This window comes from Sinohyriopsis cumingii, chromosome 10, assembly GCF_028554795.1.
Source record: "Sinohyriopsis cumingii isolate HCF-2022 chromosome 10, ASM2855479v2, whole genome shotgun sequence".
Lineage (NCBI taxonomy): Eukaryota > Metazoa > Mollusca > Bivalvia > Unionida > Unionidae > Sinohyriopsis > Sinohyriopsis cumingii.
The window spans coordinates 46,283,799-46,427,977 of record NC_142970.1 but is presented as its reverse complement, the minus strand read 5'-3'; the positions used below and the strand labels follow the sequence as shown (position 1 = coordinate 46,427,977).

Genomic DNA, 144,179 nt, shown 5'->3' with positions numbered 1-144,179 from the left:
CCGCGATGATTCTAATTGGAGTACCATCTGTTGTCAGCTTGTGGATGTTGTTCGAAACCATTCCCCCATATACACGTTATCATCCATGTCAGTAGCAAAACCGCTAGGACCCTTGAGACTGTCAATACTGTAGAAATACATCCTCTTACCATCCATATCAAAATAATACATGAAATCGGCCAAAAACACAGTAAGGTACACGCTGTTACAAGACGAATTAACCGTGATAGATGTGGTTGACGGGCTACATTGACAGTCAAATTGATGACACATCTCCTCCTTTCCGATACTCTTGATAAGACACCAGAAGTGTTTACCTTTATCATTACAGTCACCATATACAACTACTTTTGCTTTCCCTGCTGGAGCCAAACCCCAACATCTATATCTGGTTTTAACCTTCCTGGTGGGTTGATGGACCTGCTTGTTACAGTCAGGAACTGAAGCGTTTTCTGAAATGGTAAAAACACTGCCACTTCCCGATGATCCACTACACACATGTCATATGGCCTGTCTATTAGTGTAAAGCTGGTGATGTATTGGTACAAGGAATTCACCAGAATATCTCACATACTGTCAAACTCTGCGAGCAACACTTGATCTCCTTGTTTGTATGTGATCCCTGTATAACAATGACTCTTATAATCAGGCATTTCTATCTTCACACAATCGACAGATCAGTCCCACATTCCTTCAATGGCTTTCTCACTCTTGATATAGGAAAACAGTCAGGTTTCTTTCAACATACCACTCTCCCAATATCAGACATGTGGGCCAGGACGCACTGGATTTGTGAATCAACTCTAAGATTTAATATGACGTACCCAGCTCTTCAAATTTCTCTTTAATCTGTTCGTAGTATAACTTCACATGCGATATCGTTCTGTCGGCAATGATAAATATCTGAAAAAGATAAACTTACGTAAATGGAAAATAAATCAGTATAATCTTTCCCAATTTTTTTCTTCACGTTTGTTTTACATTCCAATTTAGGTGATTTTAGGAAGAAATCACATCAAATATATTTGTGCGATATCCTAAAGATTTTAATATCCTGAATGTATCATCCATCTTGCATCAATATCCAGAGAGAGAGAGAGAGAGAGAGAGAGATCTCCATCAGTGCAAAATTAACATACTTTATTCATGGTCACAAAGCAAAAAGGAGATTATTTCTGTACTCTAGCACAAGAAATGTTATGAGACATGCAAACATATGGCAATTCTGACTTGCGTGTTGGCGTAAGCAACCTAATCTACATCATATTTTATTTTATTGCTTTGATAATATAATGAAAGCCTAGCTCGATTTTGCAAGACAGTTGTTTCGGATACTCAAACGTGTTTAAAAGAAACGAAAAGAATTAATTATAAATCAAACAATCACTTAAATATCAGTGTACACGATCAGATGCTCTGGACCAACTCCTTCGTCAAGATACACGTAGCTGAGGTAGCAAACACATTTTGCCGCGCTTGAGATCCAGGACAAAGCGAAGCAGGACGCTTTTATTGTTGCATTCAACATAGATCAACCTCACATTGATCTTCAGATGTTACTGGTCTTTGATAGACGGTCTACACTAGACTGCTGCTTGCCGTTTGCATCGTAAGGCCAGATCATTTCGATGTTGCAGACAGCATATATATTATTTATGGTGTTGCTTAAGTTATAGCACGTCCTCTACAATGAGTAGGGCTGCAACGGTTACATGGTGACCGCAGGTCATTCAGTGCTGCTTATATGTTACAAGCTTATTTTGGATAGCCTTGCGCATATCTTTCATGGAAGTCATCCACCTATCCTCGGACAAACAATGTATGATCGACACATATTTGACCATTGAAAGTGGTCGTGCATAAACCCATACCATCCGCTGATTTTCAGTGGTAACACCATATGTTGTTTGCCCTTTATCGCGGCTGAAATGGTCACTTCCACGATGTTGTTCAGCGTAAGCAACCGCTTTTCTCTCATGACTGGAACTATGACTAAGATCATTTATCGCCTGCTTTGGTTTTAGCGAACAGTAGTAGAACTGTTATTTCTAGAAAATACTTTTTGTTCCGCTCCAATAGGACTTTCTGAGGCCTGTAAGCCGGGCTTGACTGGTACATAAAAGAACTACAGCAGTGGCGGGAGGTAAACCTCTACTATTTCCTTGCAACAGACTTCGTCATGTTTAAAGTGCATCATCTTCCTTAGGTTGATTGATGAGGTAGCGTTTCTCCATCTGTACTTACTAGCCCTAGCATTTCCCGGTCGGAAGCTGCCAGACATGCGGTGGTTCTTTGGCAGCGACGGGGGGGGGGGGGAACTTTGCAAGTCTCGTCCAAGGGATGACCTTCCATCCAGTGTTCTGCGCTAAACTCTTTTTTGGCGTATCCGACGGTCGAAACTGTGATACGTGTCTGCACGTGTATCCTACTCACTCATCTCGTTTGCGAGACAGTAGGTACCATCAGTGTTAATTTGGAACCAAATAAAATGAATACTGCAGTTTGAGAGCCTTGACCGATTACTGCCATTTCATCTTTGTTCTCTAGGTTTGAGTCTCTTGATCGGCCAATATGGCTTTGTAAGAACCTTTACCAGTAGCTTCCAGTGGGTCAGTGATTCTTACCGGCGTTTCCTGGGTTCTTCTTCAAGCAGTTATGTGATTAAAAATAATGACGAAATTCGTTGTCTATACCTATATTAAAGCAGACTCATTTCTCTTAAATAACCAACTCTAAATAGTCAGAGATGATCCCAATAAGGATTGCTGACATATCCTACGAGATAATACAGTTTTGAAGGTTAGACATTTATGTAAATATACATACCTGAATATCGCTACCATGTTTCATAATCGTCTCCAAGGTCACTTGAGAGTTTCGAACAGCATTTAACAGTGCCTTACATTCGCGATTTTCCTCTTGTTTTTCATTTGCAACAACAACGAAATCAACAACGCAAGACATACATTCAAAAGTGTACGAGCATAGTTTCACTTACCGAATATCATTTTGAATCGAGCGGGTAACATAAATTAAGCGAAACGATGAACCGGCAAGAGGTAATTCAAATATTTAAATGTATTTATAGTTAATCTACATCATTATTATGCTTTAATTACCGTGGCTACCAACCATAATACTGCTTTTATTCTTGAGCTTTCGCTTTCCACATGCTGTCGGTCGGTTTGATTGTAATTAGTATCTTAATGCATAGGTCCAGAGACATTCTGTCATGGCACATGAGAAAATCTGATACATTCCTTTTGTCACGGAATTTCGCCCGTATCTTGCTAGGAAGGAGAGGGAGTATTTTGTCTCTATTTTTTATATATTTTTCACGATAAACTAGAAAGAAAAAAATCATCACTGATCTAGAAAGTATAGGTTAGACAGCCATTTGTTGAAAGAATGTTTCTATATGAGCATTAATGCGCCATAAGCGGACCACAATTTTATATACCGACAGTATTGACGTATCAAATTGCTTTATTCCAACACTTTAAAACCCATGTATGTGTGTTTTTCTATATGTATACGAATATATATCTAGATAAGGTGACATTTTTCCAATAGCGTTTACAGAAGCTCACTAAGAGAAATTTTTATAGTATGCTTTTTTATGTGTTATCTGGTAAGCATTATTTATTGAGATAACGTGGGTTTTAAATAAAACCATATTTGTGAAATCACAAAAGACAGATCTTTATCAGCAAGGAAAACAATTGTAAAATCAAGGAAAATAGGAGGTGCCCCTAATGACTGAAAACCATGAATATAGGGGTTGTAAAATATGCAACGAGCATGAGTACCAATGTCTTGGTATAGCTGCACGTCCAGGACCCTCCTTATGTACTGCTGTTTTAGGGAAAGCTTCTTTTCCTAGACGAAACATTTTGACACACAGATACAAACATATACAAAAAATAATGAATCTTAGCGGCGCATTTCAGAAGGGTATGTGTTATGTTAGTACATTGTTCTATTAGTTTAATTAAAGCAGGTACGTCTATCCCTCTCTCTCTCTCTGTCTCTCTATCTGTCTCTCTCTCTCAGGCCTAACGCACCTCCATCTACTTATAATTGGATTTTTCTCGGTTAACCCTACAATTAATCTCATTACACACGTTAGTTAATCTCATAATTTAGAAGGAATATAGGAAAGTTTTGTGTAATATTCTTCATCATTTAATTGTCTTTCTACTTCTTTAATATAATCCTCCTTATTCATTATTACTATGGTGCTAGACTTATCCGCTTTTTTAATAATAATGCTTTCATCTTGCGATAAGCTACGTCAAGAATTTAATTCTTCTTTAGATATGTTTGTAAAATGTTTTCTTTTAGGACTGCTATTTAAAATTTCTTTTTTAGTTGCTTCAATATAAAAATCGAGATAAATATCTCGTCCACTTTCCTATATTCCTTCTGAAGAAACGAAAGAAAAAATAAGCCAATGTATTAATCAAATCTCTGTACACAATTGTTCCATATATGATGAACTAGATATCTTCCCAAATAAAATACGCACACCTCAGTTTTATATTTTACCAAAATACATAAAGCGGTTGATAAGTCACTACCTTTAGGATATCCAGGTAGACCCATTATTTCTACATACAACTCAGTTACAAATAATATATCGCAATATATTGATCACATTTTACAACCACTAATGAAATCACTACCTTCATACGTCAAAGATACTTTTGATTTCATTACCAAATTGAAATCTTTACCGAAACTAACTGAAAATTCATTCCTTGTTACACTTGATGTGGTTTCACTCTACACGAATATACCACACAATGATGGTATCGAAGCGTGTAAATATTATCTTGAAGATAACGAATTTACATATAAACTATCAAAAGAACATATTTGTGATTTGATAAAACTTGTGCTCGAAAATAACTTTTTTCAATTTGGTAATACAAACTATCTCCAAAAAATGGGAACAGCAATAGGTAGTCCTATGGCACCGGCTTATGCATCTTTATTTATGGGAAAATTAGAAAATGATTTTCTAAATAAATGCCTCTTAAAACCGGATGTATGGTTAAGGTTTTTAGACGATATTTTTATGATTTGGAGTTATTCATTAGAAGACCTTTATTACTTTATAGACAATTTAAACAAATTACATCCAACAATAAAATTTACATTCAATGTCTCTAAAACTAAAGTTTCATTCTTGGACGTTGATGTCATGAAAAATGAAAATAATGAAATTACTACCATGGTTCATGTTAAAAACACGAATATTCATCAATATGTTGAATATTCTTCATGCCATCCTAAATCATGTAAAAATGGGATACCATATAGTCAAGCAAAAAGATACAGAAGAATTATTTCGGATGATGCTGTTTTTAAATCATCTTTGACAGAGCTAGGTCAGCATTTTTTAAATAGAAATTACCCTATTGACATAATTAATACTGCTTTCCAAAAGGTATCTTCTCTTACACAGCTTGAATCTTTACAATATAAAATCAAAAATAGAAATGAAGATATCATTTCTTTTGTTATTGAATATAATCCAAGTTTGCCTAATATAGGTAAGATTATCAATAAATATTGGGATTTATTAAACTTATCATGTAAAGCAAGTGTTAAATCGCTACACGAAAGCAAACCCACACTTGCTTATAAAAGGACTAAAAATCTTAAAGATTTCCTAACTAATTCCAAATTAGAAAAAAACCATCATATAAAACAGGATCATCAACTAAATGTAATAGACCTAGATGTTCACACTGTTCATTTATTAATGAAAATACTTCTTTCAATAGTAATAATACGAAAGAAACTTTTAATATGCGTTGTGACATTAATTGTGCAACATCAAATGTTATTTATTTGATAACATGCAAAAAATGTGGCATCCAATATGTTGGACAAACCAGTCAACAAATATTTAAACGTATGAACCAACATAGATCAGATATAAAAAATTATATCGATCAATCATTTTCATCTCATGTTGCCGCACATTTTAACAAAAGTTCCCATACATTGCAAGATTTCTCCTTCCAACCTATTGTTAAAGCTGATTCTGAAATGGAACGTCTACTAAAGGAAACCTATTGGATTCACCGTCTTAATACAGTATATCCAAAAGGTCTAAATTCAAAAACACTATATGACATTTAGTAATTTTTTCTGAATTATGTCCCCTGTTTACAATTAGATATGAATATTTCATATTTTTTTACTTTGCAGAAAATCTTAATTGGTAAAAGTATAATCTAATAACATAAAAATAAGTTTACTAATTCTTTAAAAATGAAATTGAATTTGTAATTAATTATCGATATAATATGATTAATTATTTATAAAATACTTGTTAGTAAGCGTAATGCACACCATATTTTTATCATATTTTTATTAAATAAATAGAGTTCTGATAACTACTCTAACATCAGCACGTTCCTGACGTCACAGCGAACAAACGTATTTTTTTCAGTTTTTTTTTTTTTTTTTCTCTCTCTCTTACGATTGAAAGATAGACCTGTTCCATGGGGGGAGAAGCATAATAATTAAAAAAAATGTGAACCCTTCATGGAGCACAGCCTAATCTTATTAAGAAAGGTGATTTAACACATACATAAGAATCAATAAGATTCAAAAAATAAGGGGATATCACCGTTCTTCAAAATTCAAAACGTATAAAAAGAATTTCCGTTGTATATGAATACGGAATATAATAGGAAAACTTATGCACTACAAGAATTTGATCCAACAAGCTATCCCAACAAAAACACATTATAGCATACATAACCCATAGCACAAACATATAACAAACATGGGATGTAGGAGACCCTAGCAAGGTCACAGAGAAAACGAAAAAGAGGGTGTTTAACCGAGAGGATAATCTAAATCACTCTCGGAGATACTCCTCTATAGATACACTAGGGATTGAATAAATACCCTAACTCCTAAATTCACGTTACAAAAACGATGAAATAATACATTACAACATATCTGGGGGAATACAAAAACACATAAAAAATTTATGTAATTAGGAAAGGGGGGAAATCTGTCTGGTGCCCCCCCCCCCAAAAAAATGATATTATTGCAAATTTTATTGAAGTTCCTTCGTAAATGGATACAGTCTTGTTATCGAATATTACACCATGTTGGCGAGAGAGAATTGTGTAAGGTTTTTGTGACGATTGTTTCAATATCCTTTAAATATATTCAGAATTACACAGAATGACAAACTGTCATATGTAAACTAACGTTGTTTATTTTAGTGACGTCATTCCCATAACGTCAAGCTTGAAAACTATCTCTCAATTTGCTTGATTTGTTTACTGTGTAAAACCGGCTTCGTGTATAATTTTAAAAGTTCTACTGAGTGCGGCCACCACCATCACCGATCAAAATAGAATAAAGGAACAGGAAAACAAGAGCAAAGAAATAATACCAAGAAGAGGAAACGATTAGCAAACCGCCAAGCCGTGAACAAAGGAATTGAACAGAACAAAGGAACTATCAAACAAAGGAACGATAGGAACACGTAACAGAAAACAAAGGAGAGACTTCTAGCAGAGGAGCAGACTGGGTTAGGACAAAAACAAAAGATAAGTCATCATTCAATGCTATACGCAATTTAAGTAGAAGAATGCAAACTAGGTCCAAACAAATGGCTCTATTCAATCCAAACACACAAACCACCAAACAACCATATCAATAAATCAGTAAAAATATTGAATGTATCACAACTCCAAACAGCACCAATAAAGCATGTAAAACAAGCAAGATTAACGCAAGTAGTACCAACCACAGCAAACTCGAATTCAACCAACATCACACTGGGACCCCAAATTCTGGTCTCAAACACAGACCAAACAAACCACAAACCAGCAGACATAATTAACACCCCCCACCCCACCAACAGAAACTACTAGAAATACAAAACTACACTCGAGGGAACAATATAAATACAATGCCAATACTATCGCCAATCCTCTTCAAGGAAGCGGAAAAACCAAACACAGATGAAGATATAGACACCACTATTCCAAACCTAACAAATGAATTTGACAGTAACCTACATACCTTAAACTCCCCACAATTAGACCACATAACCATAACCAGCACCCCAAAATTCACCAAAAATGAAATAACCAATTCTAGAAGCATGCAAACAAACCAACAACAGGAAATCAAGCAAACAACAATAAATCAAAACATTAGGAAAGAAACTAGACACTCAAGCCAAAGTCCTGGACCATCTGGGATAATAACAGCAAGGGAACCACCAACCTATGGGAACAAATCCAATGAATTAGACACTACAAAACGACCCAGCAGCATCACTAATATGGCAACCCAAAGACCCCAAACAACCCAAAACACATACCTAGGTAATGGCAAGGGCCCGCTAAAACCCCAAAACAACCCCAAAAAACCCACAAGTAAGGTTAACTCAAAACAGGAAATAAAGCAACAACATAACCCCCAAAACAAAATGTACAGTTATCATTCCATCGAACACACCATATACATAAGCAGCAGGTGCAACAGAATTACTAGTCTAAGTACCAATAGTATTATGACAGCACTGGCCAAAATTCACACTGGACAATTCAAACTGATAAGACCAAGGCAAAACTACCTCATTGTCCAATGCAGCACAATTCAACAGGTGGAAAAATTCATCCAAATTGAAACTATAGGCCCAATAAAGATCAAAGTAGAGAGACACCATAGCACTCAGAGGAAACCACGAGTCACTTCGAACTCCAAACACAGTGAAACCACAACTAATCTTTCTGAACCCACTAAAACCACTATCTTTAAAAAAGTAATAGCACTAAACGGATACAACAAGGACATAAGCAATGAACTCCTACTTCATAAACTCACAGCAAATGGAACACAGACCACCAAAGTATATCGTCTTAAAAATCACATGGGACAAGGAACAAACAAAGCAGTTATAGAGGCTACCGAGCCAATACCCTCAATAATAAAACTAGGACAGTCAGGAGTGTACCATAAGCTGGAAAACTACATAAATAGGCCAAGATTTTGCACCAAATGCCTGCACTGGGGACACTATGCCCTCAGATGTAGATTCAAACCAAGATGTAAGTACTGCGGAGGTCAACACAAAGGAGAATGCCACACAATTAATCAAAAATGTGCTAACTGTAAAGAAAATCATTATCCTAGATCGGCAGAATGCAAATTTGCAATAAAAGAGAAACAAATAGTGGACTTAATGAACGAAAAACACCTCACCTACCATTCTGCCAAAAACATTATTTGTAAAAACAACTCAAACACACCAAAATCTACCTCTGAAACAATCAATGAGCACCAAAACTCTCCACGCAGAATCAGAAGGGAAAACATTGCACCACAAAACATACCTTCGAATCAGGAAACAAAAGAACCAAAAACTACAACCCACATTGTAACAAACCATGACCACCCTGATAACACTCCAGATACAAACAAAACTGTCACCCCAAACATCCCCAAATCTAACACACACACTAACACAGAATTAATACAGGAAGTAATGAACCTAACAACACGAACCATAATGCAAGATCTCAGTAGCATAATCAGAACCCTCAAAACCATTTTCACCATACTAGCTGATTGGACCACAAGACTAACATATAAAGACAACGTCAAAAATGAATAGTACAAAAAATAATAAAATCACCATCTGGCAATGGAACTGCAGAGGAATCTTTAAAAACCTATCAGAACTGCAGAACAAACTGAATAATACGGCCATAAAACCAGACGTAATCTGCCTACAGGAAACCCTCATAACACAAGAACACAAACGCCTGCCCAAACTACAAGGCTATACCACAGGGAATCTTTAAAAACAGACCCATGGGGCAGAAAGGGGGTGGACTAGCAATTTTTTTAATAGATACACTAATCTACTATGAAGTAATAGAAGTACCCCCTAACCTAAACATCAATAATAGCATCGAAATAATGTCAGTAATGATAAATATAGGAACCACAAACATTCAAATAATAAACGCATACCACCCAGGTGGTACCTTCTGCCCTACCAACCTAATCTCACTAAAGGCAATCACTAATAACAACAACAACAATCTAATGATCTGTGGCGACTTCAACGCACACAGTGAATTATGGGGAGGTAAAAAGAAAGATCAAAGAGGAAAAATGGTTGAAAAATGGATAACTGAGAACAATCTGGTCATCTTAAATGACGGGTCGAACACTAGATTAAACCCTGAGGATGGCGCTCTCTCAGCCATAGACCTAACCATCACTACCCCAAAATTGGCTCAAATCACAAATTGGTGGGTGGATCAGGAAGATACGTTAGGAAGTGACCATTTTCCCATCACAATCAATATTCAAACAAAAACTCAACACATTCCTAACGAAACCCCACCTAAATGGAGGTACCAACAGGCAGACTGGGACCAATTCCAATTATTACTAGCTAGAGTAAATCCAGATAACTTAGAAAGCCCAAGTATTGACATGTATTATGATAACATAACAGACACAATTATAGAAGCAGCTAGCCGATGCATACCAAAGACAACTAATATCCAAAATAAAAACCCTGTACCATGGTGGACTAAACAGTGCACTATAGCACATAAAGACAAAAAAGGGCCTTAAATAAATATAAACGCACCAAAAATTCTATCTACTTCCAGCAATATAAAGATAAAGAAAAAGCACTAAAACAAACTATAAAAACTGCTAAAATTAATCTATGGCAAACCTTTTGCTCTAAACTGAGTCTAAAATCAAACTCAAAACAAATATGGGACAAGATAAAAGCCATAAAAGGGAAAGCAACTACCTCAGCCCCAAAAATTAAAAATGCCATAACAAATAAAGATAAGGCAGACCTCCTAGCGAAGCATTTTTCGAACATGAGTAGCAACAATAATCACACCAAAAACTTTCAAGAACACAAAAAACTAATGGAGGGAGCCCAACCTCAAATGTTTCAAGACCAAGGAACAAAAGAATCTCACCTAAATAGCGACATCACAGTACATGAATGGAAGATAGCCCTACGATCCAAAAACGAAACATCCCCTGGTAAGGATCAGTTAGGTTACATTATCTACAAAAAACTACCTATCAATATAACAATAGCCATAATCAAACTCTTTAATAGGATATGGGATAAAGGCCAACTACCCACCAAATGGAAACAGGCCATAGTAATACCAATCCCCAAGCTAGGTAAAGATCCCAACAAAATAAATTCGTAAGTAGTAAGGGGGGTCACCCTAGCCTCAATGGGAATTAGCATTACAGAGACCCCTGGGTCACTCTAGCCTCAATGGAAATTTAACATGGAGAAAAATCGTGGGTCACTCTAGGCTCAAGGGGAATTGAACATGGGAAAAAGTCTTGGGTCACTCTAGCCTCAAGGGGAATTGAACACGGTTTTCGAGCCGCAACGTTCAGTGACACAACATTTTTTATTCCAAAGTCACTTAACACTAAACAACAACTCTAACATTTTTAACAATAATCCAACAATATAACATCAAACATTTTTTTTCAATTGACAGTCTACTTTAAACAGGGCTGACAACGTTGTGATTTCCACTATTGGAAATCATTAGGCCATTGATGGACACTACGTTTCCTAGCTTGAGACAAAAGATAAGCATAATGGTCACAAAACCATCGATCTACTTTCACATCGTTTCTAGCAGAAGAACGAGGATCAAAATGAGTCACTAAATGTTCTAAGGAATAGCCCAGGCAGCGATGATGCAGAAATACACACAGTACTGTCCACACACCAAGGAATCTGTGCCTTGTAATTTCACGTTATTGAATCGGGTAGTCTGAGCATTTCTTCTCATAAAGTCGATGATATCGTCTTCCAAAGGGAGCAATCCGTACGAATCGAAATATTCCACACATCCTTCTTGAGGAAAGTAGACAGCTACCCAGTGGGTTCCTGGGAGATGACTGTCGTCCGTGTTGATTACGTAAGCTTGATGGACTTTAGGTTTGCGATGAGGGAGTTCATCTTTAGCACAGACGACAGGATTCCAAGAAGCCGTATACGAACTGTGGTTCAAAAGGTAATAAAGTTCCCAGGTATCCATGTTTTGTGTGTGCTTTTTTTCTTCTTCACAGGTAATAATAAGTCGTCAATTCGATCCTGACTTTTTGCTTGAAAATGTCTGACGAATAAACGGTTATTCGTTCTGTTTCCTCACTCTGATTCAGGAGAGCTTCGATACGATGGATCTCTTGAGTGGTTAATGGTGGACAAGAATGTTAACGCAAGTCTTTATACCACTGATGCAACACGTCTTTGTTCGATATGAGACTCCAAGCTTCGTCCAGATACTCGTCCAATTTTTCTTCTTGACTCAACATCAGGCATTTATCGTGTTGAATTTGACTGGGATGATCGTTTTGACATCTATAGCAATTTTTCTTGATCAATTCCGTCATTTTTTCGACCAAGTGTTTGGCAAAACAGGAGACTAAATGGGCTTCTTGTTCTGGCCATCTTGACTTCATCATGGTGACTTCTTCGTCTTTGTCTTGGGATTCTTCTTCTTCTTTCACCGTCTCCTCACATTCCAAAGTTTCTCCACTAGGTAAAGAGGGATAACAGTCTTCCATGGCTTCTAGTAATCTAGAATGACTTCTCTCAAACTGTTGATTTCTATCGTATTATCGAATTCTGCATACAGGATGACGTTCACCGTTTCATCAGGGTCTCGGTCTTTAAACTGAATTTCCACACGAATCTGGCCGGATTTTATAGGGTGGAAATGTCCCTCGTCGCTGCCTTGGTCTGGAGTGAAATCAAAAGCCCACAAAGCGTAGCCTCCTGCATAATCCTCGTACGTAATACCGTGAATGGTATTGGTTCCTAACTGTCCGGTGGCTTCGTACAGGGACAAGTACGATCTCAAGTAATTCTTCTTGGTAAAGTCAGGTTCAAACGGTCGGGTACACAAGGTTTTGCCATCGCGACTGACTTCGATTTTGGACACGCCAAAGTGTTGAAAGTAGAAAGGATTTTTTTCGGCAGCTCCGTTGAAGGCTGTATTCTCGACGATACCAACGATCAAACGTTTGGGTAACTGTCCTTGGAACAGATGATCTTCGATCATGGATCGCTGTCCCTTGGGAATGGTGAAGGTTTTCACTTCCACGCGTCGTATGGGATACTTGGCGGTCGTTCTGCTCAACGTCTGACTGATGTCGTTTCCCACTTTAGGTAACACCTTCCACACGGCGTACGTAGAGTCTGGCTTCTTGGATTTTGGTTTTGTAACCGTCACTATCAGCCAATAAATGGAAAGCGGTACTGCTACGATTCAGTCTCAGGCGGACATCCACCCCGTTCAGCAAATACTTTTCTTGCAACCACATGTCCAAATGCAAACGATCCATCAGTTCTAAACTTGTGTCGACTCCCGTGATTCTCTTTCTTCTTTCTAGAAATCCATCATTGTTGTCTTTCTTTTCATCAGTTTCCAATATTTCAAACTTGGTAGGTTCATCAGCTTCCCATACCACACAGGCATTGAGATGAGTGTTCTTGGCATCTATTCCGTACGTCAAGAGACTTTCCAGGTAGGCACGATAAGGGTAAGTATCCATGCTGCTACTGACCAGTTTGTTATTCAAGTACAAGTCCACTCCACTGAACAAGGAATGCATGAAATTGTTGACGGGAGCTACTGCTTCATCGTCTATAGCACCTCCAGTCTTATCTAGAATTTTGACTTTCAGGTACAAGTATCTGCTATTCAGATCGATGTAATCTTCGGGCTGTCCTTTGATTTCAAACTCGATGGGAGCGGAATCGGTCAGTGAGGAGACGGGGTGAAATTCCACCCATTGGGATTCTTGCATCGTCATCATCGTGGGGGGAATGGCAAACAGGTCCAGTTCCGTCTTGGAACAAGCGCAAGATTCTCGGTGCATCATTTTTTCTCTGTGTCTCAATAATCGAAAACGTCTAAGTCTCGAACGGTTCTTCTTTTCTTGGCCTTTCTCGCTTGAAGTCTGGTGAAAGGGTGTTTTCTTCGTCGTCTCTTTCTGCCTTGTCCTTGCTGAATGCCTGACTCGGTAGCGTGCAGGGCATTTATAGGTGTTTCTCGGCGACCCAAATGTCTTTGCCCGTTTGCAGCAAGACATTTTTGCCTGCCCTCATGAAGGCTTCTTTAGGGTTTTGTTTGTCGATGATGACATTTTGGAGAAATTCTTTGCCTTGCGTCAGTGCCGCATCTTTCAAGGCGTGCAATCCGCGTGTCACCATCGGTATCAATACCGGGGCCACCGAACGAAAGGCCGATTTCAGCATATCTCCTAAACCGTGTCCTCGCTGTCGAGCAACCCCTCGGTACACTGGATACATGACTTACGAATCGTGAGAGAACCGTTTTCGAAAATGGAGTTTCACTGTGACTTTTCCTTTGGTGAATGGAATATATTGTCCCAGATCTCCTTTTATAGCAATGTTGACCGTGTCCAAATAAGACTTACTGACAGGCAAATAGTGAGGATGGACAAATTCGCGGTAAGTGTTTCCACCTTCCTCGTCAGCGTTCGTGGCAGAATCCACTTTGAAAGGAATGACACGCAGTAACGGCACGGAGGTGTGTCCCACCACGTTGTACTCCACCACATCGGAATACACAAACATCAAATTCAGTCCTTGGTTCAGTTCTACTGGGGTACGAAATAACTTGCTAAAAGACTCGTTGTCGTAAACGATGGGTAATTCGTTTTTCTTCATCATGACCATTCTCATGTCCATGTCTCCGCCCAACATGTCGTACAATTCAGGACAAAATAAAATGGACATGATTTTACTCCGTTCAAATTTCATCGAGAAGCGACGAGCTGTTTTGTGGTACTCCATGGTGACACTTTTGTTGACATGCTCCAAAGCTTTCAGAAACACGACATTAAAGCTGGAGGCTATGGTGCTGACCAAATGTTGACCACTAAAATAATAGCCTGGGGGAATAAACAAGTGATGGGTGGTGTACTTTTGTGTACGGGTTTTCTTGTCATATTTGACATTGCTATCCATCCACTGTTGCATTTGCTCGTCATGAACTTCCACATCAAAACAATTTTGATTGGGAAGGATATTGAGGACTTGGGTCGGGTGAATGATTTCTACTAAAGCCACTTCCCAATGGGCTTCGTTATCTAAGGGGATGGCCTGAGGTAATTTGGCCGTGTAACAGCACAACGTGTTGTGGGGAAACACCTCCATGGAACTGTCACTGGGTAAGGTTAAGTAAAATTGGTTTTGGTGACTCATAATTCCAGAGTTCTGTGGCTGTCCGAGGGGTTACTGGACGTCAGAGGCTTGTCTCCGCCCAAAATGGGGTTCTGGTTGTGATTGTTGTTGGAGTGGTGACTGGCACTGGCACTGGACACAAGGTTCCCGTTGGAAGAGAATTTCAGGGAGGGATTGGGAAGCAGGTAACCGATGCAACTGCTCAATAAAATGGTCCACAATTGTTTGTCTCCTTGTTGCAAACTCAAATTGGCGATGGCTGCCCCGATGACACAATACACCACGAAGATTTGGAAGAAAAAGACGATTTGCGTTTTAGGCACACGTTCTCCACACCACACCCACAAGGGTTGTTTTTGTAAATCTTGCACAGAAGAACTAGGTGAAGGAGGAGTGGTCGACGTAGCTGCGTCTGTGTGAAAAGGCATGATGGTCACTTCTTTTTATAGTCGATGACTTGCGAAGCGTCGATCCAAGAATCAAAACTGGGTGGATATCCTTTCCAATGTACTTTGACTTCTTTGACACGTCGTTTGCCCACTTTACGGGTTCTGAGTTCGAGAATGCTTTCGATGTCGTACACGTCGTCTTCTTTTTTGGTGACACGTTGTAACTCGGGCAAATAAAACGTTCCTTTGAGCACTTCTCCGTTCATGTCTTCCAATTTATAGACGGCAGGATGACGGCCATGTACTCGTCCAGTGACACGAAACAATTCGGTCGTCCAGTTTGGTAAGTAACCTTTGTCGAAAGTGCGTTTGGTTTTGCCAATGCGCACCCAATCTCCTACGGCCAACTCTCCACTTTTCTTGGGGACAGCCCTCGTCGGGGACGTACCGAACAGGCGCTCAAACACCAACACTTCGTTCTCGGGAGTCACGTCTTGCGGGGCACGTCCGATGCTTCGATGGTAAGATTGGTTGTACGCTTGCACCAGGTGCGGTAAGATGTCGATGTACTTCAGAGTGTGGTGATGTGTAAAATATTTCCACATGCGTTCTTTCAAAGTGCGTTGAAAACGTTCCACGATGCTGGCTTTGGTTTCGGGATTCTCGGTGGTAAAAAAATGAATGTCACGTTTCTTTAATTCCTTTTGGAAAGCTTGGTTCAGAAATTCGGTGCCTTTGTCCGTTTGCCATCGAAGAGGGTGACGACCGCTTTGTTTCAACACCCATTGCAGGGCTCGCACTAACTCGCTGCTCGATTTGGAAGTCAAGGGAGCGACCCAGGCAAATGTGGAAAAGACGTCGATGAGACAAAACAAATATTTGTAGCCACGATTGTAGCTGGCCAAATGAGAGACATCGGCTAAATCGGCTTGCCATTGATGATCGATGCCTTCCACTCGGGTGCGACTTCTGGCAAACTTGCGTCGAATGGGTTTGTGTAAAGTGTAGGTAGCTTGTTCTTGTAACCATCGTTGCACTTGAGGTAAACGGAGACTTTTCAGTCGAGTTTTGGCAGCACGATATAATTTTTGAACTCCTGCGTAACCTGCAGGATGGGAGGGATCGTAGTAAATGCTGGCTAAGACTTTTTCCATTTTTGTGTTGGTTGGTGTGTTAATAAGGCACCAACTCTTGGAAGATGCTACTCTTTTTCTCTTGGGGTATTTTTTTGGATTGCAATGCTTTGCGTGTGCGACCGGCAATAGGTGTTGAAGAGGAGGATGTCTGAGCGGGGGATATCGGTTCTTGTTTCACTTCTGTCTTCACTTTCTTTTTCTCTTGTGATGAAGAAGGGGTGGCCATCATCTTTTTAATCCATCCAATTCTGGAGGTAGGTGGTCTTGTTAACTTGCGTACTTTTTCTGGTGGAGTTTGAAACCCTTCTTCTTCTTCTTCTCCTTTTTCTGTCTTGGTCACTGGTACTGGTGGTACTGGTACTGGTGATGGTGCTGGACTTTTCATCAAGGTCTTAAAATCTTTCAGAGTGGGTAGAGCTGTTTCGTCTAAAGCTTTCTGGTGAAAGAGTTGCAGTCGTTGCAAGAGTTGACCGTACTTTTGCGATTTCTCTGTTTCCGACAAATCTTGGCGATCCATCAAGGACTGCAATTCGTGTTGTAACTGGGACATCTCGCTCAAATTGGGATTGGGAGGTAAATGCGGGGTGCGTTGTTCTTGCCACCGATGGTATTCCATCCATCGTTTGTAAGGCACTAAAGCTAGTTTTCGTCCTTCCATGGGGTTGTCAGGGGTCGATTCTGAGATTTTGGGACTTCCGAAGGCCTTTTTATCTTGCTCCCACCAGTCCTCCCAACATGGTTCCCAAGACTCCTTTCAGTAAGGGGCCTAACAAGAGAGGCAAAATGCCTCCACGTTGGACCAACATCTTCTTCTTTTGACGAATGGGAATTTTCTTTTGAACCATTTGGCGAAGAACGTGACGATGTTTGCCTAAGCATTGTTTCTGGTGTTTGGATAAAGGGATCGTGCCTTTCAAGACGTTCAAACAACATTCGCACACGGTATCGATGACCTCTTTGGAGGCCGATTGAATGAGTTTTTTTCGTAGGGGTGGAGAAGCTTTGGACAGGACAGATAACATGTCCCCATGTTTGACTAAACGAGGAGGCAGTCCTTTCCTTTTCTTTCCTTGGGGTTTTCTGGAGGGTGACATCTTCAGGAGCACCAAAACACTGATACCCCGACTTGGTCACAGGCCTTTTTTATACTGGAACGCGTCGCCACTGATTGTCTTTACGTCGTATCAACTTCATGGCAGGCATGACACGTCGTGCAGGGGTACGTAACGGACTAAATTGAGCCAGTTCTTTCTTGGACAAATCCAGTAAACTTTGTAACATGCCCGATCTTTCTTGGACTTTGGTTTTGGGAGATGGTAGTTTGTGAGCAGCAGCCACTGCCACTAAATTGGAGGGTCCTGCCACTGGGGAAGTTCTTTTGGGAGTCATCAACGGAGATGTTCTTGGTGTAATCAACGTCTCCAAGTACTCTTCAGTTCTGGGTGTCATCAACGGAGAAGTGGATGAACGTGAGGATGCCGGAGACGCAGTCACTGCCGTGGCAGATCGTGGTTTGCGAGTGTAAGGTTGCGTCCTGGCCGAAGTGCCTCTCTTGCGACTAGTTTTCTTCTGTGGGCTTTTCTTTTTCTGGGGACTTTTTATCTGTTTCTTTTCTGGGGGCTTCTTTTCTTTTTCCGGGGTGGTGTCTGGTCAGAGGAGGGTCCCTCCACTGGAGAAGTTCTCCTTGGGGACCTGGTCTTTTTATTCTTCTTGGGGCTTCGTTGAACTTTTTTCTTGAGTATAACTTTAGGGGCATTAGGATCCCATCTTAAGAGAGAGCGAATGATGACCCCTCCTAGAGTACCGCTCCCTCCAGGTTTCAAAATGATTTGTTTTTTGGTTTGAGTGTCGATGCGGGGATCGGCCAGTTGGACCAAAGCGACTTTGTTTCGATCGAAAAAGCGTTTGGTTTGATGAGGAATCTGAATGATTCCTTGGAGTAATTGACGTGCCGTCACCGTGAACCATCGTAAGACTTCTTTGAGACTAGCTTCTAAGACACGAGCTCGTGTTTGTGGATTTTTTTCTCGACTGATGCCATACAAGGCACGAATCAATTTGACGGGAAGATGCGACTGAAGGGACGTCATGTTCACACTGTGTGAGACAGACGAAAAAGGGTCTGAGGTTTTTATAGATTTTTTATGTGGAGTGAAATGAAGTCGAGGACGGAGACGTGTACAGGACAGGCCCTCCGTCTTGGCACCAGTGGTGAAACAAGTGGGTACGAAATCGCAAATCCTCGGGGGTCGTAGGTTTCAAATCGACGAGTAAATAGGCGTGTGAAGTTTGAGTGGCATCGTCGTACGCCTGAGTCAGCCAAGGCGTTCCTAACTGTTTGGCTAAGACTTGCACTTGCGATTTATCTCGAGGGCTTTTAAACAAGACCACGTAATGCGCATTGAGACTGATGGTGCGATGGGCTTTGTTGAAACAAATTTTGGGTGATGTAAACGACACTGGCATTACGGTGATGGCCTTTGCGCGTGAACCACAGTTTAATTTTATTCTTCGTCTTCTCCTAACATGTCGTCGAAAATGACCAAATGGGTTTGACGAGAGTCAGAGACGATGCTGTCGTCTTCTTTAGGAATGCCTTCCACAAACACGATGGAATCGCCTTGACTTTCTCGCAAGAGGCTGTACGCCGATTGCCACTCTTTGTAACACCACACGATCCGCTGAGGTGGCCGATCGATCAAATGATGTTTATGTTCGATCAAACGTTTGACGAATTCGGTTTTGCCTGAACCGCTAGGTCCAGCAATGAGCATGTTAAAGAGATGGCGAAGATACAAAGCCTCCCAACTGGCACGATCTAAGTGTTCGTCGATGACTTTGACAGTGGAGGAAGAGGGAGCAGAGACAGCAGAGGTAGCCATTGTGTGAGAAATGTCACTTGTGACACGAAAACAAACAAGACAAGAGTTAATATACTTTTTCAGAACACGTTTATTGAATGTTTTTTTTCAAACATGAATACGAAAGACAAAAATACATAAAAGCCAAAGGCTTAAGTACAAGGATAAAAGGCACATGATAACCATTAACGTGGAATAAACACAAGTGTCTGTACAACATGTTTTTGGTAATGTTCTAACCAGTTCTATAGTAGGGGGTAAGGTCACACAAGTGTCCTCCCGAAAGGGTCTTTCAGGCCTGTCCACGACAGTCCCGTCCTGGGTGACGGGTTCTTCTGGCACCGTCACTAACACGGGTTGAAAAGTAACTTTTTTCCTTGAACAACTCTCGTGCATACTGGGCCACTTCTTGGGTCCAAGCCTCAAAATCCCATTCTTTCCAGGCACGGACATCTGTCCAATGGGGATGTAAGTCACAAGCTACACACACATCGTCATACACGTCTTGGGTAGCTAAAAGTTGACGAATCTTTTTTTCCCGTAGAGGTCGAGAAGTATCCAGATGAAACCGCAAGGCTTTGAGCAAAAGGAGTTTTTCGTGACCATTTAAGGCCATTGAGGTGGTTAGTACTGATCGTAAAGAGTCCACAAAGAATCGTCTGGTAAACGAAATCCCAGAAAACAAGTCACTAAGACACACACCACTTGTCGACCCAAATTGAATGGATACAGTTCTTGTAATAATCGATGGTAATGATCCACGGTTTGAATATGGTCATTGAGTTCCTTCCACGGAATCTGTTGGATTACATGTGACATAAGCCGTGGCATGGCAGCCTGTTTTTATATTCTCTTTTTTTCGGATGCAATACACGTACTTTCTAGCCAGAGATCTTCGTTCTCCAGTAGGGAATCTAAATCTTGCATACTGTAACCGAAACGTCAGAGTTCGTTTAGAAGTTTCCTCTTCCGCTAAGTAGATTCCACGTAACATATGTTGGTAATCCTTTAACTTGTCTTCCTCAATGCGTTGCACTAGGTGAATCTCGAAGTAACCATAATTATGAACATGTCGATCATTAGCGACCTCAAAGTTTTGAACAATGTCTGACCATTGAAACAATTTCTGACGAATCAGTTCTCTTATACCATTCAGGTACCAGTGGTTAAAGATCTGGTGACGTAACGGATGCAATTGTTCTTTACGTTTGACTTGTATTTTCACCAGCTCTCGGTAAATCCTTTCTCTCAACTCCTCAGGCAAGCCCAAAATGTTCTCTTGTAAAGTATCCATAAGTATATACACTGTTTTTGGAATCGTTGGGTGGTGGCCAATAGCCTCGTTTAACTTTGTGCCTAATGTAATATCCACTCATAATCAGTCTTCTTGTACTTTGGAACAGAGCATAATTTAAAAACGGATGAATCACTTTGAGTTTGCGTTTCACTTGTATTTTGATCAGTTCTCGGTAAATGCGTTCTCTCAACTCTACAGGCAAAGCACGAATGTTCTCTAGCAAAGTATCCATGAATAGGTCATACTAAATCCTCTTTGGTCTGACACAAGAAATGTACTGTTTGCACAGACATGGTTTCAATTCATTGTCGAATCTAAATCGTTTAGTTACTAATTTACACGTTACAATTCGTTCAGAAGTTTCCTCTTTCACCAAGTTGACATTGTGTACAAGATGTTGGTAATTCGTTAACTCTTCCTCTGGAATTCGATGCAGTACGTTTACAATGTAGTAGATAGAATCGTCAATACCAAACCATTCCTTTTTAAAACCAGGGGCTCGTTGATCAATGTCTGTCCAATGGAACACTTTCAGCTCAATCAGTCCTTGTATAGCCTGAAGGTACCAGTGGTTCAAACACCGGTGACGTAACGGATGCAATTGTTCTTTACGTTTCACTTGTATTTTCACCAGCTCTCGGTAAATGCGTTCTCTCAACTCCACAGGCAAAGCACGAACGTTCTCTTGTAAAGTATCCATGAACAAATTATGGTAAGTTACTTCAATGTCTCGGTCCCACTAAGGGTAAGTAATGACAATTCGGTGACCATCGAGCATGTTCTACGTAGGCCGAATCTTGCGGTTCCCAGTGGTGAAGTGACACACCGCAACTGAAGCACTTGACTTTATCTCCTTCGCCCAAGTAGAAAAATCCGGCTCTGGCTAATTCTTCGGGGGTCGGTCCTCCCAGATACTTAGGCCATTTTCCTTTGAACGATTGAAGACGATTTTCAAAGTCGCAGTATTCCGACAAACGCACAGGAAACGAATATTAGTCTTTCACAGGTTCGTTTCGATGAGGGTTGAGTGACATGGGCAGGAGTTTGCTCAGGGCTGGATGACATCCGTAGGGAGGTAGACGTGAAGGTGAACATTCCCCTTTAAAACGAAGCCCTGTAAAATGTCCAAAAGGACGAGCGGCATCACTTTCGCATCCCTCAGGTTTGACACGCACAGCATCCCTTTCCATGATAGGGGTAGTGACACTAAAGTTCCCATGATGCTTTACGGCATCGCTCAGGTCACAGCGTACAGCATCGTACCCATCGCAAGGCTCACAATCGCATTCCACTTCCGAAGCCTCACACTTGAATTGTGCCTTTCTAAACAACTTGTTCTGTGTTTCTCTGAAAGTATTCATCTTGTTCGCTCGGTCTTGGTAGTCACAATGAACTATCGATCTTGCCTAGGGTTCCTTTTTATATACAAACCAATACCGACGTGACCGTACGGCAACGTAAAGTGATTGGGAAGTCTCACTCGCTTCTGGTACACGATTTGATAGACTTTTTCCAAGGGTCGACTGACGATGTGGTGAGTGGGTAAACGTACAATCTTGTTCGGTTGATAGGTGGTCACTTTAAAGTTTCCATCCTCTCCCGATTGCAAGGCTTCTTTCAATACCCCAAAGTTGACCACTCGACTGGTACGATGATTCAGAGTCAGTCCTTTCACTTTGCACGTCGTGTGCACTTCTCCTTGTTTGTCACGGTATTCGTAGCCGTAATTTTTGGGACCACCACTGACGAAACTTAGAATCTTGTCGTCGGGATGCTCGTCTGTCCAGGCTCCTAAACGGTCTCCTTCGATGTCAGGGTGATGTTGAATCGGGTGATGGATGTAAATGCAACTGTCCGTGTCAAAGTACAGGACGCGATCCCCTAACAGTTCTAAAGCTTCGTACAATTTTAAGCGAGCATGGGCTGTCACGTAAGCCGCAATGATGACATTTCCAAAAGGGTCGTCTTGTACAAAGTCCAGATCTTCTTCGTAATTGACCAAGATCAAATCCTCTCGAACGACGTCCACGTGTTTCATGTATTTGGTTTTGTCGTGAATCATCTGGAAGTAGCGGGAAGGTTCTGTCAGATATTCCGTCTTGGGTAAACACGGGCGTTGTGCCATTTTTCCCCACAAGCAATTTAACATCACTTTGGCAAACGATCGCCTGCATTCGTTTTTCTCGATGTGGTCTAAAGAGATGCCTTCTTGTTCATAGTATTTCTCTTTGAATTGTATTTGGTCTTCGGGAGTGTGACACCAGGACGGATAGCCGCTGGCTTCTTGTTTCAGTTTCAAAAAGGCATCCACATAGTCAGCGAAAATGCCTTTCTGAGTAGGGACACCCTTGTGGTACTGTTGTGTCTTGGGAAAGTGGCAAATTTCGTACACTTCTAACAGTTCGTATCCCATGTCCAGAGCTTTGAACAATTCTACGCTGACCCAGGTTCCCGTCAAGGCACGTTCTTCCTGGGTGTGCTGACAAGGTTGGTCTTGGTTGCACGTTTCGGCACAAGTACGACACAAGGGAAACATCAGTTTGCCTTGACAATGGTGAAGTAAGACGGGATGGTATAGGTTCGTGGGAGGCAAAACTTTACACTTGATCAAGCCTTCGTATTGTCGAATGTTTTTCAGGTCGATGTGTTCCGTGAACAATTGCGGGTGCCCTACAGGAAAGCGACAATATTTGCACACGTAGGGATACAGCGAACACACGTCCAAGTATTTGATTTCTTCTCCTTTCTCTTCGTCGGCTTGGTACAGCAAACAGGTGGCATTGGTCCTTCCTCCGTACAAACTATCCCTCGGGTTCAGTGGGTCCATGAACTGGTAACTTTCCACGAGGCGTTTAAACTCGGAATCGGTTTTCATACGGTGATCGTACTCGTGTTCCCACATTTCCACCACTTGGTATCCTTCCTGTTCCAACTTTAGGCGCCGCTGACAAGTGTCCTGGTACAAGTCTTCCATGGTTCGTTGCAAAAACTGATTTTTAGTGCCACGGTCAGGGTAACAGACGGGACATCCGTGAAATAAGCAACCGTTAAACTCGTACACGATCTTGGGGTTTTCTAGGTCCCAGCCATCTACCGAATACGTTCCGATGGTCTTTTCACCCCCTCCGTTGCGGACATGCTGAATCCATTTATCTTCCTTGTCGCACAAGTAATGTAACCAGCGTAGGGCTTTGACCGAGTATTGACGTTTGACATAGTGGGTCGTTTGAGGACTGATGACAGCCACGGTGTTTTCAGGCATGAATCGTTGTCGATACACTAAGGAACACGCTTTGGCAATGGTGCAAGCTTCTTTCAAAGGATCGACCCCTCCGTGTTCCATGAACAGTTCTCGAAATTTTCCACAGCAACGCCGTAAAATGTCCACGTCGGAACGACAATACTTTAGCATTTCTTCCTGAAATTCGAAAGGGTCCGAGGCGTGAGCCTGGTACCAAGCGTAGAAAGCTTCTCGTTGTTCGGTACGCATGTTGTCGGGGTCGTAATAGTGAGCCTCGGGCAAATGGGGTAGAACGGCGTGTTGATTGGCTTCCGTATTGAAAAAGTGAGGAAAGTACCCTTTAGCCATTTCTGTCATTCCAAACGTTTTAGGCATTCGGCTCAAAGGCATGGCCAAATAGCTCATCTAATCTTTAAACTGTATTTGTCCCACTTGCATGAAAATGATTTTGGCTCCGTTCAAAGTCACTTTAGGACGTTCGGTGCCATGTTCCGTATAGTATCTCAAAAGAAACTGTCCATCGTATCCGGAGAAATTGTGAGCCATCACTTTGGCATGACGATGACAATCTCCGTAACGTTCGATGTCCTCTTGGCTCCACGTCTTGTCGATGGGATCTAAGACCCATTGGGCAAAATCGGCTAACGTGTTCGGTCCTCGAAAGATTTTTTTACGCCCTCCGGGAATTTTGCTGCAGTGAGGGCAATGACTGAAGATAGGTTCTTGAATGCACTTCTCGCACGCTCGATGAGCCACGCAGAAATTAGGAATGTGAATGCCGGTCTCTTGCATGCATTCGAAATCGAAAAAGATGACATTGCCTTTCTTCTTGTGACCGTCCTCTTTCTCCGGTGGGGGTTGGTATTTTTGCACGTAGCATTGGTGTTCCAAGTCCACGATGTCGTGACAAATGTGACATTTTTTCTTTCCTCGACATACGTGTGCCTTGGCCTTATTGGTAAGTATGCCTTGTCCACAGGTAAGGCACAATCTCAGGAGTTGACAAGCACATTTCTTCTGTGAACCTTGTGTTTTCAAATGTTGTTGGTAACAGGTAGGGCTGACAAACGTGCGCAGACAAGTCAAACAAGGCACTGGTTCTTCGCTCAGACAGGGTGGAGAGGCCAAACATCCTGGGCATTTCCATCCACAATGCTTGTGTTGCTCTCGATTGTTATAACCATAATCACATTTCTCACAATAATAAACATATCCCAGGAATCCGGTGATAGTGCTAATGGTATCGAAATGGTCATCGTGATAAGAAACATGAATGTATTTTCCGTCCTTAAAATCTTGACCTCGAAACAACAGAGGTCCGCGCATTTCTTGAGGGTGCACTTTGAAGGTGTAGCGTGGAGCTAGGGCATCTTGCAATTTCTGCATCTCAGGAAGGCCACAGGGTGTGTCTTTGGACAGACCAGCTTGTTGCAACAGGAGTTCTGCTTCGTTTCGTTGTTTGGCTCGGTCCGATTGTCGAATAGTTTTCCAGGCTCTTTTCCATTCTGTCGTGTCGTTGTTGTTGGTATAGGTTCGTCCCACCACGATGGCTCGAGCTAAACACATCTGGTCTTGAGGGTTGTTAATTCGGACGAGACTTGTTTTGGTGTTGCGAAGGTCGTCCACCAATAACATCTTTTTGCGTCCAGTCCCTTGAGGAGGAGAGACGTGGGCCATTTTCAGTGTGGCTTTACCATCGGTGATGTCAAACTGGTCATTAGATTGTTGTACGTGTTGAATCTTGTCCATGACTTTGGAAGGCGTTAGTTATGCGGGTCTGCTAAACTCGATCCAAACAGGGGATTTCAAACCGTCGTGATCTATGGATAGTGTCAAGCGATCGTCTTCTTTGGGTTGACATTGTCGCTTGAGTGCGGTGAGCAAAGAATCCCACATCTCGGTGATAAACCTTCTGCTTTCTCCAATGGTACGTCGGCCTTGAAATCTTTAAACTTCACTGTGTAGGTGTAAGCCGTGGTTCTAAATTTTCTAGAGGAGCGCTTTTCCGTCTCTCGAATGGAATAGTACTTTTCAGGGTTGACTAAGAGTGGTGAACTTGGTTTAGAGGGTTGGGATTCTGGTTCACTCATGTCCTCTTCAAAATCACTGGCATGAATTTGTGCCAAGATTTCTGCCTCTTACTTTCTTCTTCTTTCTTCTCGAATGAATAGGATCGTTTCATCTTGAGTGCAAAACGTCAAATGACTCAAGTTTAAACACCATAGACTAATTTATAGTCATGGCAGACCAGCGTATATAAAAGGGTGTGTGTCTTGTCCTTTCACTATTCATTTCACTCTCAAGCCGAGCACAACGATGGAAGAGACTAACCAAATCGAACGTTTCGTCAGAGCTTTGCGAGTGGTCATTAGAAAATTCTCTTCAGACCAGCCGACGGACTACTCTCCTTCCTTTCGAGATAAAAGTCAAGATACTTGCTATATCTGTCAGAAGAAAGGGCATTGGTCTTCAGAGTGTCCAGATCGTCAAAAGGAAAGAAAACAGGGGCTAAAAAAGACAAAAGTAAAGATACCTGTTATTATTGTAAAGAAAAAGGACATTGGTCTCCAGATTGCCCAAAAAAGAAACAAGAGGAATCAGAAGAAAAGAGGAATTCTTCAGAAGAAGAGAGGGATTCTTCTGAGGAAGAAAGAAGACAGGTGAAGAAAAAGAAACAGGAGAAAAAAAGAAGAAGGGAAGAAAGTGAGGAGGAGGAAGAAGAGGAAAAGAGTGTGACGGTGAAAAAATTAAAAAAACAGAGAGACTAAACAAGGAGAAAGAAGAAGTCAATGAACTTTTAATTAAAGTGTTGTGTTGTGAATTGTGAATTGCATTGTAACAATGGATAAAAGAATAAATTAATGATACAAGGTAAGTGTCTTTGAGTTGTGATTTTAAAATAAGAAAGTACACTCACGCACTCATACAAAGAAACGTACTATAAGGGTAAAATGGGTGGGTTTTTTTTGAGTTATTGGCAAATTGAAATTGTATTTCTTTTCGAGAAATGTGGGTGGCCCTGAAAAGGGCCTTTTTATTTTGGTGTAGGGGTGAGTTTAAGCAATCAACTTTAACTGCCTTAAGCCTTTGCCACGGCCAAGGCCTACTTCTGGACTTCGTAATGTTGATGATCATGATTGGGTTGAAATCACTAAGGGTGGTACGGTAGGCTTAGTCACAGGGTTGACGTGCTTAGCTCGGGAAGGTCGTATTCTCTTCGGTCGTAATAAAGAAGTCTGATACATTTGTTTCAGACTTCTTAACTCCGCTAAAATGTCCAACAGTACCGTGACCGTTTGATTTTCACCCTCCTGTTTCTTTGCTGCTACTTCTTCTTGCTGTTGTTGCTGTTGTTTTTTTCTTACCTCTTCTTCTTGCTGCTGTTGCTGTAGGAGAAAAGCCTGTTCCGCTTCCTTTTGTCGTTGTATAAATTTCTCCAATTCTTCTTTCTGTCTCTGTCTAAAATTCTCCACTTGCGGTAATGAAGAAGGTAACGAAGGTTCCGGAACAAATTCTTGCGAGGAGAGAAAATCCACAAAATCCCAATTCACCTCTTCTGAAAGTAAGTCCGGGTTCCCTTGGGCAGTCTCCCCTGTTGGTGCACCCCAATGGATCGTTTTCTGAATTTCCGTCATGTTGAATCACTGTCGCATAGATTGACTGCACACAAGCGCTAGCGAATCTATATAGACCAACTGACGTCACAGACTACTCTCTTCGGATTGGATGCGGGCTGACTGAATTTTGTAACGCGTGTTTGGATTGGTGAATGAACTCAATCCGTTTCAATCCTACCTCTACCTATAAATAAGCGCAGTTCAGTGCATTGATTCACCTGTTCTCGTCGCTTCAAGATGTGGACCGATGTGCAATCTTCTACGCTTGTGTCTTCCATGATGTTCCGGACGGACATACCCATGTATGTCCGATCCAAGTGGACCGTTGTCCACAGGACAAACACCAGTCTGTGGATACGTAGGATCTACGTAGAAAGACAAGGATGCCTCAAAAGAGTCCTGATTTACGGTCCTACAGTGAGACGCAGCCTAAGGACAAGAAGAAGACCAATGCGGTGCCCTTTATGTTAATGGATACATTAACATAAACCCAAAGGCCCTTTTCAGGGCCAGCCATATTTCTCGAAAAGAGAATGACTTTTCAATTGCCTACCCCTTTTTTAAATTTAAATTTAAATTTAAATTTTAAAAAAATTTTTAAAAAAATCCCATGTTCAATTCCCCTTGAGGCTAGAGTGACCCAAGACTTTTTCCCATGTTCAATTCCCCTTGAGGCTAGAGTGACCCAAGACTTTTTCCCATGTTAAATTCCCCTTGAGCCTAGAGTGACCCACGATTTTTCTCCATGTTAAATTTCCATTGAGGCTAGAGTGACCCAGGGGTCTCTGTAATGCTAATTCCCATTGAGGCTAGGGTGACCCCCCTTACTACTTTCGTACCGACGCATCTCCCTTACAAACAATATTTGCAAAATAATGGAGACAATAATCGCAAATAGGTTAAAACACCACCTAGAAACCAATAACCTACTCTCCATAAATCAATGTGGCTTTCGGAACAAACGGTCCACAACTGACCAACTTCTCAGATTGGAAACAGACATCAAACTCGCTTTTAACGCACATAGGAAAACCGATCGCAACCTCATAGCGGTTTTTTTAAACCTAGAAAAAGCGTTCGACCTAGTATGGACCAATGGACTAATGGCCAAATTAAACCAATTTGGAATAACTGGACGCTTGTTCAACTGGATTGGCGATTTCCTCACAGGCCGGAAAATTACCACAAGAATAGGCAACACCCATTCGGAAGAATTTTCACTTGAAAATGGAACACCGCAAGGCAGTGTAATAAGTCCCTTACTATTTAACCTAATGGTAAACGACCTTGACCTCAATGTAGCCTCCAGAAAGATAAACTTGTCACAATTTGCAGATGATAGTGGCATATGGAGGAATGGAAATCCTGCCAATAACACAGTAGTTAAAGAAATCCAGCAGAGCCTAGACAACATAGGGAGATGGGTGGACAAATGGGGTTTCAAAATATCTCATGAAAAAACTGTGGCAATCATATTCACCCCCAAACGAAATAACAACCTAGTCTATCCAAACTTCTATATACAAAATCAATTAGTCAAATACGTAACAGTAGTAAAATTCCTAGGAATGTTCTTTGACAACCACCTCACATGGAAACAGCACATTGAACAACTCTCCCAGAATTGTAACAAAGATCTCAATTTACTCAGGAACATCACAGGGACTGACTGGGGATCCAACCAGGAAACCCTCCTCACGATATATAAAAGCCTAATTAGATCAAAACTGGATTACGGTTGCCAAGCATATAACTCGGCTAAGCAGCCTGTACTACAAAAACTTGACACTATCCAGAGAAAAGCCTTGCTATTATGCACAGGAACACTCCCCTCAACATCATTAGAAGAACTACAAACACTAACAGGAGAACTACCCTTAAAATTACGTAGGCAAGAACTGCTCCTCCGATATTCCATTCGATTAGATACCCACCCAGACAACCATCCCACCAAAATAGCTATAAATAAATGTAAAGTTGTCTTCAAACCCAAAATCATACCTATCACACCAAGTGGCAAAGTAATCCTTGAACTAAGAGAAAAGATACCTTTACTAAAAAAACAGGTAACAAACAATACAGACCAGAACAAATCACCATGGTTACAAAAACCACCAAGGACTAACATTGAAGCTACCAAATTAGGGAATAAAGAAGGACAAGAAAACTTACTAAAACCTGTACTGTTAAACGAAATCAACCAAAAATACCCGGACTATGTTAAAATATATACCGATGGATCAAAAACAAACAACCCACCAAGAACAGCAGCAGCAATAGTCATCCCTGAATTCAATATACAAACGGGATCCAGATTACCTGACTATTGCTCCATTTACACCACTGAATTCTGGGCTATACTTGAATCACTACAATAGATCAAAGACAACCAAATACCTAAAGCAGTCATTATAAGCGATTCCCTAAGCGTTATCAAATTGATCCAAAATCGCAATACACACCCTAGGGGACAATTCCTCGACAGAGCATGCCAATTAATCGACGATATCACCACAGCACATCAATTAGTCGAGCTCATGTGGATACCGTCGCACACTGGAATCTCTGGCAACGAAACAGCAGACAAAGTTGCAAAAACCAAACTAGGAGATCAAAACTCTGTCAAGCTTAACTATAGCTCTACAGAAGCAATAAGCTTCGCACAAACATATATAGACCAAACATGGCAAGATTTTTGGAACTCCTCCACAAAAGGGAAAAATCACCATGAAACCCGAAAAAACGTAGATAGGAACATACAGCTACCTAAGGGTACCTATTTAGAACAGAAAACCATAAACAGGATAATAACTGGAAAAACTAAACTAGCAAGCAGTTTTGGAAGGTTTATAGGACCCAAACCAGCAACCATTAACTGCTTTAACTGCCACACCACCGAAGATCTACACCACGTATTCAATATATGCCCAAAATATCAACTCGCTCGGAAAATATTTATCAAAAACCAAAAAGAGATTGGATTACCACACACATACCCAGAGTTACTTATGGACTCTAATAAAAATAAACAATCAGCATATAAAAATATAAATCAATTCATAGACTCAGCAGGACTTAGGAATAAAATATAATTACTATCCCCACAAAACCAAAAGACCCAGTAACTAGCTAAATAAATGTAGAAGCCACCACATAAAAAACCATAACATATCATTCAATTTTATAAAAGTATTAATAAATAATTCACTTACGAAGCACCTATAAAAAACTAAGGAAACCGCAAAATCGGATGCCCTAGATGTCCTTAACGAACCGAGTAATCAGCTAGGATTCCTGTCCTAGATGTCCTTAACGAACCGTGTAATCGGCTAGGACTCCGGTCTCTTGCTAAATAAAGTATAAATAACATTCAATCTCTAAAAACATCAATTAATAAATAACTTAAAGAGGTAATATCTAAAAACTTATAAATAACATAACGTAGGAAACACACCCTAAACACCTCGACTAGTAATACCATAATAATCTTGAAAATCTCTCTTCATATATGATATCTACTAAGAACCTCTATAAACAGCATAGAACATCCCCCCTCCTTTTAGAACATTTTGAAGAGAAAAAAAAAAAAAAATCTCGAAAAAAAAAAAATCTCGAATAAAGAAAAAAAAAAGAAAAAGGTAAATGCAACAAGAAAACAGCGATGTAAAGCAAGCAGGATCGTTCACGAGCTCTCCTTCCCACTAATGACAGCCAACCATTCAACTGTAGGGACCTTTATGGACCCACAGATTGAGGCCAAACTATCAGGGTTCCTTGAATCCATAAAAGCCTGGGGGAGGTGGCACCATCCCTTCCCCAGGAACAACTAGCAGGCTGCGGTGCAGTCAGAAAAAAGTGGCACATGCACAATTGTGCGAACGCTACTATAATTAAACTCAACAACAACAACTACTTTAACAGCTATAAAGATTATATTAGTATATATGTTGTAAATATTTATCTTTGTAATTGTTTATTTTTTTTATTTATTTATTTTTTTTTAATTTAATTTATTTTCTTTACTTCTAATAAGCGTGTATTATACATAATACAAATATTACTAAAACTGTTTATCTCTATTTGTTACTAAATTGTGTATATATATATATATATATATATATATATATATATATATATATATATATATATTCACATTTGAAACGCAAGGAATACCCTCTGTGATGATTCTAATGGGAGTTCCGTCTGATGTAGGCTGGTGGATGTTTCTAGACCAATGTCCCACGACATACACGTTATCATGCCTGTCTGTAGCAATGCCGACAGCAGCCTTGAGACTGTCAGGACTGTATGTATACATCATCCTACCATCCATGTCAAAAGAATACATGGAACTGGCATTCCACACAGTAACGTACACACGGATACAATATGAAATGAGAGCGATATAAGTACATGAAGATGTACACTTACAGTACAATGGATAACACGTCTCCTTTCCTGTACTTTCGATTAGACTACAGCAGCATTTATCTGTCGCATTACAGACACTAGATACAGCTATTTTCCCATTCCCCGCTGAAGCGACACCCCAATATTGATATCTGGTTGTAACCTTTCTGGTGGGTTTGATGGCTCCGGTTGTTATACACAGGAACTGAAGTGTATTCTCATCTGGTAAAGAGACGGCCACCTCCTGATTATCCACAACACATATGTCCCATGGAAAGGATGTTAGTGCAAAGCTGGCGATGTATTGGTACGAGGAATTCAAAAGATTAACTCTCTTATTTGTAAGATCTGCAATCATCACCTGATCCCCTTGTAAATATGTGACCCCTCTAAAATCTGGAATCTCTTCATCAGGCCCTTTTATCTTCACAACATCCTCCATATCAATCTGACATTCCTTCAGTGGCTTTTTCACTCTTGATATAGGAAAACGGTCACGTTCCTATCACGCTTCCGATATCAGACTTCTTGGCCAGGACACACTGGATTTGTGAATCAACTTCAAGACTTAATGTGACAGTACCCAGCTCTTCAAATTTCTCTTTAATCTGTTCGTAGTATAACTTTACCTGCGATATAGTTCTGTCGGCCATGAGAAATATCTGAAAAAAGGTAAACTTACGTAAATGAAAAATAAATCAGTAGACTCTTTCCCAAATACGTGCTTTACTTTTTTATCATTTTAATTAGTTGATTATAGGAAGAAATCACAATAAAATATATTAGTTCTATATCCTAAAACATGTCATAACCTAAATGTATCATGCATCATTTAATCAATCAAATAATCAATTAATCGAGAGAGAGAGAGAGAGAGAGAGAGAGAGAGAGAGAGAGAGAGAGAGATATAAAGATCTTCATCATTGCAAGATAAACATACTTTTCTTCATTGTGACTAAGTTCTAAGGGTTTGAGTTCAGCAATCAGTGGCCCTATCTCAAACGGAAAAAATATTACCAGAGATATGCAGCACTAATAATATATGGGCAGTGGCAGATGATTTATCTGCTCGGGAAATGGACGCACCCGCCCATCCACGAGTCTCCTGCTGCCTTGCATGTCGGCTTTGGTTAGCCAAAGGCTAAAGGAGTAAACCATAAAAGAAAATCCGGAATGGAGACCCTAAGGCAGCTGGACGATGTACTATATCCCCTTCTGGCAACTCCTTGGTCTGGAGAGAGATGGGCTCCGCCAGACGACTTTTGCCCAAGACACACTAATAATGCTGGACAAATCTGAGCTTACAATACCGAATCGGTCGTCGCCCGGGTTAACAAGGACCGCGCCTGCCGTTGTCCACCAGGACGGAGGTGACAAGTGTGCTACTGGTACTATGCATACAATCAGAGCGAGAGACAACATTGCCATTACCACCTGGAACATTAGAACTCTGGCGCAAATAGGAAGACTCCAAGAGTTGACACATGAGCTGGAACACTACACATGGCACAATATGGGACTCTGTAAAGTTAGATGGAAATCCCTAGGAGAACACCAAACCGAAGATGGGCATATATTATATTATAGTGGAGAGTGTGACAAGTCCATAAATATTACCTTTGTCCAATCCAATTTTCTTTTGCTTTGCTCAGTTTTTTCTGATGTTCTTGTTTATTTCTCGGTACTTCAATGCCCCTGTTGTGTGTCTGGTGTTTTTTAGTTCTCTTCGGGCATCACACAACTTCAGAATCTCTTCTGTAACCCAGGGTTTTTTCTTCGGTCGATGGAGGCCAATGATATCCTTGGCAGTTGCTGTCATGACTGTATTGAAGGTGTCTGTCATCTCATTGACATCACCATCCATCACAAGGAGTGGAGCAAATTTTCCTCCAATTGTGGCTTGGAATGACTTGCTGATGTTAGGGTCCTTCAGTTGTTCAAGGTTGAATTTGAGCCTGATGTTCTTTGGCTTGTTAATTTTCTTCAGCCTCACTCGGAAGTTCATAATCACGAGGTCGTGATCACTCCCAACATCAGCACCTGGGAATGTCCTTGTTTTTGCTCTATTGATGCCAGATCGGTAACGGTTTTGAACCAGTATGTAGTCGATATGGTTGTGATGGGTTCCATTTGGTGAGTGCCATGTCCAGCATCGTGAAGCTTTATGTTGTCCCAGGGTGTTGGCTAGTACCAAGTTGTTGTAGCTTGCGAACTCGAGCAGGCGTCTCCCTCTTTCATTGGTAAGCTCATTGCAAGAAGGTCCAGAATGTACTTCCCAGTCTTTTAGAGTATCTTTGCTAACTTCGGCATTCCAGTCTCCGTGGACAATGAGGATATCTTTCTTACTGACCATGTTTAGAATATCCTGTAGTATGTTGTAAAACTCCTCTATTTCTTCATCATCATGATCGGTAGTTGGAGCATAGACTTGGATAATTGTGATGTTAAAGGGTGATGCTTTCAATCGAATGGAAATGATTCTGCTAGATATGGGGCAGCATTCAAGAACAGATCCCATGATGGCTTTGTTTACAAGGAAGCCTACTCCATTTATGGACTTGTCACACTCTCCACTCAACAGTCTGATAAAGAATAACAGCAAAAAGGCATTCCAAATTGTGAAAGACCTCACCGGACAGAAAAACCAAGAGTCAGTACCATTCAAGACAAAAATGGAAAATGCCTCACAGAAGCGAGTGACATTGCAGAAAGATGGAGTGAGTATTGCAAAGAACTCTACAACCATCAGTCCACAGGAGATCCAGAGGTGCTTGAAGTTCCAAATTCCACAAACGATGATGACTTCCCCATTCTCAAAGAAGAGGTAGAGTCAGCAATAAGAGCACTGAAGAATGGGAAGGTAGCTGGAGTAGACAACATCCCAGTTGAACTTATCAAGAATGGGGGAGAATCAGTGAAAGAGCTACTAACAAAAATCTGCAACAAGATCTGGCAGACAGGTGAATGGCCAACACAATGGACCCAGTCACTGATTATAACACTTCCCAAAAAATGCAATCTCCAGCTGTGCCAAAATTACAGAACTATCAGTTTGATCAGCCATGCTAGTAAGGTAATGCTGAAGATCATCTTGAACAGACTGAAACCACAAGCAGAAGAAATAATCGCTGACGAACAGGCCGGGTTCCGGAGTGGAAGAAGCACAACAGAACAAATATTCAAGCTCAGGATTCTGTGCGAAAAGTACTCGCAACACCAACAAGACATCTATCATGTGTTCATAGATTTCAAAAAGGCCTTTGACAGAGTGTGGCATGAGGCATTGTGGGCCACAATGAAGAAGTATAACATGGGTCAAAAGTTAACCAATACCATCAAGCAGCTGTAGGCCAAGGCTACCAGTGCAGTAATTGCCCAAGGTGCTGTGGGGGATTGGTTCCAGACAACAGTGGGAGTGCGTCAAGGCTGTCTCCTGTCACCCACGCTTTTCAACATCCACATAGAGCGCATCATGAGCGAAGCCCTGGAAAATCACTGTGGGACAGTCAGCATTGGAGGGCGTAACATCACCAACCTCCGCTTTGCAGACGACATTGATGGGCTGGCAGGCAGTGAAGACGAGCTAGCCACCTTAGTGAAGAACCTGGATGAAACATCTTCCAGATTTGACATGGAGATAAGCGCTGAGAAGACAAAACTGATGACAGATAGTGGCAAACAAATCTCAGCCAAGATTAAAGTCAGAGGACATGAATTGGAAACAGTGAGCCAGTTCAAATATCTTGGTTCAATAATCACTGAAGAGGGATCAAGAACATAAATTTTGTCACGAGCAGCACAAACAATGGCAGCTATGTCAAAGCTAAGACCCATAAGGAGAGACAAGAATATCTGTCTGAAAACTAAAATCAGACTATTGCGAGCTCTTGTCATCTCAGTCTTTTTGTACTCATGTGAGGCATTGACCCTGACAGCAGAATTACAACGAAGAATCCAGTCACTTGAAATGAGATGCTACAAAACCATCCTTGGCATCTCTTACATGGACCACATCACAAATGAAGAAGTGCGTAACACCATCAGGCGTGAAGTAGGCCAATATGAGGACCTCCTTACCACCGTCAAAAAGAGAAAGCTGAAATGGTATGGCCATGTCACTAGAGCCAACAGTCTATCCACAACAGTCCTACAGGGCAGCGTCCAGAGTGGCAGAAGGAGAGGTAGACAGAGAAAAGAGTGGACTAACAACATCACAGAATGGACCAGGAAAAGTTTTGCGGAGACACAGGCATTGGCACATAATCGAGACAAGTGGAGGGAACTGGTCAGATGTTCAGCAGCACAGTGCCTCAACGACCACACTAGGTCATGAGACTGATGATGATGATGATGATGATGATGATGATGATGCACTATAAACTGTGTGTGTGTATGAGTGTCGGTGTGTGTGTGTGTGTATTTGTGTGATTTGGACTTTTAACGCACCTGTACTAGTTTTCCAGTCATATCGTTAAGATGTCTGCATTGTGGCAGTTTACAGTAATGTAAACACTACAGGCATCATGCCGCAGACATAGAGCATGATGTCCGACCCAGTCACATTATCCTGACACCAGGCCGACCAGTCCGGACACTAACCTCTTAATGCTGAGCTCCTAGAAAGGCAGCTGGCAGTATCATTTTTATAAGTCTTTGGTATCACTTGGCCCGGGTTCGATCCACTTAGACCAATGAAGCGGTTGCACTACAATTGTATGAAGGTACAGAAAATTCTGCATTGCGTGCAGGCGTAAGCAAAATAATGTACTTGATACTATATTTAAGTGCTTTGATAATAAAATAAAAGCCTGGCGCTATTATGGAAGGTGAATATGTCCAAACAGTGAATGTATTTAACAGAAAAGAAAAGATGAATAAAAAGTCACCTGAACACTTAAATTCAAATGGAAACGATGACCTGTACAAGATCGGATTACTGGAATGTATATTACCAACTGAAATTTAAATTGGGACATAAATACTAGAATGTTGTGACAGACACACACACATATCTTTATATCTATTTACATATGTATACATATATATATATATATATATATATACTGAGAGAGAGAGAGATTACGGGAGGGTAGGAGAGACATTAACAGACAGGGAGAAGTAGACAGTCGTAGACAGACAGAGATAGAGGGTGGATGGAGATCATACATGAATGTTAAACTAAGCGAATAATTTGTATCCTTTGCGAGTCTTGAAATATTTGGACGACTTTCTTAAGTTTCATTTGAAATTAGCGTAAATGTGAAATTCATTTCATCTAATGATTTAACCGCATAAATGACTCTGAAATACATTCGGATGAAGCGGTAGGTAAAATTGAATTTATTGCTTGTAATATGAACCTTACGCGGTTGATATGACGTTTAACAGAGTATTTAGCAAGAATGAAAAAACGGGGTATATAATAAATACAAAACCGCATTCGTGTGTGGTTCCGCGTCCGCGGAGAACTCGTTGATATGGCTTATGAATGCATCTAAGCTCAACGGTCTCTACGTATCCCCTACCGTATATTAATCCTGTTTTTATTCCGCGGACTCGAAACAAAACACATATTAGTTATTTGTATGTATCAGTTGGAGAACATTGATATCGTCACATCAGTGATACCACTTTAATCACCAAACTGGCTGTACCCCTTTGGGAACTGCTTTCCTTTTCAATTTAGGAAATATATCTGTCCTTATTATGTACGTTGTGCAAACTTTTATGTCCATATTTAGGCCTATCTCATTTTTATTTTTATTTTCTTAGATCTTCTCTCACTTCCAACACATCAGGTTGAAAAGAGCTTAAAATATGTCAGTGTGTATTCAATTATGCATTCAATGAAGAGTCGGCATCAAAAGCGACAAAAAGTACCCTTGAAGTATTAACGTTTATTATATACTCATTTTTTCTCCGTTAACTTTGCATTGTCAGAATCGTTCAATAATTTAGGACACTGAACTCGCGCGCAACTTCATATTGCACTCATAAGGGAACTACTTTCTATTGTAAACAAACAATGGACGCAGACGCTAGCACTTTTGAATTAAGCAAATCATGTACACTCGCGTAATATGCGCTTTACGTTTTGGTTGATTAAATTTGTGTCTGAATGAAGTAAAGCAGATGTTTCGTGGACTGCCACATACCAGCTGCACTGGCACATTCCACGTTAACTCTTTTGATACAATGTTTCGGATTTAGGCTAGCTATACAATAGACGTCAAAAGGGTCCCTACAAATAGCATGCAAGGGACAAGACACAAACTGTCTTCTTTTGCTGGTAATAAAAATGGCAAAAAAATATAATTATAGTTTTACATCCTGAATTTTCTCAAAATGCACTTTCTTAGTTCTGCAAATCCGAATTATATGAGCCATGTCATATAATCTGAATCTTGATTACACATTTCGAAATTGTACTGTAATTTCGAATATAAGTGTATTTACATCCTCCTTACTGAACTAAAAATGAAATAAGCATTAAACTCCATAGCGTCTTTTTGAAATTGCTATTGAAAGACTTCATATTTTCCCACATTATGAAATCAAACATTCAATGACAGAAACAGAAACACATTTGCAGATGTCACCATTCATTCACACTATGACTCCAAATTTCAATTTAAACTAGACACGCCATTTTCTTTCGAAAGTTATGTGTAGCGCGCGACTAAGTTCAAATTTATCTGGGTGGAGTTATGTGCGCAGTAATAATGTTGTTGTTATGTAATGATGACTCTGCGCTTGTGTATTTAGTTTGGAAAATGACATACATTCAGTTACTTTGTTACTTGTAGTGTATTTTGTTACTATAACTAAGCATTAGGTAGAATAACAAAATGAGCATATATTAAAAAAGTTACTGCATTTGTATTGAAAAATATGAACTCGTTTTGTCGGATGGATATACTGATCTCCCAAGGTCGTGCAGTTTTCCATCCGAAAAACTCGTTCATATTTTCTCATACAAATGGTGTAACCTATCATTCTTATATCAGTTTCCAACGGGAATCGAAAAATTGTGACTGAACATCTGTGAGCTGTTTTCTGTTTGATCTTCTGGGTCACTCATACCGTATCGTATACTTTTATACTCAACGACAAACAGTATAAAATTTTAGGAGAAATCTCTTTGACCAAACAAAGCAAAAGAATGTTTCTTTAACGATTTTATTTCTCATCTCAATGATAGTGATTTTTGAAAACGACGGAGAAATCGGAGATAGATGAGTATTGATTGTAAACATGGGAGCTCTTGGAGAATGTCAACCTTATAAGATGCATATTAATTATTATATTAGATGTATCAAATATTGGATTACAAGTTTGCTTGTGCGTAGCTAAAGGGAGAAAAAAGAAGAAAGTATACATATATGTATATATACCATATACATGAAGAAAAAAAACTGGCATTTAAAGTGTTGGTATAAAGCAAATTGATATACCAATACTATAAATTGTATTAATAATAATAGTCACTGCTTTCTCAATGAAATTAAAATGGTACACAATTTCATCGGAATCCTTTTTTCCATTCTCTCTCCCCTCTCGTGTGCAGGGGACAAAAAAAGTGCAAAACTCTAGAATGAGAGAGAAAAACATATGGCACTGGACGAAAACATTAAAACTGAACATGTTCCAAGTAACCTACAATAATCTGGTTCGTCCTAACGATGTCTTCACGCTTTCCTTGGGATCTCTCTACAGTGTTCATAATATTAATGTTACATAGTTGCAATCGCACGTCGACACTAGGCCTACATGTTAAATTTGTCGATTACGAACATACGAGGCACGCATACTGTAACGTATATAATGCTTTGTTGGTGTTGATTCTTAAACCTATTATAATGTTCTAAATATCAATTATTAAATATAAAAATGTCCAAATGGTCGCCCCGTTCCCCCTTCTCTCTCTCTCTCTCTCTCTCTCTCTCTCTCTCTCTCTGGATTATCGCAGCTAGATACGTGAGAAAATGCATGAAAATACAAGCGTTGGGGATTTTACCTTGTGTAATACGACGATGCCTCTGGACTTATGAATGATGTAAAAGTTTAGTCAAACTGTTCAAAGAAGAGAGAGAGAGAGAGAGAGAGAGCAGTGGCGTCACTAAGAGGTGCGGACCGCACCGGGTGACACCAAAATGATTGTTTATACATGTTTTGAATTTTTGTGCAGGAAGGTGGTCCGTGGGAGTGAGATCATGAGTTATCGCAGTGAGAGAGAGAGAGTTTTGTAGTCTTTTTAAATGTTCATTAAAGCAGAATAATGACTTAGATGAACTGTCAATATATTAAAATATTTTCATTACCACTTGTTCGTTAGTCATTTCGCTTAGTTTCTATTGCACGCTAATTTACATACGCCAGTGCGTGAATGCCTGACAGTTCAGGTTCAGAGTATAACAGGCTAACCATGTTTGTAGTCCATTCAAAGTACAAATATGTATTTGTATGCAATCTAAATAAAATATATGTATAGATGGAAATACATGAATGATATACCACTCGTTGTATACATTTTTCATTATACGGAATTTCGGCAAGCCTCGTTTCCTTTTAATGAAATATTTATACATCTCGTCGTATATCATTGACACAGCGTACATAATATACATGTATGTATTCGTTCTCTCTCTCTTCTCTCTCTCTCTCTCTCTCTATATATATATATATATATATGCATATATATATATATATATATATATATATATATATATATATATATATATATATATATATATATATATATATATATATATATATATTCAGCATTCAAGCTAAGGAAAACTACTTTGCAAATTCGCCAACTATATTCTCTCATACATATATGGTTAGTATAGGATCTCAGATTGGGAATTACTACTTAATAATGAATTAATGAAACAAGCTGAATAATTTCCAATTTCTACGTATCTTGGCGAGCACAATTGAATATTATGCAATGAATATCATAAACGCAATTTAAAATTCGATTATCAATATCATTTACGAATAGATACAAATTGTAATTCAAAAGACAAATATTCGTCTAATCAGCAAAACATTCAATACATACTTTTTGCAACACTGGATTTCCAGTGGAAATTCCTTTATGACGTTATGGTATTCACTTGGTCAAGTCATGTAGGGTTGTTAATGAGCCATTTAAAATTGAATTTAGGAAACAAGCTGAACCATTTTCATCTTTTTCGAATCTTGGCGAGTAAAAGTTGATGCTATTCAAAAATTTAATTCATTCAATTTCAAATCATTTACCATGTGAGATTTCGCTTATCCCATACCTTTCACTCTGAGTGGAAAGACTCTAGATAGAAAGAAAAACAAATAATTTCAGCAGTTCATTTCATTCTAGCACGGACGCTACATCTTACAATTCTTATGGGTGAAATAAAATTATCCCAGACGCGAGTCTACACAATTTTGCTAAATTTGATGACCAATATCATTTACAAATAGATATATTTTTCTTTGAATTATAGATAAATGGCAAATATCCCTCGAATCAATAAAAAAATAAATAGGGACTGCTTACAAGTTTTCCAACACCGGATGTACAGTGGATATTCTTGTTTGATGTCATGCAGTTCGCTCTTCATGTCAGATGGAGTTGTCGTGGCGCCATATACACGGAAGCCAGGTTACCAGCATAACAGTACAGGACAGGCCACAACAACTCTTATTCAAGCGGCACAAAAGCACCCTCCCTATTACGGTGAGCACGTTTGACGCCGACCTTGACATACCTCAACTGTTTTTCAAAGGGCGTGGACACGGCACCCAGAAACGCCTGCCCGGGGTCCACCTGAGCAGTATTGCCTCGTTATAGCTCCGCACGCACCCCTCATATACAGATATGTGCCAATGCGTAAGCGACTTCGGTTGGCCTTTGTGGACAAATATTAGGCGTCTTTGTTACGACTGGCGATGCCATCCATGGTATGCACATAGTAGTAAGCGCATGTGCATCACCAAGCATGTGACGCGGAAACCTAAGTCTTGTGCAGCGAAAACAAGGGGTCGTCCTGGCTCACCACTTTCTGGGCTCAAAAACAATAAATGAAACAGGTAATTTACCACGGTGCTGATATGTAAATCTGCCATGTGGTCTGCATTTTTAGACCGCTCTGGCAAACTCTTGTGAGACTTTGGCTTCTTCTGTCAGCTTCTTGATAGCTGCTAGACTCTTCGAGCAACCTAGCGGGTTGAAGTATGTTTCCGCGATCTTAGTATCCATCATGTTTCCACAGGCAAACCGGCTCCTCCCAAAGCCACGGCAGCCAATAATCAGAATGCATTGTAGCTGTAAGCCATCAAGGAAATCGTGCAGGCTACATGAACAGCAGCGGGGAGAAGGGTTTCCTCCAAGGCTAGTAGATGGCTGACGGAAACTGGCCATTTTGGATGCTAAACAGCGAGCCCATGATGATATATAAATACATGTTTAACCGGTTTTTTGTAGAATGTGCCAAAAGCAATCGTCGACGGTACCGTGTCGTTTATACCATTCGTTGCCGCAGAACTTAAATGTATAAGATATACACTTTCCCCACGTACTGCTCTGCGTACATCTTAGTACCTGTCGCTCCTAAGCTTGTGAATGTAGTTAGTCGCAAAAAAGAAGGGTGATGAAATTCGGGTTCCTGTGTTCGTATGCTAAAACGATATTTACATTAATGGCATTTCTTTTAAGTTCTTTGTTTAAGGTTTGAGTTATAGACCATGTACAAAGGCGGACAACACAAAGGTCGGATATTGTAGTTTTGGTGTAACTGGTGCAATGTAAATAATTTAACGTTACATAAGAAAATAATATATAACAATTGTACATTACTTTGTATTAGCATTTATAAAAGTGTTGACATAGTATCTGACCGCAAATTCAACTTAAATGTACTGCATGAATGCTCTAAATGCAACATACGAATGCAACAAGTTATTAAAATAATTGCTACGTGTGAGAATTGTAAATCGAATTCTCTTCTCTCTTAGTGTACTGTTATGATTTACAATAAAGGTGTGTTGATCAGAAAATGAGTGAACTGTATTACCTCTAATTCATGATATTTCTTTAGGAAATAAAATCTGGTATTGTTCGAGATAGGGCATCAATTATTATTACTTGAGTACAAGAAAATAAAGACATAAATCGTTGTGTATATCTATATTAAAGAAGTTACACATATAGTATTTAACTCTGTGTCACAGTTAATCACTATAAAGCTCGATCACCACGTACCTGAGTATCGCTTCCATGTTTCACGACAGCCTCAAAGGTCACGTGTGAGTTTCGCATAGCATTTAGTAGGGCCTGACATTCATGATTTTCCTCTTGTTTTGGAATTGCTTCTTGTTTGTACAGTTGATTTCCTTCCGACTTGACCTTGCGTTCTAAATCATCAAGAAGGTCATTTAGATTTTTCCTGATCTCTTTAATCGTATTTGTCATTTCTTGTATTTGTGATTCTAGACTAATGATATATGAATCATTCTTTTTCTCGAAATTTATGAGGTGATCTTCAAGTTTTTTCATCTCTTCAAGGACCGTAAGAGGTTTAACTTCTAGTAGAAGTCTGTTAACATCCTTTTTCGAGTCCAAAACTTGGTCACAGTTTCTGTGATTAACGATACAGTAACTTGCACAGCAAGCAATTGTATATCCTCTACAATACAAATTTTCTTCTTCCTCATGTTTTTGACATCGAAAACCATTGTGATATTTGATTAAGTTCTTTGGGTTGTTTGTTAGCTCTTTTATGGTTATGACGGAGTGGTCCTTCGATATCTTAACTTTTTGTGAAAATTAAGACTGTTTTCACACAATATTCAGGTTATATTATCTAACCTCCTAGTATTGGATCAACACACATATAACTTGAACCGTTTACAACACAGAGAGGGTGTATTGACGGCAAATAATTTTGAAATCTTTTCAAATATCAAATTACCAGTTTTTAGTTTAATGTCTTTATCCCACCTCCTCATCTTTCTATGTAAGTAATCATACACGCTATAAAAAAGTCATTAGGACCATAACTAAGCTAATTAGTTCATGGGATGTAAAAATGGCTCAATCAGAAATAATATTAATAATAATAATAATAACAACAACAGTAATGACATTAACAATAACAACAAAAGCAACAACGGAAAACAAATGGTAAGAATCGACAAATCTCTTGATATTTGCCAAAGGATAGGAGACTATGTTTACATTCATAAAGATATTCTCTCCTCCATCTTTATGACATGCATAATAAGCATATGTGAGATAGTCATGTAGCAATACGTTGAAAATGATACCGGATCTAGCCAACAATAGTCTATCCATCCATCCATCCATCCATCAGCCCATTCATCCATCTATCTATCTATCTATCTATCTATCTTATCTTATCTATCTATCTATCTATCTATCAGTAGGACATGTGAATTACAACTTGTATAATCTTTGTCTTTAGTGTGTGTGCTTGTGTGTGTTTATGTGCATGTGTGTGTGTGTCTGTCTGTATGTGTGTGAGAGAGAGAGAGAGAGAGATAGAGAGATGAGCCAGAAAATAGGTCATATGTAAACAAGGTATTCCTCCATCTATCAGTATTTAATGATAGAAAGGAACATTTGTGTAATGCTATCTTATATATCTTATAAAATTTCTTCTTCTTTTCCTGTTCTCTGTGAGAGAGAGAGCGAGAGAGAGAGAGAGAGAGAGAGGGAAAGAGAGAGAGAGAGGGAGGGAGGGAGAAGAGAGAAATCTAGGAAGCGACATAATTTATATAAAGTTAAAATTCAAATTTTTAGTTCAAATTTACAAATTATTTTAAAAGTTGAAATTGTTTTATTTCCTTCAGCATATCTTTTGTAATTTTAAGATTTCGTTATATATATATATATATATATATATATATATATATATATATATATATATATATATATATATGTGTGTATATATATATCGAGAGAGAGAGAGAGAATATGTGTTTAGTATGTACACTGAATCATTGATATACCACGAGATGTATACATTTTTAACAACAGGAAACGAGTGGTATATCAAGCGAATGAAAGATAACAAAACAGTATTTTGCATTCATTTTAACTTAGCGATTGTTATTATCGATTTCTTTCAAATTAGACTGCGATTTATTTAATTTAGGACATTTCTGTTGTTTTCTCTTTGAGTTGTTTTGTCCATATACGTCCATCATCATCGATGTATACATTTGCAATCCAACGGAAAAGAGTGGTATATCAAAGAGACAGCATAAATCCTCTATAAATTGTTTATTTACACTAACTACAAATACACATACTTACATTTTCAGCATTTTCAACAGAGCTGTGATTGACTAGAGGCAACTGTTTATTCACGGAGTGCGGGAACTCACATACCTACCCTGTGTGTCTGCCATAAAATGTCGTTCTGTACCTTTTGAAACTATTCACAATCCTCGTTTGAAATAGGTACGTTGCTTCTTTTCTTTTCGCTAGCATCTATTTTAAATCATATTGATTGAATACATATGAGACACACTTATGACATAAACATGAACGAAAGAATAAATAAAGAACTTATAGCACCAAAACACAGTATGGTGACATTGTTGAACACATTCACTAACCATCGGGTATATTGCTTCTAGAGGGGAAAATAAATTTGGCAGAAGGACAAACCGAGAAGAGGCAATTCAAACATTTAAATGTATTTACAGTTGATCTCTATCGTTATAATGCTTTAATTACCATGGTTACCGACCACAATATTGTTTTTATCCTCCAGCTTTTTTTTCCACTTTCGTAAATCGTATGACGCAGGCGATTATCCGCTATGCTCGTTTTTTTTAAAGGATTTTCTTCCGTCTGTTACTACGATAGTCCAGAGAGAGAGAGAGAGAGAGAGAGAGAGAGAGAGGCATGCTTTGGTAAAACTGATAAGCTAACAGAGCAAACAACAATGAGAGAGAGAGAGAGGGTAGTAGTTTTGGGAGACTTACTTACCGTAAGGTCATTTTTGTATTGTCCATCCCTATGTTTCTCTGCTCATTGATTAGTCTCTGCCTGACCAATCAAACGAGAGAGAGAGAGAGAAAGAGAGAGAGAGAGGAAGGAAGGGAGGGAGGAAGCGTCCTTCGAACATTTGAATACTTATATATTTTACTTTTGGTGTAACACCCAAATTCTTTTTGTCTTTCATTTAATAGATTTGCACGTATTTTGTCTCTTCGCATGAGAGAGGGAGAGAGTATTTTTTATATATACTTGTTTCTGTCGCTAATGATAAATCAGAGAAATTCATCACTGGTCTAGAGAGTAAAGATGCGATAGCCTACTGTTGACACAAAGTTTGTATATTCTTATGAATGCGTCATTGGTGAATCACAATTTGATATAGCAACATTATTGGTATATCAAAATATCAAATTGTTTTATATCAACACTTTATGTGTGTGTGTGTGTGTATGTATTTTTAAATAGATAAGGTTTATACCTTTTATAAAAGCATTATTTGTACAATGAGAAAATAACAAATGGTCCATGCATATAGTGCTATATCGCAAACAAGTACATATTTATGTCAAGAACGTACTTTGAACTCGACCTGACCTAAATCTTATAGAGATATCTTTACAGTCGTACACCAGTATGGAACACTGACCTCTGGTAAACTTGACATCACCGAAATATCATGTACACGTCTGTATAATCGTAATGTGTGTGTGTGTGCATGTGTGTGTGTGTGTGTGTGTGTGTGTGAGAGAGAGAGAGAGAGAGAGAGAGAGAGACAGAGAGAGAGAGAGAGAGAAAGAGAGAGAGCCTTCTGATAAGAACATGACACTAGTAATAAAAATATCAGGTATCAGTTCTCTCTGATACAAAAATTTGTCAAAATTAAAATTGCCAAATTCTAATTTTTACATATCCTTTTCTCATCGTGAAAAATAACTGATCGAGAATGAACTAGCCAAAGCTGTAAAACATGCTGACGGTCACCTCTATTTTCTGACCCACCGATAAATATATGGTCTTAGGGCTATAGTCAGTACATAATAATGGATGTGGCTGGAAATGTTAGTTTCTTGTCCTAATTAGTCTTTTGATTCTCAGAAAGTGCTTATATAGTTACAGACTCCAACAATTATAGTATCCAAACTAAAACGTAGGGAATAAGTCCTTAAGGGGTAAGGATAGACCCTGAGACCTATTCTGGTTGCATACATGAATTTTCAATTTATACAAGTAGATACATTAATAGTTTCTATAATATAGACCTGGTGAAGCATCTAGATGCTCGTAAACCATAATACATTGGTCTCATTTGCAACACATCTGACAAGTATTACTATCTGAGTTAATGATCACACACACTGACTCACAGACGTGTAAGACTTTCATCCAAGAATGTATGTTACTTTTTCCCACCCAATAGTTCCAGCCTCACGGGATTGATTAGAATTCTAACAGTTTTGTGCACATTAATATACCACCTAATCAAACTCAAAGTTTCGAAGTCTGCATCTTGAACATGTTTAAACGAGTTGTACAGCACTGTTTATTTCAAGAAATCACTATGGACATTCATATAATATTAGGTATATGCAAAAGTGTCAAAGTCCTTCTCCCAGCTCTAGCTGCAGCTGATTAACTATAATTCTAAAACCATTGTGTACATCTAAAGACCACCTCAATTATAGTTCACAGTGTCACGTCATCTTCATTGTGGTATGAAGAGTTGAACGACATTGTACAAACATACACAGGCACAGTATCATAATCACATTATGTTCTCCAAACAGCGCGGTAATAATAAATATTTTATAAACTTCTGCAAACTGGTTATCTTTCATGACGATTATAATTTTAGGTTTTAAAATACAGTTGCAATATATTGTGTAGGACAATCCGTCAACCTGACCCAGTCACGTACAATGGAGCAAATCACGAAGTCACGAGCATATTATATATGTAAAGTAGATGCTGTAGATGGCATAACACATAAAATATAGACTGAAGTCATTTGTTAAAAGGTTTACAATGGTATATCCGAATTACTAGCAATAGTTTTTGAAAGATGGATAATTTTGTGTTCCACTGTATATTCTATATACCTTCGATGACGACATATAGCAAATGATGGTCAATTCTTTCGAAAATGTCACCGTGAGTGTTAGATTAAAACCCTGCTTAGTTCTCTGTTGGTTCACCTCTTTCCCATGGTCACCATATATCACTGGACAACAAATTTTTACAAAAGTCATGTTACTGAAATAAAATTAGTCAATTCTTATCAATTTTTATGTGCTGAACACGAATATGACAGTCAAATTGCAAAATTGGCTCTAGTTTTTTTGTAATCTGCAAGAAATTAATGTTTACATAACGAAATGCATTCCAATAGTAAAAGGTCAACTGTAATAGCCTACCTATAAAAAATCAAGTCATTGACTACATCTTAGATTTCTTCGCCTGTCTCTTGTACAGCTGTTCGGGAGCATCTCTGAGGAGTGTCCAGCAGTAGTCAGCCAGCATTGTAGTGGACCATTTTCCCTGGTATCTTTGTTCCATTGTTGCGATATCTTGATGAAAACGTTCGCCGTGTTCATCACTAACAATACCACAGTTGCTAGGAAAGAAATCCAAATGGGAATGAAGGAAGTGAATCTTTAGAGACATATTGCAGCCAAGTTTCTTATACTTCATCAACATGTCTTCTACTAGTTCCTTATAGTTTTCTGCCCTAACATTTCCGAGGAAGTTTGTAGAAACTAGGCGAAAAGCATTCCATGCTTGTTTCGCGTCACCTTCCAGCAAGTTGTTGAACCGGTCATCTTTGAAAAGCTCTCGAATCTGAGGACCCACAAAAACTCCCTCTTTAATCTTTGCTTCGCTGAGTCGAGGGAATTTTTCATGCAGGTATCGGAATGCTGGCAAAGTCCGGTCAATGGCTTTCACGAAGTTCTTCATCAAACCTAGTTTGATGTGAAGGGGTGGTAGCAAGATTTTCTGAGCCTCAACCAGAGCTGGGTGTTGGATATTCTTCTCTCCAATGGCTACATTCTGCCTGTGAGTCCATTCCTTCCTCATGTAGTGCATTTCCCTTGCTCGGCTATCCCACTCGCATAAGAAACACATGTATTTTGTATATCCTTGCTGCAGTCCCATTAAAAGGGCAACTACCTTCAAATCACCACAGAGGTGCCAGCTGTACTTGTTATACTCAATGGAATTCAGTAGCTGCCTTAAGTTATCGTATGTCTCTTTCATGTGGACAGCATACGCTACTGGAATAGATGGAAGAATGTTTCCATTGTGCAAAAGCACAGCCTTGAGACTCAGTTTCGAAGAGTCCACAAATAGTCTCCATTCTTGTGGGTCATGAGTGATTTTTAAAGCATTCATGAGGCCCTCAATATCGGAACAGAATATCAGATTACTTTCCTTTCTGAAGAAAGGCTCCAATTGCTGGTGGCGCTTTCGATATGCAGTAATTGTGACATCTTCTTCTAGAAGATTCCATTGTTGGAGTCTTGATCCTAGCAATTCTGCCTTGTTCTTTGATAAGTCCAAATCACGAATCAGGTCATTTAGTTCTTCCTGTGTTATTCTGTGTGGGGTTGATGATGCACCACAGTGAAAATCTGGATCACTGCATGCTGATGGACCAGGAGAAGAACAGGTCGACTCACCTTTGTCTTCGTCAGATGAATCAAGAGAATATTCTGCTGGAGGTTCTGGAATAGGAAGTCCCTCACCATGTGGAACTGGTCTCAATGCAGACGGAATGTTTGGGTAGACTATTCTCGACTTCTTTCGCTTCGTTATTCCGCCGGAAAGAGGAGGAACCAAGCAGAAGTAACAGTCATTTAGGTGGTTGCTTGGCTCTCTCCACACCATTGGGACTGCAAACGGCATTGATGACCTTTTGCAATTCAACAACTGTGAAAGCTGTGTTGTACATGTAGCACAGCATATATGCGGAGCCCAAGGCTTGTCTTGGTCACCAACCTTGCATCCGAAGTAAAGATGATATGCCTTCTTCACTTGAGAATTGATACTTTTCTTCTGGTTGGCAAATGTCACTTCCCCACAAATATAGCAAAAATTGTCCGCGGTATTAACACACTTTCGAGGCATTACTGTTCTTTATTGTACGTAAATGGATAAAATAATAAGTTTTATGTAACAGTAGCTTGAACTGTCTCGCACAACGTCTAAAATATTTTAAATGCTGAACCTATCTGATTGGGCTTTATATAGTACACTGCTTACGTCAGCTTCAGCAGCCGCCTGGCATTAGTATAATAGGCTTACACATGTATAGTACACTGCTGACGTCAACTTACTTCAGCAGCCGCATGGCATTAGTATTGCATTGCATCAGAAAATGATGCAATCAACTGTGGATGATGTGAGCATGATGGTATTATGCAATGTTACATCATTATTCCGGATGTTGCTGCAGTCCTACTGGAGAAATTTACACAGTGAAACATAGAAAATGAGGTATATGAATATCTTCAAAACGAGAGCCAATACAAATTTTTCACGGTTATATTCGTGTTCGGCACACCAAAATACTACAGATTAGGGCCTTTTCAAGTCAGTAATGATTTCACTGTTGACCAGTGTATTCATGATGTCTATCATTGTCTTGATTATTTTGGTGGTTATCAATGTCCTGAGGATGATCGACCACGGTGTTATAACTCGAATTGACCAAATATTAAAGATAAAATTAATAGATGGTATGATGGAAATATGTGCAAAGATATTGAAGAGATTAATACAAGCCCTGTATACAGAATACATCAATTTAATCAATTGGAAAAGACAAAGTAAAATTGTACTTGACCAATTTTGTCATCGGCCACCCGCGGAGTCAAGACGTTTTCGCCTCGTTGAATAAAAGCCTGTATTGTTTGATTGTCCGGTGTAATAATTCATCTTTGAACATAGGTTATCTAACCGCTATTACTAACACACACCCCTCCAGTGTTTGAAAAATTGTACATTTCCCGTTCCCCCTAATATATCAATGTCTGCAACTTTTAACTAATGACAAGTATTTCAACAAGTATACATACTGTTTCTGCAAAATTTAAATCTTGGTCAGTTCCATAAACAAAGTACAGATTTCACCGTTGCAAAATCGCATACATGTTACAGTGCCATTTATAAAATTCACTCTGGTACAACGATGTTTCATGAATTTTCATCGAGCTGGGTATAGGATGTGAAATGAATAAATGGATCGACCGAATATAGTACAATGTTTACGGTGCTACATTTCAAAGTGTTGCTATTTCCTTAGAGTAGAGATCAGAGATTTTTAAAAATAAAATTCCAAGGGCACCATCCTCATAGAGGTAAAATTTTAAATTTTATTTAACTCCATAAAAACCTATAATCCATGCATTTCACAAACTTTATATGTTTCCATTGTGTATATGATGTGTCTTCGTTCAGTAATTGCATTTAAAAAGCGTTGTGAATAACGTTTGAAATGTCACGATAATGTTCAATTATGACCCTCTTCTTGGTTATTCAGGGAAGGGGTCTCATACTATAATAAACCTATTGTATATAGTTGCTACATATTCGTGATAACAACGGTGTTTCATAAATTTTCATCCAGCAGTGTAGATGACACGTGCTAAGAGACAGATGGCCAGGCACAAGACATCATACCGTTCGCAGTACTGGACTGCTGGAATGACAGAATCCCCTATGGTCACTAATATTAGAGTTACACTCTTAAAGCAAATAATTGTTATTTATGCACTTTAGTATCGTTAATATAGTGATACCAACCATTTGTAGCTTTGTTTCCAACCTTGTATCCCTTATTTTCGCAGAGGGAATTCACTGAATGTGGTGTATGACTGTTCGTGTCCAAATCTTAACCATTTGGGAAAATGGTGAATTACTGGTCGTGTTTAAATCATAACCATTTGGGAAAAGGTGTAATTAGTTTTGGTCTCGTATCCTGGGTTAATGGGAGATGATCACAGATATAGTGCATACACATTTTATATCGCAAAATACATATCACTAAAATAGCGTACACTCGATCAGAATTGTTCATGTAATGGTTTGCTTTTGTTCCAAGGACATATACACCGAAGAAATGACGGAAAACCAATAAATAAATGATAACATAGATATAAATAATAATTATGTGATTCCGTTCAGACGAGATTACATTCATATGAACTCTTCATGCATCTTTGATAAAGTGTTAGATTCTATGTTTAGTTCTTATCTTTGATGTAAAATTGTAGCAATGACGGTCTGTACTTACAATATTGTTTTAGTAAAATAGCAGTGATTACAGTCTGGATCCAACACTTTTTCGTGGTCTATTTACAGTGGTGCGCATCTGGACTTAACACTCTTAAGTCACCAGACTGACGTAGTACATCTAAATATAAATAAAGAACATTTGTCATGGACCTCATCAGGCATTTTCAATCTTGTTAAAAATAGTGGTGGCAGAACGTGGCCTTCAAGGTAGCTAAAACTGTTGTACCCAGACAAAATCAGAAAAGTTGGTATCGTTTATACGGATCAGTTTCGCACAGGTGCGTAGTGCGTAACTAAAGAACTGCGCTGTGCTCTGTCTTTTCAGTAGACTATATTAACATTTGCAAACGATCTTAAATTTTATGTTATCTTTATTTTCTTCATGTAAGTATTATTCCAGTACAGTGTGACCGGCGCAATCGGCTCTGCTGAACACGGGCACTGGCTACAGTAAGTTGGACTATTTGTTATACACGTGTGATCTTTTTACAAGTGTGTGCTACATGTCACTTTACACCATGTCAATCTCGCTTTACTTATCAAATGCGATTTATCGTTGCAACAATTTGAAAACGTTTAAAATAGTGAAGCCTTTTCCGATTTAAAACCGTTTTCTATGCAGGAACTCTCATAAACATAAACTTTTTCCATATATATTGTTTAATCAACAACGTATGAACTTCTTTTAACCATCACAAGGTTCGTCATTCAAATTTAATAGAATAATAAGGCGGACAAAGAAAACAACCCACACAACAAGCTGTACTTGCAGATATTTCTGGTTTCAATGCTATGTAGCTTATACGATGTTTCTTCAAATATTATTTTATCAAATTGCCCCTTCATACAAACATTTAGATCCAATTATCTCTTTAATGGAGTATGCAGACTAAGCATACATGAGAATTTTCAAAGGTTCCTTAAAATTCAAGCATATCGATAAAATAGACTGCTCAAAATGAGATATATGGGATGGACACAATAGCAAGGGCAAAAGTTCTCAAGCCCACAATATGGGTTACCATACACAATTCATAGCTTAATTGGAAATGTAAGTTTCCTATCAGAATACAATATGTTACATTACACAAGCAATATGTATATATATTTGACATATAATATTAAGATACAACTTTGAAGCCCACCGTGCATACAAACAATAATTCATCATTTTTACATCTCGTAACCATGTTTACTATCTAAACACACACACACAGACACACACACACATACATACATACATACATATACACATACATACATACATACATACATACATACACGCATCCGTGATATCATTCTGTTGGCCCTGAGAAATATACGAAAAGATATATTTATGTATATGGAAAATAAATCAAAAGAATCTTTCCAAATAATGGTTCTTCATTATTTTAACATTTGAATTCAGTTGATTATTTAAATAAATCATAACAAATATTTTTGCATATCAACATAGCTTTCGTAACTTGAATGCATCGTGCATCCATGGAGAGAGAGAGAGAAAGAGAGGGGGGGGGGAGGGTTGCGAGTTTGTTTGAATTTAATTCACTCTGTAAAGCTGAAAAAGATTTCCAAAATATTAATAACGGGGTATTTAATAAATAAATAAAGCATACTCTTATAGTGTTCCTTCGTCAGAAAAGAACTCTTAGCGTCATGTCCTCGTCGAATCCCCAACTTCAGATTAAACTTGTTCTTTTCGCCAACACTAAACAAAATACAGGTATAGTTATTTGTATGTAAAAGTGGGACAAAATTGATATGTCCACAGCTGCGATACCACTTTTGTCGATACATTGCCTATTTCAGTCTTGAAAGTGCTTTCTTTTTCCATTTAGGAAATATATCTGCTCTTACTTATTACAAACGTTATGCAAACATCCATGTTTATATTTACGACTATTTCATTTTTCCTATTCTTTTGCTCCTTTCCTTTCTTTTTCCCTTCATTACCCTTTTCTCCTTCATTTTGAAAAGGCCTTAAAACAGGTCAGGATTGTAGCGTGTAAATTTATGCAATTAGTGAAGGGCTGCAATAAAAACGATAAAAACCAAATCAAAAAAGAAATGTAATAAAAAAGAAGAAAAAATCGATCTCCATGACGACAAACAGCACGCTTAAAGTATTATCTTTTTTGTAATTATTTGTCAACATGAATCGTGCAAATTGTCCTTGACTGGACTTATATAACCCGTTTCTATGCGACCTCCAGTCTTACCATATCTTATCACATACCTTTCAAGCTCTACCACTAACGGAAAAATACAATTATGTAGGTTAAAACTCGTGATCAAGCAAATCAGTCAAATTATTTAAGTAGTGATTGTAACTTTCATCACAATGTTAATCATTTTTCTGAAACGATGGAGAAATCGGAGTTAGATGAGCATGGACTGCAAACATGGTAGCTTTTGGAGAATATTGACGTTATAATATGGATAATGACTATTATATTATACGTGTAAGATATTCGTCTAAATGCCTATAGTAGCATCTGCGTGGCTAATTGTATCTCAGGAAATGACACATGATGTTAAGGGTACAGGACGATAGTGAGTGAAATACTTGGGCAACTTATATTTAAGCGACTACTTTGTAAACATGGTTTGATATTTCGCACGATATTGGCGAAATTGATTATCTAATGTGCAGCTTATACAAAGTTAAATTGCATCGACGCGCAATAGTCGCCAGAAGTACTTAGATAAACTCCATTTAAGAATCATAGGAATGATGAAAGTCCTTATATAATGTGAAACATATTCATGAATTGTTAAAAAAAATTAGACTGCCGTAAATTATCTTTAAAGGATCATTCTATTAATATAGTCATATATAGAAAACATGTTTGATATAATGCGTATTTTTATTTATATGACAGTGGGGAAATTGAAGGTATAGAGGACATTTACTTGAAATGAATAAATAATAGATATTTTCTATCGACTGGGTGAAAATACTAACATTTTCACCAACGAGATGAAATATATGCGTTATTCACTCGTAGTAAGCAAATTTTCTTTCTTCAAGTTCAAAGTAAAATACCACATTAAAACAAACAAACAAAATAATCGTACCATTTGAATGCGTCTTTATCGAGAGGCGACCACTTAAGCGTATAATAAGAACTGCTAATTCACGGTTATCATGCAGCAGTGAAACTATTTATCGCATTCACTCCAATGGATTATCACAATTATTTTATATGGTAAATAGAGTAATTCACGGCTTAGCATAAAACAAGGATTCGATTACGTATTAAGTGCCTAAAATACTCAGAATTACGATTAAAGTTTCTTCCAAAGTGCTATTACTAATATTGATCTTGTGAAATATTTTGCAGTTTTCTTTGTAATAATCGGATGATGCAATTAGTGAAAAACGCAGATTATATATTCTGCATTCAAGCTAAGGAAACCTGCTTTACAATTCTCTAATTACGTATATTCTGTAATATATATTTAATTAACAGAGGATCTCATATCGTCTATGAGTTAACATTAAATTGACAATGACTTAAGAGTGAACTAATGAAGTAAGCTGAATCTTTTGCAAATCTTGGAGAGTAAAATTTGACATGATACAACAAATTTCCTAAATTCACTATCATTTTATTCCCCATTTGAGATTTTGTTTATAACATAGCTTTTCTTTTGAGTGGCAAGAATCTAGATATAAAGAAGAACAAATGATCTTCGACATTTCATTTAATTCTTGTACCTGAAATAAAATTGTCTAACAAAATATTGCACAATTCGTACCGGGTTCTAGACTTCCAACCATAGCAGATTTCCGATTCCCTATCATCCAGGCAGTGCAAACTAGGGCTCAGGTAAAGGAGGAAAATAAACCTTTGCGTAAGTTAAAAGTACCGGAAGCCATTACTGATATATCCCGCGAAGAATTCCAAAATGACCAAAAACGTGACGCGTCTTTACGTGCAACCTCTGAGAAGGCATTAACTGATACCGTGAGAAAGTGTAAGAACAGGGGTTCCTCTAAATTCCTTGTTCGAAAGGGTTTAATGTACAGGGAATACTCTACATCGGATAGGAAGTTCTTGCAATTAGTGGTTCCCCAGAAATTTAGGGCACATGTATTAAAGGTCGCGCACGAGTCGAGTATGGCAGGTCATTTAGGCGTAAAGAAAACAACGGATAGGGTATTAAGAGAATTTTATTGGCCTGGCGTCAATAGCGACATAGCGCGGTTCTGTCGCTCGTGCGACGTTTGCCAGAAGACGATCTCTAAAGGCAGGGTAACTAGAGTACCATTAGCTCAGATGCCCTTGATAGATACTCCGTTCAAACGAGTAGCCATCGACATTGCAGGACCAATATTTCCGCATACAGATCGGAAAAACCGATACATCTTGACACTGGTAGATTACGCTACCAGATATCCAGAAGCCATAGCTTTGCCATCAACCCTCTGGGTTTCCCTTTTTTCCCTTTCTATTTGTTGTTCCCTTTCAAATTTTTCCCTTTCTAATTCCCTCTCAGCCTGTTTCTCTAGTTCGATCTTACACTTCTCTAATTCCATCATTTCCTTCTGGGTTTCCCTTTCCTTTAATCTTTGGTCCCTCTCCCGGGCTTGTTCTTCACGAACGAAATTTCTAAGGGACTCCCCCTCATAACCAAACTGTTTCCCCAGTTCTACCAGTTCTTTCATAGAAGACATTTCAAAAGTTTGGTGGTGACCAACCTTAAAGTGCAGTTTTATACAAACACGTAATTACCACAAACCGTATTTTCTTCCACGAAATGCAACAAAAATATTAAATAAAAAAAATAAAGTAATATTAGGTATCTACCTAACCTTGGTGCTTTGTCAAACGCATCTGAAACACACAGAAAGCATGCAAATATAATAAAACAATTTCAGTGCTCTGTTATATCCGAAATGATCCCACTTCTGACACCATTTGTAACAAGATAACCGGGTGGGATATTTCGGATTAACAACAGAACACGTAATGACGACGCATATATATGATTTAATGTGCCGATTTATATGAATAGTGGATTATAAAGATGTGTGCGTATTTATAATCCAAATATTGGATCTATTTAACATAAAAACGCACAGTTTCAAAGATGGAAAAAATATACAAATAAATTTAGTTCAGTAACCCTAAAATACAGGATAAATGATTTCACAAATGATTCAATAATGGAAAGATGAATATAGTTCACTCAAATAGTAAACAATGTAAGCCAAATGATTCAATAATGGAAAGATGAATATAGTTCACTCAAATAGTAAACAATGTAAGTGTTTACACATAGTAAAAAAAAATGTATTCGCTCGGGTAGCGAAATTATGTCACTAAATAAGAACGGATATACAATCTATCCTTCCAGTCCTAAATAATACACTGGGTCTTACTAACCCAAAATTAGCATACAGCTAAAAATACATGTGTGGAGATGCACTCCGTCACCCGTGCACCATATGCGCTCCACAGCTCCTCCGAATCAACTTCACAACCAATATAGACTCCGGACCCTCGGAATACTATGATCACTTGAAACATTAGACCCTCCGGACACTTGAAATATTGACCCTCCGGACCCCCTGGTCCTTTGACGGCTCTACAGCTGGGTCACCTTAGTCACTCTTGACATTCCGGACGCTAGACATTAGACGCTCCGGCACCTTAAACGCTCCGGACACACGGACGTTTTTACCCTCTGACAACACCAGACACCCCGGATATTCCTACCCTCAGAACACTCACTCTCACTCAGCCCTACAACTGGAGTTGTGCGAATCCTTTTAGCAGGCCGCTTGCTGACAAAACCATTAGTATTGTAAAGGTCCTTTTACATGTAGTAACTTATTTATACCCTTAGAATTTTCGTTATTCTTTATCAAAGGCACCTTGCACGTGTGGCACAGGACGAATCGTACTCACGATTTCGAAATACATAGACCATATTATAATCACCCTCGGGCATCGTTGTACAGAGAAAAAGGAAACGAAACCCGAGTACATGTATTTAATTAACATTTACACCATTCCGTGACAGACTGGGTGAAAATACTAACATTTTCACCAACGAGATGAAATATATGCGTTATTCACTCGTAGTAAGCAAATTTTCTTTCTTCAAGTTCAAAGTAAAATACCACATTAAAGCAAACAAACAAAATAATCGTACCATTTGAATGCGTCTTTATCGAGTGGCGACCACTTAAGCGTATAATATGAACTGCTAATTCACGGTTATCATGCAGCAGTGAAACTATTTATCGCATTCACTCCAATGGATTATCACAATTATTTTACATGGTAAATAGAGTAATTCACGGCTTAGCATAAAACAAGGATTCGATTACGTATTAAGTGCCTAAAATACTCAGAATTACGATTAAAGTTTCTTCCAAAGTGCTATTACTAATATTGATCTTGTGAAATATTTTGCAGTTTTCTTTGTAATAATCGGATGATGCAATTAGTGAAAAACGCAGATTATATATTCTGCATTCAAGCTAAGGAAACCTGCTTTACAATTCTCTAATTACGTATATTCTGTAATATATATTTAATTAACAGAGGATCTCATATCGTCTATGAGTTAACATTAAATTGACAATGACTTAAGAGTGAACTAATGAAGTAAGTTGAATCTTTTGCAAATCTTGGAGAGTAACATTTGACATGATACAACAAATTTCCTAAATTCACTATCATTTTATTCCCCATTTGAGATTTTGTTTATAACATAGCTTTTCTTTTGAGTGGCAAGAATCTAGATATAAAGAAGAACAAATGATCTTCGACATTTCATTTAATTCTTGTACCTGAAATAAAATTGTCTAACAAAATATTGCACAATTCGTACCGGGTTCTAGACTTCCAACCATAGCAGATTTCCGATTCCCTATCATCCAGGCAGTGCAAACTAGGGCTCAGGTAAAGGAGGAAAATAAACCTTTGCGTAAGTTAAAAGTACCGGAAGCCATTACTGATATATCCCGCGAAGAATTCCAAAATGACCAAAAACGTGACGCGTCTTTACGTGCAACCTCTGAGAAGGCATTAACTGATACCGTGAGAAAGTGTAAGAACAGGGGTTCCTCTAAATTCCTTGTTCGAAAGGGTTTAATGTACAGGGAATACTCTACATCGGATAGGAAGTTCTTGCAATTAGTGGTTCCCCAGAAATTTAGGGCACATGTATTAAAGGTCGCGCACGAGTCGAGTATGGCAGGTCATTTAGGCGTAAAGAAAACAACGGATAGGGTATTAAGAGAATTTTATTGGCCTGGCGTCAATAGCGACATAGCGCGGTTCTGTCGCTCGTGCGACGTTTGCCAGAAGACGATCTCTAAAGGCAGGGTAACTAGAGTACCATTAGCTCAGATGCCCTTGATAGATACTCCGTTCAAACGAGTAGCCATCGACATTGCAGGACCAATATTTCCGCATACAGATCGGAAAAACCGATACATCTTGACACTGGTAGATTACGCTACCAGATATCCAGAAGCCATAGCTTTGCCATCAACCCTCTGGGTTTCCCTTTTTTCCCTTTCTATTTGTTGTTCCCTTTCAAATTTTTCCCTTTCTAATTCCCTCTCAGCCTGTTTCTCTAGTTCGATCTTACACTTCTCTAATTCCATCATTTCCTTCTGGGTTTCCCTTTCCTTTAATCTTTGGTCCCTCTCCCGGGCTTGTTCTTCACGAACGAAATTTCTAAGGGACTCCCCCTCATAACCAAACTGTTTCCCCAGTTCTACCAGTTCTTTCATAGAAGACATTTCAAAAGTTTGGTGGTGACCAACCTTGAAGTGCAGTTTTATACAAAACACGTAATTACCACAAACCGTATTTTCTTCCACGAAATGCAACAAAAATATTAAATAAAAAAAATAAAGTAATATTAGGTATCTACCTAACCTTGGTGCTTTGTCAAACGCATCTGAAACACACAGAAAGCATACAAATATAATAAAACAATTTCAGTGCTCTGTTATATCCGAAATGATCCCACTTCTGACACCATTTGTAACAAGATAACCGGGTGGGATATTTCGGATTAACAACAGAACACGTAATGACGACACATATATATGATTTAATGTGCCGATTTATATGAATAGTGGATTATGAAGATGTGTGCGTATTTATAATCCAAATATTGGATCTATTTAACATAAAAACGCACAGTTTCAAAGATGGAAAAAATATACAAATAAATTTAGTTCAGTAACCCTAAAATACAGGATAAATGATTTCACAAATGATTCAATAATGGGAAGATGAATATAGTTCACTCAAATAGTAAACAATGTAAGCCAAATGATTCAATAATGGAAAGATGAATATAGTTCACTCAAATAGTAAACAATGTAAGTGTTTACACATAGTAAAAAAAATGTATTCGCTCGGGTAGCGAAATTATGTCACTAAATAAGAACGGATATACAATCTATCCTTCCAGTCCTAAATAATACACTGGGTCTTACTAACCCAAAATTAGCATACAGCTAAAAATACATGTGTGGAGATGCACTCCGTCACCCGTGCACCATATGCGCTCCACAGCTCCTCCGAATCAACTTCACAACCAATATAGACTCCGGACCCTCGGAATACTATGATCACTTGAAACATTAGACCCTCCGGACACTTGAAATATTGACCCTCCGGACCCCCTGGTCCTTTGACAGCTCTACAGCTGGGTCACCTTAGTCACTCTTGACATTCCGGACGCTAGACATTAGACGCTCCGGCACCTTAAACGCTCCGGACACACGGACGTTTCTACCCTCTGACAACACCAGACACCCCGGATATTCCTACCCTCAGAACACTCACTCTCACTCAGCCCTACAGCTGGAGTTGTGCGAATCCTTTTAGCAGGCCGCTTGCTGACAAAACCATTAGTATTGCAAAGGTCCTTTTACATGTAGTAACTTATTTCTACCCTTAGAATTTTCGTTATTCTTTATCAAAGGCACCTTGCACGTGTGGCACAGGACGAATCGTACTCACGATTTCGAAATACATAGACCATATTATAATCACCCTCGGGCATCGTTGTACAGAGAAAAAGGAAACGAAACCCGAGTACATGTATTTAATTAACATTTACACCATTCCGTGACAATACCTCCCCCCTAAAAAAAAGTGGTATCACTTTTAGAACAATCACGGAATGTGAACAATGAATCATTATTAAAACTTCCAATTTTCAGACCGAACGAAATGATTTGCTAATTACACCCTACTTAAAAAATCAGCTCCCACATTTTCTGACCCTCGAATTGCCTCGATTCGAAAACTGTATGGTTGCAAAGACAACGCCCAACGCATCAATCTTGCATTGGTGACCTTTGCTTTATTCAAATATAAAAGCGGCTGATGGTCCGTTTGCAAGGTAAACTCCCTCCCAAAAAGATATGTATGGAATTTTCCTATTCCCCATACTAAACCTAGGCACTCCTTTTCAATCACGGAGTACTTTTCCTCTCTAGGGAGCAATTTCCTACTTGCATAAGCAATGGGCAATTTCATCCCCCCTTGCTCCTGTAGCAAAACAGCCCCAAGACCCGTATCGGACGCATCAGTCCTCAGTACAAAAGGTTTATCTATTTCCGGCAACTTTAAAATTGGTGCACTTACCAGTTTGTGTTTTAGAGTGTTAAACGCTTTTTCCTGGCATACACCCCATGAAACTTTATTCGGTTGCCCCTTCCTAGTCAAATCCGTTAATGGGCTGGCAATAGCCGAAAAGTTGGGGACGAATTTCCTGTAGAACCCGATTAGACCTAGGAAAGACCTTACTTGATTTTTTGTCTCTGGTCTAGGGGCATCCCTGATTGCTCCTATTTTATCTGGATGAGGTTGCAACTGGCCTAGTCCACTTACCAGATGTCCCAAACATTCCAGACTGGAATACCCTATGCTACACTTAGTAGGCCTAACTGAAAGATTTGCAATGTGAAGTCTATCGAACAGATCCCGTAATACCTTAACATGTTCATCCCATGTATGCGTGTAAACAAAGATGTCGTCTACGAAGCTGTCGACGTTTTCCGTTCCGTTTAATAATTTGCGCATGAGACGAACGCACGACGCACCAGCGTTGACTAAACCGAAAGGCATAACTTTAAATTGAAACAGTCCTTTGGGAGTCGCGAATGCCGTTAACTCGCGGGCATTATCGGCGATGGGTATCTGCCAATATCCCTTGCTTAGATCTAATTTGGAAATGTATTTATGACCTGCCAATTTTGAAAATACACTTTCCATATCTGGCATTGGTTCTGCATCAAATACGGTGATCTTGTTTAATTGCCGAAAGTCGATGCAAAACCGGTTGGTCCCGTCTTTCTTTCTGACTAACACCACGGGGGACGAGTATGGGGAGTTTGAAGGTTCGATCACTCCCTGGTCTAACATTTTCATCACTTCTTCGCTGATTGTCTCCCGTGCATTAAAGGGTATCGGATATCCTTTAATCCTGATAGGCTCAGTGGTATTCAATTTGATCTCGTGTCGAATTAGACCCGTACAGCCTGGTCTGTCCGTGAACACATATGGATATTTGGACAAAACCTCCATAATCTGTGTACGTTGACCCTCCGATAACTCAGGGCATACATTTATCTGGTCAATACTTTCTTTACCAACGTCCATGGGGTATTCAAGGGGTATTTCTGTGCTGGAGACGAATTCCGCTTCGTCACCAGACCTATCCTCTATCACCGCAACGCATACTACATTCAAAATCCCTTTATCAATCGTTTGTCCAGGTCTCGCTACGTAGAGTTTAAGCATATTGGCATGAAATGTCTTGGACTTCCCCTCCATATCAATGATATAATCCATTTCGCCTTTCACCTGTCTGACTTCATATGGCCCTTTCCATTGGACTAGCAGCTTGTTGTTATTCGTTGGGAGAAGCACCAACACTTGATCGCCTACGTCAAACTTTTTACTCCGAGTTCCTCGGTTGTAGTACTTGGCGTACCTACGACTAGATTTCGCGAGTTCGTCTTGCGCCATTTGACAAGTACTTTCTAATCTTTCGCGCAAATCAACTACGTAATGGTATGTGGTCTTAACTTCTTCGTCCGCAACCTCGTCTGTCCACAGTTCACGAAGTATGCGCATAGGACCACGAACTGTCCTACCGTACAATAGTTCAAACGGGGAGAAACCCAAGCTTTTCTGAGGAACCTCACGATATGCGAACAGAAGGGCGTTCATATATCTATCCCAATCCTTCGGTCTTTCCGCACACATTATCCGCAACATTTGCTTCAATGTGCCGTTGAATTTCTCGACCAATCCATTGCACATAGGATGGTAAGGTGTTGTGCGTAACTGTTTAAGGGACAACAACCTACTAATTTCTGCCATAAGATCTGAGGTGAATTGCGCTCCACAATCCGTAAGAACCTCTTCGGGCACTCCGATCCTGCTGAACATGTCTACAAGCGCTTCGGCTACACGTTCGGTTTCAATTGATGGCAAAGCTATGGCTTCTGGATATCTGGTAGCGTAATCTACCAGTGTCAAGATGTATCGGTTTTTCCGATCTGTATGCGGAAATATTGGTCCTACAATGTCGATAGCTACTCGTTTGAACGGAGTATCTATCAAGGGCATCTGACCTAACGGTACTCTAGTTACCCTGCCCTTAGAGATCGTCTTCTGGCAAACGTCGCACGAGCGACAGAACCGCGCTATGTCGCTATTGACGCCAGGCCAATAAAATTCTCTTAATACCCTATCCGTTGTTTTCTTTACACCTAAATGACCTGCCATACTCGACTCGTGCGCGACCTTTAGTACATGTGCCCTAAATTTCTGGGGAACCACTAATTGCAAGAACTTCCTATCCGATGTAGAGTATTCCCTGTACATTAAACCCTTTCGAACAAGGAATTTAGAGGAACCCCCGTTCTTACACTTTCTCACGGTACCCGTTAATGCCTTCTCAGAGGTTGCACGTAAAGACGCGTCACGTTTTTGCTCATTTTGGAATTCTTCGCGGGATATATCAGTAATGGCTTCCGGTACTTTTAACTTACGCAAAGGTTTATTTTCCTCCTTTTCCTGAGCCCTAGTTTGCACTGCCTGGATGATAGGGAATCGGAAATCTGCTATGGTTGGAAGTCTAGAACCCGGTACGTTGCCAATCGTCAGTTCATAGATCGGGTTGGCTACGCATAAAGCTTCCACAGTCCCGGTCAAAAAAGGTGTATCTATCATTATCCTTGCAACTGGAACGTGGTCGATTGTCTGGTCAAGCAACATGCAAGGTGATTTAAACCCAAGCAATTGATCATCGCGGACTAAGCTCCGTTTCACGACTACAGTAGTGCATCCCGTGTCTCGTAGAACGGTGACTTCTTGTCCGTTAACAGTGCCGTTTGCGGTCGGCACCCGTGCCTCTGGAAAAATACACGTGCCGATTGATTGGATCACATCGCGACTGATCTCTGAACGCACCACCGGTTCACGCACCGCTTTCCGCTTAACTTGCTGGGAAACATTAAGTTTTCCATTTACCGATCTTCTGCCTCTAATGGCTACCGCTACTTTCTGGACTGGTCCCTTCCGCTTAGGACAATAGTGGGAGATATGACCCACTTCCTTGCAAATGAAACATTGCATGTCACTCCGCTTCCCCTGGTTACTCCTACCAGATTTTTCAGGTTCCCTGGGTTTTCTGTCGTTGACCTGATTCCCACCTTTGACATCTCGCGTGATGACATTCTGCGAACCTCCCCGAGCTTCGGCGAACAAATCCGCCTGTGTGGCCATTTCATGTACATTTGTGAAGGATCTTTCCTTCAAGAATAAATATAACTCCTTGCCACAAGTTGTTAACAATTGGTCACGAAGCAAGAAATCGACAAGACCCTCAAATGTCTTGACGACTTTACCACATTCCACCCATCGCTGCAAATAATTGCAAGTCCTACTGACGAACTGTGTGAATGTTTCGCCTCTCTCTGGTTTACTATACTTAAACTTCTTGCGAAACCCTTGCTCGGTTAGTTCATATTTCTTGAGAAGTGCCTCTTTCAACACGGGGTAATTGAGCGAATCGGCCGTGGATAAACGCGAATACACGTCTAACGCTTTACCTTTCAATAACGCGCTAAGATGGAGCGGCCAATCGTCTTTCTTCCATTTTTGTACCGTAGCATACCTCTCAAACCTATTTAGATAACTATCCATATTATCTTTATCGTCTTCAAATGGGGGCAATTTTGGACCTCTCAGTTTAACATCATGTTCCCCCTCTTTTTTAGCTTGCAATAGCTCAGAATTTCTTAGATGTTCCCTCTGCCGATTTCTATCTTCCCCTTCTAACTTCTCCCTCTCTGCTTCCCTTTCCCATTCTATCCTTTCCCTCTCAGCCTGTTTCTCTAGTTCAATCTTACCCTTCTCTAATTCTATTATTTCCCTCTGGGTTTCCCTTTTTTCCCTTTCTATTTGTTGTTCCCTTTCAAATTTTTCTCTTTCTAATTCCCTCTCAGCCTGTTTCTCTAGTTCGATCTTACACTTCTCTAATTCCATCATTTCCTTCTGGGTTTCCCTTTCCTTTAATCTTTGGTCCCTCTCCCGGGCTTGTTCTTCACGAACGAAATTTCTAAGGGACTCCCCCTCATAACCAAACTGTTTCCCCAGTTCTACCAGTTCTTTCATAGAAGACATTTCAAAAGTTTGGTGGTGACCAACCTTAAAGTGCAGTTTTATACAAAACACGTAATTACCACAAACCGTATTTTCTTCCACGAAATGCAACAAAAATATTAAATAAAAAAAATAAAGTAATATTAGGTATCTACCTAACCTTGGTGCTTTGTCAAACGCATCTGAAACACACAGAAAGCATACAAATATAATAAAACAATTTCAGTGCTCTGTTATATCCGAAATGATCCCACTTCTGACACCATTTGTAACAAGATAACCGGGTGGGATATTTCGGATTAACAACAGAACACGTAACGACGACACATATATATGATTTAATGTGCCGATTTATATGAATAGTGGATTATGAAGATGTGTGCGTATTTATAATCCAAATATTGGATCTATTTAACATAAAAACGCACAGTTTCAAAGATGGAAAAATATACAAATAAATTTAGTTCAGTAACCCTAAAATACAGGATAAATGATTTCACAAATGATTCAATAATGGAAAGATGAATATAGTTCACTCAAATAGTAAACAATGTAAGCCAAATGATTCAATAATGGAAAGATGAATATAGTTCACTCAAATAGTAAACAATGTAAGTGTTTACACATAGTAAAAAAAAATGTATTCGCTCGGGTAGCGAAATTATGTCACTAAATAAGAACGGATATACAATCTATCCTTCCAGTCCTAAATAATACACTGGGTCTTACTAACCCAAAATTAGCATACAGCTAAAAATACATGTGTGGAGATGCACTCCGTCACCCGTGCACCATATGCGCTCCACAGCTCCTCCGAATCAACTTCACAACCAATATAGACTCCGGACCCTCGGAATACTATGATCACTTGAAACATTAGACCCTCCGGACACTTGAAATATTGACCCTCCGGACCCCCTGGTCCTTTGACGGCTCTACAGCTGGGTCACCTTAGTCACTCTTGACATTCCGGACGCTAGACATTAGACGCTCCGGCACCTTAAACGCTCCGGACACACGGACGTTTTTACCCTCTGACAACACCAGACACCCCGGATATTCCTACCCTCAGAACACTCACTCTCACTCAGCCCTACAGCTGGAGTTGTGCGAATCCTTTTAGCAGGCCGCTTGCTGACAAAACCATTAGTATTGTAAAGGTCCTTTTACATGTAGTAACTTATTTATACCCTTAGAATTTTCGTTATTCTTTATCAAAGGCACCTTGCACGTGTGGCACAGGACGAATCGTACTCACGATTTCGAAATACATAGACCATATTATAATCACCCTCGGGCATCGTTGTACAGAGAAAAAGGAAACGAAACCCGAGTACATGTATTTAATTAACATTTACACCATTCCGTGACAATACCTCCCCCCTAAAAAAAAGTGGTATCACTTTTAGAACAATCACGGAATGTGAACAATGAATCATTATTAAAACTTCCAATTTTCAGACCGAACGAAATGATTTGCTAATTACACCCTACTTAAAAAATCAGCTCCCACATTTTCTGACCCTCGAATTGCCTCGATTCGAAAACTGTATGGTTGCAAAGACAACGCCCAACGCATCAATCTTGCATTGGTGACCTTTGCTTTATTCAAATATAAAAGCGGCTGATGGTCCGTTTGCAAGGTAAACTCCCTCCCAAAAAGATATGTATGGAATTTTCCTATTCCCCATACTAAACCTAGGCACTCCTTTTCAATCACGGAGTACTTTTCCTCTCTAGGGAGCAATTTCCTACTTGCATAAGCAATGGGCAATTTCATCCCCCCTTGCTCCTGTAGCAAAACAGCCCCAAGACCCGTATCGGACGCATCAGTCCTCAGTACAAAAGGTTTATCTATTTCCGGCAACTTTAAAATTGGTGCACTTACCAGTTTGTGTTTTAGAGTGTTAAACGCTTTTTCCTGGCATACACCCCATGAAACTTTATTCGGTTGCCCCTTCCTAGTCAAATCCGTTAATGGGCTGGCAATAGCCGAAAAGTTGGGGACGAATTTCCTGTAGAACCCGATTAGACCTAGGAAAGACCTTACTTGATTTTTTGTCTCTGGTCTAGGGGCATCCCTGATTGCTCCTATTTTATCTGGATGAGGTTGCAACTGGCCTAGTCCACTTACCAGATGTCCCAAACATTCCAGACTGGAATACCCTATGCTACACTTAGTAGGCCTAACTGAAAGATTTGCAATGTGAAGTCTATCGAACAGATCCCGTAATACCTTAACATGTTCATCCCATGTATGCGTGTAAACAAAGATGTCGTCTACGAAGCTGTCGACGTTTTCCGTTCCGTTTAATAATTTGCGCATGAGACGAACGCACGACGCACCAGCGTTGACTAAACCGAAAGGCATAACTTTAAATTGAAACAGTCCTTTGGGAGTCGCGAATGCCGTTAACTCGCGGGCATTATCGGCGATGGGTATCTGCCAATATCCCTTGCTTAGATCTAATTTGGAAATGTATTTATGACCTGCCAATTTTGAAAATACACTTTCCATATCTGGCATTGGTTCTGCATCAAATACGGTGATCTTGTTTAATTGCCGAAAGTCGATGCAAAACCGGTTGGTCCCGTCTTTCTTTCTGACTAACACCACGGGGGACGAGTATGGGGAGTTTGAAGGTTCGATCACTCCCTGGTCTAACATTTTCATCACTTCTTCGCTGATTGTCTCCCGTGCATTAAAGGGTATCGGATATCCTTTAATCCTGATAGGCTCAGTGGTATTCAATTTGATCTCGTGTCGAATTAGACCCGTACAGCCTGGTCTGTCCGTGAACACATATGGATATTTGGACAAAACCTCCATAATCTGTGTACGTTGACCCTCCGATAACTCAGGGCATACATTTATCTGGTCAATACTTTCTTTACCAACGTCCATGGGGTATTCAAGGGGTATTTCTGTGCTGGAGACGAATTCCGCTTCGTCACCAGACCTATCCTCTATCACCGCAACGCATACTACATTCAAAATCCCTTTATCAATCGTTTGTCCAGGTCTCGCTACGTAGAGTTTAAGCATATTGGCATGAAATGTCTTGGACTTCCCCTCCATATCAATGATATAATCCATTTCGCCTTTCACCTGTCTGACTTCATATGGCCCTTTCCATTGGACTAGCAGCTTGTTGTTATTCGTTGGGAGAAGCACCAACACTTGATCGCCTACGTCAAACTTTTTACTCCGAGTTCCTCGGTTGTAGTACTTGGCGTACCTACGACTAGATTTCGCGAGTTCGTCTTGCGCCATTTGACAAGTACTTTCTAATCTTTCGCGCAAATCAACTACGTAATGGTATGTGGTCTTAACTTCTTCGTCCGCAACCTCGTCTGTCCACAGTTCACGAAGTATGCGCATAGGACCACGAACTGTCCTACCGTACAATAGTTCAAACGGGGAGAAACCCAAGCTTTTCTGAGGAACCTCACGATATGCGAACAGAAGGGCGTTCATATATCTATCCCAATCCTTCGGTCTTTCCGCACACATTATCCGCAACATTTGCTTCAATGTGCCGTTGAATTTCTCGACCAATCCATTGCACATAGGATGGTAAGGTGTTGTGCGTAACTGTTTAAGGGACAACAACCTACTAATTTCTGCCATAAGATCTGAGGTGAATTGCGCTCCACAATCCGTAAGAACCTCTTCGGGCACTCCGATCCTGCTGAACATGTCTACAAGCGCTTCGGCTACACGTTCGGTTTCAATTGATGGCAAAGCTATGGCTTCTGGATATCTGGTAGCGTAATCTACCAGTGTCAAGATGTATCGGTTTTTCCGATCTGTATGCGGAAATATTGGTCCTACAATGTCGATAGCTACTCGTTTGAACGGAGTATCTATCAAGGGCATCTGACCTAACGGTACTCTAGTTACCCTGCCCTTAGAGATCGTCTTCTGGCAAACGTCGCACGAGCGACAGAACCGCGCTATGTCGCTATTGACGCCAGGCCAATAAAATTCTCTTAATACCCTATCCGTTGTTTTCTTTACACCTAAATGACCTGCCATACTCGACTCGTGCGCGACCTTTAGTACATGTGCCCTAAATTTCTGGGGAACCACTAATTGCAAGAACTTCCTATCCGATGTAGAGTATTCCCTGTACATTAAACCCTTTCGAACAAGGAATTTAGAGGAACCCCCGTTCTTACACTTTCTCACGGTACCCGTTAATGCCTTCTCAGAGGTTGCACGTAAAGACGCGTCACGTTTTTGCTCATTTTGGAATTCTTCGCGGGATATATCAGTAATGGCTTCCGGTACTTTTAACTTACGCAAAGGTTTATTTTCCTCCTTTTCCTGAGCCCTAGTTTGCACTGCCTGGATGATAGGGAATCGGAAATCTGCTATGGTTGGAAGTCTAGAACCCGGTACGTTGCCAATCGTCAGTTCATAGATCGGGTTGGCTACGCATAAAGCTTCCACAGTCCCGGTCAAAAAAGGTGTATCTATCATTATCCTTGCAACTGGAACGTGGTCGATTGTCTGGTCAAGCAACATGCAAGGTGATTTAAACCCAAGCAATTGATCATCGCGGACTAAGCTCCGTTTCACGACTACAGTAGTGCATCCCGTGTCTCGTAGAACGGTGACTTCTTGTCCGTTAACAGTGCCGTTTGCGGTCGGCACCCGTGCCTCTGGAAAAATACACGTGCCGATTGATTGGATCATATCGCGACTGATCTCTGAACGCACCACCGGTTCACGCACCGCTTTCCGCTTAACTTGCTGGGAAACATTAAGTTTTCCATTTACCGATCTTCTGCCTCTAATGGCTACCGCTACTTTCTGGACTGGTCCCTTCCGCTTAGGACAATAGTGGGAGATATGACCCACTTCCTTGCAAATGAAACATTGCATGTCACTCCGCTTCCCCTGGTTACTCCTACCAGATTTTTCAGGTTCCCTGGGTTTTCTGTCGTTGACCTGATTCCCACCTTTGACATCTCGCGTGATGACATTCTGCGAACCTCCCCGAGCTTCGGCGAACAAATCCGCCTGTGTGGCCATTTCATGTACATTTGTGAAGGATCTTTCCTTCAAGAATAAATATAACTCCTTGCCACAAGTTGTTAACAATTGGTCACGAAGCAAGAAATCGACAAGACCCTCAAATGTCTTGACGACTTTACCACATTCCACCCATCGCTGCAAATAATTGCAAGTCCTACTGACGAACTGTGTGAATGTTTCGCCTCTCTCTGGTTTACTATACTTAAACTTCTTGCGAAACCCTTGCTCGGTTAGTTCATATTTCTTGAGAAGTGCCTCTTTCAACACGGGGTAATTGAGCGAATCGGCCGTGGATAAACGCGAATACACGTCTAACGCTTTACCTTTCAATAACGCGCTAAGATGGAGCGGCCAATCGTCTTTCTTCCATTTTTGTACCGTAGCATACCTCTCAAACCTATTTAGATAACTATCCATATTATCTTTATCGTCTTCAAATGGGGGCAATTTTGGACCTCTCAGTTTAACATCATGTTCCCCCTCTTTTTTAGCTTGCAATAGCTCAGAATTTCTTAGATGTTCCCTCTGCCGATTTCTATCTTCCCCTTCTAACTTCTCCCTCTCTGCTTCCCTTTCCCATTCTATCCTTTCCCTCTCAGCCTGTTTCTCTAGTTCAATCTTACCCTTCTCTAATTCTATTATTTCCCTCTGGGTTTCCCTTTTTTCCCTTTCTATTTGTTGTTCCCTTTCAAATTTTTCTCTTTCTAATTCCCTCTCAGCCTGTTTCTCTAGTTCGATCTTACACTTCTCTAATTCCATCATTTCCTTCTGGGTTTCCCTTTCCTTTAATCTTTGGTCCCTCTCCCGGGCTTGTTCTTCACGAACGAAATTTCTAAGGGACTCCCCCTCATAACCAAACTGTTTCCCCAGTTCTACCAGTTCTTTCATAGAAGACATTTCAAAAGTTTGGTGGTGACCAACCTTGAAGTGCAGTTTTATACAAAACACGTAATTACCACAAACCGTATTTTCTTCCACGAAATGCAACAAAAATATTAAATAAAAAAAAATAAAGTAATATTAGGTATCTACCTAACCTTGGTGCTTTGTCAAACGCATCTGAAACACACAGAAAGCATACAAATATAATAAAACAATTTCAGTGCTCTGTTATATCCGAAATGATCCCACTTCTGACACCATTTGTAACAAGATAACCGGGTGGGATATTTCGGATTAACAACAGAACACGTAATGACGACACATATATATGATTTAATGTGCCGATTTATATGAATAGTGGATTATGAAGATGTGTGCGTATTTATAATCCAAATATTGGATCTATTTAACATAAAAACGCACAGTTTCAAAGATGGAAAAAATATACAAATAAATTTAGTTCAGTAACCCTAAAATACAGGATAAATGATTTCACAAATGATTCAATAATGGAAAGATGAATATAGTTCACTCAAATAGTAAACAATGTAAGCCAAATGATTCAATAATGGAAAGATGAATATAGTTCACTCAAATAGTAAACAATGTAAGTGTTTACACATAGTAAAAAAAAATGTATTCGCTCGGGTAGCGAAATTATGTCACTAAATAAGAACGGATATACAATCTATCCTTCCAGTCCTAAATAATACACTGGGTCTTACTAACCCAAAATTAGCATACAGCTAAAAATACATGTGTGGAGATGCACTCCGTCACCCGTGCACCATATGCGCTCCACAGCTCCTCCGAATCAACTTCACAACCAATATAGACTCCGGACCCTCGGAATACTATGATCACTTGAAACATTAGACCCTCCGGACACTTGAAATATTGACCCTCCGGACCCCCTGGTCCTTTGACGGCTCTACAGCTGGGTCACCTTAGTCACTCTTGACATTCCGGACGCTAGACATTAGACGCTCCGGCACCTTAAACGCTCCGGACACACGGACGTTTTTACCCTCTGACAACACCAGACACCCCGGATATTCCTACCCTCAGAACACTCACTCTCACTCAGCCCTACAGCTGGAGTTGTGCGAATCCTTTTAGCAGGCCGCTTGCTGACAAAACCATTAGTATTGTAAAGGTCCTTTTACATGTAGTAACTTATTTATACCCTTAGAATTTTCGTTATTCTTTATCAAAGGCACCTTGCACGTGTGGCACAGGACGAATCGTACTCACGATTTCGAAATACATAGACCATATTATAATCACCCTCGGGCATCGTTGTACAGAGAAAAAGGAAACGAAACCCGAGTACATGTATTTAATTAACATTTACACCATTCCGTGACAGACTGGGTGAAAATACTAACATTTTCACCAACGAGATGAAATATATGCGTTATTCACTCGTAGTAAGCAAATTTTCTTTCTTCAAGTTCAAAGTAAAATACCACATTAAAGCAAACAAACAAAATAATCGTACCATTTGAATGCGTCTTTATCGAGTGGCGACCACTTAAGCGTATAATAAGAACTGCTAATTCACGGTTATCATGCAGCAGTGAAACTATTTATCGCATTCACTCCAATGGATTATCACAATTATTTTACATGGTAAATAGAGTAATTCACGGCTTAGCATAAAACAAGGATTCGATTACGTATTAAGTGCCTAAAATACTCAGAATTACGATTAAAGTTTCTTCCAAAGTGCTATTACTAATATTGATCTTGTGAAATATTTTGCAGTTTTCTTTGTAATAATCGGATGATGCAATTAGTGAAAAACGCAGATTATATATTCTGCATTCAAGCTAAGGAAACCTGCTTTACAATTCTCTAATTACGTATATTCTGTAATATATATTTAATTAACAGAGGATCTCATATCGTCTATGAGTTAACATTAAATTGACAATGACTTAAGAGTGAACTAATGAAGTAAGCTGAATCTTTTGCAAATCTTGGAGAGTAAAATTTGACATGATACAACAAATTTCCTAAATTCACTATCATTTTATTCCCCATTTGAGATTTTGTTTATAACATAGCTTTTCTTTTGAGTGGCAAGAATCTAGATATAAAGAAGAACAAATGATCTTCGACATTTCATTTAATTCTTGTACCTGAAATAAAATTGTCTAAGAAAATATTGCACAATTCGATGAAGAATATCAGTTACAAGCAGATATTTATTTTTTTAACAAATTACAAGTCAAAAGACAAGTATCCTTCCATCAAATAGAACATTCAATACGGACATCATTTTTGGAGTACTGGATCTCAATTGAAAATTCCTGTGTGCTATCATTCAGGTAGTTCACTCTTTCAGGTGAGCTCTTAGTCGTCATATACAGGGATGTACAATGAGACTCTTTAGAAAGTTTCCTCCGAAAAGAGTGTCGATTCCGCGATCTTCAATCATTGATTTCACAAAATACATTACCTGAGGCATCATATGTACGAGTCAAATTTGTACAACATCACTGTTATAAAAATATTGTAAAATGTCTAAACTTATGTCAATGTAATATGCAGACGTTAATAGTATTGTCACGGAATGGAGAAAACAGTCCATTCAAATCGACGTTTTGGCCCACTGACATACTAACAATTACCCGCATAACAATGCAGGACAGGCCACAACAACTCATATTCTAGGGGTAGTTTCTTGACACAACATTTTCACTTCTATACCGTGCAAACAACAGCAGTTGCTTGTGCTGAACAACATTGTGGACGTGATCACTACAACCGCCCGAGCAGGACATCGCCAAGTCTGGTTCCTGGGTACGATAACAGGGTGCACAACTAACAGGGTTTAACAATGAAAAATGAGAGCAAGGTATAGATTGTGCACGAACACTTTCAATGGTCAAATCTGTGCTCCACACGGACTATCTGTCAGAGATTAAGCAAATGCCTAACGAGGAAGAAATCCTCAATGCTATTTAAAAGAAGCTTGTCACACAAATGCAGAAGGACGGGTCATGTAGTCACCTTGTAACTACCGCAAACCTGTCATGGTTTATGTCTTGCACTGTTAGAATGTTGGACCACCACCACTATAACCATTTACCAATAGCCTTAATTTCATTTTTAAGTAGCCCCTCTAGGTAATCTAAACTGTTTATGAACACGAAAATACATTTGAAGAATAGACAATTATTTGCTCACGTGTCTGGACAATAACGATTTGGCCAAATCACAATAATCTCACGAGTATGAACTCCAAGAGTCATTCGTATGTCAAACAAAACAATACATCATTTCCTTTGAATATTGAACTATTAAACCTCTACTCAGATAGCATATGCCAATTTAGCTAACATATTAAGGTTCAATACCTTAGACAGTCTAACATTCGTAGAATGTGTTTGATGCTGACGTAGCTTAAACGTTGAAAAACAGAACTCCTGTTCTATAAATAACTACGTAGCATATGCCCTGAACAAGAATTCATACGCTTAAATAAGACTTTAAATCAAAAAGGAAATATATTTTAAGAAAACCAAACAAAATAACAACAACAAAAACTTAATTAAAAAAAAATTAAAGGAGCATGACTATCGCTTCGATGCGCTTCGCAAGAGTATTACGTAGGTGTTCACACAGTCTGGTTTTTGTGCGCCATTATCCTGCGGTGTCGCTGCACTTAAGAGTACAACTTATTCACTTATCCCATGTACTGCTGACAAAAAATTCTTTCGAGATCTGTGTCTGTCAACAATTTCGAACTGTTAGTGTTCCCTATTATCCGATTAAACGTCAGCTCATATGTGAGGTGGTATTAAAAGTCAGTCTGGAAGTATGACATGTGGTTATTTAGGAGCTCGACGTCTCAGTGAACAGAGATGCCAAATACTTGTAGCAATACCATCGCTCTGCACTATCGCTCTCACAAGTGTTAATAATGAATGTTGCATTGATGAATCTGGGCATTTGGCCTTAAAACCAAGTTCCATTACGGATGGGTATTACAATCGAAAGAAGCTCAAAAAATACAGGATGCCATTCCTGGAATATATGTGAAATATGTAAAACATATACTTTAGAATTATAATCCTGGTAAAATATTATATTACTATAATATATTATATTATATTATTTTCGGATTTGAGGTCAAACATTCAGTAAATTACGTTTCTACAAAATGAGTGTCGTATTTGTCTGAAATATTGTGTTCTTAAGCATTTTGGCTATCGTTAATGTATTTGATATTTAAATAATTACCATGTATTCTAAAAGACAGGCATTCAGGAATTGTATAAAGTTGGTGAGCGTGAATGACTATGCTAACAAATTATCCATAAAGTGGCTAGAAGACCGACATGACTACGGATCAATACCGCAACTGCTGCTATTACTGACAACAATAAAGGTTGCTACATTCACCGTCAGAATTATTTCATTTTTTAAGTTTCTGTTTCCATTACCGTTATCCCGTCATTCTCTTATACTTTGATCATTGTAGGAGTGAGGCATATGGGAGTAGAAGAAAATAATGACAAAAATCATTGACTATAGCTATATTACTGCAGTCGCGTACCTATTAAGAAAGTCCTAAGATTTGCTGTTGATCTCTACAAGAGAAGGTAATTTTTGTTTCTATGCTACACATTCGTATAAATAAACATATCTTAGTATCTCAAACATGCCTCATGACCGTGTCCAAAGTGATGTACGAGTTTCGGGTCGCATTTAACAGGGCCTGACATTCGTGATTTTCCTCTTGCTTTCGAATTACATCTTGTTTGTACAGTTGATTTCCTTCCGATTTGACTTTGCGTTTTAAATCATCGAGAAGATCGTTTAATTTTTTTCCTGAAGTCTTTGATTTTGTTTGTCATTTCCTGTGCAATGTGATTCAAAACTAATGATATATGAATCATTCCTTTTCTCGAAGTGCATGAGGTGATCGTGTTTTTTCATCTCTTCAGGGACCTGGAGAGGTTTAACATCCAGTAGAAGACTGGTAGCATCTCTTATTAAGTCCATAACGTAGCCGCAGTTTCTGTCATGTACGATACAGCTGCTTGCACAGCAAGCAATCTTAATTTTAAATCTTCTTCGTGTTCTTGTCATCGAAATCCTTTGTGAACTCTGATTATGTTCGATGGGTTGTTTGTTAGCTCTTCAATGGTTATGATGGAATGGTCCTTCGATATACTTTGTTTTTGCTGAACCTTTAGACACGATGCACACATTGCCTCCTCGCATGCTACACACAATATATTAGCTGTGGCAGAGAAGCCATCAGACACACAACAGTCACAATGTCTATCCATTTCCTCTTTCTCTTTGTCTCCTATAGATTGTAAAATTGTATTGATTGGAAAGAGAGAAGCTTTTGTGAAGTTTTACCTTTAATGGATACGAGAACCGCGGTTCGGCATATTGGACATTACAAATGTTTCAGATCCCTCACCTTTACAGCTTTGGATGAAATGTAATCTTCGATGCAACTGTGGCAAAACGAGTGTAGGCAAGGCAGTAGTATGGGTGTTTTAAAGGTACCCAGGCAGGTTGGACAATTTGGTTTCTCTCCACTGGATGCACTGGATTGTCAGCAGCCATTTCTACCGTGTTTTGCAAATTCTTAATAAAGACATACAATCTAAATCTTGTCAATTTTGAAGAATGGTTGTGTAGATTCGTCCCGTGTTACTGCTTGTACTAAATAATTACCAGAATTCGACGCGCGGTCATTATTGATACCTACGGGACGTAGAATATCATAACTATAACTGCGAGATTTATCAGTCATGTTGCCCAATGTCCTTGTTTGCATTCGATATGAACCTATCTTGAACCGTACGCACCGTACATGATTAGTACTGAAGGCAAATAGTCTACAAGTCTTTTCAAATGTCAAGGTACCAAATTTGTTGTTTCATGACTTCCATCCCAACTCTTAGGTCTTATTTTTATGCAGCCGAATATTAAAAATAGAAAGTATTTAAGACCATAGCTAAGCTGATGAGTTTATAACAAGTTGCAGATTTTAAAATAATAATAATAATAATAATAATAATAATAATAATAATAATAATAATAATATTAACATTAATATTAATAATAATAATAATAAAGACGAAGAAAAAGAAGGAGAAGAAGAAGAAATATTAAGAATTACAACAGCAACAACAACAACATCGACAAGAAAAGAAACAACGGAATACATAAATTCCGAATAGAAATAAATTTGAAGGTATTTATCAATGGATAATTGACTAAGATTCATATTGATCTTCTCTCCTCTATCTTGATAACATGTATAATAAACAATAGTGAGGGTGGTATGCTGCAATACGTTAAAAATGACCGTATCTATACAAAGCATTATGTGTATCCCTCGAGCTGTCTCTCAGTAGTTAGGTTTGTAAGACAAGCACATGTGCAATGATATACTGAATTCTGCTTTGGTATGTATGCGTGCACGTGTGTAAGAGAGGGAGAGACTTGTTATGTGTTTCTTTGCTTTCCTGTCATAGAAAATGTAAATATTACAGCATATGTGGATGCATCTTGTAGTTGTCATACAATTCCTTTTATATCTATCTATAGTTCTAGCTGTTTCCCTATCTCTCTGCTATGTGGAGTGACTCAATATTTCAGAATGGGTAATGGGTAATGTAATGGTACGGATCATGATTGATTGATTAATTCTATTTTTACGGCGCATCAGCACGATTAGGCTATTTAGCGCCATACTAAAGGTTATATGTAGGGTTATTTAAAAGTGGTAAAAGGTTTCGTATCGACCAGCGATATAAAACCAAAGAGTTGAATGTAAAACAAGATGGAAACGGTGATAAATAAAGCTTCCCGATCAGTGGGGAATGTAAACGGTGTATTTCAATGATGGCAGATGAAAAGGTATTGAATGTAAATGACGGTATATACATTACTTAAAACTTCTCAACGTGATGGCATAACAGTTATAATTTAGAAGAAAAATTTACTTCTTTTAAGAATTAAAAAACCCAACTTACCTTTATTGTATCAAAAAGATCCTTCATGTCATGCACATTGTAGTACTGATCGCGCGTAGGTTGTAGGTCGATACACTCCGTCATAATGAGCTTAACAGTGTATGGTTCATTGCAAGTAACTCACTCTGGTGGGTCTTCACCTTTTAGTATGTTGGAGTGGGTTATATAAGTATGACCAATTCGAATTCTTGCAATGGCTACCTCCTCTCTACGGATGATCTGATAGGAAGTAGTCCATTCTCCTAGGGTTGGCTTGATTGCATGAAGTTTGTTATTCACTGCATCATTCTATTATGCCTGCCACTTTTGACGTAAGGACTATTTGATACTAGGTTTAAAATCAGTATAATCAGTATACGGTATTTTAAAATCAGATGGTTCCAATATAGGGCCATTTTAGGAGCGAGATCTGCTTTTTCACTACCTTTAATACCAATATGGCTAGGCAACCAACATTATATTATATTGTGGGAGACACTCAGCTCGGTATTTTTGACGAGAATATTGGTCAATAATGGGTTCTCTAGTTTTCTATTGTGTAGTGACTGAAGTACTGATAATGAGTCGGAGAAGATGATGCTGTTTAAAATACGTTGTTTTCGATATACTACAGAGCAAGGTCTGTGCCATTTGGTAAGCGAACTTCTGTTGTGTGATTTCTACTAACGAAGGCTGCAGCAGCCTCATCCTTGTTTATTTTTTAAATTTGGTGAGGTGTTCATGATAAGAGTTGTGGACGATGGAAGAGTTTCTCTCAGATTTTTTCCATCGTGTAGCGTAAAAAGTACTTTTGGTTGTTTACGTAGCCGGGGTGGTGTTTCGGGAATGGACGTTTTTTGAATTTTAGAAAGATCAGTTTTTGTACTGTCAAGGCTGGATGATATTCTAATACCAAAGGAAGGTATGGCGTTTGGTTTATTTTCGTTTAAGGTTTCGTATTTGGGTTGAAAACAGCCAAAAAAGCGGGGTTCAGAGGGTTAGATTGTAATTTGAGAACATACTGTGTGGAAATCATTTTTCTACGATGTGATAAAGGTGGTTAGTTAGAGAGAGAGAGAGAGAGAGAGAGAGAGAGAGAGAGGGAAGTTGAAATTGAAAAGGATAAAAGTAAATTACATTCGTTTGCAGAGTCTTCTTATCTTTTGACTAATCCAGAACATAAGATAGAACTGAACAGATAGAAGATAACAAATTGCATTGTCATATTTCAAATGACATTAGATGAATATGTCTGATAAAGAATACAATTTATCGGTGACTTTGATCTTTCTCTTTAAATTGGTCGTATATATGATGCCATAAAGATCAAAAGACCAAGTCTACCCTGGTTTAATATATGGGGAAACAATTCAATTTTTTACTTGCCTGGAATAGAGATTTTGACACAATTAAACAAAATTTCAAATCTGTTCTGTAAATTTCATATAAATTCTGGAAACAAAATTAGAAAAATTCTCCAACCGGGAGAATTTAAACTTTTCTCCAGAGAACAATGATTTTCCATCTCAATATCGAATATGGCAATTGGAACTAGGCCCAGCCGACCTGAACTGGGGACTCAGAGTGTATGTTTGAGATGGATATTGCAAATGCAATATTGTTTGGTGACATTAAAAAAGTGGTAATTACATCTTACAAAATACGATACGGTTGATTCAAATAAAACATGATTTCCGAAGGGCATTAACATTATAGCCTACTGGAGGGTATATATCTTACCAAACTGATTAATAAATCATGGTTAGTAGTATCTGTGTATTTTATTTTTAATTATTTTGACTACATTTAGCGGAGATTACAAAGAGTATGGTCGATGTTCAATCAGAGATTAATCAACGATTACATGGCTGATCTCACTGGTCTCCGATAAACATTGCAAACATTATCGTGCAGAAAATAAATTCAGATTAAAATGGTCTTGGCCACAATTCCCCTAAGCAAGGACTGTGTTGTAATTCGATATAACTTATGCGTATGATTCCTTCATCACAATCCAATGCGTTTTATACAGTTACGCCCAATTCTTTGTTAAATTAATTTATTACACCGTGAATTCTGTACTCATTGGGTAAAAGCTTTGTTATGAACTTCGAATTTAAACACCATATAAACAATATCCTTGTGCGAAAAGAATAGACAGGATGTTGAATTCTGAAAGAGATTAGACACAAGTAACACATGTCGAATCTACACAGACATTCTTCAAGATTGTAAAGGTTAAGATTCTATTTCGTTACAATAATCATCTAGATGATAGTAATATTGGATAGAGCGTCCGCCTCGGATGCGGAAGGTCGTGGGTTCGATCCCTGGTCGAGTCATACCAGAGACTTAAAAAATGGTACTAACAGCTGCCTCGCTTGGCGTTCAGCATTAAGAGGTTAGTGTTAGGACTGGTCGGCCTGGTCGGCCTGGTGTGAGGATAATGTGACTGGGTGGGACATCATGCTACATGTCTGCGGCATGATGCCCCAGTGCTAGACATCACTATAAACTGCCACACTGCAGACATCGTAGCGATATGACTGAAAAATTGTTAAGACACGTTAAAAATCAAAATCACATCACATCACATCACGTAATATTGGTCTCAAAATCCATTATATACTGGATATGGAGAGAAACATCTGTTGTCCAGTCTGCCAGGGTATTTCAACTTAAACAGATGCCTTGTCTACACACGTTCTGGCAACTTTAGGAAGATTGTCATATATTACACGAATCTGTAAAGAGGAAGGTTCTGAAACCGTGCTTCTTTCCAATATACAAAAACTTGCTTCTTTTTCCCAGAAAAGGTAAAAGTTCACAAATATGGGCTTCTTCTTTCCAATCAATTCAATCTTACAGTCTTAAGAAGGTAAAGCGAAGGAGAAAGTGGATAGATTCTGTGACTATTGTCTCCCTATGGCATCACTGTGACAGCTACTGGAGTTTATGTGGTATGTGAGGAGGCAAAGTGTGCATTTTGTCTAAAGTGTTACCAAAAAGCAAAGACAACAAGGTACCACCCCATCGTAACCATGGAAGAACTAGCAAACCACCAAATAATTAAATCGAATTTGACAATGATTTTCACTATCAAGAATAAGATGAAAAGATGAAAATGTTTCTTGCAGAGATAATATGATTGCTTGTTGTGCAAGTTGCTCTATAATTCATCACAGAAAATGCCGCCATGTCTTAGGCTTGATGAAATATGCTAAGGATCTTCTATTAATATCTAAGATAGGATGGGAAGGTTCAGAGGAAAATCGGCTTATAAAGTTCCGTGATGCGATGACATCAATAAAAACGTAACCATAAGTAGATGGTTTTGACCGTTATTATTACTTTTATTATTATTATTATTGTTATTATTATTATTATTATTATTATTATTATTATTATTTTTCCGGAATAATCTATCATCATGATGTTCATGTAGTGATGAAACGATATTGTAATTTACACAGAAGATTTCTACCTATAAAGGTAACAATTTGATCTGCATCAAAATCAAATTCATTTATAGTCTCTTTATTTTTCTCTCTGTTGGAAGTAGTATCTAAATTCCATAGACACAGTTACTCTGACTAACCTGATAAAAAAACGGATGGTATATCTACAAGAATAAAAATCTGTAAAACTTGAAACGCCCACGGCTACACATCAAATACAACAGTGCGTTGCTCGAAAAATGCATACAAAATATTCAATAAGGACAGCATGATGATCCAACTTAACGATAAAGCAGAAACATGTATCACCTACATCACTGCTGCAACTTCCATTTCAATATCCTTACACATCCATTACTGTTCCCCGGCCCATATGCAGAATATACGGAATCTCGAAGACTCTTTCTTAATAAATGTTGTCACTAGTAACAAAAATACTTTAAACAATTGCACAATTCACTTCGGATTTTATCATACGAAATAAACCAGTTGACTTAAATTATTCATTGTAGTTATATACATACAGCAGCCGCGCTTTTTGTATAGAAAAAAATACTTCATTTGTTTAATGTTTTTATTCTCATATCGGTATTTTTCTACTCTGCGGTACTCGTTGATAATATAGGGTACTCGTTGATAATATGAGGTACTCGTTGATGATATATATTTTCATGTCAAATTACCATTATATGCATCATTTTTAGAACCCATGGCATTGCTTTGTTATTGTTTTACAGGATTCATATTTTCGCCCTTTCTAAAACTCAGTCTACAATGGATCCAACAAAAAAAAAAAAACAAGGAAAGAAAACCGGTTTGGCCCTGAAAGTGAGAGGAGCTTGTAGATTGTGTTTAGGATTGATCAAACCTTATATGGTCATACGCGTCACTAATGAAATTGTACACCATCTCTGATGATGCATTACTGACGAACTATTATTAAACACATAGCAGGCACAAATTCCAAGAAGACGTTTCAAAAACAGTTTATTCTTAATATTTAAATAACAAAAATAAAATGTGAAACAACAATAATGTCACCAACTTATTTGTGTCGTATAAAGTTCAACTATTCGGGTTGTTTGTTATCATTAAATACACGCTTTAGAAATGGTGAATACATATATAATGTACTCCAGATTTTATTTTTTATGGGACATGTAAACACATATGCAATATGAATACTGTGCATGTTACAAAGAAACATGGGCTATCTTCTCCATCCATGAATTTAAATAATGATGAATTGATATGTATTTGCACAATTATTAAAAGTAATGTCCACGAAACAATATATGTAAATAAATTGACAAAATCTGAAAAATATGATGTGGACAACTGGTCCCAGGAAACTATTGATGGATCTTTTAAGACCTTGTTACATATTGTAGACATGGGTGAACATGTTTGCAAACTTCTGTCATCACGCACTAATATGTTTGTTTCTTCCAAGTATGCCAATATTGTGTTGCTAATTGTATTGTAATATATTTGATTCTTCCTATGTGGGAAAGTAGCCTCACCACAGCTCTTAAGGAACTGCGTTGAAGATTGCCAGATATTGTTGACAGATATGAACATGTGTCTTACGTGAAAATTCAATGTCAACACATCCATCAGTACAAGAAGAGGTATTTTCAAGATGCCTACCATTTCAGCCGTATTGGACACCAAATCATCACTAGTTTCATTTAGGGTAAACTTGACATTATAATAAAAAACATTTTGATGAAAACCTCATGTCGGTATGGCACTACGTTCCGGAGTAGTAGTGATGGCAAAAGTTTAAAGATGGCTGCCATGGTGACCTTATAGGATGTACGATTGAACAATGTTCATTCAAGACCAATTATACCTTGGACTTAATACGTCTTGAAAGTTTCATGGGAATTATCTCAGTAGTTTAAGCGAAGCATCGAAAACATATCCATCTGAGAGTGCTGATGGACTGCGGGTGCCCGATTATGTGCGATTGTATAAGCTTTTCTCTTATATGACCAATAGAGCTATAAATTTTGTATATGTTCCATAACTAAATGAATTTTGACAGATATAAAATGTGAAAGATATTGTAAAATGTCCATTGCATATTCTTAGTTTCGAATTCATTTTTCGCAAAACATTATCAGTTAAAGTATATAGCAGAGTTAAAATTATAGCATTTCAGATCCGGTGACTAAATACCCTTCCTCGTCAAAAAACTAATTTTTCAGCTTTAGACGAATCATTAGGTAACCTTCGGAAGGCAGGTCCAGGCGCCTAGTAATATCTGACGATAAGGTCTCTCTGCATTCTGGCCATGTCTTAGATTTGTAGACTGTAGATTGACCAAATTATTCAATTCCTTATTCAATTCCTGTTAAAGTATCTTTTATATTTTTTGTTGAAATTAGATGCAGTAATAAATTCTAGTTACATTCGTGTATAAAATAGGTTCTGAGTATCGGCTTCATTGGAAAAGCCACAATACGTATTGAAAATAATTGGATTCTCAAAGACCAGAGTTTCAGTACTGTTCCATGGAATAAACATTTCCAGAAAGCATAAAGTGAAAAGGAGAAACAAGGACCACCCTTCACTGATGAACATTTAGCAACGTGTTTGGAGCGTATTTCCAGCGCAAATTAGTAGTATTCTACAGGCAGTTATTTATCGTAGTATTATGAATATTACTATAACATATAGCTTCTTTGTTTGAGTTCTACGGCACAGCAACACAGGCAGACAATTGAGTAAACTGCCTGCACATGGATACGTCTCGGCTGTGATCTCCAAACTGAATCACGTTTGCGGAGACTAGTGTTGAAAGAAAAAAGATTAAAATACGGAAATTTTCAAAAATTTTATTTTACATTTCTCAAATTTCAGGTATATACAGAATTATTTTATCAATTCACAATTAGCAATTATAGAGTATCATGCAGATGTGATAATAATATATCATGATTTTATAGTCGTAATAAGAACATCACCTCCTCACCGCATCACAATAAGTCAAGAGGGCAAGCGTATAAATTATTAGTGAAAGATATAACATACAACATTATGATGGAAACTGACATAAAACGCACAGAGCTTGTAATCGGCAACAATTTCATTGAAATGAAGAGAGTAGGTGAGGGGAATGATAGAGGGAAAATATCGAATCGTCTTCTGGATCCTCCAAAACACTTTTGCTTAGCTGCGATCTGAAATAAATTATGGAGTCGTCTATATTTATTTCAAGGCCATCGGTCCCGAAGGGAAGAAGGAATAAGTAACATTTAAGATCCAAGAGGGATATAATAAGTAATTATGTAATTCCGATCAGACGAGAATAATTTCAGATAAACTTTTCACACATGTTTGATAAAGTGTTAAAGCCTGTGATCAGTTCTCATATCTGCAATGAAATTGCAGTAATAAAGGCCTTGATTCAACACTTTTTGTATTAAAATTGCAGTGATGACGGTCTGTACTTAACACGTCCTTATTGTGAAATTGCAGTGATAAAGGTCTGAACTATAAACTTTTTGGTTGTGAAATTGTATTGATGAAGGTCTGGACTAAAATCTTTGTGCTTGTGATATTACAGTGATGAAGGACTGGACTTAACAAAGTTTATGTGAAATTTCAGTGAGGAAGTTCTGGACTAAAAACTGGATTTTTTTTTTGTTGTTTTTTTTGAAATCGTAGTGATAAAGGTCTGGAGTTAATAATTTTTGTTGGGTAAAATTGCTGTGATGAAGGTCTGGACCAAAAACTTTTTATTTGTGACATTGCAGCGATGAAGGTCTGGACTTATCAATCTTTATGTGAAATTGCAGTAACGACGGTCTGAATTTGACATTTGAAAGCCATACATTTGTGTTTCCAGTTTAATATATTTAAAGAATATTTTTCAAAGTCTTCGTTAAGCACTTTCAATCTTGGTTGAAACAGTGTTGGCGGAAAGCTTTCTTTAAGGTGGATGAAACTGGTGTACCCAAAGAAAATCTTAAAAGATATCATCTGGCAATATGTATCACACCCAGCATAGGGATACAACGTGAGTATCAAAATCAATGCGCTGTTCTGCATTTGAGTAGACTACATTAACGTTTGCAAGGGATTTGTCATTTTGTATTAGACTTTATTCATCAAAGTAATGCTGTATATTGGTACTGGCTTCAGCATGATGAAGATCTGCCATATACTTGTAGCCCTTTTAAACATCAGTGTGCTACATATGGCTCTATATTATGTTAAATTTCGCTTTACTTATCAAACCAACCTTACCTCCATTCAAATGTTTGAGAACGTTTCACACTGTGAAACGTTGTACCTGCCAAAATCATGTTTAATTCAGAAACTCTCATAAATGTATCATTGTTCGTTGTGTCATGTTTAATGATTGTAGAAACTACTTTTGAAACATTACAAAGTTTAAATTCGGCTCACCTTTGTAGGGTCTCCTTGATAGGATAGAGATGGTCAAGAGCCCTTTCTAATAAATTGTAAATAGGACAGGAAACAAGATCTGGTCTACTTGAAATATTTGCATCATATACATACACAGGTTCGCCACATGCATTTGTGTGTAATAATGGCATATTAACAGAAGAATTCAGGTTATGTTTTGAATATAAAAAATTCAGTTTTGTCAGCAATCTAGGACTAATATTTAATAATACCTTTTGTAATCTGCATAACGCAATCAGAAGTATGAGGAAAAAAAGTAAAACAGATAAAAAGGTGGAAGAGGAAAACAACTCACACTACCAGAGGTGTATACATTATCATGTAGCATTCAAGATTCATTTTCAATGATTATTTTAACAAAAGTCCCTTTCATGCACTCATTTAGATTCAGATAGCTCTGTAACGTGTGATGGATAATCCAGATAAATATTATGTGTTAGAACTCATTAAAATCCAATGATATTGCTCAAGATGAGACATAAACTAGGCACATAACGTAAACAATTATCAAGCGTGTAAAGCATCACCAACAACACACGCTATGGCTATTCACTTCACAGTTGAGCGTTAGATTGGAAAGCAGAATGGATATGAGGGTACAATATGTGTATTACACACCATTGAAGTCTAAAATATATATGTGCAGCATATACTTCATACCCTCTTAATCATGTTTGCTAGCTATATTCAAAATGTATAATTTAAATATTATGTAACCATGTGTAATTATATATATATATATATATATATATATATATATATATATATATATATATATATATATATATATATATATATATATATATATATATATATAATATCATACTCGATTTATATAATGATCATATGTATTATTTACACACACACACTTCATAAACTGTGTATGTCTCCTACTCAATTGCATTCAATAAATCTAATTCATTTTGTCTTTTTTTGTAAAATATACCCTTAGCCCTATATTACAAAGTGATCAGAATGTCAACATAACGCAAGTTTCTCTCTACCGAAATTTGTGGATAGGAATCACTATTAACTCAACTGTTACTTCAGTCTAAACACATTTATAGAATCTGAAGCATTAGTTAGAAGAATCTTGTCATGACTAATGTTGAAACAAATCGCCCTTGAAAAGCAATGAATACCCTCCGTGATGATTCTAATGGGAATTCCGTCTGATGTTAGCTGGTGGATGTTTTTAGACTCCCGTCCCACCACATACACGTTATCATCCCTGTCTGTAGCAATACCGTAGGGAAACTCGAGACTGTCAGGACTGTATGTATTCATCATCCTACCATCCATGTCAAAACAATACAGGGAATTGGCTTGCCCCACAGTAACGTATACACGGGTACAAGATGAATTGAGAGCGATAAAAGTAACTGAAGATGTACACTTACAGTCAATTGGATAACACATCTCTTTTCCTGTACTTTCGATCAGACTCCAGTAGCATTTACCTTTATCATTAGAGCCACTAGATACAGCTATTTTCCCATTTCCCGCTGAAGCGACACCCCAACATCGATATCTGGTTTGAACCATCCTGGTGGGTTTGATGGCTCCGGTTGTTATACACAGAAACTGAAGTGTATTCTCATATGGTAAAGAGACGGCCACCTCCAGATTATCCACAACACATATGTCAAATGGATTGGATTTTAGTGCAAAGCTGGCGATGTATTGGTACGAGGAATTCAAAAGAATAACTCTCTTATTATTATAATCTGCAAGCATCACCTGATCCCATTCCAAATATGTGACTCCTGTAAACAACGGAGTGTCATCATCAGGCCCTTTTATCTGCACAGCATCCTCCATATCAATCTGACATTCCTTAAGTGGCTTTTTCACTCCTGATATAGGAAAAGGTTCACGTTCATTTCTGCATATCACTCTCCCCATATCAAATCCCTGGGTCAAGATGCACTGGATTTGTGGATCAAGTTCAAGATTTAATATGACAGTACCCAGCTCTTCAAATTTTTCTTTAATCTGTTCGTAGTATAACTTCACCTGCGATATCGTTCTGTCGGTCATGAGAAATATCTGAAAAAGATGAACTTACGTAAATATTTTATTATTTTAATTTAGTTGATTATAGGAAGAAATCACAAAAAGATATAGTAGTTCTATATCCCAAAACATGTCATACGCTAAATGTGTCATGCATCATTAAATCAATCAATCAATCGATCAATCAATCAGTCGATCGATCGAGAGAAAGTATGAAAGAGAGAGAGAAAAAGATCTGCATCATTGCAAGACGAACCTACTTTTATTTCTTGTAACTAAGTACCAAAGGTCTGAGTTCGTCAATCTTGATTACACATTTCGAAATTGTACTGTAATTTCGAATATAAGTGCAATTACATCCTCCCTACAGCACTAAAAATGAAATAAGCATTACATTCCATAGCGTCGTTTTAATAATTGCATTTTGAAAGACTTCATATATTTCCCACATTATGATTTCAAACATTCAGTGGCAGAAACAGAAACACATTTGCAGTTGTCAGCACGCTTCTCCATCGCTTCTTCAATCCGATGTATTTCTTTTTGAATTTTCACATATAAATCCATTCCAATATAACGGCATTTCGCAGATTCGACAAAAATACCAAAATCTTTTCATTCCAGACCAAATGGAAAAGTTGTTGCAATGCGCATTCGTTCACAATATGAGTCCAAATTTCAATTTTAACTAGACACGCCATTTTCTTTTGAAAGTAATGTGTAGCGCGCAACTAAGTTCAAATTTATCTGGGCGGAGTTATGTGCGCAGTAATAATGTTGTTGTTGTGCAATGATGATTCTGCGCTTGTGTATTTAGTTTGGAATACGGCATACATTCAGTTACGTTGTTTCTTGTTGTGTATTTTGTTAATATAATTAAGCATTATGTGGAATAACAAAGTGAGCATATAATAAATACGTTACTGCATTTGTACGGGAAAATATGAATTCGTTTTGTCGGATGGATATACTGCACTCCCAAGGTCGAGAAGTATTGCATCCGAAAACTCGTTTATATGTTCCCATACAAATACAGTACCCTATAATTCTTATATTAGCTTCCAACAGGAATCGAAACATTGTGCTGAACGTCTGTGAGCTGTTTTCTGTTTGATCTTCTGGATCACACATACCGTATCGTATTCTTGTTATACTCAAGACGAACAGTACAAAATTTTAGGAGTAATCTCCTTGATCAAATAGAGCAAAAAAAATGTTTCATTGAGGAGTTGATCGATCATCTCAGTTATAGTGATTTTTGAAAACGACGGAGAAATCGGAGATTGATGAGTCTTGATTGTAAACATGGGTGCTCTTGGGGTACTTTAGGTGTATCAAATTTTGATCCGCCCATATCGCAATAATACGAATATACAAACATTCTTTCAAATGCGGGTCTATAGATCAATGATGAATTTCTATTCATTCATTCATCATAAATGACATTTGAAAATAACGATAAAAAGTATTAATATCCCGTTTTCTAAATGAAATTAAAATGGTACACAATTTCATCGGAATATTTTTTTCCATTCCCTCTCCCCTCTCGTATGTAGGGGACCAAAAAAAAAAACATAGAGTGAGAGAGAAAATCTTATGGCGCTGGACGAAAATATTAAAACAGAATATGTACCAAGTCACCTACAGTAATCTGGTTCGTCGTAACGATGTATTCACGCTTTCCTTGATATCTGTCTACAGTGTTCATAATATTAATGATACATAGTTGCAATCACACATCGACACTAGGTCTGCATGTTAAACTTGTCAGTTACGAGCTTACGAGGCACACATACTGTAGCGTATCTAATGCTTTGTTGTTGTTTGTTCTTAAACCTATTATAATGTTCTAAACTCGATTATTAATTATTAAATATACAAATGTCCAAATGGACGCCCCGTCCCCTCTTCTCTCTCTTTCTCTGTCTCTGTCTCTCTCTCTCTCTCTCTCTGGATTATCGCAGCTAGATACGGGCGAAAATTCATGAAAAAACAAGCGTTGGGGATTTTCGCTTGTGTAATGCGACGATGCCTCTGGACCTATGAGTGATGGTAAAGCTTGGACAAAATATCCAAAGAAGATAGAGAGAGAGAGAGAGAGAGAGAGAGAGAGAGAGAGAGAGAGAGAGAGAGAGAATTGTATAGTCTTTATCAATGTTCAGTAAAGCAGTTTAATGACTGAGATGAACTGTCAATATATTAAAATATTTTAATTACCTCTTGTTGGTTCGTCATTTCGCTTAGTTCCCATTCCACGCTAATTTGCATACGCGAGTACGTGAATGCCTCACAGTTTAAGTTCAGTGTACAAGAAGCTAACCGTGTTTGTAGTGCACTACTTTCTTCACAAAAATCATATTACATGTTCAAATCACACTGATTTAATAAATGTGAATAAAAATAGAAGCTCAAAAAAACAAACAATCAATTTGTCAATTTGCATATGTGACAGTGAAGAACAAGAAATATATTTTGTAGCGGGCACACTGCAGAGTTCCCAGGAGTATATTGTAACTCCATTCAAAGTGGAAATATGTGTATTTTGTATGTAATCTAAATAACATATATGTATAGTATGTACACTGTATCAACGATATACTATCGTTGTATAAATTGTTCATTAAACGGAAACTGGGCAAGCCTCGTTTCCTTTTAATGAAATATTTATACATCTCGTGGTATTTCATTGACACAGCGTATATACTATACATATATTCTCTATCTCCCTCTCTCTCTCTGTATATATATATTCGCTAACTAACTATATTCTGTCATACGTATATGGTGAGTATAGGATTTCAAATGGGGAGTTACTACTTGATAATGAATTAATGAAACAAGCATAATTGAATATTTTGCAATGAATATCATAAATGCAATTCAAATTCGATTACTAATAACATTTACCAACAGATACACATTGCAATTCGAAAGACAAATATTCGTCTAATCAGCAAAACATTCAATACATACTTTTTGCAACACTGGATCTCCAGTGGAAATTCCTGTGTGATGTTATGGTATTCCCTTGGTCAAGTCATCTAGAGTTGTTAATGAGCCATTTAAAATTGAATTTAGGAAACAAGCTGAATCATTTTCATATTTTACGAATCTTGGCGAGTAAAAGTTGATGTTATTCAAAACAGTCATTCATTCAATATCAAATCGTTTCTCACGTAAGATTTTGCTTAACCAATATCTTTCATTCTGAATGGTAAAACTCTAGATAGAAAGAAGAACAAATAATTTTTGGCATTTCATTTCATTCTAGCACGGACACTACACCTTAAAATTCCTATGGGTCAAATGAAATTGTCCCATACGCGAGTCTACACAATTGTGCACACAATTCGATGACCAATAGCATTCACAAGTATATATGTTTTTCTTCAAATTACAATTAAATAGCAAATATCCCTGATAGAAGAAGCCAAGGTTACACAAGAGTTTTCCAGAGCGCGGCTCAAGATACAAACCACATGGCAGATTTATATACGAGCACTGTGGTACATTTCCTGTTTCATTTCTTTTATCATTCAGCCCAGAAAGAGGCGAACCTCTTGTTTTCGCTGTCCAATGTTTGGTGTCTGCCGCACAGGCATGGCGATTCACTTGCGCTTACCACTATGCGCTTACCGTGGATGGTATCGCGAGTAATAAAGAGGCCTAACCGTTGTCCACAATAGCCAACCCAAGTCGCTGGCGCATTGGCATATATCTAACAATGGGGGAAGCTGTAAAGAGGCTATACTGCTTAGTTGGACCCCGGGCAGACGTTTCTGGGTGCCGTGTCGACGCTCTTTGAAAATCAATTGAGGTATGTCGAGGTCGGCGTCAAACATTCTCAACGCATTAGGGATAGTGATTTTGTACCGCTTGAAGCAGAGTTGTTGTGGCCTGTCCTGTACTGTTACTCTGGTGTCAGCCGACCGCCAAATCTCCAGAAAGTACCTCCAGCAGCGTCGGGACCTATATATTTACGCCTCTACTTGCACGGGACCCTGTCAGATTTAAAGCTCAAAGATACCAACACCTTCATGGTGTAATCATTCTCTACCTCTTGTAGTAGTCCTCTTTCTCGCGGTCGCACACAGCCAGTCATGTGTCGGCTTTTTGGCAGCGATGGGCAGTGGATTATACAGACCTCGTCCCAGATGGTGAACCGACGAAATGAATTTCTGTCCCATATGTTATAGGATCCAGTCCTTTTAGACTGTGTAATGGAAGATGTTTTGATACCTTTGTGAGCGGATATTTTCTCATATATACTGATATTTTCTTTTTGATAGATATTTTTAAAGAAAGTCATTAGTTTGAATGGCTTGTTTTCTCAATTCCCTGCCAATATCTATAACGGGAGCATTACTATCTCGACAAAATGAAGTTCCAAAACTTAACCACAATTTTAGAACAGTGATATTTTACAAATGTGACTCCTACATATGATGCTTCAGGATGTATTTTTTGTCAATGTAATGCTGAAGATCGTGAGAGCGAGACACTTTGCGACCGAAACATTCTAAAGAGTTTCATCTGACATTCGTGTATATGTCCCCACAACAACTCCATCTGACATGAAGAGTGAACTGCATGACATCACACAGGAATATCGACTGGAGATCCAATGTTGGAAAACTTTTAAGCAGTCCCTATTTAATTTTCTATTGATTCGAGCTTTTTGATAGCTGCTAGACATTTTGAGCAACCTAGCGGGCTGAAGCATGTTTCCACGAGATTAATATCCATCATGTTTCCACGGGCAAAGCGACTCCCTCCTAGGCCACTGCAGCCAATAATCAGGATGCAGTGTAACTGTACGGAATCACGGACATCGTGCAGGCGAAAGCAATCGTCGACGGTACCGTGCCGTTTATACCATTCTGTGCTACAGCTCCTGAATGTACAAAATATACATTTTCCCCATGTAATGCTCTGCGTGGGTCAACACCTTCGAAATCATTAGAGTGAGCAATATATGATGCACTGATGAATTTGCAATTTGGGTATCTGGTCAGATTAATGTGGTCAGAAGAATAAAACACAACCAAAAAAATCTTCGAAAAGCCGGCACGCTGATTGTAATTTTAACTAGCATGCTAGTGCTCGTGTTGCAGACCGTGCCATTTCCGGACCTAAATATATTAAGTAAACTGGCATTTTCTTAAAGCACATCCCTGTCGTGCCCGTAAATCACGACGACGTGGTAAATGTGCATGTGCACAAGAGAGCTATCATCATGCATATCAATTAAATTTTCAAATCATTCTCCTTATATAGGAATTATAATTTAAGTGTATTCAAACTTCCACGACCCACAACATATTCGCCTGAAGCCATCTGCATCGCTGAAACTCCCTTACGGTCTTTCAGCTGAACGACGGCACGCCCTGCACAAAAATAACGGCGACAGAAAAAATGTCTATAGCATTGACACAGCAATGATGGCTTTGACTGTTGGCATCCCTGTGGCGGCGATTTTAATATTGCGAACAATAATTGCTGCCCCATCTCAGTTGCCGTTGCGATTAAGTTTTGTTTTGTGTATTGATTTCTATGGCTGAGAAGTTCATTCACAAAATTTCCATAAGACAAAAACAAAACAAAACATGATGAAAGCCGCGTCCTCTCCATGAAGCTGACAAATACACGGTCATGGAAAACTAAATACGGTCTAACGTGCATAATGCATACACCGCGATTGTATTTATCAAAAACACATTATTAGTTCTTGGATAAGCACATGAATGTCCTTGAGATGTTTCCTCAATAATGAATGGCTGAAATTGTATGAATTTTCCTTGCCCCGCCTTCTGGAACAACTTTATTATACTATCAATACAATCAGTGTGGTATCCGTCTATTTAGTCGGTAGCCGAGCCAAATAGACAATATAAAAAAATTGGCTGGTATAACGACAGCAAATGGTATTGGCTACATTTGTCTGATTGTGGTCCATTTATCCCACGTTGAATTCTTTGAATACCAAACTAAAACTAGAATGTGAGTAAATTTGATTCGTCCAGTTAAACTAAAAATGTGGGAAAACCGAAAACTTCCATCTCGCAGTGGAACACAAGCAAACAGAGTCTACCCATATTAACGCCCAACAGCGTTGTAATACAGACAGTCTCATTTACATTAACATTGCTACGAGGGATGGGTCTTGCATAACCCACCAGGACAATTACGGTTTAAATGTCAACCTGTACTAATATAAAAACATCGGTTCTCTTTTGAGAATTATATCTACAAATGCTGGTCCTGGAAATGACTGAACGTTATCTGAACACATCATCCTTCCAAATCAAATACTGCAAATATCCAGTCATAAACCGATAAATCTAGAAAACACTAAAAACCTTTGAATGCAATTCAACACCGGAATCGGGTTATCCTTGTTATTCAGTGATACATTTACTGCTGATTTAGTAAAATGTCCTCATTCAGTAGCCATACCGTCACCAGAATATACAGCAATTATATAGATACTTATTCTGCCGTATCCAATTCTGCATTTGTGGTGAATGTCCGTGTTTTAGTCGATACACGTTTTGGTGGAAACGTTGCCCACAGTCTCATAAAAATCCATGTATATGGCTTCTCAGATTTATCAAGCAGAACAATATGACATTACACAGAAATTCACTTCGGAGATCCAATGTTAAAAGATGACGTTTTAGTGGCAAATTTACTATTAATTTGGAAGGAATACTGTTCTTTAAATTTTTGTTTGTGAAAAAGAATTTATTTCCAAATGTTAGTGGTTATCGAATTATGGAATGTTGCTTGAACTCGAGTCTAAAGCTATTTTATTTTCATACGCAAAAATTGATTTCTGCAGCATCTGAAAAAGAATGAAACAAAATGCCAAACATCAGTGTGTTCTTCTTTCTATAAAGGCTCTTTGCCTTAATATGAACATGCTCAAATAAGTAATGATTTAATATTGAATTTATGAAACTCATTGGATAATTTCAACCTCTTGCTCGCCAAGGATTGTTTCATGTATTCATTATTAAATCATTACACGCTTGTGATTCTTTATATATTTAAAATGATTGTGGTGGCGTCTCCCCTAAAAATAACTTTTCATTAGACTAGTTTTCGCCCAAATCATTGGTACTTTTCAGGTTTGATGCACTGACGTCTAGGTTAGTTACAACATATACTGAATAGAGGTTGAAATGGTCATGCAAAATTTCACGAAACTGACGGCATATATAAACTGACAACCAACAGTGCAGAATTAGTTTCTCACTAGCCAGAACGCTTTCGACTCTAAATGAGTCTTTGTTAAGGGCAAATTCAAAACAGAGACAAGACAATCAATAAACACGAAACGCGTTGAAATGATAAATGTTAACATAACTATTTATAATGGGATCAAAGCTAGAAAATGTTTTATGTTCCCGTTAGTTTTGTTTTTGTGTGTACGTAAGTAATTATCACAGGAATGTTGCACTACGACTCTCTCTCTGTCTCTGTCTCTCTCTCTCTCTCTGACAATAAGTAGGCATTGTATTGCATTTGCTCTAACCACCGGTTCATCGCAGACCCATGATACAGTGTGGAATCTACTCATGTAAAATATGACCCCGTTCCCAACGTCTCTTCCATCCAATTATGAAGATGAGTCTATAGTTCTGCGTCAAATTAAAGCAACACTGCGATAAAATTTCATTGAAGTTTGTTTTTTAGTTTGATAACCATAAACTTCAATACATTTTCAGTTAGATGTATAGACACGACTGGATTCTTTCCTAAAGAAATTAGCTTGATACCGTCCTATTTATAATTTACCAAACAATGATGGGAGTCAGTCTTGATCTACACCATTAGCAGTTAGCAATGCACATGTTTATACGGCATTTAAATCATTATGTCATACTTTTCGACATTTCAGATTTCACAACAATAATAATGTTTAATTTATGATACTTCATACAGTGGAGTCTCATACGACGACTATTGATTAAAGGTCAGTTGGTGTTATATTTCCAGCAAATGGTAACCGTTCCCCGACTGGAGTTCTGCAAATTATGGATATTTAACATGTATACATACAAGTTGGAGGTTCAATTGCTCTATTTAATGCACTTTTAAAACATAATTTCCTTATTTTATCATGATTGAATGAAACATCTAATTATACGAATTGATAAGTTCATTTTGTTCAACCTGAGTGAATCCCATACAAAACCACTGTGTCAACCTAACTATAATCCCATTCTCGTGGATCATAGTCTCCAGTGGTTGATTTATAATGAAAGTTCTTTGCATTTTGCATATCTGTTGTCAGTAACTGAACTCTGAATATGTTAATTTTAAGACCTATACCGACACCCACCCAGTGGCATTACGGTCTCTATCTTGAACGGTATCGGAGTTACAAGGGCGACATGACGCCATTTCATTCACATGTCTGGGAATAACAAATGATTTCTTACCTTTGTTAACAGGTTTGATGCACTACTATTACAATAACAAAATGCTGCTGCTGATGACGACGACAACGATGACTTCGGAATTCATAAAAGAGGCCATACCATTTATACGATGTGACGAAAAATAATATTCTTCACAACAAAGAAAGGAAAAAACAATCAGGAACAATAATTCATCCCAGGACATTTTCAAATTTAACATGGGAAAATTAAATCTTACTAAGTATACAAACGCAACAATCCAGGCGATCTTGTCTGAATGAAATCCAGCATAAAATATCTACATGTACCGACCTTACCTAATATAACATATGAAACTATCTGATAACACGGATAGTATTAAGCTTGGTGAACCCAAGTATTTATCAGGAGGGGATTCGGGTTTCAAACAAAATGTAAAACTGAAAGTACGATGAACAGTTCTGCATTATGTTTAATTCGTGCGCTCTGAACATGTATATCTTTCATCGATCTGTGTAGTTTGTTCTTTGTTTGCGGCATAGCAACATATATAGGCCATTTAGTACAGATGTAATTGTAGTAAAGTATCTTAGCAAAATGTTAAACGGTTGCATTACATTGATCACAATTTGAGGGATCTACTCGCTCAACGAAAAATTGCTAAATGGGGTATAGTTAGCCTGCATATGTTCATTACCATGTATCTGGTTCGGCCCAAATTTGTTTACTTACATATTCACATTTGTTCAGAACCTATTTGTGGATCAGACTTCTTAGTACATATTGCTCCTTTGCTTGTGAATGCAGCTAGTCGCAAAATAGAGGGGTGATGAAATTCGTGTTCCTGTGCTCGTATGCTAAAACGATATTTACGTTAATCGCAGTTCATTTAAGTTCTTTTGTTTCCGTTTTGAGTTGTAGATCATTCACAAAGGCTGACAACACAAAGGTCGGATGTTGCAGTTTCGTGTAACTGATGCATTGTAAATGCTGTAACGTTGGGGAAGAAAATAATATATAACAATTGTACATTACTTTTTTGTAACATTACTGAAACTGTTGACATAGTAGCCTACTTGCAAATTTACCATATCTGTACCGCATGAATGCTCTAAAGGCAACACACGAATGCAAGAAGTTACTAAAATAATTGCTACGAGTGAGAATTGTAAATTGAATTCTCTTCTCTCTTTCTGTGCTGTTATGATTTACAACAACGGTATGCTATTCAGACAATGATTTAACTGTGTTACCTCTAATTGATGACAATTTTTAGGAAATAAAATCTGGCATTGTTCGAGATAGGGCATCAGTTTCAACATGCTCTAGGTTTGTGGTGTTCGTTAAGAATTTGTAGGAATAAAAATACTTTCCAGGGATTTTAGTCAAGCTGTATTATATATTTTAACGATCTTCAAATATTGCCACCAAATTTAAATTATATTTTAAAATATTTTCAACAATACAAACATTAACCTATAACTGATATACTGGGTGTTTATGTCAAAACGGTTCCTACATTGATAACTTTCTTGGGATTGAAAGAAAAAGCAGTATAATATTTGGAAGGATGCAATTCGACTTCAGTGGGATGGCAACAATCTCTTCACGATACCACAGAGGATACGGAGACGCCAATGATTCGTGACTGACTTTAAAAATTAAACCGCTGACATTTTGGCGGGATCATCGTCAAAAGTAATTTTACGGAGTTACGGAATAATTGTTTGTTTCTTAAAGAAAACTTTGCAGCTTCGCAGCATTCACGAGAAATCATCCGTTATTTTGGTAGGTATGGGTAAGTATCTACTGGTAGTATGGCACATAATTTTTACTCAGCATATGGCAAATAGAGTGAACTGATGTTCAAGATGACTGCTGGTCAATATTAATGATGGTGCTACTACTAGCAACGATCACAGTTCATATATTCGTTGTCAAAATTATTTCATTTTAAAAAGTTTGTTTCTCATAACGTCATCCGTCATTCTCTTATACTTTGATCACTGACTTAGGTATTATTACGTAAGTACAAGAAAATAAAGACATAGATCGTTGTGTATAGCTATATTAAAGTAGTAACATATCTATTATTTATCTATCTCACAGTTAATCATTACAAAGCTCGCTCACCACATACCTGAGTATCACTTCCATGTTTCACGACCGCCTCCAAGGTCACGTGTGAGTTTCGCACAGCATTTAGTAAGGCCTGGCATTCATGATTTTCCTCTTGTTTTCGAATTGCTTCTTGTTTGTACAGCTGATTTCCTTCAGACTTGACCTTGCGTTCTAAATCATCAAGAAGGTCATTTAAATTTTTCCTGATCTCTTTAATCTTATTTGTCAATTCATGTACTTGTGATTCTAGACTAATGATATATGAATCATTCCTTTTCTCGAAATTCATGAGGTGATCTTCAAGTTTTTTCATCTCTTCAAGGACCTTCGGAGGCTCAACTGCCAGCAGAAGACTGTTAGCATTCTTCTTCAAGTCCAAAACTTGGTCGCAGTTTCTGTGATTTACGATACAGCAACTTGCACAGCAAGCAATTTTATGACCTCTACAATAAAAAATTTCTTGTTCCTCATGTTCTTGGCAGCGAAAGCCCTTGTGATATCTGATGAAGTTCTTTGGGTTTTTTGTTAGCTCTTCTATGGTTATGATGGAGTGGTCCTTCGATATCTTTTGTTTTTTGTGAACATTAAGACAGTTTTCACACATTGCCTCCTCACATACCACACAAAATCCATTGGCTGTGATAGAGACGCCATCAGACTCACAACAGTCGCAATGTCTATCCACTTCCTCTTTCTCTTTGTCTCCTATAGATTGTAAAATTGTATTGATTGGAAAGAGAGAAGCCCGCAAATGTGACTTTTTACCTTTTCTTGAAACAAGAACCACAGTTCTGCATGTTGGACATTCAAACTGCTTCAGGTCCTTTACTTTAACAGCTTTGGATGAAATATAATCTTCCAGGCAACCTTGACAAAACGTGTGTAGGCATGGCAGCTGTCTAGGTGTTTTAAATATACCCAGACAGATTGGACAATGGGGTCTCTCTCTATGCTGACTATCTCCTGGATCTGCAGCCGCCATTTCCATAGTATTGATAATTTCCTGATAGATACATAAAATTTAAATCTTGTCAATCTTGAAGAATGGTTGTGCAGATTTGTCTCGTGTCAATGATTGTGTTAAAACTTTCCCATAGTTCAATGTTCTGTCCTTGTCTACCTCTATTGCTACGTACAGAATATAAATAGAACTGCGATGTATATTCAGGTCATGTTACCTAACCTTCTAGTATCGGTTCAACATACATGTAACTTGAACTGTATACAACACAGATAGGGTGTATTGATGGCAAATAATTTTGAAATCTTTTCAAATATCAGTTTAGTTTAATGTCGTTATCCCATCTCATCATTTCTCTTTGTAAGTAGTCATATACGCTTTAAATAAAGTCATTAGGACTATAACTAAGCTAATTAGTTCATGGGATGTAAAAATGGCTCAGTCAGAAATAATAATAATAATAATAATAATAATAATAATAATAATGTTAATAACAACTGCAATGATATTAACTGTAACAACAAATCAACTACGTAAATCAAATGTTCAGAATAAAAAAATCTCTTGGTATTTGCCAAAGGTTAGGGGACTATGTTTACATTCATAAAGATATTCTCTCCTCCATCTTTATTACATGCATAATAAGCATAGGTGAGATAGGTATGTAGCAATACGTTGAAAATAATAACGTACCTAACCAAACAGTCTATCCATCCCATCCATCCATCCATCCATCCATAAGTCCATCTATCCCATCCACCCATCCATCCATCCATCCATGTATCTATCCATATATCTATCTATCGATCAGTAGGATATGTGAATGACAACTTGTATAACCTTTGTCTTTAGTGTGTGTGCTTGTGTGTGTTTACGCGCATGTGTGTGTGTCTGTCTGTATGTGTGTGTGAGAGAGAGAGGAAGAGATATAGAGAGAGATGAGCAAGAAAAAAGAGGATATCTAAACAAAGTATTCGTCTATCTATCAATACTTAATGACGGAAAGAAACATTTGTGTAATGCTATCTTATATATTTTATACAATTTATTCTTTTTTTTCTGGTTCTGAGAGAGAGCGAGAGAGAGAAAGAGAGAGAGAGAAAGAGAGAGAGAGATGGGGGGGGGGAGCGAGAGAGAGAGAGAGAGGGAGGGAGGGAGAGAGATCGATCTAGGAAGCGACATAATTTATAAAAAGTTAAAGTTCTAATTTTTAGTTCAAATTCACAATTTATTTTTAAAGTTGAAGTTGTTTTATTTCCTGCAGCATATGTTTTGTGATTTTAAGATTTCGTTTTATTTCTACTCCCTCTTTTATCTACAACAGGTGCATGCAGAGTATTAGTTTATCAGAACCACGTGTTTGTTTTCCTGGCGATTGTCATTATCGATTCTTTTCAAAGTAGACAACGATTGTAGCTAGTTACTTAATTTGGACACTTCTGTTTTGTTCTCTTTGAGTTAGCTTGAATATATATATATATATATATATATATATATATATATATATATATATATATATATATATATATATATATATAGAGAGAGAGAGAGAGAGAGAGAGAGAGAGAGAGAGAACGAGATAATATGTGTTTAGTATGTACACTGAATCACTGATATACCACGAGATGTATCCATTGTTTTAAAACGGAAACGAGTTGTATATCAAAGAGACAGCGTAAACTCTACAGATTGTTTATTTACACTTAATACAAATACACATACTTGCTTTTTCATCATTTCCAACGGAACTATGATAGACTAGAGGCAACTATTTATTCACGAAGTGAGGGAACTCACATACCTGCCGTGTATGTCTGTTACAAAATATAGTTCTGTACCTTTTGAAGCTATTCACAATCCTCGTTCGAAAAAGGTACGCTGATTCTTTTCTTTTCTCGAGCATCTATTTTAAATCATATTGATTTAATGCATACGAGACACACTTATGATATAAACATGAACGACAGCGTAAATAAAGAAAGTATAGCACCAAAACACAGTATGGTGACATTGTTGAACACTGAACGTGTAGCCATTCACTTACCATCGGGTATATTGCTTCTAGAGGGGAATGTAAATTTGGTTTAAGGACAAACCGAGAAGAGGCAATTAAAACATTTAAATGTATTTACAGTTGATCTATATCATTATTATGCTTTAATTACCATGGCTACCGACCATACTATCATTTTTATCCTCCAGCTTTCTCTTTCGACCTTCGTAAATCATTTGACGCAGGCGATTATCCGCTACGCTCGTTTTTTTAAAGGATTTTCTTCCGTATGTTACTACGATAGTCCAGAGAGAGAGAGAGAGAGAGAGAGAGAGAGAGAGAGAGAGATAGACAGATAGATAGATAGATAGATAGATAGATAGAGAGAGAGAGAGAGCGAGAGAGAGAGGCTGTGGTAAAACTGATAAGCTAACAGAGCAAACAACGAGAGAGAGGGAGGGTGTTACGGAGACTTACTTACCGTAAGGTCATTTTTGTATTGTAACCCTATGTTTCTCTGCTCATTGATTAGTCTCTGCCTCACCAATCAACGGGGTGGGGGTGGGTGGGTGGAGGGAGCGTCATTCGGACATTTGAATACTTATATATTTTACTTTTGGTGTAACCTAATCAAACAAACAAATAAACAAAAAGAACACCCAAATTCTTTTTCTCCTTCATTTTACAGATTCGGACATATTTTGTCTCTTCGCGTGAGAGAGGGAGAGAGTATTTTTTATATATACTTGCTTCTGTCGCTAATGATAAATCATGGAAATTCATCACTGGTCTAGAGAGTAAAGATGCGATAGCCTGCTGTTGACACAAAGTTTGTATATTCTTATGAATGCGTCATGGGTGAATCACAATTTGATATAGCAACATTATTGGTATATCAAAATATCAAATTCTTTTATACCAACACTTTAAAGGCCATGTTATTTTAATATATATATATATATATATATATATATATATATATATATATATATATATATATATATATATATATATATATACATATGCATGTGTGTGTGTGTTAAAAAAAGGTTTATATCTTTCATAATTATTTGTACAATGAGAAAGGAACAAATTGTCCATGCATACAGTGCTATATCGAAAACAAGTACATATTTATGTCAAGAACGTACTTTTAACTCTAAGTTCGACCTGACCTAAATCTTACATAGATATCTTTACAATCGTACATGAACAGGGAACACGGACCTCTGGTAAGCTTGACATCACCGAAATATCAAATACACGTCTGTATAATCGTAATGAGAGAGAGATAGAGAGACTTGTGATAAAAACGTGACACTAGTAATAAAACTCTCAGGTATCAGTTCTCTCTCATATCAAAATTTGTTAAAATTAAAATTGCAAAATTCTAAATTATTACATATCAGTTTCTTATCGTGAAAAATAACTAGTCGAGAAAGAACTAGACAAAGCTGTGAAACATATATGCTGACGCTCACCTGTATTTCAGACCCACCGATAAATATATGGCCTTAGGGCTATAATCAGTACATAATAATGGGTGTGGCTGGAAATGTTAGTTTCTTGTCTTCATTTGTCTTTGATTCTCAGAAAGTGGTTTTATAGATACAGAGTGAAACAATTATAATATCCAAGTTAAAACGTAGGGAATAAGTCCTTAAGGGGTAAGGATAGATCTCGAGACCTATTCTGGTTGCATGTATGAATTTCCAGTGTATACAAGTAGATACATATATGAATAGAGAAAGTAATTTTAATAGTTTCTATAATATGGGCATGGGGAAGCAGCTAGATCCTAGTAAACCATAATGCATTGGTCTCATTCATAACACATCTAACAAGTGTTACTGAGTTAATGATCACATGCACTGACTCTCAGACATGTAAGACTTTCATCCAAGAATGTATGTCTTTCTTCCCGCCCCATAGTTCCAACCCCACGGGATTGACCAGAATTCTAACAGTTTTGTGCACATTGACATACCACCTACTCAAACTCCAAGTCTTGAAGTCTACATGTTGGACGAGTTGTGCAGCACTGTCCTACTCAAGCAATCACCATGGACAGGCATATAATATTATGTACATGCAAGTGTCCCAGTCCTTCTATCAGCTCCAGCTGCAGCTGATTAACTATAATTCTAAAACCATTGTGTACATCTAAAGACCACCTGAATTATAGCTGACAGTGTCATGTCATCTTCATTTTTGTATGAAGAGTTGAACGACATTGTACAAACACACACACGCACAGCATAATAATCACATAATGTTCTCCAAACAGCGCGGTAATGATAAATATTTTATCAAGTTCTGCAAACTTGATATCTTACAGACGATAATAATATTATATTTTAAAATACGGTTGCAAGAAATTGTGTATGAAAACCAGTCAACCGGACCCAGACACGTACAATGGAGCATCTCGTGAAGTCACGAGGATAATATCTATGTACAGTAGATGATGTAGATGGCATAACACATACCATATAGAATGAAGTCATTTGTTAAAAGGTTTACAATGGTATATCCGAATTACTAGCAAATATGTTTGAAGAATGGACCTGTTTGTGTTCCACTGCTTATTTTAGATGCCTTCCATGACTACATATAAAAATAAACCATGGTGAATTCTTTCGAAAATGTCACCGATAGTTTTAGATTTGAAACCCTACAAAGTTCTCTGGTGGTTCACCTCGTGCGCAGGATTACCATATATTGATGATGTCTATCACTGTCTTGATTACTTTGGTGGTTATGGATGTCCTGAGGATGATCGACTACTGGGTTATAGCCCGAATTTAGAGAATATTATAAATGAAATTAAAAGATAGTTTCATGGAAACATGTGCAGAGATACTGAAGAGAACAATACAAGTTCTGTATACAGGATACAACAATTTAATCAATTGGATAGAAGAAAGTAAACTTGTACATGACCAGCTTTGTCATCGGCCACTCGCGGAGTCAAGACGTTTTCTCCTCGTTCAATAAAATCCTATATTGCTTGATTTTCAGGTGTAATATTTCATCTTTAAAAGAAGAGACTTCGCTCGGGGAATCACACCCAAAACCATTAGGTTATCCAATCAGAACATAGGTTTATCCAAACGGTATTACTAACAGATGCCCTCCAAGGTTTGGAAAATTGTACATTTCCCGTTTTTCCCTAATCTACCGATCTCTGCAAACTTTTAACTAATGACAAATATTTCAAGAGGTACAAACGCTATTTCTGCAACATTTCAAGCTTTGTAAGTTCTATTAATAAAACCCAGACTTCACCGTTGCAAAGTCACATACATGCTACAATGACATTTATAAAATTCACTCTGTCATAACGATGGTTCATGAATTTTCATCGAACTGTTTATAGGAGTTATAAAATGAACAAATGGATAAACCGAGTATATCTCAATATTTGCAGTGCCAAATTTCAAGTTTTTGCTATTTGCTTGGTGTAGTAATTTTAACAAATAAAATTCAAAGGGAACCAACCCCGTAGAATTATCATTTTAAATTTTATTTAACTCCATGCAAATCTACAATCGATGCATGTCACAAACTTTAAATGTGTCCATTGTGGTATATAATGAGTCTTCCTTCAGTAATTGTATTTAAAAACCGTTGGGAATAAAGTTTTCAAAAAGTCACAATAATGTTCACTTTTGACCCTCTTCTAGGTTATTCAGGGGTATGTGTGTGTGTGTGATTTAGATTTTTAATATCTGCAGTGTGACAGTTTATAGTGATTTTCATGCACTGAGGCATCATGCCGCAGACATGTAGCATGGTGTCCCACCCAGGCACATTATCCTGACACCAAGCCGACTAGTCCTAACACTAACCTCTTAATGCTGAGCACCAAGCGAGGCAGCTATTAGTGCCATTTTTATAAGTCTTTGATATGACTCGAAATGGGAATCGAACCCACGACCTCCCGCATCCGGGGCGTACGCTTCAGGGGAGGGATTCAATACTATAATACACCTCTTGTACATAGTTACCACATATTCGTGCTAACTACAGTGTTTCATTAATTTTCGTCCAGCCGTGTAGATGACATGTGCTAAAGGACAGATGGACAGGCACAGGTCATCACACTGTTCGCAGTACTATAGTGTTGGTATGATATAATCCCATCTGGTCACTAATAATAGAGTTACACTCTTAAAGCAAACAATTTTTATTTGTACACTTTTGTATCGGGAATATTGAGATACCAACCATTAGTAGCTTTGTTTCCAGCCTTGTATCCTTCATTTTCTGAGCGGTAATTCACTAAATGTGGTGTATTACTACTGTTTGCGTCTAAATGGTAACCATGCTGGTACTGATGTCATTAATTTGGTTCCGTCTCATGTGTTGATTTGAGAGGATCACATCTTTAGTGCATATGAATTTTATACCACAAAATAAATATCACGAAAATAGCGTACACTTGATCAGAATGCTTCATGTAATGGTTTGTTTTTATTTCCAAGGACATCGGTCCCGAAAAAATGGTGGCAAAACAGCAATAAATAACAGTTAAGATATATAGAAATAATAATATGTGATTCCGTTCAGACGAGGTTACTTTCAGATGAACTATTCATGCATCTTTGATAAAGTGTAAGATTCTGTTTTCAGTTCCCACCATTGTAGAAAAATTGTAGTAATGACGGCCTTTACTTAAAATATTTGTAGTAAACCTGCAGTCATTACGGTCTGGACTCAATACTTTTTGTAGTCAATTTACAGTGGTGAGGGTCTGGACTTAATACTCTTAAATCATATAACTAAAATAGTTCATCATTAATATCAGTAAACAACATTTTTCAATGACTTCTCTTAGCGTTTTCAATTATGTTAGAATAGTGGTGGCAGAATGTGGTCTTTAAGGTGGATAAAACTGCTGTACCTAGAGAAAATCGTCAAGAAACTGGCATAGGTTGTACGGGTCAGTATGGCAGAGGTGCAAAGTGTGTAGCTTGAGCACTGTGTTGCTAGGTCTTTTGAGTAGACTACATTACCATTTTCAAACGATCTTAAAATTTGTATTACCTTCATTTTCCTCTTTATATATAATTCAAGTACATACAGTATGACCCGCGCAATTCACTCTGCGAACATGGGTACTGGCTAAAATAAATCGTGTGATTTTCTTTTACAAGTGTGTGCTACATGTCACTTTATACCATGTAAATATCTCTTTACTTATCAAATACGTTTGGGCTCTGTATCAGTTTGAAAACGTTTTAAATAGTGAAGCCCATTTAAGATCAAAACCGTGTTCGGTGCAGGAACTCTCATAAACATACTTTTCCTCCTATATATTTTTAATGCACTGCATTTATACATCAAACGCTCGTCGACCAAAATTAAAAGTGTAATACGGGTGACAAAGAAAACAACCCACGCTACATGATGTACATGCAGACATTTATGGTTTTAATCCTATGTAGTTTTATGATGGTTTTTTCAATTATTATCGTAATGTGGGTTACACTACACAATTCATAGCTAAATTGGAAATGTAGGCTTCCTATCAGAATGATATAATATGTCACATTACTCTAGCACGATATACAGTTGGCATATAACAGTATGACATACCTTTGAAGCCCACCATGTGTACAATTAATACTCCATTATTACATTATCATTCCGGATGCTGAACCAATAACGCATATGCATTAGATACACGATAAAAGTTTTCATCATGTAACGTTAAATCTTGCATGAGCTGCTACTGCTGTTTGTTTGATTTATGTTCTCTGATCCAGTTAAATCCAGGTACTCCATATGATTGACTACTGTAGAGGGCATATATTTGCATCCACATCCATTACATAATGATTGACTGTAGATTACATGTGTAGGTATCGATATATGCAACCATAAGTATTGACTGTAGAGGTAATGAATAGATATCCATATCGAATAGCAGAAGGATTGACAGCATATGACATGTATAGACATCCACATCCATTGCGTAAGAATTGAATGGAGAGCATGTATATGCATCCACATCCATTGCATGTGGATTACCTTTACAGAGTGTGTACACGCATCCACATTCTTTGCGTAAGGCATTAATATTCATTGGCATACGGATTGACTGTAGATGGAATGTACAATCATCCATATTCGTTGCGTAAGGGTTGACTCTAAAGGGCATCGTACAGGCATCCACATCCACTGCATATGGATTGACTGTAGAGGGCATGTATAGGCATCCGCAATCATTGGGTAAGGACTGAATGTAGAGAAATTTTGGAGGCATACACATCCATTGGAGACGAATTCACTGTAGAGGGCATGTATAGGCATCCACACCCATTGTATTTGGGGACTGACTGTAGAGGGTAATAAAGGCAACCTTTTCAATAAAATACGGATTGACTGTAGCGGGCATATACAGGCATCCACATCCATTGCATATCGATTGACTGTACAGGACATGTATAGGCATCCACATCCATTGCATAATGTTTGACTGTAGAGGGCATCGTACAGGTGTCCACAACCATTGCATACGGATTGACTGTAGTAGGCATAAACAGGCATCCACATCAATTGCATAAGGTTTGATTGTAGAGGGCATCCTGCAGACATCCACATCCATTGCATATGGATTGACTGTAGATGACATGTATAGGCATACACATCCATTGCGTATGGATTGACTGTAGAGGGCATGTACAGGCATCCACATCCATTGCATACGACTGAGTGTAGAGTGTACTTACAGGCATCCATCGATATCTACTAGCATAAGGATTTACTGCAAAGTTCAGATATAGGCATACATTTCCATTAATATAAGGATTAGCTGTCGAGGGATGTACAGGCATCCACATCCAGTGCATAAGAATTGACTGCAAATGACATTAATACCTTTGTTTGTTTTATGCTCTCTGATCAAGTTGAATCCCTGTTGCCCATATGATTGACTACTGTAGGTGACATGTATAGGCATCCATACCTATTTGCACATGGGATTGACTGTAAAGGTTACGTATAGCATATATTACCAAATGGATTGACCGGATAAGTAATGTATTGGCATCGATATATATTAGCATATGGATTGACCGTATAAGAAATGTATAGGCATCAGTATATATTAGCACATGAATTGACCGTATATGGCATGTATAGACACCGATATATATTACCATATGGATTTACTGTAGAGGGCATATATAGGCATGCATATATATTACCATAAAGTGGTATTAAGGTGGATAAAACTGGAGTACCAGACAAAATCGTACAGAATAACATCGATAATACGGATAACAACCAGACAAAATCATACAGAATAGCATCGATAATACGGATGACACCCATACAAAACCATAAATAATATCATCGATAATACGGATGACACCCAGGCAAATTCATACAGAATAGCATCGATAATACGGATGACACCCATACAAAAATCATACAGAATATCATCGATAATACGGATGACACCCAAACAAAATCATACAGAATAACATCGATAATACGGATCACACCTATATATATATATATATATATATATATATATATATATATATATATATATATATATATATATATATATATATATATATATATATATAACGAAAGGTATTTAACTAACGTATTCGACTCTCATCATAGTGCAATCCTCCAAGTATATAAACTGAATGATACGTTAACTTGAGAAAAGGAAAGATAAAAAGAGGGCGAATAAATTAATTTTAGAAATTGATACTGATGATAAAATCAGGTGACAAACATTAACATTTGACTGGATTTATTGTGAAATCCTGTGAATGAATAATGAAAGAAATCATTGAAATGGGAACAGACATAAATAAATCAAAGCAAAGAAAACAGTCACACTAACCTGCTTAACCATTCCTGGTTGAATTATATCTGGAAATACATCTTAGTAATGTTGTCAATTTTACCTATTTTAGAAATATTTTGAAAGCATAAATTCCGCTAAAACTCATCCTAAACAATATGAATATGTTACTGAAAATGAAGAAACGGAATTATTTCAACATAAATGTAGGCTAGCCTGTTCAAACTGTTATCAAATTCAAGTCATATGTCCTTAGACAGATGAAAGAATGACAATTTTACTTCAGCAGTAGAACGTTACCAGGAAACACATTTACATTAATAACTGTCCATAAATGTTAATTCAACACGGTTTGCATTTCCATTTAAGAAGATCTTTAAGTATACATAATATCTTCACTAGCTACTATGTCCTCAAAATGGTGTACAAACGTGTGAGAAAATTATGTAGTCAAGTCTTCTTCAACACCATGGCGCTGTCCGATGAGCATGAAGAAATGTCGAGTCTACTTACATGAGCAGTACAAAATGATTGGCTACATGCGGATTGATATATGATAATAAATTAGGTTAAAAAAAGACGGGATGCTGGGGAAGATACGCATAGGGAAAATGCGTGTTCTGCGCATGAAAAAGAGATTTGTTCATAACTAAGAATAGGAAGTAAGCCATGGCCATACGGTGAATCAGTTAGACAATATAATTCCTTGAGATAACAGTTATGTCATACGGTAGAGGGCTCAACGGGCATTGGCATGAAAAAGAATATGGACCCTTATGATATCTCTGTTATTCAACTTATCATCTAGGTAATACGTATCAGAAGCTTTACATCCCCTTACATATAATATCAATTGGATTTATATTATGTTTCCTTGGTTTTGTGAAATATGCCCTCAGCATTATGCAACCAAATGATCCGAACATAAACGTAATATAAGTATCCACCTATCCAGTATGAAGGCTGAGAATCAACACTAGTTTAATTATTACTTAATGCTAAACATGCAGATTTTTCTTGAATATCCAGAATGATTAGTTATAACAAAACTGTCACTGCTGTTATTGAACCAAATGGCAGCTGGTGTGTCAGGAAAACCCTCAGTTATGATTCGAATGCAAACGCCGCCTTGTGTCAGCTGGTGTATGGTGTTTGATCCGTATCCAACTACATATACATTATCATCCCTGTCTACAGCAACACCTGTAGGAAGACGGAGACTGTCAGGACTGTAGACAAACATTATCCTACCATCCATGTTGAAGCAGTACAGAGAATTGGCAAGGCACACAGTAATGTACACACGTGTACATGATGAACTGAGAGCGGTATAAGTGGATGAATTATGAATCTGACAGTCAAATTGATGACACTTCTCTTCTTCTCCTGCACTGGAGATCAGACTCCAGTAGTATTTTCCTTCACTTTTAGTTGAACAAGATACAACTATCTTTCCTATCCCAGCTGGAGCGACACCCCTACTTGTATATTTAGCTTCAACCTTCCTGGTGAGTTTGATGGTCCCGCTTGTTACAGACAGGAACTAAAGTATTTTCATACTTGGTAAAGAGACGACCACCTCCTTTTGATCAACTAAACAAATGTCCCATGGCCTGACTGGCAATGTTAATCTGGCCATGCATTGGTACGAGGAGTTCAGCAATAGAACTCTCTTGTTGTTGAAATCAGTTAGCATCACTTGATCTTCTTGTACATATGTAAGCCCTGTATAGTAGCGATCCTGATCACCATGGATTGTTATCCCCGCAACTTCTCGAATCTTAATTTGATAGTCTTTCAATGGCTTCAATGGCTTCTGTGGTCTTGCAATCCGAGAACTCTCGTGTTCCTTTCTGCATACGACCTTCCCAATATTTGACCTTTGGTCCAGGAAGATCTGGAGTTGTGGATTAACTTGAAGATTTAATGTGACAGTCTCCGTCTCTTCCAACTTCTCTTTAATCTGTTCGTAGTATAACTTCACCTGCGATATCGTTCTGTCAGCCACTAGATATATCTGGTAAACGTATACACCCGTTTATGAAAAATAAAACCAGTAGAAGCTTTCACTAATTTATTTGTGAACATTTTTTGTAAAACATTTGGATTTACTTAATTACACAAATAAATCAGAATGAAATGCATTCGTTCTGTATACAAAGTAAAAGAAACGTAAAGAATGAATAAAAAATCAATTAGACACTTCACTTTGCGCTCAAACTATGAGATGTGATTATATGATCCGAATTAATTGAAGGTATATTCACTATTGAAGTTTTGAAACTATCCGTTACAACAAAAGGAATACAGAAAGTTATAATTTAAAAGCACAGCGACATAATCTCCAGTAGTTTGGTAACACCACTAGTAAACCAATGCTGCACACCAGGAAAGATAATGTTCAATGTATACAAATATTTCATTTTTATCAATCTGAGCCGAACGCCTAAAATCTGCAAATGTAAGAAAGTCATATGGGTGTCATCGATGTTTCTTGCACTTTTAGTATTGAAACGCAGCATTTTTCCAGCCTGTAATAGGTAAACCTTGTGTTCAACACATTATATTTCCTAAACTTAACCTGTTATGAGCTTTCAAGTGATATGTTATAGAAAATAGCATGCATTTCTGAAGCTATACCCATGACAATAAAACGCCATCTTGTTAGCACTCGTATTTACCATTGAGATTGAAAAAAAATCCAATGTATATAAAGGCTTCTATTAATTCCGCATATGTTATCGTCAGGAGAAAAACGTCTTCCATAAATATGTGCGTCATGACATTATGGGGTTACATTATGATACTTCCAATTTTTATGAATATACCAGTTTAATACGTTTTGATTGGATGTAAACGGTCAAGTGATACTGATCTGGAATTTGCTACACATTGATACATTTTGAGGGTTACCTTTGGTTCCCTGTTACCAGGACATCAGATGTGAAGTTTTATCTATATCAACGCCTAAGGCCTTGATAATAACAAAAAGAAGCCACCCCCCATCACTTCTGCGATTTCCAATCAAAGTTTACAAACCCGCATTAAATAGACCATTAGAAGTTAAAACAACGTAATTAGAAAGACCTTCCAGCACTCCAAAGATTCACCCCTTTTGCCGAAGAAGGCATTTGGGAGGATTTGCAAGCCAATCTTCGAATATCATTGCATATCCTCTCGACAATATGTTCCGGCAGCTGTTATTAAAGGTCAGGGTCATGCGTCAAGCAAGGGATGTCCCTGATCACGATATTGCTTGTGAAAGATCGAAATGCATAGAAAGGAACATTAACGGATATTATATAAACACGTTTATATATATATATATATATATATATATATATATATATATATATATATATATATATATATATATATATATATATATATATATATATATATATATAAAATGATGATCATAATATGTCACTAGCATGACCTGCTAGGACAATCTGTCCTATATTACTGCGTGAAGAATCGACGACTCTTGGCTAGCGAAGATCCGGCTATGTATTCTGTCTCAGTTAGTAAGCAAATGAAAGACAAACTTAGATCTACATAAAGGAAATATTTTGCTTATGAAATCTGACGATCTGATGAGAGAAGGAAAGTATATTGGAATTAAAATGATTAAATAATCATGGTTGGGTATTCATCGATGTGTAAATTTTACCTAATCACTCAAAGAGTTAACATGAAATACTTATCTACCTTGTGAGTGATCATTTTATCCTATAACGTTGTCCAACTGGTCCGTCATTTATGGGGATGATCGAAAAATGGAAAGATCATATGTGAAAATTAGTATTTTACCCTTCTGAGTAATGTAAAGATATTTATTTATTTATGTTAATTATAACTCACACTATATTATATAGAGATTGTTGTATGTGTGCTTTCTGATCTCTAAGGTGGACACGTTGATTTGGCATGACAATTCGCAAACTCTTCCGTCACATGCCAAAACTGCTTGCTCCATGGGATTTCCAATTTACATGATGGAGAAGACACATCAGAAACTGACGTTATTTACTTGTCGCTCACTTCTTTGCCAAATTGGCCACTTAATGATAACAGCTAAAGTCAACCTTAATTTTCATGAAATTTAATGTTTTGATTGGTTACGTTTTATTCCAGATCAATATGTTATAACACTACAATATCATCATTCATAATTTTGGATCATTATTGCGCTGCAACATAGGTAAAAATGACGCCATGAATTTTTACGAAACACTATGCTTTAACCAAAGCACTTTCTCAAGCGGTGATTTATTTATTTAACTTACTAGGAGCAAGTTCATTTTTAGAAAAGGTATTAACTTAAATATATGCTTATACTATTCTCTCTGTCTCTCTGTCTCTCTCTCTCTCTCGTCTCATTCAGTGTCTATATTTTACCATGAAAAGACCTTCTCGGCTCAGTTTATTTAAATAATACTTTCACGTTCAAAAATAAATATTGATGTAACACGCTAGATGAATTGATTTATCTCTATTTAATTTATGAGTTCGAAAAAGCGCTGACATTAAACAGTTACTGTCGGTATATAAGTAGCTTTAGTAACTTTGGGACACCTTTTTGTTGAGTACCGCGCAGGAGAATTTGCCGGTTGGAATTTTTAAAACAAAAGCAATTTCAATCATTATTTGGCATTGCTTATTTTGAGCCTATGATACACCATGATATATCGAATATTGAAGCATTTCGATAAGGATATGAAATTACATCAAATGGTATCACAGAGTCCTTGTAAAAAGTTCAGATCAGTGAACTGAAATCTATAATTAGATATCCCTGAACATTAGGAATAATTCCTTTTTCGGAATGTTTAAGATTCATTACAATAACATGAATTGCATATTTACACTCTTCATATACTTTTGCGAAGTTACTTTTTTAAAGAGTCTTACATAATACATTACAGATGGCAATGCAGAGAATTGTGGAGTCATAATTAACTTGAGTAAAATTAAAATTAATAGGTATTTGTCTGCTATTTACGCAAGAGTGATGTTTAACTTAAAAGAAAACAAAGCAACACCAACATCAGTTGAAGCAGCGGCAACAGCATCAACAGGAAACAATGCAAAACAGCAGCAGATTCGCACATATTTAATTACGCTATATCAAAATTGCATTATCAATGTCTAATGTTATGCATATCACATCTTAGTGATTGTCCAGTTCTTTTCCGGAGATATTTGAAAACAATAGTATATTCTCTAAATAAAATTTACAGAAAAGAAACATACACTTTCTGATGACCGTGTTTGAACTAGATTCTTTTTAATTAAATTATTTTTGAACCAAATATACTGTAGTTCAACATTTGAAAATGTCGTGGCAACACGTTTCAATTAACACTTTTAAAAAGAGGAATACAACTTGGGTTAAAAAATTGAGAGATTCGGGATTGGAGTTTCAAACCCTTTGTGTTTTAATATTACAAAAAATGAATTATTCAGCGCCTACGATTTCATTTGCTCACATTGATAAACATTTGTATTTATTGGAGGTTTTTAAGTAGGAAATTGTATTTGATTTTGACCTGTAATCCCCCATCTTCATCGGACAACCCCTCATTTGATGAAAGCAAGACAGATTGATTACAAATAACGCATCTAGTTTAGTAAGATACGTCATTAATGCTTCGAGACGGATATCCAAATATCAATCTACTTCTGAGGAAATAATGTCATTATAACATTAAAATCAGCAAATATATAGCGCCATTAATGCGAAATGAATTATCTCCCCTTCCCCTCACACGGAGAATATGTACGCATTGGTGCAGATTGGTAAGATCAAATAAAGGATACAAATTACAGTAGTCATACGTGCATTTTAGAAATGAAAAAGAACGTAATACTGGTATTTTTTACCTTATACTATTCATTTTATGAAACATTTTATGATTCTATATTTTATACTTTTACGGAGCAAAATAAAATAAAATAAAATAGACAAATAAAAAATAGCAGGAAAATAAGTAAGAGTAGCAAGACACTTGTATATGCGAAGATACGTTAATAAGTAGGCCCAATACAAAAGGTTTTGCTGCTTTTCGCCATCACGAATAAGGACAGTTAGGAATGGGAATGTTATTGATGTCGAAAAGACAAGCACCAGGTTTTGCTGATAAAGATGAATAGAATGAACATAATCATATGTAAAATGTACATAATATGTAATATTCATAATCATATGCAAAATATACATAATATATAATTTATGCACATAATCATATTTTAAATGTCCATAATAAAAAATAGATATATATATCATATGTAAAATGTACATAATACAAAATAGATGCACATAATCATATGTAAAATGTACATAATACAAAATAGATGCACATAATCATATGTAAAATGTATATAATATATAATATATGCACATAATCATATGTAAAATGTACATAATACAAAATAGATGCACAGAATCACATGTAAAATGTATATATTATATAACATATGCACATAATGATATGTAAAATGTGTATAATATATAATATATGCACATAATCATATGTAAAATGTACATAATAAAAAATAGATGCACATAATCATATGTAAAATGTATATAATATATAATATATGCACATAATCATATGTAAAATGTACATAATACAAAATAGATGCACATCATCATATGTAAAATGTACATAATACAAAATAGATGCACATAATCATATGTAAAATGTATATAATATATAATATATGCACATAATCATATGTAAAATGTACATAATACAAAATAGATGCACATAATCATATGTAAAATGTACATAATACAAAATAGATGCACATAATCATATGTAAAATGTATATAATATATAATATATGCACATAATCATATGTAAAATATACATAATACAAAATAGATGCACATAATCATATGTAAAATGTACATAATACAAAATAGATGCACATAATCATATGTAAAATGTATATATTATACAATATATGCACATAATCACATGTAAAATGTATATATTATATAACATATGCACATAATGATATGTAAAATAAAGAAATGAAAAAAAGGTTTAAAATATTGTAACAGGGATTTCTATACTTAAATGTTCAGAACATTTCGTAAGAAAATTCCCAGATGTAGCGCTTTTATTAGGATCATTTTGCCTTGGTATGTGCCTTCCTTATTCCCCAAAAATGTACACAATACATTGTCATTGGTAAATAAAGACAGAAGTAACTGATTCATAGAACTAAATGTTTTTTTTATATGTTTACTACTGACCGAACAGGACACATCTCCCCCAGCTTCAAAACTTCAGTGCTTTAGAAGTCAATACATAAATTATACTTTAGACATTATATACTTTTCATCTGCTCAATTGAACATGTCGTCGGTAAAATGCGTGTTATGTATAACAAGTACAAATTGGCTAAATTTAAAATTGAATGCTCCAGTCCTGTTTGGTCTTCTTCGCGCTTGCAACAGCGGCATGTTTTTCATAAAAGGCCGGAATATCATACGCTTTTAGGATCTGCGTCATAAATAGAGTTTTTCGTCGGCTTACTTTTCTTTAGAAAATGAAATCTGCTGCTCATCGAGACAAAATACCACTTTGAATGTCCTCGAGGTACAGCATTTTCGTGCATAATTTATAGATATACAAATGTTTGCCAGGGAATTTATTTATAATTTATTACATATATTAACTATGGAATAAAAATTGACCCCAAGCTGAAATATATTTAAAAATAGTCTTAATCCCTGTGTATAACACGTACCTTAACCTACAACGGATATACTGGGTTATGATCATACTGCTTCATACCGGTTTCGTTGAGGATGAGAGGAATATACAATCAGCAACATAAAATAAGAAGGGACGCAACTCGACATGGTTTGATTACTACTTTCTTCCAGCGATGTAATGGACGAAGCGGAGTCGCCATAGGCAAGCAAATCTCTACTGGAACAATGGCACATTATTCTTTTGGAAGCAAATAACAAGGAAATCGACGTCCTTATGAGTCCTGATCGATACTACTGGTTTTAATGCTTATAATAATAACAAAGCCACATTCTGTGTCAGATTTATTTCATTTTATAAGTTATTTTTCTTTTTTCATCTTACTATTTGACCCTAAGTAATAAAAGGATGGTTACCAGGTAAATATAATAACAATAACAAAAACAAAACAATACAAAACAATCATTGTCTATCAGTTATTTACACTGCCGTGTATCTCTTAAGCAAATCCAAATATTTGCAGCTGATCACTACAAAGGTTGCGCAACACTTCTAAGACTAGAGAACTTTTGTTTGTACGTTACATATTTATATAAATAAACATACCTGAATATCGGTGCCATGTTTCACGACCTTCTCCAAAGTCACGTGCGAATTTCTCACGGCATTTATCAGGGACTGGCATGCAGGATTTTCCTCTTGTTTTTGAGTAACTTCATGTTTGTAGAGTTGGTTCCCTTCCGACTTAACATTGCGTTCTATATCATCAAGCAGGTCATTTATCTTCTGGTGATTTCACAGCGTCAGTTGAAACAACCTGAACTCAACAATTTCAAATTTAATTCTAGTCTGTCAGGTGAACCTCACTTACGATGCTACCTTCACTCAGATTAGTCACCCAACAACTCCGTCACCTCACCCCCATTCAGATGTAAACAGGTCACCCACCCTCATTCATACGTAACAGGTCAGTCAAATGTGATTTAAATTAGGAATAAAGACGGAATTTCTTTCAATTTGTTACGTTGAATTTATGTCTTCTTCTACCATACTGTTTTCTCATTTTTATGGACTTGCAGCTTTATATCAGAGCATAATAAAGACTGACACTCTACGTTTTAAACGTCTTACCTATCATAAACACTACATTTTGATCGATATGAATATCATACATGTGCTCTTTATTGTCTAACTAATCAAAACCGGTACATGTTAATCGAAATAAATATCATACATATATTATGGATTGTCGCACTTATACAAAATGTCACATTTTAATCGATATGAATATCATACACGTATTTGAACGGCAAACATTAGCAGCATTTGAACCTTTCTCTATGGATTTCGTACGTACAATCCTGATGAAGAGTGCACCAAAGTCAAGTGAATTTGATCCAATTCCAATATCACTGCTGCTCGAGTGCTTAGATCCAGTATTGCTTTCACTAACTGATCGAACTGTTAACTCATCCTGGGAATTCCCATCATTTTTCAAAACTGCCATTGTAAAGCCTCTGCTTAAGATTCCAACACTAGACCATAACGATTTAAAGAACTACGGCCCAGTTTCTAATCTCCCATTCATATAAAAAATCTTAGAAAAGACTTCTATCCCAGCTTGTATCTCATCTAATTTCAAACAGTCTTTTTAACAATGTATAATCTGCATATCGCACTTGCCACAGTACTGAAACTAATCTTCTTAAAGTAGTTAATGACATTCTCTCTGCGTTGGATAGCGGAAAGATTATAGTCCTCACCCTCCTTGATTTGTCTGCAGCATTTGAAACAATAGACCATGATATATGTCTTCACCGTCTCCAGCATGTATTTGGCATTCATGATACAGCCTTACTGTTGTTCAAGTCCGACTTGGTAAACAGGACAAAGATTGTCTCTGGAAATGGAATGAACTCCAGCCCAGTTGACCTATATTTAGGTGTTGCACAGGGGAATGTTGTTGGACCTGTTCTCTTCATTTTGTACACTCAGTCGCTCTCTAGTGTCATAGATCATATCCACTGTCTCACCAATAGTATGCTGATGACACCCAAATATAAAAATCTAGCCATCCAACTGAAGTTGATGCTACCATCCAAGGTGTAGAAAGGTGCATTTCTGATGTGAAATCATGGATGACATGTAACAAGCTGCAGATGAATGATGAGAAATCTGAGGGGATTCTGATCACTAAACAAAGACTTTATCATTCACATCCTTTACCTCAAACAATAAATATCAGCAACATCAACATTAAATTCACACAATCAGTACCAAACCTAGGTGTCACTCTGGACAGTACTCTCACATTGCACCAACATGTCATTAACATATGCAAGGCTGCATATCTTGAGCTGAGACGCATCAGCTCAGTTCGCAAATATCTTTCAGCTGATGCCACTAAAACACTTGTGTGTTCATTATTTCTTTTAAGACTGGACTATTGTAACTCAATTATGTCTGGTTCATCTCAATATCTGCTCCAGAAACTTCAAAAAGTTCAAAACACACCTGCTCGGATCGTACTTATAGCACCACGATTAAATCACATCACTGCTCTGTTTTGTACCCTACACTGTCTATCCATTTCATGCAGAATCAAACACAAAATGTGTTCTCTGTACTACGTTTCACTATCGGACTCTAGTCCAACATACCTATCTGACCTCACCCATGTGTACACACCAGCAAGATACTTATGCTCCTCTTCTGACATCGTATACCCATTATCCCCACTATCAAAATAAAGTCATATGGACAGCGTTCTTTTGCATACCAGGGCCCAGCAATGTGAAATGAGTTGCGCACTGAACTTAGACACAAAGACACAGTGACCACATTCAAGAGTGCTCTCAAAACTCTCTTATTTCAACTGCAGGAACAAACTTAAAGACCTAATAATGTTTCCTACCTTAAATATTCTCAGCATGTTTTTTATGTTTTCTAATTTCATGGTTTTTGTTTTTGTAATCATATCATTCTGGGTTTTTTTATCTTATAGGTGTTGCCTAATGTTGTAAAGCGCTTAGAGCTTCTAAAGGTTAGGCACTATACAAAGTCCTCACTATTATTATTATTATTATTATTATTATTAAAATCATTATGTAAGCCAATACCTTTCTTGTGCATAATGAAATTAGATTTTAAATGAGCCACCCGCGGGTAAAGTCAAAGAAAAAAAAATATATATTCTTGCCAAATTTGCCAGAATGCTAATCGATACAAAATATACAGTTTTCTGCTTTTGTCGGAAATATTAGTTATAATTTTTTATTGTTTTCAGCACAGCAAAACTGTTTGTAAATATCTTTTTAAGCACATTTTAAACTTGCTGCACTGTTGTATTTTATGTTAGTTTCATACATTGTTATAAAAATAAAAACGGTCACTTGCTCACTTTCGATTATGATCGCCTGCATAAACGACAGTGGTGAGCAGGTACATATATGAACAATATACTATACACAGACATACATATTTCAGGATGACAGAAGTCATATATACATATAATAAAATACGCGTAAATCAGTTCTGTATACAATGATAAACGTCTGTATTGGGATTTTTTTTTTTAAGGAAGCAAGGAAATTTGAAATACTTATACTTCTGGATCAGAAATTGCAATGTAGGTACTGATACAGTAAAAGAGGGTTTATAAAGGTTTGTTTCCAACAAATGAATTTGTAGTTTCCTTCTTTGTTGTTGATCGGAGATTAATCTTGATATTCGATGATCTTAGTTCAGTTAGGTTAGAAATAACGATAGTTTAGAGACTTATATATCATGATTCCTTTAAAATAAAGAATATATTTTTGTATTGGTGGCCATCGTAAACATGAAAAGAAAATATTCGAGGGATTTTCAATAGGAAGTTTCAGAATTATTAGGGTGGCCCTATTGTGAAGTTTATCATTTCTGGAAAGATTATAATTGGACGTACTTGCACTTACGGTGCAGTAAATCAAGGATAACATATATATCCAGAAGAATAAAGTTTAAGTGGATAATTTAGATGTTATTTATGACAGTTATTCATTTGACGACCATTGCGCATATATGTATTCCAGCTGATATGTTGATAGATATAGATACCGATAGGGTTTTGATTTTTAACACTAAATACGTCTATGACATTTTGAGTTAGAAGCGAATCGATGTTAGTGGATATGCGCTGCTTTGCTTCGATTCTCGTAAGTTTTGTTTTATACGCATTAATATGCAGTCTGTTTTGTTGACATAAACCTAATACGTTGTTCAGGTCAATTTGAAGTTTAAGTAAATGTCAACTCATTGCAATACTTCTTGCATAGATTTATATACCAATATGTATATAACTGACATCATATGTATTGTGTAATAATATAATCATTGATTTTATGCACTTGTGTATTTACATGAATACTCTGTATTTTCCAAAACTTTATTTTTGTAATGTCAATAAGCACGTAAATATTAATGTGAACAAAGCACCTTTTGACTCTAATAAGTTCCATTGGACCGAAATCGTACGCATATATCTTTACAATCGTACATCAGTAAAGAACTCTGAACTCTGATAAGCTTGATATCACCGAAATATCAAGTACAGGTTTCTATAATCGTAGTGTGTGTGTGTGTGTGTGTGTGAGAGAGAGAGAGAGAGAGAGCATTGTGGTTTGATTCCTCTCGTCTTTATGAAACATATATAACTCAACATGTCTATCCGTCTTTTAGCTTTGTTTCAGCGGTAAAGATGTCTACCTATATATCCAGTCAAAATGATCTATTTAGAAATACCGACCGTAACTCAGATATAGCTATGTGCCGATAGTTGTCGAACCATTCATGAATAGCTGACGACAAGTGTTCTGGAAATATATTTTGATACGTTATCTTATTCCCTTGTGTCAATCTTGAAACGAGTTGGTATGCGTCACATTTTAATTTCGCTACAAACAAAACAAAGAAGAGGGAAAAATTTTGTTGGAGACTTGGTGAAGAAAGGCGACGATTCTTCGGTATTTAACATATATAGCTGATACTGTGAGGCATTGATAACGATGAAGGAAAAATGCTTATCTATGACTCTTGATATATCTACAAACAAGATTCACAGAAACGCACGGAAACAAACTTTATTACTACTGCCTTTTATATGAGATTTTTAGACAAACTCGCTCTCAAATTAAACCATATTCGCGAAATCACAAAAGAGGGACCGTTCTTAGCTAGGAAAAAATATTGTAAAATTTAAGGCACATACCACCATACTGCTGATAACGAAAGCGAAAGTTTCTTATCCCAGATGAAACAATAAGTATATATTTTTCCTCACAAACAGACACACATATAACTATACAGAAAATAATGGATCTTAGGTGCATTTTAGAAGGGTATGTGTTACATTAGTACACTTGTATATTAGTTTAGTTAGTGCTGGCACGTCCACCCCCACCCCCTCTCTCTCACTCTCACTCTCTCTCTCTCTCTTGCAGCATGCTCTGTATAAGAAGTGCCGTTACGCACAACAGCATCCGCCCAACATTACAACATCCAGTTTAATCAGCCTCATTAAACAAGTTATTAATCGTGCGAAATCAGAACTATTTGTGATTTCGCCTTTAAGTTTATAAATTAATTTTTGCTTTAAGTTTTATACTGAGTTTAAATTGTCAGTGTCAGTCTAATAAAAATACACTTTATCGTATGACACTTTTAAGTGTAATCATGTAAATTGTCAATAAATATTACACTGCCGTTTCTTCAAAATATATGCATAGCAGGCAAATACGAAATCCTCTTTATTTCTTTATATCTGGTCATATTCCACTTGTTACACAATAACTTACTTATTCATGATAATCCAGTAGTCTCGTTATACTATTGGTTGTGGAAAATATAATGCATATGGATTAGATACATGGGAAAAGTAGAGGTTTCATAAAGGAACGTAAAATATTGCATGTACTGTTATTGGTTAGTTTTATTTTTTCAGATAAAATTAGATCCAATGTGTCCATTTGATTGATACAACTATTCGTTGCCATTATTGTTCCTCATAGCTGCATGTTTAAGATATCGACATTCGTCCCCATGTCCTATCCGGTTACATGCGAAACCTGATAAAATAATAAAAACATAGATCTGCCTCGCTGTACAAAGATATATAGGATTTTGTTCTTATGTTAATATCAAACATATTTCATCGTATGGTACAAAAACTTGATATTTTAGCGAGTGGCTAAGCCACGAGTTAACATTATCATTGGTGGTACCACAAGATAAAATATTCAAGGATTTACACAGGAAAAGAAAACATTTTGTTGATTACATTCCAAACGTACTCCAGAATCGAAGCTTAGGAGATTATATTCAGTCCTCCGCACAACACCTTCTCATTTTCATAGGCCTATCATGTAGATATCAGTGACTTAATAGAGCAGTAGGATTGCGATGGCATAATCTGTCGCAGTAAGCTATTATTTTGATATTTCTGTAACCAGTCTCATCATATCTGACTATAGAACGAGTCCGACTCAGCAATGCATCACAGCGGGTTTATAATTATCAAGGAAGTAAAGGAAAATAACTTTCAAATTTCTTGAGTAAAAAGTAATTTCCACGTCTGAAGGGTAAAGCATTTCCTAACTGTAGCTCACAAAGTGCTCGCTTTTGTTATTGCATGTATAACTTCTGATGGTACACACACTCAAGCATCGAATAGTATGATGGGAAATCTTATATATTGTCACATGTGAAATTTTGATGTGAAAATTATTTCGCCAATAAGTTTCTATATTTAAGACTTAAGTATATAATAAGCATTACTTATTTTGCCTCTCGTAAGCACAAGGTTCTTAACTATTGTACACATTATCAGTAGTATAGGTATAGGTTACTGGATATGCACTCTCTAAGTCTGGAGGAAGCAGTGGTATCATTATGGAGTGCACCGTGTAACCCTACATGGATTTAGAGTGTGTTAATATTTCGTTTTATTGAATACTTTTTATGGAATGCAGATCTCCATTCTGTTGCGTGACTCGTATCGGAAGTATCGATGCAATGCATATTACCGCCATCTCCAAATCGCAATACGCGTGATACAAGACGTCATTATGTTCATCTGTGGGAACCCATGGTGACGGAGCGGTCTTAAGTGCCCACCTTCACCAATCACTGCCATCTCACCTGTGACCGCGGGGGTTCGAATCATGGTCTCGTCTTATGTGGGTATGTGTGAAACCTTGAAAGTAACTTCCCTTTGGTCGGTGGTTCGTCCCGGGTTTTTTTCTTCCTGTTTATTCCTCCACCAGCTACACTGGCTGGCATGTGTGCTAAACATGGCATTAAACCCTCAACAACAACAACAACATATACGTTTGAGAAACGGCTGACACTTTCAAGAGAGATAAAATGACTGATTTACATTTATTTGTATAATGTATTAACTTTACAATAAAGTATTTCAAACAATAGTTTTAGATTCGACAATGAGATAAAATAAACTTACATAACAGGGCAATTGCTAACATTAATGATTTGTGATGACAAGATGGAGTAGCTATGTAGAAACTAGGCACTGGGTGTTTCACTATAAGAATATTATAATGTTCTACGTATCACGATTCACGACATCGAAAGCAAAACAAAGCCGTAATATGCACCGTTGAAGTTAGGTAAAATACATCAATATTAGCTTCTTAGAAGAGTAGCAAGTATTTATCGGGTGTTAATGTGTTGGGTGAATCTAAGTGTACGTTTGATATCATAACCGCTACAAAATTCAGCGAATCTTGCTGATTCAGAATGCTAGTAACACAAAATGAGTTATTGAATTTATGTTTCATAAGCATTTTTGTGCTAAAATTAAACTTTCGCGAATACAGTTACGTCACTAACAACGTTTTGTCCTCATTAACTGCAAATCCCAAACGTAGCAGTACAGCAGGCCTTACTGAATATTCCGTTGAACGTTAATTCAAACAAACAAATTATTCTTGTCAAGTTATAAAGGTATGCATTGTTGTGCATTACATATCCTTGAAATGGGCTGAGTATGTGGAATGTAAAACAAATCATAATATCAATCACAACTCCCATAGCAAGAAACTGAAATTAAAAAATAAAGTGTTTATCCATTTTGATGTAAAATTAAATGCTGTCCAATTCTGGACTTCCCATTATACATTTGTTTTCTTCTTCTCAATCCTATAGAATTTGATATTTGACCAATATGACCCTAGTAAATAAACTATCAGGTGTCTGTTCTCTCTCATATCGATATTGCGTTTACTTAAAATTGCGCTATAATAACTCAGTATATATTATGTTCTTATCGTGAAAAAAAACTGATTGATATAAACTAGACAATGTTGTAAACCACATAGCTTCACGCTCACCTGTATTGTACGACGTACCCATAAATATGTGACCATAGGGCTAAGTCACAAGATAAGAATGGATGCAGCTGGCAATGCTAGTTACATATCTTACTTTGTATTTTCTTGCTCAAAGAGGGCTTGTACGGTTACAGAGTGGAACTCTTAATATTATCAAAGTTAAGACACAGGGTTAAAGTTCAGCGGTTACAGATACACGCTGATACTGACTATGGTTGCATATATGAATTTGCTATTTATGCATAGTCGGTACGTCTATAAATATAGACAGTAATTTTAATAGTTTCCAAATTATGGACCTAAGGAAGCACTTTCATGCTCGATCAAACATGACAGAGATCTTATATTCATCAAAGCTGACAAGAATTAGCACTTGAGTCAAAGATAACACACACACTGACTCTCGGACATATTAAGACTCTCAGCTCAGAACTTATGCTACTTTTTCCCACCCCAGACTCCCAAGGCTCTCACTTTAGCAAGCAATTATGCTATTTTTTCCCACCCCAGACTGCCAACCCCACCGGATTGATCAAATTTTTTAAGTTTTATACACATCGACAGACCATCCAACAACATTTCAAAATTTCATCTTGAACATGCTGGAGAAGTAGCACAAAAGTGCCAAACTAAAGAAATCACCATGCTCATTCATATACTATTACATGTATGCAAACTGTCCCTAACCGTCTCTCAGCCCCAGCTGCAACAGATCAACAATATTTCTAAACCATTACGCACATTGTAAGACCATCCCGATAATATTTCAAAGTTTCAAATCTCTTTTTCTTTAGTCGTGTATGAAGAGTTACATATTTTACGTGCACAACCATGCACACGTATAGGTGGATGGTATAATATGAACACGCCATTTTCTACAAAAAGTCGTTGTGATAAGGATGATATGTATTCCATCAACTTCTACAGACTAGACATCGATCAAGATTATGCTATTATTTTCCAAGACATTCTGTAGGAAAACCAGTCAACCTGACGCAGACACGTAGTATCCATAGCATATCGTACATATAGATACTATACATTTCATAACACCTAACAAACTAAATGAAATCGTATGTAAAAATGTTTGGAAAGCTATATCCTAATTGCCAGCAATTGTATTTGAAGGGGGCATTTTGTGTTCCATCATTACATTGGTAAGGCCGATGCTATTACCCTTATCTGTCCAGCTGTGATACAATCTATCCATCCGTCACAATTTGATTAGGTTTTGCGTTTATGCCATTTTAGGTATTATAATGTGGGATCCGTGTTCCATGAAAACATATCTAGTTTTTCTCCTGGAGGACCAGCAAGGAAGAGCCTACACAATTCATCTTACTACCATTTTGTATATTTTTTAAAATAAAATACACTTAAATATTATCAACCTTTTATATTTTCTGAGAATTATTTCAGCTAGATTGATTAGCTGATGTAGCTCTTTTCTATACAACAATATCTGATAATATTCCTTTAGTTTTCCTCGTTACAACCAGCTGAGTGGCTAAACCACCCCTCTATCCAGTTATATAATGAGATTATATCCTGCTCCTTGAACATGAAGTATGCAGCTGTTAATTATAACTGATATTCTATTGGTACCTACCAATATTTACTGCGAGTTTCCTGAAAGTAAGTGGTCATTCCTTGTTATATGATTTTAGATCGAATGATTTAAATATTCAGTGCCAAAAAAGTCCAAAATTAAGAATATTTACGTTACCTTTTAAAGATATTGTCCATGTGGACACTTGAAATATACACGTGATCTTTAACGTCATTGTTAGAGATTGTGAATACGAATATAGTTCATTACTTCAAATAGATATGCAGTAAAATATGCTTTAACAGCCATCATAGAAAGAACACCTGATTTAGCTTCAGCTTATAGAAAACAAAATTAACTTTTATGGACCCCTTTTCACCTCTAAGTAAGGATGCTTTTCCACAAAGGCAGAGTTCTGCGGTACCCTCCAAAGTGTCCTGTACAAACAAGTTTCACGATGCATGCCTATTTTTATGGGAGGGGGGAGCCATTTAATGTGGACAGTTCTAACCTTTTAAATAAGACATGTACTATCCTACTAAATATGGAAAACTCCTGTCAAATTGGATTAGTTTAATATGGACTTTACAGTATAAATCTCTTTTAAATGTTTACAAATGTTCACCATTGACTTATCATGGACTGTGCTGTCTGTAATCTTAGTTAAATGAAGGCACATGTTTATCTCACCTTTGCGAAGTACAGGTATGCTGTTCTACTACGTACCTACGGTGTCGGCCTCCGCACATGTGAAACATATATATCTGTACACTTTCATTAAGTTTTAACCATTGCTTATTCGTAGGTCCAAGCCAACACCTTTGAGCGGGTTTCATAGCACATACCCGCCGGAATGGGGCTGAGAGGTATAAATTCATACCAGCATGCACGATGGTTGTTTCTTCTTGCATTCAGATCAGAGTTTATTTTGCACACTATTTAAACATGATGTCACGTTTGCTAAGCCCCAGCTATAGAGTCATGTATAAGCAATAATCCACATTTCTTTGGAAAATTACCGTGACCTTGTGTTTGATCGCTAAACGTTGCCGCGGGGTTAGTGGAACTCTTATGCAAGTTTGCCATGACCAGCCAGAGACAGGAAACTTGAGTTGGCGAAGGCGACCGGTCGCATCACTTAACAAAGGCTTGCCGTTATCACACCTCTATGTTAAAAGTTAGTTCAAGGATGAAAAGGAAGTCCACGGGGTGAACGAGGCGTGTTCTTATCTGTCCCAACATTGACAGACAGCGAGAGGAATACTGTCCGCTATGTTTGATTGGACCTGTCCTCAGCGATATCCAATCAAAAACTGAGATAGAGGGCGTAATTTCAATTCAGACCCCTATAATACCTTCCGAACTCGTAAGATTAATTCATTATCAATAGTGTTTACTCCGTGAAAAGAAGCCACTCGTAATTTGGCGGCATAATTTAAAGGTATATTGTAAGGAAAGACAAAGCTTCCAAAGGTCAGTAAGTTATTTGCTCGAGTTTTGCAGAATATTAAGGCATCATAATTGTAATTATTTGTAGTATGTAAGCTTACTTACTAGGATCGTTTAGTATGTAGAATTACCTTTGTAGTGTTTCATTTACATGCATATTTGAGAAATGGCCTTGCGCCTTATGGAGAGAGTTATGTAGATTGTTAGCTTGTGGTCAAAATTAATTTTGTAATTCGCTATTAGGTTACTTTGTAGCAAACCAGTTTAATTATTAATGTTATAATTTACACATGCTTGAATTGAGAATTTGGAAAATGGTTTAAGTATGTAAGATTCGTTACTATGGACCTATGCATATATCAGAGCATGGATATTTGAATATTTGTGTAGTTTGCATGGGTTATAAGGAGCAGAAGTGCGTCTGAATATTGACATGTTGTTTAGTATAACCCGATTAGGAATATGTACTGATGTGACGGAATTTAGTGATGTATGTATAAGAAGTAAGAGATGTGGATGATGCAACATGATGAGTACTACGCACATGCAAAAGGTGTTTCACTGTCAGCTGTATTCATGATTCCTTGATTTTAGCATGTTACATGGTTCTGTATCAAGCGCTGTTTCTACTAGAATAATCAAACTGTATGAATGCATACGTAACTAATGTCGCCACAATAAAAGATGTGACCCACATTTCTCATTTTATTGACTTAGATCTTTTGTGGCTACCTCATGACCAGGCAAAGTGTAACACACCAATATATGTTAAAGAGAGAGAGAGAGAGGTACATACATATTCATAAACTTTGGAGTGACATAAGTAGGTCACCGTGACATATATGTCATGCTTCACCGTCTTCGGTTAAGCGTTATAATTTTATTTCTCTAACTCTCTTCATGCACAAATCATAGTTTTAGATGATTGTATAAACCTTTATTAATAATATACCCTGACCATAAATAAATGTCAATGTGACCTATATTCCAAATATTACTAGCTCATATTGTGCAATTTTTACTATTCTGCATTAACACTTGCAAGTGATTCATACATTTTTTCTTCATCTAAGTAGCATTTATGTGTAGAAGGTTGCATTCGGTTCAAGTGTTTGCGGACTGTTATATATATATAAATACAGTACGTCCGCGACAATCAACGCTGCTGTGCATGGGAACTTGCTACACCATGATTGAATATTTGCCATACACGAGTGGCCTTTGTTACAGAAGTGTGCTGCATATCGCTTTACAACATGTACAATCTATATTTACTTATCAAATGAACGTTACCGCCGTGTCAAATTTGAAAACGTCTTGAATAGTCTAAATACAACCCAAAAAAAAAAATACAATTAGAAACACGTTCTGTGCAGAAATCTTATAAACGCACCCTTGCTCCCTATACCATATTTAATCCACATCTTGAAAGATAATTTCAACAGTAGAATTTTTAAATTCCTTTTAACCCTAATAGAGTTTCGATATAATAGTACTGAAGGGCCCTTTCTGTTTAGCTGCGTACAGGAAAGGATAAGATATGCAGTCCACTGGAAATATTCGACCTTTAGGCAACAGCGTCAAAATTGCAACCTTTCGGCGACATCGCTGTATACTGAATATTTGTGAACACGTGCGAGTCATGATTCTGCTTATATAGTGAACACTGTATAAAATACTGAAAGGAATATGAAAATACACGAAAAAGTGGTGAAATAAAATAAATAAATAACATACATTTTTGTCGCCCATTGCCTGTCGCCGAAAGGTAAAACGATATACGCTCATGCATATAACCAATATTTGGGCGGCCTCTCGCCGAATGGTTCACGTGTCACCCGGTTTAGTATATATCTCGCTCAGATGTAATTTATATGTGTCACCTAACAGTATTATATACAATGTAATTTTGTTATTACGATTAAAAGCGAGACGGAAATAAAGTGATCGCATAAGCTGGACGGTCTAAGTATCGGGGTTCTGCTGTCAGCATCCATAAAGAAGTAGCAACTGTATTAATATACTTATTAAACGGGACTGGAATACCTGGCTGCAATCCGGAATAGTGGTTTTAATTTGGACTGTATACAGTTTTAATCTTGAAGATAGACGTGGTTATCTTGATATAGATCGATAGAGTATATATTTTGTTTTATTGATAATTTTGTAAACTGTACATAACATTCATTATGTACATGAATTTCAGATAATAATACATATCAGTGGGTTTTCCATTTAAAATATTTTTTCCATAAATCGCTGGAGTAAATTATGAATTGGGTCACGTGTGGCAGAGCGGGCTAAGGCACTCACCTTTATTAGAGCACTGACACTAACCTCCATTAGCATTGGTTCGAGTGTTGATTCGACCTCGGCATGCGATAAAGCCTACCACTAGCTTCCAGTAAGTCTGTGGTTCTTCTCTTTTTTTTTCAGATTTTTTAAAAATCCTGGTGGGGAGAAAACGCGCTAGGGTCGTCAACGAAAAATAAGGACTATCGACTGACTGTAAACATTTATTTTTCTAGCCTTAATTTGAATAAAAAACTGAATCAAAATTTTAATTATATTAATGTTGGTTGAAATGTGATAGCCGCCAAAGAAAGACAAAGCTGGTTATTCGAGATATAAGTTTCTTTAATAAAATGAAGGTATTTAACAGCTTGTGTCACCATCATTATATTTTACTCAATTTCATTAAAGAATCATACTCTGTGCTAAAAAAGAATTGGACATACTGACGCTCAGGGCTGCTTTATCTTCAGATTAGGTCTTTCCTGCATTCTACACATCGAGTTTGAAAAAAAATTATTATTATTTTCATGTTGTTGACAGACAAGAAAATTATTAAGTATTTATCCCCATGTAACAACCCCCACCCCATCCGCCCCTTATGATGAGTGTCTCTTTATCATACTGCTATTGGAAGCTGTAAACTTTCTGTAAAGTGAAGCATGTGACCAATGAATGGGGAACGTATTGAATAGGTTACCCATAATTAGTGCTCACTTGGCTTCAATATACATCTGATTCTACTTGGTATTAGGACATAATGACCTTGTATGGCTCTCTACTGCACAAACCGTTTTACAGTTGAAATCTACCACTTTTATTTAATTTTTATTTAAAAAACTGATGGAACAGAAAAGGTATTTGTACACATTACACCCATGCAAAAGTCTGCTGGATACTGGAACTGTTGGAGCAGGTGCTGACACCAGTGCAATGATGCATGACAGAGTAATGGGATAAAAGCTAACAACAACAACACAACAAGTTGCTAATATGCTACCTTATTGTTGCAATCTTGATATTGTAGATCAAATATGTTTTTTAGGTTCTTGAATGATTAGTAAAACAGGGATAAATCATGGTCTATGAGGGCGTTGTAGTCATTGATTTAAAATCGGCTTTCATTTCGTGACAGTGAGATAGAATAGAATAAAGTATCCAAAAACCTACTTCCTCTCTATCACTTGAGTAAGTATTTTGATTTTTTTGGATCTTGTTTCAATTGCTATGTTGTTGTTCAATATATTTCGAGTTCAAGTTTAATGAAAAATAATTGAGCTGTCCCTTGCTCATGCTTACATTAGTGTAATGCAACACTGGATAAACATGTTAAGTGTCACCTACGAACAACATCAAAAATGTTAATAGAAACTATATAAAGCAAGAAACAGATGCTAATTAACATCAACACTGCTGATAATGATCAAACAATGAGGACTAGTGGTCAGTTATCTGACCTTGAAAATATATAGGCAGCATCACCACTACTGGTCCAACAGCTGATATACACACATATAAATGTACATTCCAATTGATGTTTTGGTGTTGATCATGGAATTAAAATTTGGTTTAATAACAATTCCACATTTGAGAGAAGAACTAAGGAAAATAAATGCGATGATTTCAGGACGAAATAATGAACTGCTTGAAATATTTGCATATTAAAATACATCTTTTAACAAGTGTTACCCAATGTTATTAATGAAAGCTAAAGTAGCAATTCTTCAGAAATTGGTCACTTATAAAATTACTGAACAATCCTAATGTGGTTATCTGGTCAGTAAGGGTCTCATTTGTAAAGAAAGTCTAATTTTATCAACATGAAGTGAAATATTAAAGATTCGAAACATATGTTGTGCTCTTCAAACGTGCAGATGTGTCAGGTTTACTTCAGAAGGACTTGATGAAAAAACACCAGATTAACAGTTTACATAAACGGGAATGTATTTTACCACTGTTCTCGTTTTCACCTTTTATACTGATGTAAAGATCAGACTTGCAATCAGATATAACATAATATGTTAATATAAAATATTCCTAGCTGTTCACTGTTAAAGGTTTTAAATGTTTGGCTAGACCTATTTTTCTCTCAATATGTACTCTTTTACTATTTATTATTCTGTCATTTTAAACTACCCAGGCACACTATAATACGTATTCGGCATTTTTAAAGAAATCTTAACCTCACAATTCAGCATGGAAGTGTTTTGGTGAATATGAAAGTCAATGGACAGAACCGGTAGGATAAAGTTAGTCAAATCATTTAATGTTGTCACAAATATAAATTCCACACCTATTGAACATGGGTGCAAAGATGAGGTGGTCACTGTATAGAGGTACATGGAGGACTTTGTAAATTCAGTAGAGCCCTGCAGACTTGTAGTCTCCAAAGAATTTTCATTTCTGGTTGCGTCACCAGATGGTTTTGTGTATATATATATATATATATATATATATATATATATATATATATATATATATATATATATATATATATATATAACTGACAGTGTGGAAGTCAAATGTCCATATCAGTCAAGAGATTATATGTCACTGCTCTATGTGCCATATTCGAAACTTAAAAGCAGACATCTTTTTCATATCAGGGAGGGTCACTCTTTGATCAAAACCATGACTATCTTTTTCAAATTCAAAGGTAACATTTTTGCACTGGCACATGTAAATGAATTTTGTATGTACAGCCTATGACCTTCAAGTCATGGACATTAACTATACTGACTTTTATAGGAATGAAATATTCATAAATGAAATGGCCAAAGAGTTTAAATTTTCTAAAAATCCCATTTAAATCGGAACCTCTTGACAAACATTTGTACAAGCCGTATTTGAAGTGAACAATCATCACTGCATCTATAGCCAATATATTCAGAACTCAAATAAAAGACCAAAGAACGAATGTTTTAATCCAATTTATTTCTAGCACATACTTTTCAAAACCGCGACTGCAGGCAATTAATATAATATACACATATATTGGATAAATAGCACGTATGCATGTTTCGAAACAATACCAGTTCTAAACTTACACCACATAAAGCAAACGAAATTTATTTATGATGGCAATTTCGACTCCATACTTGTCAAGGGATTTGTTAATTTTTTAAAAACGTTTTGACTAGACCTATCATTCTTTCAATACGTTCTTTTACCACTTATTTTCTGGTCATTTAATACTACCAAGGCACACAGCAACAGGTAATATAGATAATTAAAAAGAGGCTATTTGCTTGAAACGAGTAAATAACGGATATATTTTATGAATTAGATTTTCACCCACGAGATGAAATGTATCCGTTATTCGTTCGTTTCAAGCAAATATTCTTTTTATTTATGCTCAAAAACGTTGGCTACCTAAAGTTTGTGACACAGTGAATTGGCAGAGTCCTTACGGAAATGTCAGCTGTTTATCGTACATGTTCTGCTGTGCTATGTGTACCTGCGCACAAAATTAGTTCCACATCATATTGATACAAATTAAATAAGTAGTTCATTGACAGAAAGTCAAAGGGAAGTAAGTATGTTCTGACCAAATAAAATAGTTTCTGTAGTGCAAAAGTATAGTTATTGTTTCACCCCATTGAAATATCAATATTATTTTAATTAGAAAATCAAGTAATTCACTGCTTAGTATAAAATAAAGAAATGTTAACTTCACAATTCAATATAGGAAGTGTTTTCTTTGTGTATGATTGAAGATAACTATAAAGGTAATTTGATTGATCGACCAGTAGCGGTGGTGCCACATAGGTAGTAACAGTAAGTACTACTATCTACCATTGGACAATGGCTGACATCAGGACCTGGAGGAAAAGATTACTTTACTTGAAATATTTTGAGATCGGAAAAAATACAAAAGTCAGTTGAATGATTTCGTTGATTTCTTTTCATATTTGAAGTACAGTAGTTTCAACGTTGTGTGACAAATACTAGTTTTACAAAATAGGGCAATTTTGAGCATGGAAAGTGAAGTCAGAGCTTGTGATTTTTTAAAATAAAAAGACACCAGCCCTTGGTCATTGTCTGAAAAATATTTCTATTGGCACTGATACCCCAACAACAACTGACTTTGGCATTACATTCAACCAACTAATGTAATCAGAACTTGCAAATGCATCCACTTGCTTGTGTCAGAATTGTATTCCATTAGGAAATGTGTGTGTGTGTGTGATTCACGTTTTAAATGTAGCTTTAAAATGTTTGTCATATCGCTGTGATGTCTGCAGTGTGTCAGTTTATACTGATGTCTAGAAATGGGGCATCATACCACATATATATAGCATCATGTCCCACCCAGTCACATTATCCAGACACCAGGCCGACTAGTCATAACACTAACCTCTTAATGCTGAATGCCAAGCGAGGCAGCTGCTAATACTATTTATTTAAGTCTTTAGAATAACTCAGCTTGGCTTCAAACCCACTACCTCAAGCATCCGAGGCAGATACTCTAATTTTTATCTGCGTGTTAAGCAGCTGACTGGTATGTCCCCTACTAGTGGACAATATATCAACATGGTAGCAGCGGTGACCAATTAAGGACGCATTGATAATTCTGCAGTTTTAGAGGTAAACTGATGTTAGAAGTCGCATTTTGCATCCTTTATCACAGTGTCATGGTTGACGGTCTCCTAAGCACATTCCGCTTACCGCCAATATTAAATATAACCGATGGGAACGTTTCGGAAAATTTAAAACATTGGAAAAGAAAAGTGCAGATTTACCTAACTGCAAGTGAAGCAGCTGAAAAAGAGGATAAGTGCAAATTGATATAAATTTGGATTGCACAGTACCGTATATGTTGGATCGGTTTATATGGGACGCAGATGGCGACAAAAGCAAACCCGGCAAGGTACTGAAAAACTCGAGGCATATTGTAAACCCCGAAAAAATGAGGTCCTGCAATCACATAGGTTCTGGAATATACCGTACCAAGAACCTTTAAGAAACCTTCCTAACTGAGCTTAGGACGAGAGCGAGAAGGCTATTATGATCAAAGATAAGATAGTTGTCACAGTTACGAGAAAACTTCAGGAACTCTTACTCAGAGAAGACCAAAACCAAACAAATGTGTCCTTTATTTGGGCAGTCAAAATATTGAGTTTAATTATTATTTGATTTCAACATGGATCGTGTAATTAGTTTTCAACATGAATACGTGCAAACTGTCAGTGACTGAGCTTACATGATATGTTCATAGTCGATATATAATGTCACCTACATACCTGCTACACTCGACAAACAAACGGTACAAGTTTTAAGGTAAAACTCTTGATTAGATAAAGTAAAAAAAAAATTGTTTGAGTATTGATTTTAGCTCTCATCTCAATCCTAATCATTTCTGAAAACGACGGAGAAATCGAGTATAGATGAGTATTGATTGCAATCATTGAATCGTTTGGAGAATGTGGACGTTATAATATATATATTAATTATTATATTAGAACTATATAATACTGTTTAAAAATGTTGTATATGCCTGGCTTAATATATCCCAGGAAATGATACCTGATATTAATGGTACTGGACGATAATGAGATACTAACTTTGGCAACTTATATCAGGCACCTGCTTTGTAAGCATGGGTTTGATTTTGTGTGGATATCACATGTGATATTGGAGTTGAAGATTATGTAATGTATATTGGATATGTTGATTATGAAATGTATATTGGATATGTTGATTATGTAATGTATATTGGAAATTGTTGATTATGTAATGTATATTGGATATGTTGATTATGTAATGTATATTGGATATGTTGATTATGTAATGTACAACATAAACAAAGGTTAATACAAGGTAAGAAGGTCTTAAATACGTACATGGATCAACCACCTTAAAGAATTATAGAAATAATAAAAGTTCTTATAGAATGTAAAACCTACTTATAAATTGTTGAAAATGATGCATTAAGACTGTTGCACAATGGCCTTATATTAGGGGAACTTCCTATTAATATAGTTACAAGCAGACAAAAGAAATTCGATAGAGCACGCCGACATTTTTGGCTATATCACGTTACAGAAATTGAAAATGTATTACATAATTTATTAAGTGCCAAAATACTCGGAATTAAGATCTAAGTTTCTTCCAAAGTTCTATTACGAAAACCGATCTTGTGAAATATTTTGCAGCTTCCTTTTTTGTTGTAAATCAGATGACGTATTTATGAGAAAAGCGCAGCTTATACGTTCTGCATCATAGCTAGGGAAAACTACTTTTTAAATTCTCTATGTATATTGTGTCGTACGTATGTGGTTAATAGAGGATCTAAAAGGGATTATGACTTAATATTGAATTTATGAAACAAACATATTCATTTTCAGCATTTGCGAGCGTTCTAAATCATCAAGGCTATTTTGTTTTTACTTGATCTTTTTAATTTGTTGGTTATTTCTTGAACTTGTGAGTCAAGACTAACGATATATGAATTATTCCTTTTCTCCAAATTCATCCAGCGATCTTAACGTTTTTCATCTATTCAAGGACCTGGAGAACTTTAACTTCCATTAAAAGACAATTATCATCTTTCAGCGCGTCCGAGTCCCCTAAGAGTCAATACCCTTGTGAATGAATGATATTTATCTTTCAAGATTGAAATGCTGTGTTTTTACGATTATCGTTAATAATGATTACGCACAGTGACGGTCTCATTGTTTGTTTCTCTAAGCAACATCTACTGCTATTTATGGTTCATAAAAATGTCCTCTAATTTCGGTTTTTCCTGCTGTAACAATGGCACATCATTATTGTTAAGCAAACGGCAAAAAATGATGAGATGACCAATATGACTCCTGATTAACACTACTACTGCTGCTACTTTTAATAACAATAACCGTTGCAGTATTTGCTGTCAGATTTATTTCATTTTCAATGTTACTGTTTCTCTTACCGTCATCATTTCATTCTCACATATTTTGACCACTGTAGGAGTGGTTCGTATGTGAGTACAAAAAATAATTAAAGGCAAAAATAAGTTGTTTATATCTACATTAAATGAGTCGCATAACTAATAAACAGCTGTAATGATTTACGGTTGCAAGAGACGGGTAATTATCTGCCCATACAATGGTATATCATTTTTGTTCTAGGCATACGGCAAATAAAGTGATGAGATCGATAACAGCACTGCTGATCAGTATTACTAATAATGGTACTACTAATAGCAATAATCTTTGCTACATTCGCTGTCAGAATTATTTCATTTCCAAAGTTTCTGTTTCTTTTAGGATCGTCCCGTCATTATCTTATACTTTGACTGCTCTGGGAGTGGTTAATATGTGAGTAAAAAAATTAATGACAAATATCGTTGTCTAAACTTAATTTAAAGCAGACACATATATCTTAAATAACTATAAAGATTCACAGGTGATCAAAACAAAGCTTGTTCACCTATCCTTTCGAGATGAGAAATGTTTTGCATGTTGAATATTTATATCAACAAACATACCTGAGTATCACTACCATATTTCGTAATCGTCTCCAAGGTCACGTGTGAGTTTCGCACATCATTTAACAGGGCCAGACATTGACGATTTCCTCTTGTTTTCGAATTGCCTCTTGTGTGTACAGTTGATTTCCGTCCGAATTGACCTTGCGTTCTGTATCATCAAGAAGATCATTTAGAGTTTTCCTGATCTCTTTAATTTTGTTGGTCAGTTCTTGTACTTGCGATTTAAGACTATTGATATATGAATCATTCCATTCCTCGAAATGCATGAGGTAATCTTCAAGCTTTTTCATCTCCTCCATGACCTGGAGAGAATTTACTTCCCGTAGAAAATTGTCAACATTTTTGCTCAAATCCAAAACTTGGCCGCAGTTTCTGTGGTGTACGATACAGCAACGTGCACAACAAGTAACCCGGTGGTCTCTACAATAAAATTTTAAATCTTCTCCTTTGTGTTCTTGACAACGAAATCCCTCCTGCAATCTGATTATGTTATTTGGGTTGTCTGTCAGCTCTTCCATGGTAGGAATGGAGTGATCCTTTGATATCTTTTGTTTTTTATGAGCTTTTATACAAGAATCACACATTGCCTCCTCACACACCACACAAAATCCTTTAGCAGTAACAAACTCGCCAACAGAGAAACAACAATCACAATGTCTATCCTCTTTCTCCTTAATTGGAAAGAGGGAAACGGGAACTACGGTTCTGCATGTTGGGCATTCAAACTGTTTCAGTTCCTTCACCATTGCAGCTTTGAATGAAACATAATCTTCTAGGCAACATTGGCAAAAAGAGTGTAGGCATGGCAGCTGTCTGCGTGTTTTAAATTTGTCAAGGCAGAGTGGACAATTGGGTTCCTATCTATACAGACTATCTCCTGGATATGAATAAGCCATTTCGACGGTTTTGATAGATGGAAGATATAAAAAAAAAACAGTTTAAATCTTGTCACTCTGAAAAAATGGTTGCGTCCATTGGTCTCGTGCTACTGGTAGAGTTAAATCTTTCCACGAGGCGCTGTCCTTATCAACTCTAACGCGACGTAGCATACCATAAATAGAATTGTCAGATATATTCAGGTCATGTTATCTAACGTTCCTCTCTGCATTCTAACTTGAAATGTAAACACCATACATGAAGTGTATTGAAGGTACATAATCTTAAAGTCTTTTCAGGTGTCAATTTAACAGGTTTCTTGTGTAATAACATTTTCCACGTTTATATTTTGTAGGCTGCCGTGTATCATTAAAACAGAAAGTCCTTAAGTCTAAAGCTAAGCTAATGAGTTTTTAACGTAAAAATAGCTAATCCAATAATAATAATAATAATAATAATGATAATAATAATAATAATAACAACGGAAGCAAAAACGCAATACATAAATTCAAAATTGTACGAGCAGCGATTCCCATTTCCGAATGGCACATTACATCGAGTGGGTAACATAAATTAAGTGAAATGAGGAACCGGCAAGAGGCAATTCAAACATTTAAATATATTTATAGTTGATCTACATCATTATTATGCTTTAATTACCGTGACTACCGACCATAATATTGTTTTTATTCTTCAGCTCTTTCTTTCTACATTTCGTTGGTGGGGTTGACTGTAATTATTATATTCATGCATAGGTCCAGAGACATTCTGTCATGGCACAGGCGAAAATCTGCTACGTTCATTTTGTCACGGATTTTCGCCGGGATCTTGCAACGATGGTCCAGAGAGAGAGAGAGAGAGAGAGAGATGTGATGTGATTTGATGTGATATGATGTGATGTGATTTGGATTTTTAACGTAGCTTTAACAATTTTTCAGTCATTTTTCTACGATGTCTGCAATGTGGCAGTTCATAGTGATGTACAGCACTGGGTGTCATGTCGCAGACATGTAGCATGATGTCCCACCCAGTCACATTATTCTGACACCATGCCGACCAGTCCTAACACTAACCTCTTAATGCTGAGCGCCAAGTGAGGCAGCTGTTAGTAAAATTTTTGTAAGTCTTTGGTATGACTCAGTCGGGGATCGAACCCACGCCCGCCCGCATCCGAGGTGAATGCTCTAAGCATCTAAGAGAGAGAGAGAGAGAGAGAGAGAGAGAGAGAGAGAGAGAGAGAGAGAGAGAGATGAGTTGTGTGGGTACGGATACTTGCCATAATCTTATTTTTTTTGTCCATCCCTGTGTTGCTCTGTTCATCGATTAGTCTGCTGCCTGATCAAGCAAGGGGGGGGGGCAGAGGGTTGGGGGGGGGGAAGGATCGGCCTTCGGACATTTTAATATTTAAACAAATGTTTGTAGAAACGTTTTAAAACAAATATAAAAAAACAAAGCATTACATTCATTACAGGTTCGTGTAGGTTACTTGGTATAATTTCATTTTCAAGGGTTTCATCAAATTCAACTTCTTTTTCTCTAAAGCTCTGCAGAGTTCCATGAATCTTGTCTCTTGCGCATGAGCGAGGGAAAGGGAGTATTTTGCTTCTATATTTTTTTTTATATCTTTAGTGATAAATAAGTGAAAATGCAACACTGATCTAGAGAGTATAGATGCGATAGCCTTCTGTTGAAAGAAAAGTTTTATATGAGTATTAATACGTCATAAGGGGGTCACAATTTTATATACCAACACTATTGACATATCAAATTGCTTGTATACCAACACATTAAAGCCCGTGTTATTTTTAATGCGTAAGTACAATTATGGGTGTGTAATGTGGGTCTTTCTACTTTTCTACCCTACTCTGTTATGGTAATGAGCTGAGCCCGAAAGAGCTAACTGAATCCCAATTAGCGGTCACATGGGTTTCATTGACCAATCATTTCTTGGGGCTTGCAGCTTGGTACAGTTAACAGAATTGTAACTAGCGTCACTCCTGAATCCCAAAAGAGCAGACACAACTTTTATTCAGACAAAATAATTCGTGGAATTTAAATCCCACCTCCGCCCCTACACTCCCGCCTCCATATTTTTTTGTACACTAAATTTGTGATTATTGTTGTTGTTGTTGTTCTAGGGTTTAACGCCATTTTTCAGCACAATATAGGCTATACATGGCGGCCAGTATAGCTGGTGGAGGAAGAACCCTGGAAAACCCAGGGAAGAACCACCGACCCACGAGAAGCTACTGACAGGCTTTCCGACGTACCCACGCTAGCCGAGCCTTGGACTCGAACCCACGCAGAAATTTATGATTATGAATGTGTGTGTATATATATGTACATGAATATAGATCTAGGTAAGGTGATATTATAATGTATTTATTGGTATGTACAATGCTGAATTTTGTAACTGTCCATTGATTCTATTTACAGGCTGATTGCATTCTCTCATTACTGTATTAGCCATTATTAACCTTCATTGTTGTATTTTTCTTACGGTCATTCATGATTTCACTATGTCTTGGTCGGAACCCAAACTTTCACTATATATGAACAGTTATCCTCTGAATTAAGTAAACTTCGACATGACCTAAATCGTACGTATCCGTACTTTTACATTCGTGCATCAATAAACTACCTTGAACTCTAATAAGTTCGACTTGACCTGAATATCAAGGACAGGTCTATATAACTGTAATAAAATACGAGACGGAGAGAGAAAGAGTGACAGAGAGAGAACGAGAGAGTGACAGAGTGAATTGTGGCTTGTTTCCATTCATCCATGTGAAATATTTTCACTCGACGCATCAGTTGCATCGCGTTCTAATCTCTCTTAAAGAAGTATACAAAGCAATAAGGGGAAGAGATATTTTGTTTGAAACACGGTTGGCGAAAGTAGAAAAGAGTGTAATTGTTTGGCACTCGACATATATATCTGACATTGTGTGGCGTTGGTAAAGATCAAGGAAAATGATTGTCTATAATTATTCAATTTTTCTCCAACAGCATTTACAGAAGATTACTAAGAAAATTTTTATAGTATATATTTTTGTGTTTCATCTGATAACTATTATTTACTCAGAGAACGTGGGTCTTAAATAAAACCATATTTGTGAAATTACAAAATAAGTATCTTTATCAGCAAAAATATGAAGTGCCTCTAATATCTGAAAACCATAAATATAGGGCGTTTTAAAAAATGGAACGAGCATGAGTACCATTGTCTTGGTAGAATTGCAACGCCATGACCCTACTAATGTGATGCTGTTGAAGGGAAAGCTTATTTTTTGCTAGATGAAACATTTTGACATAAATACACATACAAATATAGAAAATAATGGTTCTAGGAGGTGAATTTCAGAAGCGTATTTGTTATGTTTGTACATTGTTGAATTAGTTTCATTAGATTAGGTACGTATATCTCTCCCCCTCCCTCTCTGTCTCTCTGTCTCTCTCTCTCTCTCTCTCTCTCTCTCAGTATCCTCTCTTTTACCACTGCCGTTCCGAACATCCACTAAATAATATACCAGGCCTACGTCAGTGCCGTTACAAACACTATCATTCAATAAATAATACGCCAAGCATATCATTCAATAAATAATACGCCAAGCATAACGCCAGTACTGTTCCGAACACTGTCATCCAATTACTGTTACGCCAAGCATAACACTAGTGCCGTTCAAAACACTATCATCCAATAAATAGTACGCCAGGCCTAACGCCAGTGCCGTTCCGAATATCATCCAATAAATAGTAAGCCAAGCATAACGCCAGTACTGTTCCGAACCCCATCTTCCAATTACTAGTACGCCAAGCATAACACCAGTGCCGTTCAAAACACTATCATCCAATAAATAGTACGCTAAGCCTAACGCCAGTGCGGTTCCGAACACTATCATCCAATAATTAATGCGCCAGGCCTAACGCCCCTCCATCTACTAATAATTGGACTTTGTTCCATTAACCATCCAATCAATCTTATTATAAACGTTATTCAATCTCAGAATTTATAAAAAGTAATTGTCGTATCGCCTTTAAATTCATTTTATTTGTACGATAAATTCATGCTAACA

At 37.4% G+C, this 144,179-nt stretch overlaps 1 protein-coding gene across 1 annotated transcript; it reads right to left on the bottom strand.

Annotated features, from left to right (window-relative positions):
• Window positions 1–87,858: 87,858 nt before the first annotated feature.
• LOC149789981 (uncharacterized) lies at window positions 87,859–140,223 on the bottom strand. Its single transcript, XM_089973154.1, has 3 exons — window positions 139,292–140,223; window positions 99,584–100,572; window positions 87,859–89,071 (listed from the first exon to the last, which is right to left on the bottom strand). The coding sequence occupies exons 1-3, from the start codon at window positions 139,971–139,973 to the stop codon at window positions 88,064–88,066; spliced, it is 2,679 nt and encodes an 892-aa protein (XP_089829280.1). The 5' UTR covers window positions 139,974–140,223; the 3' UTR covers window positions 87,859–88,063.
• Between the last annotated feature and the right edge of the window lie 3,956 nt (window positions 140,224–144,179).

Coding starts and splice junctions, on each gene's coding strand:
- LOC149789981 (XM_089973154.1), bottom strand. CDS start 139,973: ATGGTGAAGGAACTGAAACAGTTTGAATGCCCAACATGCAGAACCGTA. Junction 100,573..139,291: donor AATCGTCAATGTCTGGCCCT/GTTAAATGATGT, acceptor TTTTATGTATCT/ATCAGGAAATTATCAATACT. Junction 89,072..99,583: donor AACATGGAAGTGATACTCAG/GTATGTGGTGAG, acceptor CATCTTTTTCAG/ATATTTCTCATGACCGACAG.